The sequence below is a fragment of the Lethenteron reissneri genome, chromosome 51, assembly GCF_015708825.2.
Source record: "Lethenteron reissneri isolate LAM-NWPU_2019-01 chromosome 51, ASM1570882v1, whole genome shotgun sequence".
Classification (NCBI taxonomy): Eukaryota; Metazoa; Chordata; class Hyperoartia; order Petromyzontiformes; family Petromyzontidae; genus Lethenteron; species Lethenteron reissneri.
The window spans coordinates 8,351,818-8,495,996 of NC_083829.1; the positions used below are offsets into that span (position 1 = coordinate 8,351,818).

Sequence of the window (144,179 nt, forward strand, 5' to 3'; positions counted from 1 at the left end):
AATGTATTTCACATTATTGTCGTCTCGTGTTTGTGCGTTACTGGATTTATCAAAGATTTGAATTCAAAGAACTGAACTGCAGTTCACTCAGCATAAGCCTGCTGCCGCCACGACGAGCTGAGTTGTTGATGGCGCTGCTGACCATTGAATCAGAATATTTATTCATACTGGAGAAAACCGATGAGCTACAAAGCGTTTTTTCACAGACGTTATGGCGTGTCATCAATGTACTGCAATCGAATCAAAATAAAACACTCAACAATTTCGCCAATAACACTGTGTGGCCTTACAAGGAAACAAAAAGACGACGTTTCGCGCAATGCCCCTTCTTCGTGCTCTATGAAGGGCCATTGCCCGGGACGTTGAGTTTTGCGTGATTTGTGCTCCCCTTACCAACACAGCAGCAGCAGCAGCATTACGTCGATGCGATTACAGTAATCGCTTCAAAAGAATCGATCAGCGCTGTAATCGACATACTCCCAACAGAAAACAATGGAACACAGTCGAATCCAAACAAAGTCTTAAGGAATCGAATCGGATCTGTGCTGGGCGGGAGGGTGACAAGTTGAGGGGGGGGGGAGGGTGCATAGCCGGAAGTCACGTGCTCAACTCCCGCGCGCGTCACCGCGTGTTGTGGTCATCCCGCCCTACGATTGGTCGGGCCTCCCCGGAGGTGACGTCACGCCGCCACCGCCCCCACATGGGGTGACGTCACGCGAACTTGACTGCCGGGGTGACCTCACTCGACCACCTTCTCCACAGCGTGACGTCACGTGCCCTTTACTCTCTGGATGACGTCACGCAGGAGACCGTCTGCACAGGCTGCCTTGACTCGCGCTCTCACTGCGTAAATGACCTCACGCGGCCCTTCTTCCCGTCGGTACGTCATAGGTCTTACTCCCGCAGGATGACGTCACACAGCTTTTTCTGGGGGGGGGGCAACGTCATAGGTCTTACTCCTGCGAGATGACGTCACGCCCCCCTTATTTCTCGTGGAGACAACGTCATACGGGCTTACTCCAGCAGTTTGACGTCACGCGCCCCCTTATTCTCGGCTGTAAACGTCACGCGGGCCTACTCGTTCGGTGACGTCACGCGGCCCAGTTTTTCCTGTGGTTAACGTCACGCCCTCCCCCCACCGATTGACGTCACGTCACCCGCCCCCTCCCCCCCCCGGGTTGTTGTTGTTGTTGTCAGTGGGAGGAGGGCTCTGAGCTCGCTGCCAAGGCGCTCTCTCTCTTATTCCTCGTCGTCTTCGCCATCGATAAATATCCCCATTTTTTAGTTTAACACAACCCTCTCGTCGTACATTTGCTTTTAATTTAAGGAGGTTGTTTTTCGGTGGGAAAAATAATTGGAATTGTTTTTAGAAGAAAAAAAAATATCTCGGGTATTTTTTTTTCTCGTGTCGATTACATTGATTTTTGTTTTACATGTCAATTCGCTTGTGGGTGATTAGTAGCAGTTGTTGTTGTCGTCGTCCTCGTCCGGGGCTCGGTGTTTATCGCGGAGAATCGAGACGCGGACGCTGAGGCTGCCACCAAAGGAGTCCTCCATGAGAGTGAGTGGTGCTGGGGGGTGGTGGTCGTCTTTGTGTGCACGGGCAATGATTGCCTGTGGTTGTTGTTGTTGTGATGTTGTTGTGGTGTTGTGGTGTGGTTGTGGTGTTGTTGTAGTTGTGGTGTTGTGTGTGATGTGAAAGTGTGGTGTTGGTCTTTGTGTGCGCGGGCAATGATTGCCTGTGCCGTCGTGTTAAAGTGGTTGTTGTGGTGTTGTGTGGTTGTGGTGTTGTTGTGGTGTTGGTCTTTGTGTGCACGGGCAATGATTGCCTGTGCTAAGTGCTAAAGTGGTTGTTGTTGTGGTGTTGTGGTTGTGGTGTTGTGTGTGATGTGTAATTATGGTGTTGGTCTTTGTGTGCACGGGCAATGAATTCCAGTGGTTGTTGTTGCAGGTGTTGTGGTTGTTGTGTTGTGTGTGATGTGAAAGTGTGGTGTTGGTCTTTGTGTATTAATGTGCTGTTGTGTGTTGCTGTGCTATTGTGCGGTTGTTGTTGTGTTGTGTGTGATGTCAAAGTGTGGTGTTGGGTCTTTGTGTGCACGGGCAATGATTATCTGTGTCGTCGTGTTAAAGTGGTTGTTGTTGTTGTTGTGGTGTTGTGGTTGTGGTGTTGTGTGTGATGTGAAAGTGTGGTGTTGGTCATTGTATGTTAATGTGCTGTTGTGTGTTGCTGTACTATTGTGTTGTGGTTGTTGTTGTTGTGGTGTTGTGTGTGATGTGAAAGTGTGGTGTGTTGCTGTGCTATTGTGCGGTTTTTGTTGTGTGTCCTGTCCTATTGTGTCCGTGTGTTATTTTGGTTCATGAGTAGGGGTTAGATCGCGTTAAGTATAAATATTGTGTCGTTAACTCTCCACCACCCAACACAGCCAGTAAGGTTTGTCACGTCAACAAAACGCGACAATTAGTTTACTTCAGCCCAGCGGAGAGTAAATCCACAACATTTACAATTTTTTTATTGTGTGGTGTTTTTGTGTGGTTTGTGTGGCGTTGGTTGTTGTTAGTGTGTTGGTTGTTGTGGTTGTTGTGCTATTGTGTGGCGTTGGTTGTTGTTAGTGTGTTGGTTGTTGTGGTTGTTGTGGTTGTTGTGCTATTGTGTGGCGTTGGTTGTTGTTAGTGTGTTGGTTTTTGTGGTTGTTGTGCTATTGTGTGGCGTTGGTTGTTGTTAGTGTGTTTGTTGTTGTGGTTGTTGTGCTATTGTGTGGCGTTGGTTGTTGTTAGTGTGTTGGTTGTTGTGGTTGTTGTGCTATTGTGTGGCGTTGGTTGTTGTTAGTGTGTTGGTTGTTGTGGTTGTTGTGCTATTGTGTGGCGTTGGTTGTTGTTAGTGTGTTGGTTGTTGTGGTTGTTGTGCTATTGTGTGGCGTTGGTTGTTGTTAGTGTGTTGGTTGTTGTGGTTGTGCTATTGTGTGGCGTTGGTTGTTGTTAGTGTGTTGGTTGTTGTGGTTGTTGTGCTATTGTGTGGCTTTGGTTGTTAATGTGTTGGTTGTTGTTGTGCTATTGTGGCGTTGGTTGTTGTTAGTGTTGGTTGTTGTGGTTGTTGTTGTGCTATTGTGTGGCGTTGGTTGTTAGTGTGTTGGTTGTTGTGATTGTTGTTGTGCTATTGTGTGGCGTCGGTTGTATATGTGCGTGGTTTGTGTGTGCGCTATTGTGTGTGGTGTAGGTTGTGTATATAAGTCATAATAAGCCTACGTGTTAAACTGTATATATCATACTTGTAGGTGCTAGCTGGCAACACCTATCCCAACATTCCGTGTAGGCTACACAGGGGAGCGTTGTCTTTGTGGTCGTGTGATGGTTATTGTGTTTTTGTATTTTTGTGTATCCCTTGATTGTTGTGTTTGGTGTGTGTCTTATGTATGTGGGCTTGTTGTTGTTGTGTTGCATTGTGTTTTTGCATGAGCTATTTACCTTAGCTCTTTGTGTCACGTCTGTTATCGTGTCTATCGTGTTCACGTTGTGTTGTTGGTCATTGTTTCGTGTTGTGTCTCGTGTGTGTCTATTGTGTTTTATTGGCCAGTGTGTACTGATTTAAACTCCTATAACCACCACCGCGCCATAAACAAAGATAATACGATGAGCACCATCACCAACATCACCCATCAAGAGTAAACATCACCAACCAAAATCCACCCATCAACATCACCATCACTTGCCTAAAGCTCAACAAAATGCCCACCGTATGTAATACGACTGCGAGCAACGCTCCTACCACAACCACCACCACCAGTTAGTTTCGTGACCACTCAAGCGGTGGTTGTGATTGTCGTGTGAAGGGGGGTTGTGGCCGCTTGCTGGGGCACGGATGGACCTGGTCCCGTCACGGTAACGTGCGCACGTGCGGACAAAGGCGATGTAGGGGGGGTGGGGTACGTCTTTGCGATTGTAAACAAAATGGAGCGCGGAGTTTATTTTCATTATATATTTCTCAAGAGTAGTGTGGGTGGAGCGGTGGCGCAGTGATTAGTGCCCCCGTGTGTACGTTCACGGCCGTGATGATGAACCCACCGCAACCTTGTCGGCTCACATGAGTGGCGAGTGACACGTTCGAACCAGGGGGGGCCTGCTGCTTGCCCCCCCCCCACTCTCCCCACTATCTTCACCCTTGCACTGACCAGCGTGGTGAAGTATGGTCAAAAAAACTCCCACACCTCTGATACAGCGTGGGTGGAGGGGTTTTTTGTTGACTTTATCAAGCGGTGCAATGCACAACAGGGGGAGGCTGTACAATGGCAAATTCTTCACTGGCTCTGAGATCAAGGCAGCTTTTGAGGAGGGTCCTGCTACTGCAAATGGCTCCGTGTGGTTTCAGAAAGCCCCGTCAGGCATCCAAGGGGGGGCGGTGGGGTAAACAAAAAAAACACTCAAATGTCCGCACAGATGGGGTTCACAATGCCCCGAACGGCGCCACTGCATGCCACTGCATGACCACCGATTGGCACGAGTTGGCTTACGTACGGTGCGATAGAAGTGCAACGAATGTAACGTTGTAAAATATTGCCCGACAAACCAATGTTTTTACCGTCTGAAAGTAGCTTGGCAAATAGCTATACAAGCAAGTTACGTGTGTGTGTATGTATGTTGCGTCTACATTTGCGGGTAATAATGGTGCTGGTCAACAATGCAGATCAGAATCTTTATTGAAACTGGAGGGGGAATCCGATTCGCCATGAAGCTATTCTTGACACGTCCAGTATGGGACGGGTTAGCAAGTTACAACATCAACAACAACAAACAATATAAACAACACGATAGGAGTGCGAAACTAGAGAAAATGTGAGCAAGTCACGAAAAGCAAAGAAATGAGAAATAAAGTAGTAACGGTACAGTAAATACAATTCTGTGGGTCAGAAGGTGCAAGTGATGCAAGTGGAAGGAAAGAGATAAAGAGGAAGGCAGAAGATGAGGTGGCGATGTGGTGCGGTTGAACATGGTGGTGGCCAGAGGAGTGGAAAGAAAGATGGGACAGTGACAGGGCTACGTGGATGAGGTTGGCAATGACGGTGGGAACACTGCACATGAGTGGGGCAAACGCGTGGAAGAAGGAGGATGAGTACAGTAAAAACAAAGTGCATGAGTACATTCTTGCCGATTTTTCAACACTAAAAATGCAAGCGAGATCAAGGCCAGCAAAACGACAAGGCTTAGATCTCGATTTGAAGCTTTCGTGACTGCAGGGATTCATATTCTTGGTTCTTTCGGTAAAGTCACGTAGAAGGGAAATAAAAAATTAACAAAAATTAAATAACACTAACAAGTCTTCTTGGTTCTTTCGGTAAAGTCACGTAGCAGGGAAATAATAAAATAATAAACATAAAACAATACAATAATTCTCACGACGTTTCGGCCACAACGCAAGCAGCCGTCCTCAGGTGAAGAATAGGTCATTCGGACGCTGTCTTTCCGACAGACCTGCTCTTCACCTGAGGACGACTGCTTGCGTTGTGGCCGAAACGTCGTGAGAATAATTTTATTATGTTTTATTTCCCTTCTACGTGACTTTATGATGAATCCCTGCAGTCACGAAAGCTTTAAATCGAAACACTAACAAGTCTTAGACTACACCAAGAATAACAACAACGGCAACGATACCACCCCTCAATAAAATTGCACGTTAAAATGTCGCTCTCGGGACGCGATAAATGGAAGGAAGCGATGAAGACCTTCACAGAGAGAACGCAAGGAGATCGGTGCCAAGAAAAGATGGTGGCGCACTTCTTTGAGCAAATTGGCACAAGACAAGCGGGACGTGGAGACAAATTACGAAATGTGCAGTGGACACCTACGGGGTTAATTCTAGATTTGAAGCTTTCGTGACTGCAACGATTCATGCTCTTTGTTTTTTTTTCGGTTAAGTCACGTGGGTAAAAAATAAATTAAATGAATGAAAACAACTAAATTAAATCACGACGTTTCGGGCTCAACACAAGCGTCCGTCATCAGGTGGGAAAGCATGGCCTGCTGCTCCTGATGCAGACTGTTTTAAAACGGATGCTTGTGTTGCGCCCGAAACGTCGGGATTTAATTTAGTTGTTTTCATTTATTTTAATTTTTACTTACGTGACTTTACCGAAAAAAATCAAAGAGTATGAACCTACGGGGTGGTATGCCCATGCATGGATCGTGATGATGATGATGTTGACATGGGTGAAGGATCAGAGTTACTAAATCACGCTTTGAAAATGTGGCTGTATGCAGCAGCAAATCTTCAGGATATTTTTTTAAAGGAATATTTACAATGTTAATGGAGGGAAGCAAGCTTGTTCCAATAAGTTGGAGTTGCAATGGCAAAGGCTTTGTCGTCACCCAACTCTTGTTCTAATCATAACGTCGGTGAGTCATTTTACCCAGGAAGCCAGAAAGTGAGTCTGTTTTAAAGAGAGTCTTGCCTTGAGTCATACCTTATCTCTAGAGTCCGTACACAAACATAATATGTGCTGCTAAGTTTACATAATTGATTTAACAGTTTGAGGACATTTCTAGGTAGCCGAATAGCACAATGTCATGGGTCTATACCAGTGACATAGTCTATACCAGTAACAAGACCTTTAGTAGTGTTATGGTCTATAACAGTAACAAGGCCTCTAGTAGTGTTATGGTCTATAACAGTAACAAGGCCTCTAGTAGTGTTATGGTCTATAACAGTAACAAGACCTCTAGTAGTGTTATGGTCTATAACAGTAACAAGACCTCTAGTAGTGTTATGGTCTATAACAGTAACAAGACCTCTAGTGGTGTTATGGTCTATAACAGTAACAAGGCCTCTAGTAGTGTTATGGTCTATAACAGTAACAAGACCTCTAGTAGTGTTATGGTCTATAACAGGACGAGGCCTCTAGTAGTGTTATGGTCTATAACAGTAACAAGGCCTCTAGTAGTGTTATGGTCTATAGCAATAACAAGGCCTCTAGTAGTGTTATGGTCTATAACAGTAACAAGGCCTCTAGTAGTGTTATGGTCTATAGCAATAACAAGGCCTCTAGTAGTGTTATGGTCTATAACAGTAACAAGGCCTCTAGTAGTGTTATAGTCTATAACAGTAACAAGGCCTCTAGTAGTGTTATGGTCTATAACAGTGTCAAGGTCTCTAGTAGTGTTATGGTCTATAACAGTGTCAAGGTCTCTAGTAGTGTTATGGTCTATAACAGTAACAAGACATCTAGTAGTGTTATGGTCTATAACAGTGTCAAGGTCTCTAGTAGTGTTATGGTCTATAACAGTGTCAAGGTCTCTAGTAGTGTTATGGTCTATAACAGTAACAAGGCCTCTAGTAGTGTTATGGTCTATAACAGTAACAAGGCCTCTAGTAGTGTTATGGTCTATAACAGCAACAAGGCCTCTAGTAGTGTTATGGTCTATAACAGTAACAAGGCCTCTAGTAGTGTTATTGTCTATAACAGCAACAAGGCCTCTAGTAGTGTTATGGTCTATAACAGCAACAAGGCCTCTAGTAGTGTTATGGTCTATAACAGTGTCAAGGTCTCTAGTAGTGTTATGGTCTATAGCAGTGACAAGGTCTCTAGTAGTGTTATGGTCTATAACAGTGTCAAGGTCTCTAGTAGTGTTATGGTCTATAACAGTGACAAGGCCTCTAGTAGTGTTATGGTCTATAACAGTGTCAAGGTCTCTAGTAGTGTTATGGTCTATAACAGTGTCAAGGTCTCTAGTAGTGTTATGGTCTATAGCAGTGTCAAGGTCTCTAGTAGTGTTATGGTCTATAACAGTGACAAGGTCTCTAGTAGTGTTATGGTCTATAACAGTGACAAGGTCTCTAGTAGTGTTATGGTCTATAACAGTGTCAAGGTCTCTAGTAGTGTTATGGTCTATAACAGTGTCAAGGTCTCTAGTAGTGTTATGGTCTATAACAGTGACAAGGCCTCTAGTAGTGTTATGGTCTATAGCAGTGTCAAGGTCTCTAGTAGTGTTATGGTCTATAACAGTGACAAGGCCTCTAGTAGTGTTATGGTCTATAGCAGTGTCAAGGTCTCTAGTAGTGTTATGGTCTATAACAGTGACAAGGTCTCTAGTAGTGTTATGGTCTATAACAGTGTCAAGGTCTCTAGTAGTGTTATGGTCTATAGCAGTGTCAAGGCCTCTAGTAGTGTTATGGTCTATAACAGTGACAAGGCCTCTAGTAGTGTTATGGTCTATAGCAGTGTCAAGGTCTCTAGTAGTGTTATGGTCTATAACAGTAACAAGACCTCTAGTAGTGTTATGGTCTATAACAGTAACAATACCTCTAGTAGTGTTATGGTCTATAACAGTAACAAGGCCTCTAGTAGTGTTATGGTCTATAACAGTAACAAGACCTCTAGTAGTGTTATGGTCTATAACAGTGTCAAGGCCTCTAGTAGTGTTATGGTCTATAACAGTGTCAAGGTCTCTAGTAGTGTTATGGTCTATAACAGTGACAAGGCCTCTAGTAGTGTTATGGTCTATAGCAGTGTCAAGGTCTCTAGTAGTGTTATGGTCTATAACAGTAACAAGACCTCTAGTAGTGTTATGGTCTATAACAGTAACACGACCTCTAGTAGTGTTATGGTCTATAACAGTAACAAGGCCTCTAGTAGTGTTATGGTCTATAACAGTAACAAGGTCTCTAGTAGTGTTATGGTCTATAACAGTAACAAGGCCTCTAGTAGTGTTATGGTCTATAACAGTGACAAGGCCTCTAGTAGTGTTATGGTCTATAACAGTGACAAGGCCTCTAGTAGTGTTATGGTCTATAACAGTAACAAGACCTCTAGTAGTGTTATGGTCTATAACAGTGACAAGGCCTCTAGTAGTGTTATGGTCTATAACAGTAACAAGGTCTCTAGTAGTGTTATGGTCTATAGCAGTAACAAGGCCTCTAGTAGTGTTATGGTCTATAACAGTAACAAGGCCTCTAGTAGTGTTATGGTCTATAACAGTAACAAGGCATCTAGTAGTGTTATGGTCTATAACAGTAACAAGGCATCTAGTAGTGTTATGGTCTATAACAGTAACAAGGTCTCTAGTAGTGTTATGGTCTATAACAGTAACAAGGCCTCTAGTAGTGTTATGGTCTATAACAGTAACAAGGCCTCTAGTAGTGTTATGGTCTATAACAGTAACAAGGTCTCTAGTAGTGTTATGGTCTATAACAGTGTCAAGGTCTCTAGTAGTGTTATGGTCTATAACAGTAACAAGGTCTCTAGTAGTGTTATGGTCTATAATAGTGACAAGGCCTCTTGTAGTGTTATGGTCTATAACAGTGTCAAAGTCTCAAGTAGTGTTATGGTCTATAGCAGTGTCAAGGTCTCTAGTAGTGTTATGGTCTATAACAGTGACAAGGCCTCTTGTAGTGTTATAGTCTATAACAGTAACAAGGCCTCTCGTAGTGTTATGATCTATAGCAATAACAAGGCCTCTAGTAGTGACATGATCTGGAGATGTGACATGGTCGATAGCAGCGACGTTCTCTATAAAATGCACAACACCAAAGAATCAGTCGCTTCGTGGAGTATATTGGAAGACCATAAATAAGCAGACTACATCTTCACATATCGGCCCCTCCACGTAAGAATATTTATATATATTTTTTACACATCCCATCAATCGCGGCATTCGGGGAGGGCATCATTTCAGCATTTGTTCAACACGAGCAAACTGAACCGGTTTGACATTCAATGTCTCATCAGCAGAGTCGAGGTTTGCTTACGCAAATTGCCGTGTTATGGTTTTATGGTGGTGTAATGGTGTACAGTGGTGTTATTGTATGTCATTGAATTATTTTGTGTAGTGGGGTGTGGTGGTACCATTGTGTGTCGTGGTTTTATGGGGTGCGGTGGTGTTATTGTGTGTGGTTGTATTGTGTGGTGGTGTTATGTTGTGTGGTGGTGCTATGGTGTAATGTTGTGGTATGTAGTGTTGTTATGGTGTATTTATTGTGGGGTGTGGGTGGTGTGATTGTGTGTGGTGGTGTTCTGGGGTTGTGTTATGTCGTGTAGTAATGTGGTGGTGCTATGGTGTATTCTATGGGAACCTCATTTGCCAGTAAAAATATGATAGTTGGTTCTTTACCCTTCTATCTGGCAACAAAACTGACACCTTTTTACAAGGAGTCATGTTTGCATAGACCGCCAAAAGGCGTCATCTGCAGACCAGATGACGCCTTTTGGCGTCATCTGGTCCAACCCATATGAGACTAGGCTCTAAGGAAAGCTGTCTCGGGTGTGGACCAATCAACTTCAAGGACAGTGCACATTATCAGAGTTATGTTCTTTTGTTTGTATTATGACTGCAGGTATTGCGGTCTATGCAAACATGACTCCTTGTAAAAAGGTGTCAGTTTTGTTGCCAGATAGAAGGGTAAAGAACCAATTATCCTATGGTGTATTGTTGTGGTATGTGGTGGTGTTGTGGTGTGTTTATTGTGGTGTGGTATGGTGGTGGTGTTATCACCACCGCCGGTCTATAGTGCAGGACAATAGTCCCGCGATTCGCCTCTTTAAGTGCCCCTAGTCAGCTGTCTTTATTATATCTTTGCAAATATGTGACTGCACTCACACAAAGACAGGGGAGGTGGGTGTGTGTGTGGTGGGGGGGTGGAGGAGGAGACATGAAGGTATCCACGCTTCGGCCCACCACCCACCCATCTCAGAAGAGAGAGAGACAGCCCTGCCCCCCCCCTTCACCCCCTCCCCAACAGCACTTGACCTATGGCTGCGGGCACTGGCAGCTGGTAGGGGTCTTTGTGTGTCGGTACAGTGGCGTGTTTGTGTATGAATGTGTCTTTGTGTATCGGCGTGCGCGTGCACATATTGTAGCAGTACAGCAGGCTGCGCTGCGAACCCGGCGACCCGAGTTCGATTCCCGCTCACGGCCAACACCGGTGACGATCATCTGAGCCGGTTCTGGGACTCCCCTAGGTCGGCTCGGTCTGTAGTGTATAAACATCGCCGCCGGAGAGACAAAAGCGGCCGGGGCGTGGTTCTGGCCACACCATGTCTTGTGCGCTGTGGTGGCCTTAATAGCTACTCGCTAGCAACATGAACGGGAATGAATCTCAGGTCGACGGGTTTGTCGTGCAATGTGCTAACCTCTTCACCACACGAGTGCGTGTTCACATGCGTGCGTACACGTGCCCGTGTTGACATGAGTGCGTACACGTGTCTGTGTGTTGACATGAGTGCGTACACGTGTCTGTGTGTTGACAAGCATGTTGTGTACGTGCCCGCGTGTGCAGATGAAGTCCGAGATTGGCAGTGCGGTGGAGTTCATCGCGGGTTTGCTCAAGTCAGCTGGCTGCTCCCACTCGCAGGTCGCGACTTTCATTACATCACTGGAGTCGATGCTGGCAGGTACGTGCGCTCTGGGGGTGTGGGCGGTGTGAGTGGTGTGGGAGGTGTGAGCGGTGTGGGTTGTATTGGTGGTGTTGGTGTTGCAGGCAGTGTTATAGTACAGATGATAGAGGCTGTGCAGGTGGGGTTGGTGATACCGATTGTGTAGAGGGACGGGACTGGAGAAGAAGGCCTAGAAGGGGGGACAAGGAAAGGATGATAGATAGGCGAGTGGGAGGAAGGGTGGACAACACCACTTGTTCGTGTCCACCACAATCCAGTGGTCCTGCAGAATAAAAACCCAGATTTTGGCATCATAGCACGAGTCAGACATTTGAGACATTGACTGATCCCACGAATATCATCATCAGGCAAGGCTTGTTCACTCCTCCGGTTGTAGCTCCGTCGTTCACCACCGCCACGGGCCCTCATCCCTCGTGAGACTTGACCGTAGTTTATTCATCCACGAAGGCCTCGCCGCATCTCAAAGACTATTTTTTCAGTAGCGTCCCGCGTAACCATGTTTGGCCGCCTGCTTTCGAGTCGAGTGTTTTTACACCGCGGAAGTCGGGGAAAACCCTCCACACATGTGAGAGGATAACAAAGATCCACACGCAGGGACTCACGTATCGGCTCGTTGTGCCGCCCATCTCCCGGCCACGACCCCAGAGCTCGGCGAGTTTGGGAGTTTTCACGCAAACTCTGCTTGGTGCACCAACCTTTGCCTCCACAGTGCTGGGGCATTGCAGGCACGCACAGCCTCCACGCTCACTGTAACCAAGCAGTAAATGTCGGCGTGATGAGCGGGGTCACCCAGGTGTGTCGTGCAGAACACCTGGTGGAGCTCAGTGGGACGGCCCTTTGGCTCTCCTTGTCGATGTTCCCTTCGTGCCGCACGCGCCTGCAACTCGTTTTGTTTATTGCAATTTTTCACCGGGAATTCCCTCGATGTTGACCCCTTGTTAGGGGTGCTGATAGACACACGGCAAACACGCACTGACACGTGTACACACATTCTCCATCCATAAACTCGTCGCACTTTGAACGCTCTGAGTTCTAAGAGCAATTAGTCCACCACGCGTCACAGTAAATTTATTTTCTTCAGCTCTGATTCATGCTCGTGCCGTTATATTTTTTTTTCGTGCTGTAACGCAGTTGCTTCTGACGCGATTTATGCTGGCTCCATCGGTGCATGCTGCTTTTAGTCGATTGCTTTAGGTCACGCTGGTGACCCACCCTGGGTCGCCACCTTGTCAATGCCGCCGCGTGGTTGCGGTTTTTATTTGTATTTGTTATTTTATAAAACGACGGCGTCCTCGTTCGTGCGAACTTGCATCGCGCAAGCCGCCGAACAGCCCACAGACGAGCCGGGAGGACGCAGCGTGGCGGTGCGCTGACGCCAACATTTTCCAAAGCTCCACAGTCCTCTCCATATGTAAGATGACAGACCAATTCTAGATTTGAAGCTTTCGTGACTGCAAGGATTCATACTCTTAGTTCTTTCGGTAAATTCACGTAGGTAAAAAATGAAATTAAAATTAATAAAAATAAAACAATAAAATCACGACGTTTCGGAGGCAACACAAGTCTCCGTCATCAGGTGGGACCGTCACAGCCAGATTTGCTGCACTTGATGCATTGTTTTATTTTTTATTAATTTTAATTTAATTTTTTACCTACGTGACTTTACCGAAAGAACTAAGAGTATGACAGACCAAACCCGGACATATTTCCCAAGGCGGCCTAGGCCTAATCACTCTCATAGCGTTTCAACACAGCAATACCGTTAACAGATCCAGGCCAAATTCAATCCCTGCCAGCCCGCACGCAGGTGCAGACTGTCTGTGCGTGAAAACCGGGCAGGTGGTTAGATACCCCTAGAGGCAGATGACGACTCGTTGTCGTTAGCTGGTTTACACAACGTCAACTTGACCCTGATGGAGGAATAATGTGAACCGGTTCTCACCGGGTTCCTGACTTCATGAATCTCGGTGGTATTGAATAGACGGCGTGACACCGCACCTCACCGCGCTCTCTCGCTTTCACGAGTGGTAATAACTAACATCAGTGTCGTAGAGGTTTGTAGAGGTTTGCAATGCCCGTGTGTTACGCACGTGTCCGTCGGCACGTGCGTATGGGGTTGTTCCATCCCAAGGGAGGCTGCAGGTGAAATATTGTAATGAATAAGTTATTAATAACATCGTAATAGTAAAAATAGATGTTCATGACAATATTTAAAACCAGTCCCTCCATCAAATATAACACATTCTTGCGGAGGGAGCTGGTAGGAACGTTGGGTTGCTCGGTCAATGACCAGGGTCAACGGCGGCGTGGTGTATTCCGCAAATATGGCCGACTGAGGGCGGGCACAAGCCGGCGTGAGTAGGTTAAACGTTGAGTTCTATAAGGGCACCACGGGGTGACCAGCCCCTACCCACCCAGCCCCACCCTTCCCACCCCCCACCCAGCCCCACCCTCCCCACACAGCCCCACCCTCCCCACCCAGCTCCTCCCCACCCTCCCTACCCAGCCCCACCCTCCCCACCCAGCCCCACCCCCTCCCCTCTCCACCCAGCCCCACCCCTCCCATTTTTTGATGCACGACGGACGGACGGGATAATCCCCTGTGGGCTGGTGTAACCAGGAGGTTCCTACCAGTTTAAGTATTTTACACATCCCATTAGCCACACGGCCTAGGAGTGCATCATTCCAGACACACAGGTTCAACACGAGCAAATTCTCAATCGGCTTTGACATTCGCTGTCTCATCAGTAGTCAGGCCCGCTTGAACTAATGCTGGTGAACAGATGTTAACTGGCGAGGACCCTTTGTTTGACATGGGTCCTAGTTGGTGACACAAAGCTGTGCAACACGGCATAATCATTAGCATCGTTGTGGAGAATGCGAGTTGTGTTGTTCATGCATTTCAAACGGCTGTCTCAATTGGTTACAGAATCCTTTTTCAACTTTTTATTTTACCAGTTAAGATCCAATGAGCTACATGGCTCTTTTTCAGAAGCGACCTGGCCTTCACAAATGATAGCTCAACGAATTGGCTTATCACTTGGAAATTGATAGCAGCCAAATACTCTAAAACGCATGTTTGATTCTAAATGTGGAGGGAAAAACCCGGGGAAAAATCCACACGACCACGGGGAGAACACGCAAACTCGAAATACGCAGGCATCGGGGTCGAGATCGAACCCACGACCTCTTGTATACCAGGCGAGGTAGTTAACATCTCTTGCAAATCACTCGCTTGGGATTACACACAGCAGAAATCATCACTCCCTGACGTGAAAACTCGGCAGGTCCCTCTTAGAAAGAGAGACTCCAGCGGGGCTTTCCGTTGTAAAAACGTTCGAGAGTAATAATAATAATGATGATGAGCAGATGTCAGGTGAGATTGACACAACAGCCTGAATGCACCGTGGCAGCTGCGGTGGTGGCGGTGGTGGCGGTGGCGGCTTGGCGTTGCGCCTGGGCGTTGGTGAACAACTTTTGGCCCAAAAATTCCACGGAAGACAACATTTGGCAGTGCAGAAGAACGTCGCATATCCGACCGCGTCATATCCGCCCTGACCGATTACCCGCCGCCAACACCCATCCAGTGCATGTGGATCTACGGCGCAAACCGCCATTTGATGTTCCCAGGCCCAACTTGGTCACGACTGCGGTTGTTTGACACACATCTTTGTCTGTTTACTTGTTAGCACTGGAATTGCCCTATATCTGTTGAATGTTTAATGTTTCTGTAACTTAACCTTCTGAGATCGGTCTAAAAATAATCTGGCCAAGCCGACTTGCGCCGCAGGGAATTTTTACATTTAGCTTATTACATAGCATTGATTTATGTTTGCAGTGTTGAAGATTGCTCCTGTGATAGTTATTTTAGTTCAGATTTTCAGATTGCTTCATTGCTGAACTTACTTTTTTGTGCATTCGCCCATTTGTCCAGCACACTTGAGCGTTTTTCCCCATGCGTCACCGATTTTGATGACGGTGTAATTATTGCTATTATGTTCTATCAGTGTTCACCTATCTGACCTTTACACACATCTCTAGAATGGGGATGAGTTTGAGGTTTTATCCGTGTCCGTGAACAGCGTGGAAATGACATAGTACGTAATGTCATCTCCTGTGGTGTCGCGCACCTTCAGAATAATACAAAACTAATGGGTTCCTTCAGATTGTCCGATATTTTGTATGTCGTCCACATGTTCAGATATTTCTTTTGAATCTTAAAATCTGGGACAGCCATGCAGTAAGATAGATAAACAAATACATCCATTTGCAGTTTCTTTTTAATTTTTATGAATTCACTTCTGTGAAATGCCTTAAGGTGATCTTTTCCCCAACAGCGCTCTGCAGGATAATCATTGATATAGGCAGTGTCCTGTACAGTTAGAGACACGTAGACCGCCAGGACCACAACGAGACACACAACCGGAGGGGCCCCGTGGACTTGTGCGATCCCTGTCTAAGCGTCCGTGGCGATGTGTGCACCCCCCCGCCCCACTCTCCTTTCAGAGCACTACCAGCAGCACTGGTTCCCCGAGCGCCCGTGCAAGGGCTCGGCCTACCGCTGCATCCGCATCAACCACAAGATGGACCCCCTGGTGAGCCGCGCGGCGCTCTCCATCGGACTGAGCGCCCCCAGCCTCTTCCGGCTGCTGCCGCGGGAGCTCACGCTCTGGGTCGACCCCTACGAGGTCTCCTACCGCATCGGCGAGGACGGCTCCATCTGCGTTCTCTACGACGGCCGCGCCGCCACGACCGCCGGCGCCCCGTCGGAAGGGACGTCGGCGCCGCCGTACAAGGGCCCGACGAAGGCTCGCGGGGCGAAGGGCGTGCCCGGCACGCAGGCTCGGTGCGCCGCCGCGTCGGCAAAATCGGCCGGCTCGACGCGTGCGGCCGGCGCGGCCGGCGCCGGAGGCGGTGGCGGCGGCGGCTCAGGAGCGGGAACGGGAGTGGCGGCTTCTACGCGGCAAGCGGCCCGTGGCGGTCACCCTCCCACCAAGTGCAAGGAGGAGGTGGCGGCGGCGGCGGCGTCGGCGGGGTCGGCGTCGCACCAGCAGAGGCCGGTGCACCTGCGCGGGGCGGAGCACTTTGTGAACGTCATGGCGGTGTACAGCTAGCCGCCGCCGCCGCCGCCATCGCTCGCCGGCCGCGCCGCGCGCGCGCCGCACCGCACTGTAGATTTGTTTGTTTTTGGTAGACGGCTCGTGCGAGCCGGTAGCCTAGAGGCATTTGTCTTTTGTTGGGGGGGGAGGGGGGGGGTGTCGGGGTTGGTCATGGGAAATAAAGGATTTGTCATAAAAGTACATTTGAAAGGGACGGGGAGATTTCTGACAATTTTACACGTTTAGTGTTTTGTTGTTGTTGTTGAGGGAACTCTGCGTCAGCGGGGGAGAGCGATCTCTGGTCGGCGAGGGTTCCGTGAGGGCAGAATGGAAGTTTGTGCCGCTGTGAGAATCGCCGCGACGATTGTTTATGGCGCGCCAAGTCCCGGCGACGAGTCTTGCTCGGCCGCCTCGTTTCTTGCGCAGAACCTCGGCTAGCGCCACGCTACGGCCGCCCCCGTCGACTCGATGTCAGGAATCCACCCCCACAATGTAATTCGTAAGCTCTACAGTCACCTCGCTCGCAGGTCTCCCTCACGACGTTTCGGACATCGTTAGCTCTTGTTGAATGTCATCGTCGTCGGCATCGGCCGTGGTCGGTCCAACGCCGGACGATCGCTTCCCCAAGCCACCGCCTGCCGCTCGCGGTCGTGCAGAGTAACGACGCAACCCCCGGCAGCCCCGGGCCTACGCGAGTCTGGCCGCAGGTCTCTCACCACCGGCGACATTCGTCAATTCGGCGTCACCGTTTCTATTTCGGCACAAACTTGTTAGGCCCTGTCGTCGATCTTCGTAGATTGATCAGAAGCTGTCGAGTCTGTGAGTACACGTCGTCGTGGTCGATATGTTCGCTGTTTCCAACTGGTGGCAGAGTCCCCGGGCCAGACGTTTGTTTTCGTTGTTGAAGGAGAGTCGGTGAAAAAGATTTGCATCATCATTATTGTTGTTGTTTTGGCAGCTACTTTTGGTGTTTTCTCTGTCGAGTGTCTGTCGCGGCACCGCGTCACAAATAATCACCGAGAAAGCTGTTTAACGAGACGAGAAAATGATACGTGCATTTATTTTAAAGGAGTGACATGAAAAGGAGACGCTGCCGTTCACGGTGAGACGGTTTTTCCGTCTTCCGGCGGGGGGTGGGTGGGTAGGCGGGGGGGGGGGGCGCCGGTTCCATCTCCTGGCGTAGCAGTCGAAGCAATGGGGGGCAAAGTTTCTCAAATCCACTTTTCCACCCACCGCCGCTGTCCGCCCGGCGGTGTTAATCGCTACGCGGCGGTCGATGCGGCGGGGTAAAGTGTGGCCTCTACCACCTCTTCCAAGGCGTCTGTCTCGGCGTGCAAGACTCGGCCCAAATTAACCCTCCAGGGGGGGGCCCTCTCGAGATTCCTCGAGCGGGGCGGGGAGGAGGCCCTTCCACCAGCAGTGGGGCGTGGGGCGAGCGAAGACGTTGCAGGGATGCACCTTTTAGCCAGGGGGAACGATCGGCAGAATTTGAGCGTTGGCACTCGGCAACAAGAGAAGTTTTCGAGCCTTAAAAAAAAATTGTAACAACGAAAAAGACTGCCTAACGCGGGGAGGGGCGGGTAGGTTTTAGCAGAGTGAAAAAGTTCCTGTTGAATTTGTATTCGGTCACAAGCTCTTAAGCGTAACGTGCAAGCGAGAGTAAGTGTTGTATAGATGAATTAAGTTTGACTTTTGATGAGATTTCTATTTTAAAAAGAAAAACACGAGAACACTTTGCGCTTTATACTGTAATAAAATTGTGACACTTAAAACCTTGCGCGTTGCTGTTGCTGCTGCTGCTGCGGCGGCGGCGGGTTCCTTCACTGCCTCGCGGTGCGTTCAGCCGCGTGGAGGAGCTCGGATGAATACCCTCGCATCACGCGTCAACGAATACGGTGACTTGCGGAGAGCCCAGGTCAGAGGTCGCAACCGGGTACCCGATACCCGGCTACCCGTACCCGGCCGGGTACGGGTACCCGTTTGCGACCCTGGTGCGGCCGGGTACGGGTACGCCGTGAGTCACTGGTGAGTAACCGTTTGTCACTCATTTTCCAACGTCTTGTCTCCTCACAATTCAAGTTCCTAGAATCAACCCACCCGCGCCTGCAACATGGGTTCATCCCAGAGGTCGCAATCGGGTACCCGTACCCTACCCGATACCCGGCCGGGTACGGGAAGCTGGGTACGGGTAGGGTACGGGTACCCGTTTGTGACCCTGATGCGGCCGGGTATGGGTAAGGAATCAAAACCCGTTTGCGACCTCTGGCCCAGGTCACCGTCGTCGGTCGTGGTCAATCCACTGCTGTAAGAAAGCCTCCCCAACCCACTGCATACCTCCCACGATGTCACAATCCACCCAGCACCTGTACACGAGCTGTTTATTAACATTGTTATAAACTTTAACTATTTAAAACTAAACTTTATTTTACGAGGTAAGGCCCTCTGAGCTGTATGGCTCTTTTTCAGAAGCGACCTGGTCACGTGATATCTCAACAAAGTGGCTCTCGTGTGGACATTTATAGCAGGACAAATATTCGTGTTTCTAAGTTGTGGAGGGGAAAACCGAAGAACCTGGAGAAAAATCGACGTGTCTACGGGGGGGAACACGGCAAACTCCAAATATACAGGCGTCGGGGTCGGGATTGTACCTACCTCCTGCACACCAGGCGAGGGAGTTAACAGATTTGAAGCTTTCGTGACTGCAAGGATTCATACTCTTAGGTTTTTTAGGTAAAGTCACGTAGGAGAAAAAAATAAAGAAATAAAAAAATTGCTAAAAAATAAATGAAATTTTGTTATTTTTCATTTATTATTCTTTTATTATTTTTTACCTACGTGACTTTACCGAAAAAACCTAAGAGTATGAGGGAGTTAACATTTTGCCACAGCAGTGTCCCATCTAATCCCAATGCAAATTTGTGCTTGCAGTCTCGCGAGAACTGAGCTCTTGTTAACACCCGGTGATGCCGGTTGTAATCTCTCGCGAAACGTCGGAACTAAATTGTCAGAGGCGTAGCTCTTCAACAATCTGGTTGGTTCCAAAAACGAAGTAGTTGCCATATTTTATTGAATTCGCTGTCAGGTGGTGGTTATTGTAACAAACAAAAAACGCATTGGAACCTCATTTGCCAGTAGCAAAATATGATAATTGGTTTTTTACCCTTTTATCTGGCAACAAAACTGACACCTTATTTTACAAGGAGTCATGTTTGCATTAACCACAATACCTGCAGTCGGAATGCAAACAAAAAACATAACTCTGATAATGTACGCATTGTCCTTGAAATTGATTGGTCCACACCCGAGACAGCTTTCCTTAGAGCCTAGTCTCACATGGTGTTGGACCAGATGACGCCAAAAGGCGCACAACTCAAAGACAATGTACCATCAGAGTATGAGAGCTCGGGGTAAGCATGACTCCTTGTAAAAAAAGGTGTCAGTTTTGTTGCCAGATGAAAGGGTAAAAAAACAATTATCAAACAAAAAACGCTTGCATGTATGTATATGTCGCTTCCTGATCTTTTAGGTGCAAGTTAGCCAGAGAGAGAGCTCGTGCCAATACCATCCAGTGACCCGGCAGTGTTTTGCATGCACGCCTGCACCTCCGATTAGCACGGTGGGCTACGCACGGTGCGAAAACAGTTCCACGTGCGTACAGACTCGGTCCAGTTTTTCGAACTAAACCAATGCCGATCGTTGACGTACGCCTAGGCTGATGGAGGGACACTTTTTTGCTTGCGTTGTGGCCGAAACGTCGTGAGAATTATTTTATTATGTTTTATTTTTATTATTTTATTATTCCCCTTCTACGTGACTTTACCGAAAGAACCAAGACGATGAATCCCTGCAGTCACGAAAGCTTTAAATCGAAATTTAACACAACTCTTTGTTGCCAGAAATGGTAGAACCTATTGTTATATTTTGATACTGGCAAGGGAGGTCCCATGATATAGGTGCTCGCCTCGAGCTCTTAATGTCCTAACAGTGGCATTGTTATCAACCAATTATCATATTGTTTACTGGCAAATGAGGTACCAATAGTGGCATTGTCCTTGCCTTTTGGCGATGTCCTCTGGTCTAACACTGTTTGAGACTAGGCTCTAAAGAAAGCTGTCTCTGGTGTGGACCAATCAGTTTCAAATACAATGCATCATGTACAACCAGAGCATGTGTTTTTGTTGTGTTTGCATGTTCACCACAAGTATCTGTGGTTAATGCAGACATGCCTCCTTGCAAAAAAGGTTTCAGTTGGGTGTTTCAACATCTTAACACAACTGTTTTATTTTTCGATTTAAAGCTTTCGTGACTGCAGGGATTCATCTTCTTGTTTCTTTCGGTAAAGTCACGTAGAAGGGAAGTAATAAAATAATAAAAATAAAACATAATAAAACAACTGTTTTATTGCCAGAAAGGGTTAAACCTATTCTTACAAAAAGGGGTTTTTTGGGGGAGTTTTTTTGTAGTTTTTTGTTATTGTTCTCTGGTGACGCCTCCACCACCATCACCCCCCTCTCTCTCTCCGCTGTTGTTGGGTTTTGTCTGCGCCGGTCTCAGCCAGTCATCACTCCGCTCTGGGAGTGCGTGGGGGCCCCGGTGGGTGTGAGGTTTCGAGGCGGCTGCCCCCCGATAATTCTCCCATCCAGCGGGCGGCCATAAAAACCACACACACACACAAACTCTGCAGAGGATCCGCATGAAGCGTTGGAGCCTTATCTTGAAATGAGAGAGGAGGAGAGGCCCCCTTTGCCAAATAAACATCCGGCAGGTCACCGGCGTCGATTCAAAGCGAGCCTGACTCTGCTGACTAGACCCTGAATATCGAAACCTGCTGCAATGATGCACTTCGGCGGGTCGCGTGGAATTGAAGAAGTCTTGGGGCCGCGTACGGCCCGCGACGAACGGCAGCGTGTTTGCTGGGCAGACCCTCGCCGTATTATTTCTCGTTTGCGTGTGTACTGTGTTGAACTTCTTTCGTACCGTACGTGGCCAAGCGTGCTAAGCGGAGGTGCGGGGGGAGGACAACATACACACACACAAACACGTTTTAAAGAAATTCGTTTTCAATCCGGACGATGAGTTAAAAGTGCATAGCTCCCAGCGACTTTCTCATATCGGAAGCAAGAGCGTTCCAGACGGCCGCAGAAGCGCATCCGAAAGCGCCACTGTTTGATGGCAGCAGCCAAAAGCCGCCGCTGCTTCTGCTGATGACGAGCAGAGTTGGCGTGGTGGTTCATGCCCATTGAGCACAGCGAGGGTATCGTGGTTCATCTGTGGCAAGCGCTTTGCGTGTGTGATGAGTGCGACCTTTAAAATGCAATTCGTTCAGCATCCGCAATCCAGTGCAACTCGTTGCGCGGTTTCAGGGTCGCATGGCTCAGAGAGCCACAACACCAAGCGGCCAGCAACCGACAGCACCTATGAAAGGTGTCGCGTGTAAGGGCGTGTAACACGTTTATTGAAATGAGCAAGGACACATTCCTGCGGAGGGAGCTGGTAGGAACGTTGGGTTGCTCGGTCAATGGCCAGGGTCAACGGCGGCGTGGTGTATTCCGCAAATATGCCCGACTGTGAGGGCGGGCACAAGCCGGCGTGAGTAGGTGAAACGTTGAGTTTTATAAGGGCACCACGGGGTGACCAGCCCCTCCCCACCCAGCCCCACCCCTCCCACCCAGCCTCACCATCCCCACCCAGCCCCCCCCATCCCCACCCAGCCCCTCCCCACCTTCCACACCCAGCCCCTCCCCACCCTCCCCATCCAGCCCCTCCCCACCCTCCCCTCCCCACCCCTCCCATTTTTGGATTCACGATGGACGGACGGACACAATAATCCCCTGTGGGCTGGTGTAACCAGGAGGTTCCTACCAGTAATATTCTTGATGTAGCCTGGGGGAAACATACAACGGAAGAGGGAATTCAAGTTTTCAAGTTTTTTTCAAGTTTCATTTATTAGGTATAGCCCTGTGAGCCATTCGGCTCTTGAATCGAGTGCAACCGCAACAAACAAAAAACATGAACAAGAAAACATCTTAAAGTGACTATGTGCAAACAGAAAATCCAAGAAAAGACAGCAAAATATTGCAGAAAAAGCACCGTACACCAACACTGTGTGCAAAAATCTCAGTGGGGGGGCCGGTGGCGCAGTGGTTAACGCACTGAGCTGGATCATTGTGAATGTTGGTGACGACGACGATAATGACGGTGATGTGGATCGCAATCGGGAAGGTTCAATGCCGGTTTGGGGGTCGACTCGGCCCCATCATCCCACTGGGGTGGATACAACAAGGACCATTTTATTGTGGCCAACAGCTGTTGCCCTATTCTTGGTCCTTTCGGTAAAGTCACGGAGATAGAAATTTTTTTTTTATTCAAGTAATTAAATGTTTAATCACTTTTAAACATATATCAAATTAATTTTAATGAATTAAATGAATATAACTTATTTAATGTAATAACATCTCTATTTTTTTTTATCTACGTGACTTTACCGAAAGAACCAAGAATATGAATTCCTGCAGTCACGAAAGTTTTAAGTCAGCGGTTGTCCTACAGAGAGACTTGCCCCCTGGAATAGGAATGTGGAATTTCCACGACCAGCTGAGCAGGGCTGCGAAGAGGAGGTGGGCACCAGTGACTCGGCACTCGGTTTTACTTGGTGGAGGTGCGTGTGGACGACTCCGTGGCATAGCTGCCAAGGGGGTGTTGTCACACTGGATTGGCCAGACAGCCTGGAGGCTTCCCCTAGGATTTCCTGCGCTCAGAGGTTTTCATTGTTGCTGTTTTTTAAGAATAAATCCGACATTTACGGGAAATTACTTTGTATTCAATATTTGTAAAACTTTTTAAAAAAGCATTTGTTTGTCGGAACGGATGCTACCACAGCGGTGTAGTGGTCAGCAGGGGCTGCTGGACTTGCGACCCAGAGGTGACCGGTTCAATTCGATTCCCCGGCGCGGCAATTGAAACAATGAGGTCAAGTTTGTCAAATCCACCCACACCGCCTCTGTCCACACGGCAGCAGTGTCAATGGGTTTACCACCACCACCACAAACACCACCACGGTCTGCTCGATCGGCAGATCGCGTGCGGTGGGGAAAATGAGGTTCCAATGGTGAAAATGCTCACCCCGAGCTCTCATACTCTGATGGTACATTGTCTTTGAGTTGTGCGCCTTTTGGCGTCATCTGGTCCAACACCATGTGAGACTAGGCTCTAAGGAAAGCTGTCTCGGGTGTGGACCAATCAACTTCAAGGACAGTGCACACATTATCAGAGTTGTGTTTTTTGTTTGCATTATGACTGCAGGTATTGTGGTCTATGCAAACGTGACTCCTTGTAAAAAAAGGTGTCAGTTTTGTTGCCAGATAAAAGGGTAAAAAAACAAGTATCATATGTTTTTACTGGCAAATAAGGTTCCAATAGTGTAAGTGTGGTACTCCCACAAACTTCCAAGACGTCTAGCTCAGCGTTGGAAAAGTTGGCCCGAAATGCCGCATCTCTAGAACGCCCTCCAGTTGAGGCCCCTTTCACCAGGAGTGGCACGAGCACGCAATTGCAGGGCTGCGCCTTTGACTCGTGATATGGCCGCAAGCTTCCGAGTCCATCAGCAACGTCGAGATCATTTTGGTGTCGTCTCGCTCACGAACCCAATCGTGCGTTGCTGATGCCTCTGCTGCGTTGGCAGGTGGCTCACAAGCACAGCCAACGCAAAACCTCAACACTTTCCGTGTCATTAATAGCACCGCGTGTGGGCTTAATGTGCCGTACTTTTTTGTTGTTGTTAAACGTGATCGTTTTCACGGTGTTTGGCGACGCAGTTCACTCTTGCAAATGGGAAATAAAAATGAACGTCGACGCGTTCGTGAACAACACTGTGGCCAGACCGCACAAGGAACAATGGATACAATAAGGCCATGTTCTGGACAATGCCCATTGTACAACACGTGGTCTCGTGCCGGTGTGTTCTTGACGAACGCGTTGTGGGCGATGGGACTGTGTTTAAAAAAAAATGTTAATAGTAAAAAAAACGTAACACATATTCTTGGTTCTTTCCCTTCTACGCGACTTTACCGAAAGAACCAAGAATATGAATCCCTGCAGTCACGAAAGCTTTAAATCGAAATCAAACATAATACAGTGCAGTGGATTAACAGAGGGCTGAGAAGCGTTGCTCTTGTATTGAATGACGCAAGTTTGATTCTAGTTCCCAGTACAACCATAGCCTTCGAGACAACTCTTGGTGACATTTGAGCTTTCTAAAGAGCTCTTTTTCATTGTTAACATTTCACTTGGAAAAAAATCCCCTTGGGATGTGCAGAGGGGTGGAAACGCCACGCGGATTTACATGACTCACGACCTTCTGCAGTGTTCCTATTAGCTGCGTATAATGACAGTGTCTTTCGCAAGCTAAGAATGTGGCATTTCATCCACTGATTACCTGGGTCTTTGTCGTCCCCCATTGCAGAATATCCTCGAATCGAGGTCAATTCGTAATTGTGTGGCCCAGCAGCCTCGGCCTCTGCCTCGTTTGATTAAATAATTTTCGCTCTTACGACGACGATATCGGCCATCGTGATGAGTCATCACGTTCTGGCAAGTTTGCCTCTGAAAAAGAGCCCATAGCTCAGTTGGGGCTTTACCTGGCATCTGAAAGAGTTTAAGGTTTGACGGATGCGTGATACACAGTCACACGACACACAAAGCAGGCGTCTCTCCGGATACATAACACTGGTCAACACACTTTTTCTGGCATAAGGTATTCCAACGGTGTTAAGGTAATTTTGGGGTGCTGATTCCAAATCTGGCATCAGTTTTTGTCTATCACATCAGGTTTTTGAGATATCAAATGTTGCATTTTCAATAAAAACTGCAGAAGAAAAATATTTAATAAATGTGGATATGTACATAAAATGATATTATAAACACACTATCCTAAAAATACAGCACCATATTTTAACACTAAGGCAGTCACTGACTCGCAACAACTTGCAATCATAAGTGACAGAGTTAATTTCGGGTAAAATCAATGAAAATGGGGTATGCCGATAGCATAAAATGAGATGTGATAGAACAAATCTGAGATCAGATTTGGAATCAGCACCCTGAAATTAGTTTAAAACAGCTGCAAAAGTCCAGGCCAGAATTTTTTTTGTTGACCAGTGTAATTCGCCTTTGGTGGCGCTGTCACCCACCACGGCAAACCTATAGGGCTCTCATATTAGTAAACAAAATCATTCCACGTGTTTCCCTCCGGTAAATATCAATAGAGCCCCAATGTTTTCGAGTCTCACGGGGAGCTGCGAGGGGGTCGATCGCGACCACCGTTCCGCACAGAGAGGACCCTGTGTGGCCGACACGCGTGGCCAGAGCGTCTTGCTTGACGTGAACAAAAGCTACTTTGTTCATTTTGGGTTCGTGAAATCTAAAAATACTCGGCTGCTGGTGTACGTGAGGATAAATAGATGCAGAAACTACTGAACTCTGACGAGGGTTTATCCATATGCTTGCACTTTATGTGGGTTTTTCAATCAAAATATGACCTGTATCTAACAGCAAGGCCCTCGCCCTATAACCATCTTGCAGCTCATCAGCTCAAAGCCACCCTGCCTCTGCTGATGAGACACCAAATGTCAAAACCGGTCCAGAGTTTCCGCTTGCATTCAACCAACGCCGCTGAAAACGAACTCGCTCCCGGAAGGCCGTGTGGCTGATGGAGAGGGGTGTAAAAATAAATAAGGACTTGCATTTTGTTGTTCGTGTAGCGACAGACGTGGGAAAAGTTTGGGCAACTTATGGAGTATGAGAGTAGATGGAAGACAGTGAAGCCCGGGGAGAAAAGGGAGTGACTCGGTTGTGAGAGTTCCATAGGAAGTTATGGGATACATGAGTATAGGAGTTCATCTTCTTGGTTCTTTCGGTAAAGTCACGTAGAAGGGAAATAAAAAAAGAATAAAAATAAAACATAATAAAATACAATTCTCACGACGTTTCGGCCACAACGCAAGCAGTCGTCCTCAGGTGAAGAACAGGTCTGTCGGGAAGACAGCGTCTGAATGAACACCACCAACCTTCTAGATTTGAAGCTTTCGTGACTGCAATGATTCATATTCTTAGGTTTTTTTTTACCGACTTTACCGAAAAAACCTAAGAATACCACCAAGCTTGGCAGCGTATATTTAAGCTGGGTGAGGGGAGGAAGGGCGCCTTGACAAATGAATTTGCATATCAACAGAGGAATTTGAATATGCTAAATTTTTCTGTTGATATGCAAATTAATTTTAGAAGGCGGTGGGTGAGTGAGTGGGTGGGTGAGTGAGTAGGTGGGTGAGTGGGTGGGTGAGTGGGTGGGTGACTGGGTGAGTGAGTGAGTGGGTGGATGAGTGAGTGATTGGGTGGGTGAGTGAGTGGGTGAGTGAGTGAGTAGGTGGGTGAGTGAGTGGGTGAGTGAGTGAGTGGGTGGGTGAGTGAGTGGGTGAGTGAGTGGGTGGGATTCCCCGAGGACTTAAAACACTGCGCGTCGTTTCGTTCCATTGTGGACGCCATCGTCGTCATCGTCAGAGCCAAAACGTGTAAAACGTCGTCCAACAATATCATCACTCACCGCCTCGCTCCTTCGTTGACCTTGTCATTGATTCAGCTCGCTCTTTCAGATCACGAATCGAACAAATTACAAAAATCAATGCCTCAATGTAAGATCGGTTGTCTCTACCGATGAAACAAACATTCTTTCCCAAGACAAATTCGTTTGGATCTGGTCACAGCAACTAGCGGGCCCTTCCATAGTTTTGATGAATGTGCCGTGCGAGGCTCTGAACGCCTCCTAGAGAATACAACCACTGGGACATCATCCACAAAGACAAAGATCCCCCGTATAGCCTTAAACAGAATGTTGGGGCAAGTGCTGTTAGCGAGCACATATGAAGGCCGGAACGGCACACGAGGGGGTGGGTGGCCAGCACCACGCCCGACCGCCTTTGTATCCCCAGTGGCGATGTTTACACACCACACCAGGTACTCATTTGAAGCTGAGTCGACCTAGGGGAGGCCCAGGGCCGGTTCAGATAATCGTCACTGGTGTTGGCCTTGAGCGGGAATCGAAATCGGGCCGTCGGGTTTGAAGCGAAGCGCGCTAACCGCTACACTACCGCTCCCCGATCTAATCCACACACACACCCACTCATCAACACATCCACTCACTCACCCACTCACACATCCAGACACACTCATCTATTCACTCATCCACTCACTCACTCACTACCCCACCTACTCATCAACACACCCACTCACTCACCCACTGACTCACACATCCACTCATCCACACACACACACTCATCCATTCACTCATTCACTCACTCACTCACCCACTCACTCACACATCCACTCACTACCCCACCCACTAATCAACACACCCACTCACTCACCCACTCACTTACCCATCCACACACACACACTCATCCATTCACTCACTCACCCACTCACTCACACATCCACTCACTACCCTACCCACTAATCAACACACCCACTCACTCACCCACTCACTTACCCATCCACACACACACACTCATCCATTCACTCATCCACTCACTCACTCACTCACCCGCTCACTCACTACCCCACCCCCTCATCAACACACAGACTGTGGCGGGGCAAGGGCTGTTAGCGAGCACCACGTCCGACCGCCTTTGTCTCCCCAGTGGCGATGTTTACACACCACACCAAGTACTAATTTGAGGCTGAATCGACCTAGGGGAGGCCCACTCACTTACCCACTCATACATCCACTCCTCCACACACACACTGATTCATCCATTCACGCATCCACTCACTCACTGACTACCCCACTCATCCACCCCCTCACTCACGCACTCACCTCGTCTTACAGACTTTTGGATGGGAGTTGCCTTCACAACAAAAGGATGACCCTGGGAAAACCGGGACAGGTGGCAACACTGCCTCTCACATAACTCACAATCTGTAAACCCCAAGCTCTTAAACCTAAAACACTTAAGAACAAATCTAATCCGTGACCTGAATCTTAACCCAGTTTCATCCAAGCCCAACGCTAACCCAGTCACTCATACCAGTGGTACAAGTCTATCAGTAGTACACACATCTTATTTCATTAACTACTACTGGATAAATTCCGATTTAAAGCTTTCGTGACTGCAGGGATTCATCTTCTTGGTTCTTTCGGTAAAGTCACGTAGAAGGAAAATAATAAAATAATAAAAATAAAACATAATAAAATAATTCTCACGACGTTTCGGCCACAACGCAAGCAGCCGTCTTCAGGTGGAGAACAGGTCTGTCGAGAAGGCAGAGTCTGAAGACGACTGCTTGCGTTGTGGCCGAAACGTCGTGAGAATTTTTTAATTATGTTTTATTATTTTATTATTTTCCTTCTACGTGACTTTACCGAAAGAACCAAGAAGATACTACTGGATAGCAATACTGTGCCGTATAATAATAATAATGATGGACAGCCCTTAGCCAATAAACTGCTGGATGAAGGCCTCCCCACGCCGTGCAGGTCGTGTGAGTTATTTGACCATACTTCACCACGCTGGGCATTGTGGGTTGGTGAAGGAGAAAGGGGTCCCAGACACAAGCGCAGATATCACTCACAACCGATGTTCGCCATGGCCAGGAGTCGAACTCAGGATTGTTTCACCTTTTGAATGACTGGCAGTGAATTTAGAGCCATTGTTACCACCGACTGTTTTTTTTCAATATATAGTGACGGAACAGCAGCTAAGGAACGGAACACGTCCCATAGGAGGGTGCCGCCGAAGAGATGGAGAAATGAAAACTGTTTGTGTACAAGAACTGGGAGTAGGATCGTAACCTGTACAGTTTTGACCCAGACTTCCAGGAATTGACATCTGTGTCCGGGCGTCAAGGAATTTATTTGTACCGAAATCTGGTAACGTCATTATGTTGAACTTATGTTACAGTACGGTATACTGCACAGTTCTTACAGACCTCGGCTGACTCAGAAATATGTCTTAGTTTGGGTTTGTGGAAGAGATGCCAATCTGACCACTCACTCATTTCATGAACTCATTTATTTGCCATGTCACTCAGTAACTCATCCACCCACCCACTCACTCATCCATATGTCCCCATGTGGCCTCTGCCTAGCTAGGCGGATTGTTACATTGCAGGATCGTGAGAAGTGGTGGTGGCTTGTGAAGGCCAGCAGTGGATTGACCATGGCTGGTGACGTTGATGGCCCTTCCGTGCTGCTGAGATTACATTGATGCCAGCAGAGAGCAGGTCTGGCAAGGGTCTCAGTCTGGACCTAAGGACATAATTGCCAACATCTGAATTTCGATTCCGCTGAGAGCCGCGATTATTCGGCGTGAGAAAAAGAGAAATTTCGTGGTGAGGCCGCCCACTCGCTCTGATCACTCACCCATTTACCCCCCTCGCCCGCTTGATAATCCACTTACTCAACAGAGGTGGATCGAGAAAAATTGGGCCATAGATAAGCAAAAAAATGTACATATTTTATGTGGGGGTGTTCAAGTTCAAGTTCATTTATTAGGTATAGTCCTGTGAGCCATTCGGCTCTTGAATTGGGTGCAACCGCAACAAGCTAAAAACAAAAAATATGACCAAGAAAACATCTTAAAGTGACTACGTGCAAACAGAAAATCCAAGAAAAGACAGCAAAATATTGCAGAAAAAGCATCGTACACCAACACTGTGTGCAAAAATCACAGTGGGATGAAAGTCAAACAACAACAACAACAACAACCACAAAACAACTTAGATTAAGACCATCAGTCTAACTCTGTACTACAACAAACAAACATGGCCAGACCAAAAAACTTTTCGAAAATCACCAAAATAAATCCATAAAAGCAATGAAACAGTGATCATAGGAACTGTGACGGAATTTTCACAATAAACGACGTAAACAACATGTACCACCAAACTCTGCAGCCATAGACCCTGGGTCAAGTGTGGGGATCGGGATCTCCCCACCTCCGTTGGATCTGTGACTGTCACTCAATCACCAACTCGCTCACTCTGTCAACTGCTTACCAGCTCACCCAGCCGATTGCTGACCCGTCTACCCACCCGCTCGCTCACCTTCTCCCCCATCCGTCCAAATGCCCCGTTCATCCGCTCATTCATTCGCTCGCTCACCCTCTCACCCAACCTCTCGCTCGCTACGCCTCCCTGCGTTCCGAAATCCCTTTTGCGTCCCACACTAATCGCCCCCATCTTCCCCGCCCCGAAGCCCCTGGGCAGACGCTATCGCTTGAAAAGGCGATTCTCCAGCCAGCTGCTGACGGACAATGTGCCGGGTGTGGGAATTCGTGGTCTGTGCGTGTCTGCTACGGCTGTGTGATTATTGGATGAGCGGGTGAGGTGGTGGGGTCACCAACTCTCTCACTGTAGACCAGCCCAAACATATTTCTCAATTCATCCTACGTTCATCACAACCGTACAGTAAAGTGCAATAAAGTTCAGCACAATTCCATGAGATCTCGGTGCAAAGCAAGATGCTCATCACAACCGTGCAGTGAAGTGTAATAAAGTTCAGCACAATTCCATGAGATCTCGGTACAAAGCAAGATGTTCATCACAACCGTGCAGTAAAGTGCAATGAAGTTCAGCACAATTCCATGAGATCTCGGTACATGGCAAGATCCTGCCACGGAAATTCCAATTTCCCGGACTAGTGGCAATCCGAGTGGCTAGTGGGTTGGTCAGTTGTGAGAGCCTCAATTGAAATGTCACCATCTGCCACAAAAAGGAAGAATGATTTTTAGCAAGAACGATGATGAGACAATGAATGTGGAAACCTGTCCAGAGTTTGCTGTTGTGGAACCAAATGCTGCTTGAGTATGCACTCCCAGAAGGCCGGTGCAACTAATGGGATGTGTAAACAAATATTTTAATTATTGATCAAGGAGAGGCAGATATGGGTTGGAGGAATGTTGTAGTCTGCTTGAATTGTTACGTAAGAGGTTAATTTCCTTCACTTTAGGACTCGGCTGCCCCTAGTTGTACGACTGGTTTTAAACACGTAGGCTTTACGTAGCCAACACAACGACCCATATTTATTTTCGTTGAGCCAGGCCACGCAATTTTTCGGATGTTTACAGCCAAAACCGAGGCGCTCATTTAAATGCAGGGCATTTATTTTACCTACGCACGGGGCCTTTTGCGTGCCAGCCTTTGAGGCCATGAGGCCTGCCGTTCGCCCTGGGAATTGTGCTCGGGCATGCGGGAGAGGCAAATAAGTGACCACCACCACATCTGAAGTTAACAATGGCCAACTCTGGCCATCAGAAGGGGGACGACACACACAACGTGGGAATGCAGCGTGCCATCTCGTGTCCGTGTCATCCCCTCGGAGAGGGATGAAGGACCTCCATCGTTCATTCTGCGCGCTCGTCACAACAGAACTGGCGGGTCCATTCGTCATTGTCATCGGCGAGCCGTTGTTTATCCACTGCTGGATGAAGGCTTCGACCACGCTGTCGGTCAAGTGCTGTCACACCTCGCTCCAGCAACGCCATCTGATTCTCGTCGTCTTCCCGTGCGAGGCTTCCGTCCTTTGGCTGTCATTCCGTGGGCCGGTCGTCTCGTCCATCAGCCATCTCGATGTTGTCCTGCCCCAGGCCATTGATTGACGCGTCTAGTCAGTGTCTTGTCATTCTTCACACTTGTGGCGTCTGCTCTACAAACCTTCAAGTATATTCTTGGTTCTTTGGGTAAAGTCACGTAGAAGGGAAATAACAAAACAATACAAATATAAAAGAACAAAAATTCTCACGACGTTTCGACTGCAACACAAGCAATCAAATGTTCTTGCTGTGGATTTCACACCTGATGATGACTGTTTCCTTGGGGTCCGTGTTTGTGATGCAGGATCGGTAATTTTTCCTTAAATGTAAATTATATATTTTTTTACATGCAATGTTTAGGCTTTTGTGATCATCACATTTTCATTATTAATACAGTAGTAGTTATATCATAAACATCTTCATTGTCATCATTATAAACGTGATGCACAGCCCTGTATCAATACACTTATGGGTGAAGGCCTTCCCAATGTTCTGTCAGTCACAGAAGTTATCTTACCATCAAACTTCACAACAATGGTCAGTGGTAAGGCATCATGATTATTACAATACTGTACTTAATTACAGTTATAATTACCACACGGTTTTTGGCAATGTAGTTATTCATTATTTTATTTGTGGTGGGACATCGTGGAAAATTGTTTAAAAAAATATTTCCCTAACATACTGTGGGACTGTGGTTATAAACACAAAATATCCACAATTTTTCCCTAATTCAACACAAAAGGGTTTCTGACAGTGTACACCAACGTTCACCGTGGCCACTGATTGGTCCCACGCCGCCAGCCAATAGGAATACAGTTGCCGGGGCCTAACTTCAGCATAGCAACCAACCCACAGGCATGATCGACCATACCAATGCAAAACAGGAAGCGGAGTGGAACATCACCATCTTATCAACAAAGAGTCCAAATGCTTTTACGAAATATAACAAAAATATCCCTTTTAATTGCCGTCACGCAAACTCGTGTGAAGTTGGTGTAAAGCTGAGGAAAGTTTAGAGATACATTTAAGCGAATATTTTTCCTCAACCCCCACCTCCATTTTACAGAATGGTATGCTCCATAGCCAATCTGTCACACCTGTAAACAGCATAGCAACAGCAGTCTGTGGGTGTAGGTGGTGTTGCATAGCAACAGCAGTCTGGGGGTGTAGGTGGTGTAGAATAGCAACAGCAGTCTGGGGGTGTAAGTGGTGCAGCATAGCAACAGCAGTCTGGGGGTGTAGGTGGTGTAGCATAGCAACAGCAGTCTGGGGGTATAGGTGGTGTAGCATAACAACAGGAGTCTGGGGGTGTAGGTGGTGTAGCATAGCAACCAGCAGTCGTGGGGGTGTGAAGGTGGTGCCTAGCATAGCAACAGCAGTCCTGAGGGGTGTAGGTGGTGTAGCATAGCAACAAGCAGCTCTGGGGGTGTACGGTGGTGTAGCATAGCAAACAGCAGTCTGGGGGTGGTAGGTGGTGTAGCATAGCAACAGGCATGTCTGGGGGGGTAAGGTGGGTGTAGCATAGCTAACAGCATGGTCTGGGGGTATAGGTGGTGTAGCATAGCACAGCAGTCTGGGGGTGTAGGTGGTGTAGCATTAGCATACAGGCAGTCTGGTGGGTGTAGGGTGGTGTTGGCATAGCAACAGCAGTCTGTGGGATGTAGGTGGTGTAGCATAGCAACAGCAGTCTGGGGTGTAGGTGGGTGTAGCATAGCACAGCCAGTCTGGGGTGTATAGGTGGTGTAGCATTAGTAACAGCAGTCTGGGGGTGTAGGTGGGTGTAGCATAGCAAACAGCAGTCTCGGGGTGTAGGTGGTGTAGCATAGCAACAGCAGTCTGTGGGTGTAGGTGGTGTAGCCCATAACAACATCAGTTCTGTGGGTATAGGTGGTGTAGGCATAGTAACAGCAGTCTGGTGGTGTAGGTGGTGTAGCATAGACATCAGCTGTCTGGGGGTGTAGGTGGTGTAGCATAGCAACAGGAGTCTGGGGGTGTAGGTGGTGTAGCATAGCAACAGCAGTCTGGGGGTGTAGGTGGTGTAGCATAGCAACAGCAGTCTGGGGGTGTAGGTGGTGTAGCATAGCAACAGCTGTCTGGGGGTGTAGGTGGTGTAGCATAGCAACAGCTGTCTGGGGGTGTAGGTGGTGTAGCATAGCAACAGGAGTCTGGGGGTGTAGGTGGTGTAGCATAGCAACAGCAGTCTGGGGGTGTAGGTGGTGTAGCATAGCAACAGCGGTCTGGGGGTGTAGGTGGTGTAGTATAGCAACAGCAGTCTGGGGGTATAGGTGGTGTAGCATAGCAACAGCTGTCTGGGGGTGTAGGTGGTGTAGCATAGCAACAGCTGTCTGGGGGTGTAGGTGGTGTAGCATAGCAACAGCTGTCTGGGGGTGTAGGTGGTGTAGCATAGCAACAGCTGTCTGGGGGTATAGGTGGTGTAGCATAGCAACAGGGGGTGTAGGTGGTGTAGCATAGCAACAGCTGTCTGGGGGTATAGGTGGTGTAGCATAGCAACAGGGGGTGTAGGTGGTGTAGCATAGCAACAGCAGTCTGGGGGCAGCTGTCCTGATGTTTTGGGTGTGCCACGTGATGGGGGAGCTTCAGTGGGTTTAAGATGTCTTGACCTCACGGCCCTGAGATGTCGCCGCTTAAAGAGTCTGTGACACACTTCGCAAGAGGATGCTAAAAAAGCAAACAATGCACTCGAGATTCTGCCCGTCACAGTGTTAATTTGTGGCGGTGAAACTGATTCTGCTGATGAGACACCCAATGTGGAAACTGGTGCAGAGTTGTCACTGAAATGATGAACTCCCACAAGGCCGCGTGGCTGATGGAAGGTGTCAGATACACTTATATTTCTCATGCGGAGGGGCAATTATTTCTTTCTTTCTTAATTTCTCCACAAGGATGCGGATTATTACTGCGTTACATGGTTGCAACTTTTGTGGATTTCATCCAGCAGTGGATCGCCTGCTGCTGATGGATTTTCTAAGTCCGTCCAACTGAACCAGGGTTTCCGTCCATTCTTACAGTCTTATCAATCATCATCTCTACCACTATCTTTTCTCCATAATAGAAGTTTTGGGTAAATTTTTGGATTCGTTTTTGAGCTATCTCACACAAAACCCCCTGTTATGGATATTGGTCGCGAAAGCCTACGTGTTAAATTATATATATTTTTGTCTTTTAGATTTTATTTTTGTTCACATTTTCGATGTGGTACATTCCAACAATAAGCACGTGTTTTCCGGCATTACAGGTCGTGCCGGTCTTTATATGCGGAGATCATTGTTGACATTGTATGGGATTGGCTGCACTATGATGGCCTGATGAATACCGCTTGCGATCGAAACGTCGTAGTTTTTACATTTTTTTGTTATTTTCTTTGAACCTATCTCCGGGACTTTACCGAAAGACCCAAAGAATATCAAAATAAACACGCAAGAGGGTGGGAAAAAGAGGGAACTGCGCTGGGTCCAATGTTCTGTTAAAGTCTCCCTCCTGACCTTTAAGCATCTATTTCAAGATGATCAAGAGAGGCTAACTGATATGAAGCTACACTTTTTGTTTCACTCAAGTAAAGGCCACAGTTACTTGCGTTTGTTTTTCTATTCTTCCAGAGACGACCTGGCCACGCACGATAACTCATCTCGGTGGCGAGATCATCATCATCATTATCATCATCATTATCATCATTATCACCATCATCATTATCATCATCATTATCACCATCATCATTATCACCATCATCATCATTATCATCATCATTATCACCATCATTATCACCATCATCATTATTATCATCATTATCACCATCATCATTATCACCATCATCATTATCATCATCATTATCATCATCATTATCATCATCATTATCACCATCATCATTATCATCATCATTATCATCATCACCATCATCATTATCATCATCATTATCATCATCATCATTATCATCATCATCATTATCATCATCATTATCACCATCATCATTATCATCATCATTATCATCATCATCACCATCATCATTATCATCATCATTATCATCGCACGTGGGAATTTATCGCAGCGGTCAAATAAACGCGCACTGCCCGTGCTTCCCGCAACACGTGCAGGGCAAAATCTGGAGGAACCCGCAACAAAAACCCCCAAGTGACCACGGGGAGAACGCGTAGGCTCCAAAAATAGAGGCTTCAAAGCAAGTCCTTCTGCGTTTGTAGATGCCCCTGGGGGTTCAATACCGAGGAGGGGACTCTCTCTCTCTCCCTGTTGAGGGGAGTGACGTGAGGAATATTTCGTGATAACTCTGTGGAACTGATCGATGACCCTGCAGGATCTGAATGCCTGTGCGCTCATGTGTTTTGGGTGGTGACTCACGGACATCTGGGACAATTTCGATTTAAAGCTTTCGTGACTGCAGGGATTCATCTTCTTGGTTCTTTCGGTAAAGTCACGTAGAATGGAAATAATAAAATAATAAAAATAAAACATAATAATATAATTCTCACGACGTTTCGGCCACAACGCAAGCAGCCGTCCTCAGGTGGAGAACAGGTCTGTCGAGAAGACATAGTCTGAATGACAAGCCCCAGGCTTGGAGCGACTATTTAAGCTGGGATGGAGGGGCTAAGAGCGCCTTGACAAAATAATTTGCATATCAAGAGGAATTTAGCATATTTATGGGAAATGCAGATATGCGATTAGTACTACTTGTGAAATGTGTAGGAGGTTTGGGACAATGTTGTGAGATGTATCTATCCAGCTCGTTTCTGATTCGTAATGTAAGTTCAAGTTCATTTTTAAAATGTCATTTAGTAGGTAGAGCGCTCTTGCTGCCTACATTATTATAGACCAACTCAGACCTGAGTAGTCACCCTGTGGTGCCCCTTAGAAATCTCAACGTTCATCCTACAAAGTACCTTCACAAGGGAGAAACACAAACAAACAAATAGATAAACACATTTTTGCTTCAGTTTAAGTTTTCAGTTCAAGTTCATTTATTAGGTACAGCCCTATGAGCCATTCGGCTCTTGAATCGGGTGCAACCGCAACAAACAAAAACATGAACAAGAAAACATCTTAAAGTGACTATGTGACTATGTGCAAACTGAAAATCCAGGAAAAAAAACTGCTAAAATGACACGCAGGCGTTTAAATTGGATGCCTCTTAAGGGGGGTCGGGGTGAATTTCGGGTTAGTTCTGTGTATAATTGGCTTGTTGTACGGAGTGCAGGATTTTGTAAGTTTATTTTAACGATGTACGGGCGTACATCCTCCATATTACGTTTCGGGTTTGCGTTCTTGAAAACCTGAACGTGAAGTGAAAAAATCTGAACGTGTATCGAAAACTATTTTCCACATATAAAGGTCCTTTTATATAACCCGAGATAAAAAAATATTTTCTGACCTCAAAACCCACTAAAATAAAATGACACTTTTCAACACGAACAATATTTTCTTCACGTATAAATCTGTAGAAGAATAAACTGGGCAGGTAATTAACAACAAATATTGTCGACTGTAATTGACGAACTATGATGCGACGTCGTTTGATGCGATGCTCCAGGGAGGTGTTGAGAGGAGGAGGAGGATCAGGGAAGGGTTACTACTGCGAGAGTGAATCTCTGGGTGCCACTGCACCGATGTGTGCTGCTTGTTAGAACTTGAGTGGACGTCAGGACACATCGGACGCAGCATCCCTGACTCTGGAGCTGCTTGAAGCCACGTGCTGAACATCGTCGTGGATGTAGCGGCCCCTAGTGGCCGGAAAGGGTCACGCGAACGCGCCGTGCAGAGTCACAAATGGTCATCGACGATGTCCCCGACATGTCGCGCCACGTGCCCCCCCCCCCCCCTCTGGGAGCGTCTTCCGTCGATTGAATCCCCCGAAAAGGCTCGCGGAGCGCCGCGAAACGTCGGACGCCGTGCCGAAGGGCACGCGGTGCGCGAGCGGAGGGTCTCCGCGGAGCGACTGGCGAGGAGCACCTCGCCCAGCGGGAGCGACTCCACAACTCGACCGGGCGGCCACGTGCTGAGGCGGTCACGTGGTGCTGCTGAGGCGGTCACGTGGTGCTGCTGAGGCGGTCACGTGGTGCTGCTGAGGCGGTCACGTGGTGCTGCTGAGGCGGTCACGTGCTGCTGCTGAGGCAGTCACGTGGTGCTGCTGAGACGGCCACGTGCTGCTGCTGATGCGGTCACGTGGTGCTGCTGAGGCGGTCACGTGCTCGCCGGCGTGGAGCCTCGCTGCTGGACACGGGCCCTGGGTCGACGGGGAATTGTGTAACGCAGAACAATACTCACAGTGAACAATACTCACAGTGAACAATGCTCACAGTGAACAATGCTCAGTGAACAATACTCACAGTGAACAATACTCACAGTGAACAATGCTCAGTGAACAATACTCACAGTGAACAATGCTCACAACGAACAATACTCACAGTGAACAATACTCACAGTGAACAATGCTCAATGAACAATACTCACAGTGAACAATGCTCACAACGAACAATACTCACAGTGAACAATACTCACAGTGAACAATATTCACAGTGAACAATGCTCAGTGAACAATGCTCACAACGAGCAATGCTCACAACGAACAATGCTCACAGTGAACAATGCTCAGTGAACAATGCTCACAGTGAACAATGCTCACAACGAACAATGCTCACAACGAACAATACAACGAACAATGCAACGAACAATGCTCACAACAAACAATACTCACAACGAACAATGCTCACAACGAACAATACAACGAACAATACTCACAACAAACAATACTCACAGTGAACAATGCTCATAACGAACAATACAACGAACAATACTCACAACAAACAATACTCACAGTGAACAATGCTCACAACGAACAATACAACGAACAATACTCACAAACAATACTCACAGTGAACAATGCTCACGACGAACAATGCTCGTAACGAACAATACAACGAACAATGCTCACAATAAACAATACTCACAGCGAAGAATGTTCACAACGAACAATACTCACAACAAACGATACTCACAACAATACTCACAACAAAGAATACTCGCAATAAACAATACTCACAACGAACAATACACTGATTGAATCGACACGAACTATCTTCATGTTACCAGGGAAGGTCCACTGAACTGTATGTCTCTTTTTTTCAGAAGCGACCTGGTCAACACAAATGATAGCTCAACGAAGTGCTTATCGAAGCGTCGTGATTTGTTTTATTTTATTTTCTACCTACGCGACTTTACCGAAGGAACCAACGAGTGTGGATTCCTGCAAGTCACGAAAGCTTCAAATCAAGATTGGTGCCTTATCTGTTGGACATTGATACAGTGAGGGAAAAAAGTATTTGATCCCCTGCTGATTTTGTACGTTTGCCCACTGACAAAGAAACGATCAGTATATAATTTTAGTAGTAGGGTTATTTGAACAGTGAGTGACAGAATAACAACAACAAAAATCCAGAAAAACGCATGTCAAAAATGTTATAAATTGATTTGCATTTTATCGAGGGAAATAAGCATTTGACCCCCTCTCAATCAGAAAGATTTCTGGCTCCCAGGTGTCTTTTATACAGGTAACGAGCTGAGATTAGGAGCACACTCTTAAAGGGAGTGCTCCTAATCTCAGCTTGTTACCTGTATAAAAGACACCTGTTCACAGAAGCAATCCATCAATCAGATTCCAAACTCTCCACCATTTTTCGATTTAAAGCTTTCGTGACTGCGGGGATTCATCTTCTTGGTTCTTTCGGTAAAGTCACGTAGAATGGAAATAATAAAATAATAAAAATAAAACATAATAAAATAATTTTCACGACGTTTCGGCCACAACGCAAGTAGCCGTCCTCAGGTGGACAGACCTGTTCTCCACCTGAAGACGGCTACTTGCGTTGTGGACAGACCTGTTCTCCACCTGAGGACGGCTACTTGCGTTGTGGCCGAAACGTCGTGAGAATTATTTTATAATGTTTTATTTTTATTATTTTATTATTTCCATTCTCCACCATTTCTTTGTCAGTGGACAAACGTAAAAAATCAGCAGGGGATCAAATACTTTTTTCCCTCACTGTAGCAGGCCAAAAAATACTCGCAAACGCGGCGTCGATTCTGCGGAGAGAGGCAATCACAAGGGTTGGGATCGAACCCACGACCTCCTGCACACCTGGCGAGGGAGTGAACATTCTTGCCACCGTGACGCACAGAACGTGCGCGCCTCTGGATTTTCGAGTCCAGTTTGCGAACGGCCTCAAAAAATAAAAGACTCTTGCCACGTGTGTGCGTGCATGCCTTGTGGGGCTCGCATTCCGCGTGGCTGTGCTCACGTTTGAACAAATTCCTGGCTTATTTGCTAACAAATTCCAGGTTGTGTGTGTGGGCGCTTTTTGGGTAAAGCGGAGTTTGGGATTGGGGAGCGGGGCGAGTGTGGGGCGGGGGTGCTGTTGCCATCTGTATATTTGAAGCGACCACATCATTTCCTGCAACAATCCGCATCACTTCCCCGGTCCTCACAATTCGCTCCCATCATCGGCAGCCTCTCTCTCCTCTCTCCCGGCGTGTGTAGGAGAACAGACATACGTCTCGATTTGTACTCGACCGCCCCCCCACCTTGTGGAGGATTTAAGCAGCAAAATGAATCAGGATGACAAACCCGCCCTTCTTCCAACAGCATCAGCCCCTCCACATGAACGGATAACATCTTGTTTTTTTGGCGTTGTACACATCCCATCAGCCGGGCGCACGGCCTTCTGGGAATACGTAATTTAGTCGCATTTATATTCTTGGTTCTGTCGGTAAAGTCACGTAGAAGGGAAAAAATAAAATTATAAAAATATTAAACAATACAATTATCACGACGTTTCGACTGCAACACAAGCAGTCGTCATTTTATTTTATTGTTTTATATATTTATTATTTCATTTTTTCTCTTCCACGTGACTTTACCGAAAGAACCAAGAATATGAATCCCTGCAGTCACGAAAGCTTTAAATCAAAATTTAGTCGCATTTGTTCAACGCAAGCAAAACAACTCAGAGTGCAGTTCTTGCCTACGCACAACTGGCAGTTCCCCAATGAACATGGAACGTTGCAGCAACATTGGATCAACCGGTTCTAACCGCATGGACAACGTTGCATGTTTACCGGGTTCATCAGCACTGGTTCAAGAAAGCCAGACTGCTGACGAGACTAGATTTGAAGCTTTCGTGACGGCAAGGATTCATACTCTTAGTTTTTTCGGTAAAGTCACGTAGGTAAAAAATACAGCAAATCTGGCTGTGACGGTCCCACCTGATGACGGACACTTGTGTTGCCTCCGAAACGTCGTGATTTTTGTAAAATTATTTTTATTATTTTATTTTCATTAATTTTAATTTCATTTTTTACCTACGTGACTTTAACCGAAAAAACTAAGAGTATGCTGACGAGACACTAAAACCGGCCCAGAGTCTGCTCTGTGCGTCCAACCAATGCTGCTTGAAACGATGCCCTCCCATAGAGGGTCGTGTGGCTGATGGGATGTGTTTAAAATACTGTACGTTTCCTGCTTAAGTGGGGGGGGGGGGGGGGGGTGCAGATATGGGCAAGAGACGAAAATCCTTTTAGTGAAAATGAGGTCAGCAAACGAACCTCACTAAGTTTCTGGATGTCACTAGATATACCCAAAGAGAAACACATTTGGAACAGTCGTCGTGCCAATAGTAGTTGGTCATGGCGAAAGGTAAACTCGATGCGGTGTGCCCACTTGCGAAAATTAAGTCCTATGGAGGAAAAAAATAAATAAAAAACGCGTGGCAAAGTTTTGGGGAGGGAGGGAAGGAGGGAAATCTGGGTGCATGCTAAGTCGTCTGGCAGCTTTCGTGCGTGTGTTGGGCCATGTGGAAGGGAAGGGCATGTTGATGTAGAGGGAAATCCAGACACTGTGAACTCAGTTCACGATCTCACCGACAGCATCTTGCCAAGCACGACACTGAATCCTCCCCCCACCCACCCTCCCAGCACGCGCACTTACCAAACATCGAGGCATGTACACATCTTCGAACTAAGATTCGAGTCCACGAAAGGCAGGGAAGAGCTGCTGTCCAACAAAAGGTAAGGACGATGGGGCGACGTGTCTGAGATGCGCGTGGAGCGAAGAGCGTTGCGAGTTTGTTGGGCCATCGGATGTTGCGAGTTTGGTGGGTCATCGGTGTTGTGAGCTTGATGGGTCATCGGATGTTGTGAGCTTGGTGTTTTTTGGGGGGAGGGGATAAGTGAAGAGAGATGCGTTCGGGGCTGTGAAGCTGCCGTGATGACCAGTCCGTTGAGAATGCAGAGCAAGTGCTGAGAGATGTGTTAGGTACGGTGCGAGACGCTGAGATAATTTAATGTTAACCGTGGTTCGGAAATCAAACTCAGGTTGCAGTGTTCATTAAACGGACGATTTGCCTCATTTCCACATCTACCCCTCCACGTAAAAAATATAACATTTTGTCCACGTCCCATCAGCCGTAGAGCCTTAGAAGGAGGCCCTAATTCCAGCTGCAATGGTCCAACGCAAGAAAATTCTGGACCGGTTGCCACATTCATTGCCCCCATCAGGAGGCTGTTTGAGCCAATGCTGATGAACTTCCAGAAGATGTTCATCGGCAAGGAGCCTCCCACTCCGTATTCGTGTGCGCCTAGCCGTCTCGAAATGCGATCGTAACCATTGTACCAACGTACCCACGGGGGGAGAGGATGTTCAATCAGGACACGCCAATACGGGTGTATCTTGCGTATACAAACTTGTCGATTTAAAGCTTTCGTGACTGCAGGGATTCATCTTCTTGGTTCTTTCGGTAAAGTCACGTAGAAGGGAAATAATAAAAATAAAACATAATAAAATATTATTTTTATACAAACTTTGCTTAAAACGATTTCCTCCACCCCCACTTCCCCCGTAATAAAATATAGCGCACGCTTCGTGTGATTGTTTTACTTGCGTCAAAAATAAAACCTGTGACTTCGTTTGAAAAGATCGCTTAAATAAATATAAAAAATATTCAACGATAATCTTGAACGCGCCAAAGTGTGTTAATGCCCGCGTCTCGTGTGATCAAGTCGCTTGTTTGCGCTCGGTTTGGAAGTGACCACACTGCGAAACTTGGCGCAGTCCAGAGAGGTGGCTGGGTTGCTGGGTGGCGTAGAGGTCAGATGTTGTGGAGTGCTGATTTGAGCTGGCAACGACCGAGGAGTTCCTGGGTTTGAATCCAAGGTTGGGGCCGGCCAAGCGGAATGACCACCACAATCTCACGTGTGGTGATCTCGTGGGCAGGCGAGCGGGCGAGTTCAAGAGGCTGCATCCAAGGGGAGGGGGGGGGGGGCGATTCCCCCCCCCCAAGATTCCCACCCCACCACCTTGAGACCCAAGGACATTAGGTACTGCGCTAATAATTACGAGAGAGAATACGTTGCTGCTATTTTAAATGCAGGGCCCTTAAATTTCGATTTAAAGCTTTCGTGACTGCAGGGATTCATATTCTTGGTTCTTTTGGTAAAGTCACGTAGAATGGAAATAATAAAATAATAAAATAAAACATTATAAAATAATTCTCACGACGTTTCGGCCACAACGCAAGCAGCCGTCCTCAGGTGAAGACCAGGTCTGTCGGGGAGACAGCGTCGTGAGAATTATTTTATAATGTTTTATTTTATTATTTTATTATTTCCATTCTACGTTACTTTACCGAAAGAACCAATAAGATGCAGGGTCCTTATTTAAAAATTTCCACAATTCGGGACCGGGCCCATCCACCACCCACCCCCCACCCTAGTCTCCCACCCCCTTCCCTGTGAAGTTTGTAGATCCACCTCTGGCCTCAAAGTCGACACTGCCAATGCTTTGTATGTTTGTAAATGTTGTCTAATTGTGAAAATTCCGTCAGTTCCTATGAGCACTGTTTCATTGCTTTCATGGCTTTATTTTGGTGATTTCGAAAAGTGTATTGGTTTAGCCATGTTTGTTTGTTGTAGTACAAAGTTAGACTGATGGCCTTAATCTAAGTTGTCTTGTGGTTGTTGTTGTTGTTGTTTGACTTGCAATTCCACTGGGATTTTTGCACACAGCGTTGGTGTACGGTGCTTTTTCTGCAATATTTTGCTGTCTTTTCTTGGATTTTCTGTTTGCACTCAGTCACATATTCACTTTAAGATGTTTTCTTGTTTATGTTTTTTGTTGTTGCGGTTGCACCCGATTCAAGAGCCGAATGGCTCACAGGGCGATACCTAATAAATGAAACTTAAAATGAAAATGAAACTTGAAACCTGTGAAAGCCCCGGTGAGTGTCAAGACTCAATTTTTCAGGAGGATCCTGCCAAGTGATTTGTTTTCGCATTGAGTAACTTTTAAATACATATTTTGTCAGCTTTCAGAGGAAACTGGAGAACACGGAGTAAAGCCCATGCAGAACGGTGGTGGAGAGAGAGAGAGAGAACGTACAAACTCCACACAGAGAGGATCCCATGTTGTTAATCGAAACCAGGCGTTGTCTTTGCTGCGAGGTGCCAGTGTGGTGAAAATATAAAAACGCAGAGAGAGAGAGAGAGAAAAAAAGAGGCCACGGCTGGTGGGGGCTCGGAAATTGTGGGCGTGGTGGATGGAAGTAGCGAAAATATTTTGGGCACGGCCACAAAGCGAGGGCTCTGTCTATGGCAGCTTTTGGGCCGGGTCTGTGAATATTGACTTAAAGCTTTCGTGACTGCAGGAATTCATATTCTTTGGGTCTCTCGGTAAAGTCACGTAGATAGATTCAAAGAAAATAACAATGCGTGCGGGAATACATTTCGATCGTAAGCGTTCGTCATCAGGATGAAGAACGCTTGTGTTTTTTGGTATTTTCTTTGAACCTATCTACGTGACTTTATCGAAAGACCCAAAGGATCTGTGAATATTGCTGTGGGCGAGTGGGCGCGGGGATGGTAGAATGCCCACCCCCACCATCCCCCACCGTGTGTTTGCTCTGAGCACACTGGCACCTTTTACAAGGCTGTTGGAGGGCACTTTCTAGAAGTCAAGCGGTGAAGTATGGGCTTTTTTTTCTTCCCAACATGAAAAGGAGCCACTCCACCACCACCGCCACCACCTCTCGAGATTTTATCGACCCACTTTTGGCCACTGCCCGTACTGTACTCTCTCGCTAAAAAAAGTTTTTAAAAAATGTGTTCCCGCACGCAGCCCACAGTAGCCTCTGAGAACGCTGCCCAAAAGTCACAAAAATTCACGACCCTCGTTGCCCGTTGCTCCGTTCACCACCACCGTCATCAGCAGCAGCAGCAGCCATGGTCAATCCACTGCTGGATGACGGCCTCCCCAAGTGGGCCCACCGCCACCTCTTGTGGTCCCGTGATTGCAACGTTCGACGGAGCAGGCCGGGCGGGCGGTAGAGGCAGCGAGGGTTGGCAGATCGCGCAAAGGACGCGAAACTCCCTTCCCCGTGGGGGTCGAGGTGCCATAACCCTGGCTTGCCGGGAGAAGGTGGTTATGGCGAGTGTGGACTAATCTCCATCTGTTCCGTCTGCACGGGATAGGGGGTGCTGCTCGCTTGCACGCGTGGGAAGTCCTCCTGGTGCTCCCGGTTTCTTCCCGCGTGTATAAACAACTCGCTCAGTGTAGGACCACAGAACTCGGGCAATTGTCGGCGTCGGTTGTGGCTGCCTTCCCGCGTGTCTGCGGTTTCGCGCGCCTCTGGGAGCGTTCTCGCTCTGTCGCCACGGGCGAACGAATCTAAATTGAGAATTAAAATCGGAATCTTTTATTTATTCTGGAGGGGGAATCTGATTAGCTGTGAAACTCTTTTTCACAGACGCCCCAGCAGGGACGGGAGGGAAGGAGGGGGGTGAGCGAGTTACGTCAACAATACAAAATAAGTAATATTTTAAAACATTTTTTTAAAAACACGCTTTTATGAAATGTACTAGTAATGGCAGAACTCCACGACTCCAGGAAGTGGCCCCGAAGCTTTCCATAACGTAAGGAACCGTGGACAATTCGACCCAAGCCGAAACATAGCAGAAAAAAAGAATGTTACTGATAGAATATAGTATTGTCATCAGTATGACATAAGTATACCAAGTTTGCAGTTGATACCACATTGGGAAGTGGGTTAAAATCGATTTACAAGATTTGAGGATACAACAACAACGACAACAACAGACACAGTGAGTAAATAAAAAACGATGTCAGAGCAAGATAGACACACGCTAAGCACGTGGCTAGAAACAAATAACAACGAAGGGTAGTAGTAGAAGCGTGCTCTGCGAGATTTCCGAGTGCACTCCTTATCCTTGCGACGGCCGCAGCGCGTACAAGGGAGCAAGCTTCGTTGTGGTCACCGCAGGCGGCGATGGGGGACATTCGGCTGGCGGCGGTGGCGGTGGCGGCGGTGGTGGCGGTGGTCGTCGCTTGGGGGCCACTCCCTGCGAGCGCAGCCCCCCAGAGTTCCGCTCGGAGGCGTCCCAACCCTTGGGGTCAACAGAGGTCAGGCAGCACCGCCAACGTGACAGCGGCGTCAGAGCCGTCCGTCGGCATTGGCAGCATCAGCAGCAGCATCATCAACATTGTCACGAGCATCAATGCTATCGTTATCATCATCACGTCTGTAATCACCATCGTTACCACAATTGATCATCAATGGTTCTCATCGTTAACACCGTGCTCCATCATCATCACTATCTTGACTCATCATCTATGCTACCATCACCACTTTCATCAACATCACCACTCATCAGCGTCCACCGTCATCATCATCATCATCAGTCATGGTCTTCATAATATAATCAATCAATTACTCATCATCATCATCGCCATCTTCTCCTCCTCGTCCCTCTCCATTCTCGCCGTGCGGTGTCGGGTTTGCTTCACTCCCCCGTCCCAGGTCGCCCTCCGCTCTCTCCGCCCCTCCACGCGGTCGCCACGGAGGCGACGCGGGCGGCGTGGTGGCCCTCGTCGTCCCGGATCCTGACGAGGGCGGCACCGGCTCCAGCTACGACGTCCTGCCAGGTGCGACGATGGACGATTGCCACGCGGTGACAACAACAACGACAACGACAATGACGACAACGACGACGACGACAACGACGACGACGACAATCGCCCTTCGCCGCTAAGTGGCGGGGTCGTCACCACGACGCTCGTGCCAGGCTAGGTGCACTTTGAGGCCCACGTGAAGTGTCGAAGGCCCGCTGGCAGGAGGTCACGGAATAGACCCAGGTGCCGTGGGTTGACTGAGATGACTGGCAGATGCACCGACCGTACTCACCACTGCGCCAACTTTCAGCGTTTTAGCCACCCGTTGCTCCTCTCGTTGTTGTGAGCATAGCTCCCTCCATCGTTGCTGGAGGGCGACTGCCTCCAACTGCCCAGTAGCCGCAAAGTGCACCTAGCTTAGAGATCATGAAAGGGTAAGGGGAGAGATGGGAAAGAGTAGCGGGGCGCGGGGAGGGAAGACGGTGGACAATGGGTAAGAGGTGAGCTTTGAGAAAGGAACGGAAGGCGGTTAAGGAAGAGGACTGCCACATTAACAAAGACAAAGATCCCCCGTGTAGCCTTAACAGGCTGTTGGGGCAAGTGCTGTTAGCGGGCACCTATGAAGGCCGGTACGACACGCGAGGGGGTGAGTGGCCAGCACCACGCCTGGCCGCCTTTGTCTGCCCAGTGGCGATGTTTACACAGCACACCAGGTACTCTTTTGAGACTGAGTCGACTTAGGGGAGGCCCATTACCGGTGCAGGTAATCGTTACTGGTGTTGGCCGTGAGCGGGAATCGAACTCGGGACGCCGGGTTCGTAGTTCAGCACACTAATGTAATGCAATGCAGCTAGTAATTTAAGAAACGCAAAATGATGCTAATAGCATCTCTAATGCGCTAACCGCTGCGCCACTACTCCCCACATACAAACCACATAAAGTGATACGAGACGAATGACTGCCATGCGGCGACACAAACACACAAAGGATTACTTTGATGATGACACTGATGATGACGATATTGATGATGATGATATTGATGATAACATTGATGATGATGATACTGCTGATGATATTGATGATAACATTGATGATGATGATATTGATGATAACATTGATGATGATGATGATGACATTGATGATGATGATGACACTGCTGATGATGACATTGATGATGACAGTAATGATGATGATACTGATGATGGCACTGATGATGATGATGGCACTGATGATGATGATGATGACACTGATGATGACGCTGATGATGAAACTGATGATGACATTCATGATGATGACAGTAATGATGATAACACTGATGATGGCACTGATAATGGCACTGATGATGACGCTGATGATGAAACTGATGATGACATTCATGATGATGACAGTAATGATGATACCACTGATGATGGCACTGACGATGATGACACTGACGACAGTGATGATGATGACACTGATGATGATGATGACACTGATAATAACACTTATGATGACACTGATGATGATGACACTGATGATGATGACACCGATGATGAAACCGATGACGGCGATGATGTTGCCGCCTCTACCCCTCCGCTAGGCCGCACGGGCCACTGTGCGTTTAGCGGCATGCAGATGTTCGACGGGGCCGTGTGGTCCCCCAAGCCGTGCGTGACGTGCGTGTGCAAGCGCGGCGCCGTCGCCTGCGACGAGGTCGACTGCCCTCGTCCGCACTGCCCGAGGACGGCGCGCACCGCCGCCACGTGCTGCCCTGTGTGCCAGAACACCGGTAACCACCGCTGCCACGGGCTGCCCTGTGTGCCAGAACACCGGTAACCACCACCGCCACGTGCTGCCCTGTGTGCCAGAACACCGGTAACCACCACCGCCACGTGCTGCCCTGTGTGCCAGAACACCGGTAACCACCGCTGCCACGTGCTGCCCTGTGTGCCAGAACACCGGTAACCACCACCGCCACGTGCTGCCCTGTGTGCCAGAACACCGGTAACCACCACCGCCACGTGCTGCCCTGTGTGCCAGAACACCGGTAACCACCGCTGCCACGTGCTGCCCTGTGTGTCAGAACACCGGTAACCACCACCGCCACGTGCTGCCCTGTGTGCCAGAACACCGGTAACCACCACCGCCACGTGCTGCCCTGTGTGCCAGAACACCGGTAACCACCACCGCCACGTGCTGCCCTGTGTGCCAGAACACCGGTAACCACCGCTGCCACGTGCTGCCCTGTGTGCCAGAACACCGGTAACCACCACCGCCACGTGCTGCCCTGTGTGCCAGAACACCGGTAACCACCACCGCCACGTGCTGCCCTGTGTGCCAGAACACCGGTAATCACCACGGCCACGTGCTGCCCTGTGTGCCAGAACACCGGTAACCACCACCGCCACGTGCTGCCCTGTGTGCCAGAACACCGGTAACCACCGCCGCCACGGGCTGCCCTGTGTGCCAGAACACCGGTAACCACCGCCACGAGCCACCGCAGAGAGTGATGCTGACGTGGCCACCACCGCCGCCGCCAGCAAAACAAATATGAAGATCTCCCCATATGCTGTAGGCTTAACAGACCGTAGGGGCAAGTGCTGTTAGCGAGCGCCTATGAAGGCCAGAACGGTACACGAGGGGGTGGGTGGCCAGCACCACGCCCGACTGCCTTTGTCTCCCCAGTGGCGATGTTCACACGCCGCACCAGGTACTCATTTAAGGCTGAGTCGACCTAGGGGAGGAGGCCCTGGACCGGTTCAGATAATCGTCACTGGGTGTTGCCCATGAGCGGGAATCGAACTCGGGTCGCCGGGTTCGTAGTGCAGCACGCTTACCACTACACTACCGCTCCCCATACAACCTCACACCCTCTAACCCTCACTATACTCAACATGACTATGAAGTGAGAATAGGGTTTCCCCTTTTTTCTGGCAACAAAACAGCTGTGTTAAGATGTTAAAACACCAAACTGAAACCTTTCACAAGGAATCATGTCACTGCATTAACCACAATACTTGTGGTCAGAATGCAAGCCAAAAAACATACTCTGATGGTTTATGCATTGTCTTTGAAACTGATTGGCCCACACCAGAGACAGCTTTCTTTTGAGCCTCGTCTCAAAACGGTGTTAGACCAGAGGACGCCACAAGGCGCGCTATGAAGTGTTCTGCACAGTGCCGATGCACGTGTGGTGATGTGAGGAGTGACGGCGTGACGTTCCCGGCACACCACCGGCCACCGCCGCGAGAGCCGGTAACCGCGCCCCAAAGTAACCACCCGTGGCCGTGCCCCCCGCCATTGCAGAGCCGGACCCAGAGCCGCAGCAGGGGACGGCGCAGACCGGAGAAGCAGCGGAAGCGGAGAATCAGAAGAAGCGCGCTCGGGGAAGCAAGAAAGGCCGCAAGAAACCCGACGATGAGGTCGGTGGCGTAAAAGAGCAGCAGCAGGAGCAGCAGCAGCAGCAGGAGCAGCAGCAGGAGCAGCAGCAGGAGCAGCAGCAGCAGCAGGAGCGAGAGAAGGAGCAGCAGCAGCAGGAGCAGCAGCAGCAGCAGGAACAGCAGCAGCAGGAGCAGCAGGAGCAGCAGCAGCAACAGGAGCGAGAGAAGGAGCAGCAGCAGCAGCAGGAGCAGCAGCAGCAGCAGGAGCGAGAGAAGGAGCAGGAGGAGAAGGCAGAGCTGGCACCTGCCCCGCCGAATTCCGACGGCCGATCTGAAGGCCCCGCGCCGGAAATCCATCGTGGAGCATCGCCGGACGGGCCGCCGCCTCCTCCAGCCGCGGCGGCGCCGGCGAAACCGGACGCGGCGGAGCGAGCGCGCCGGCGGGAGCAGAAGCGCCGGGAGGAAGAGGAGAAGCGTCAGCGCTACCTGGAGGAGGAGCTGCGCTTGCAGGAGCAGGAGGAGGTGGCGGCGCGGGCGGCCGCGCCGGCGACTCCCGCGCCCGCCGGTCCCACCGGAGCGAGCGAGCGAGCGGGGGCGCGCGGCGACGTGCCGGACGACGTGCCGAGCGAGCGGCTACCGCCGGCGCCGCCGGTCCTGCCGCCGCCGGTGCCGCCACGGCCGGCAGCGCCACGGCCACCGGCGAGGCCGCGTCCGCGTCCGCCGGCGGTCCCCGTGCTGCCGAGGGGTTTCGTTCCGCCCGGCGAGGACCCCCCCGGGGAGGGGGCGACGTTGGCGCCGGCCGCGCCGTTTGCCCCGGAGCTGCCGAGGGGGTGCAAGTCGGAGGACACGACGCTGACGTGCAACTCGGCCAAGCTGGTGTACGTGCCGCCCGTGACCGACGCGCACCTCCTGCAGCTCTACCTCACAGGTGACGGCGGCGAAGGCGGCGGTGGCAGTTGCGTGCTCAGTCGCCCCTCCGGCGGCAGGATAACGTGGGCGCCGCTCTGTGGGGAAGCCAAGTTGCCGTGCTACGGAGAGGCTCCCTCCTGCCGTAGGAGCTCTGCCAATGCCACCACTGGCCTCGGGGCTGTACACGGGAGTGGAGCGCACCGTTGGCCGCTCTCAGTCGCTCGGCTTCGAGCAGCGGGAAGTCACTCGGCCACGCGGCCCAGCAGAGGCGCGCTCGCGGTTCTGATCTGGCTGGGCAGCCCTTTATGAACCTAAATGATTATCATTATTGATAATACTGCGGTGCGCGCGCGTGTCAACCGTGAACGTGCTACGCGTCGTCTGCTTCACCGGTGGACGCGCGAGGTCCCCTGGCGTAACTTGCAGGAGCAAGCCGCACCGCATGACAGATTCACGGACCAGATTTGCCGCGTTTGGCCCCAAATTTCTCGAGTGGCTCGCAAAGTGCACAAAGCGATCAGCGCACACTGTGTCCGCAGACTGATGGCCACTTGTTGCGGTCACCGCGCGGCACCATAGCCGCACCGTAGACGCACCATAGCGGTACCGTAGTGGCACCAGCGCTACACTGTACCAATACCGTAGTGGTAGATCGCAGCACCGTAGCCGCACCGTAGCGGTACTGTAGTGATTTTCGAAAAGTTTTTTGGTTTGGCCATGTGTGTTTGTTGTAGTACGGAGTTAGACTGATGGCCTTAATCTAAGTTGTTTTGTGGTTTTTGTTGTTGTTTGACTTGCATCCCACTGGGATTTTTGCACACAGTGTTGGTGTACGGTGTTTTTTCTGCACATAGTCACTTTAAGATGTTTTCTTGTTCATGTTTTTGTTTTTTATTTGTTGCGGTTGCACCCGATTCAAGAGCCGAATGGCTCACAGGGCTACACCTAATAAATGAACTTTGAACTTTGAACCAGCGCTACACTGTACCAATACCGTAGTGGCGGATCGCAGCACCGTAACCGCACCATAGCGGCACCGTTCCCCGCACCGCAACGGCACCACGCCACTGCTGCGGTCAGCTGCTCGACGTGCATTCGGGCATGCTGACTCGGCGCGGTGTCCGTTCCGCGAAAGCCGCGCAACCGACGGCACGCGCGATTACATATTCCCCTCGTCTCGTGGCAGGGAACGCGATTGCGGTGATTGAGGCCGGAACATTCCGCGGGCTCCCACGCATCGAGTGGATCGACCTCAGCAGGAACCAACTCACGAGCCACGGCATCAGAGACGGAACCTTTGAGGTGTCGCACCGCACGGCGATCTGCCACTTTGCCGTGTCGTGCGATCGATGTGCTGTGTGATTGATGTGTCACGTGATCGATGTGTCACGTGGTCGATGTGTCACGTGATTGAGGTGTCGTGTGATTGATGTGTCACGTGATTGATGTGTCACGTGATTTATGTGTCACGTGATTGATGTGTCACGTGGTCGATGTGTCTCGTGATTGACGTGTCACGTGATTGATGTGTCACGTGATCGATGTGTCGTGCGATCGATGTGCTGTGTGATTGATGTGTCACGTGATCATTGTATCATGTGGTCGATGTGCCACGTGATTGACGTGTCACGTGATTGATGTGTTGTCTGATTGATGTGTCACGTGATCGATGTGTCACGTGATTTATGTGTCACGTGATCGATGTGGCGTGTGATTGATGTGTCACGTGATTGATGTGTTATGTGATCAATGTGTCGTGTGATTGATGTGTCACGTGATTGATGTGTCACGTGATTGATGTGTTATGTGATCAATGTGTCGTGTGATTGATGTGTCACGTGATTGATGTGTCACGTGATCGATGTGTCGTGCGATCGATGTGCTGTGTGATTGATGTGTCACGTGATCATTGTATCATGTGGTCGATGTGCCACGTGATTGACGTGTCACGTGATTGATGTGTCGTCTGATTGATGTGTCACGTGATCGATGTGTCACGTGATTTATGTGTCACGTGATCGATGTGGCGTGTGATTGATGTGTCACGTGATTGATGTGTTATGTGATCAATGTGTCGTGTGATTGATGTGTCACGTGATTGATGTGTCACGTGATTGATGTGTTATGTGATCAATGTGTCGTGTGATTGATGTGTCACGTGATTGATGTGTCACGTGATCGATGTGTCGTGTGACCCCTGACCCCGGTAGAACGTGACGACGCTGAAGCGGCTGTTCCTCGACGGCAATGCGCTCACGACCATCCCATCGCCACTGCCGCCATCCCTCGAGGAGCTCAAAATCAACGACAACAAACTCAAGTTCATCGACCGCAACACCTTCGCCTGTGAGGAGATAACAACAACAACAACAGCCGCCATTTTACACTGAGTGGTGGTGACATTACCACGGCGCTTGTGCCAGGCTAAGTGCACTTTCAGGTCACGTGAAGTTTCGAAAACTGGCAGGTCACGGGACAGAACCCAGGCGTTATCGGTTCACTAACTCAGAAGCCAACCTTGACATCGCAGGTGCCAGTCATCTGCAAGTCCAGTCAGCTCCACATCCCCCTGCACTGCATCGGTCCATCTCTTCTCCAGCCCCGTGCCGCGCCCGTTTAGCCCCCTCTATCTGTCCAAACGGAAGCTGCTTGGGCACGCGTCGTCTGGGCATGCAGGCTGCATGACGCAGCCAGAGGAGCTCACCGTTGGGACCGTGTCCAGATCTTTCAAGGACATTTTTGTTGCTGTTGTTGTTGTGCGAAGCTCCCTCGCGCGCCCGTGGCGCAGCGCGCTGACCGCCGCCGCACTGGCGCCCCTGTGCGTGTGTCCTGGCAGCGCTGTCGAGCCTGCTCACGCTGGAGCTGGAGGGGAACGCGCTGAGCGAGAGCACGGTGGACCCGCTGGCGTTCGCGTCGCTCGCGGGCCTCCACTACCTGCGCCTCGACCGCAACAAGTTCCGCCTCATCCCCTCGGGCCTCCCGCCGTCGCTCGATGTACGACAACGGCGGTCCGCCTGTCGGCTGGCAGCGCCTCGCTGAAATGGTGTAGACGTGTCGGCGCGCGCCGTTGCGATCCGGGTTGGGTGGATTCGTGTTCGGTCGGTGCGCTTTGCGAACGTCGGCTATCGGGGTGGACGCCCATCCCGGTTCTCATCATCTTGTAGAGGAGGCTGCTGTCGTCCTGGGAAATCTGTAGGACTGGGTGAATAAGTGAGTCAGTGGGTGGGTCAGCGGGCGAGTGGGTAAGTGAGCGGGTAAGTAAGTGGGTGAATGAGTGGGTGCGTGGGTGAGTTATTTGGTGAGTGGGTGAGTGAGTGGATGAGTGGATGAGTGAGTGGGTGAGTGGGTTGGTGAGTGGGTGAGTGTAATGAATTGGGTGAAATAAATTCCTTCCACTGGACACAGATGCCAATTCCCATGCTCGCAATGGCTTCAGCACAATCATCGCCATCACCGCCAACATAATCTCAATCATCGCCACCACCGTCGTCATCATCACCATCTTGAAACGTGCGTAGTCTTACTCGGTGTTAAGATTCATGTTAGATGTTTGTGTTAGGGGCCGTCCATAAATGACGTCACGCACCTGGGGGGGGGGGGGTCAGACATTTGTGACGATGTGTGATGAGGGGGATTTGAGAAATGTGACGTCACATCAATTTGCGCAACTTTAAATAAATATAGACAACACGTTCTACTGAATAAAATAGACTTTTTAATAAATGTTTTCTCCTACAACATCAGAGTGCAGCGCCACATTAAATACGCACTACAATGACAATAGTTTACAGCGATTTGAAGCATGTTTTATATTTTTGGGGGGAGGGGGGGCAGAGCTTTGTGACGTCGTATTTGAGGGGGGGGGTCTGACTTTTTGTGACGCCGTGTGACGAGGGGGGGGGGTGTCAAAAATCGTCCAAAATCGCGTAACGTCATTTATGGACGGCCCCTTAGGCCACGTGAATACATCTGGTTACACATCTTGTGCCGCAAGACCCTCCCACCGCCCTACACAACCAAGCAGGCGTAGACCCGGCGGTACAGGCGGCGCGTGGGCCTCTGCCTTTGTTTCCGCAGGAGCTCTACTTGAGCGACAACCAGATCGAGGAGATCTCGAACGGAGTCTTCAACAAATCATCGTCCCTCTCCATCCTCCACCTCCAGAACAACCGTCTACAGGAGACGCGCATCCACCCGCGGGCTCTCATCTCCCTCAAGTGAGGGGGGGGGTGGGTAGGGGGGGAGCGCGGGGTGGGGGCGGGGAGCCGGCTGTGGAAACGCATCTGAAAGTGCCGCGCGATGCGGTCACCATCATTGCCTCTGCTGCGAAGATGACCGGAGTGCGCGTGTGATGGTTTATGCCCCTTGACGAGATCGGCGAGGTATTCTTTTGTGGCAAGCGCTTTGCGTGTATCGAGCGCGACCCCCTAACGCGTTCGTTCAGCAACCGGAAGCCAGTGCAGCTCGGCGACCACTTGGACAGACAACAGTCAGAGGTCACGAGCTGAGCAGGGCCGTGCTGGTCTCAGACTCGCAGGTCAGAGGTCACGAGCTGAGCAGGGCCGTGCTGGTCTCAGACTCGCAGGTCAGAGGTCACGAGCTGAGCAGGGCCGTGCTGGTCTCAGACTCGCAGGTCAGAGGTCACGAGCTGAGCAGGGCCGTGCTGGTCTCAGACTCGCAGGTCAGAGGTCACGAGCTGAGCAGGGCCGTGCTGGTCTCAGACTCGCAGGTCAGAGGTCACGAGCTGAGCAGGGCCGTGCTGGTCTCAGACTCGCAGGTCAGAGGTCACGAGCTGAGCAGGGCCGCGCTGGTCTCAGACTCGCAGGTCAGAGGTCACGAGCTGAGCGGGGCTGCGCTGGTCTCAGACTCGCAGGTCAGAGGTTACGAGCTGAGCAGGGCCGTGCTGGTCTCAGACTCGCAGGTCAGAGGTCACGAGCTGAGCAGGGCCGCGCTGGTCTCAGACTCGCAGGTCAGAGCTCATGACCTGAGCGGGGCTGCGCTGGTCTCAGACTCGCAGGTCAGAGGTCACGAGCTGAGCAGGGCTGCACTGGTCTCAGACTCGCAGGTCAGAGGTCACGAGCTGAGCAGGGCCGCGCTGGTCTCAGACTCGCAGGTCAGAGGTCACGAGCTGAGCAGGGCCGCGCTGGTCTCAAACTCGCAGGTCAGAGGTCACGAGCCGGTCGGTGGCCAGGCAGACGCCGCGTTACCGGATCGGGCGATGCGTCTCGTCCCCCCCCCCACATCTCCCCCCCCCCCACCCCCCCCCCAGGAACCTGGAGTCCATCGACTTCTCTCACAACCGATTCGTCCACGTGCCCTCCTTCCTGCCCACCTCGCTGCGCCACCTCGTGCTCACCTACAACCTGCTGCAGCGCGTTCCCGGGTGAGCCCCCCAACCCCTACTCCCGCCCCCCTCCCCCTCGACGTCTCGCGCGGGAGGTGGAGGCCAAAAAACGCCGCCGTTGATCATCGTGGGTCCCGCTGCTGGATGAAGGTTTTCTTTTTCGATTTGAAGCTTTCGTGACTGCAGGGATTCCTCTTCTTGGTTCTTTCGGTAAAGTCACGTAGAAGGAATAAAACATAATAAAATCATTCTCACGACGTTTCGGCCACAACGCAAGCAGCCGTCTTTAGGTGAAGAACAGGTCTCCTTGACAGACCTCTCCTTGACAGACCTGTTCTTCATCTGAAGACGGCTGCTTGCGTTGTGGCCGAAACGTCGTGAGAATTATTTTATTATGTTTTATTCCTTCTACGTGACTTTACCGAAAGAACCAAGAAGAAGGTTTTCTCTCTCTTTGTCTCGCGATGCGATCGGGCCACGGGGCTTCTTGTGCACGAGCTGCTGACGCCTCTCGCCGCCGTCTCCACGACGGGCGCCGTCTCGCTTGAAGCCAGCCCCCCCACCCTTTGGCCTCCCTCCCAAGTTATTCGGGAAACGTGTTGGGGTTTTCAGCTTCTCTGCTATCGTCAATGGCCGGTCGGCTGCGTGGGGTGCGAAAGAAGTTCGACAAACATACGGTGGTCTCGGAGCAAGTCTCTGCATCTGTGCGAGTCTGTGGGCGGTTTCTGTGCGAGCCTCTGTGTGTCATTCGATGCACTCCACGTGACGATTTGTGTACCGTGTAAGTTGTTTAACTGCTTCTTGGTTCTTTCGGTAAAGTCACGTAGAGTCTCAGACTCTGTCTTATCGACAGACCTGTTCTCTGTCTTATCGACAGACCTGTTCTTCACCTGAGGACGGCTGCTTGAGTTGTGGCCGAAACGTCGTGAGAAGAATTTTATTATGTTTTATTTTTATTATTTTATTATTTTCCTTCTACGTGACTTTACCGAAAGAACCAAGAAGATGAATCCCTGCAGTCACGATAGCTTAAAATCGAAATTGTTTAACTGCATCGCTCGCTCGCTCACCCGTTTCACTCACCAACCCCACTCACTACCCACTCCATTACTTACCCACCCACTCACTCACTCACCCCTCCCACTCTCCCCCCCCCCCCCCCCGCCAGATACGTGTTTGCGCACATGAGCCCGGGACTCGAGTACCTGTACCTGTCGTTCAACCGCATCACGAGTGACGGGATCGACCTGGTGTCGTTCCACGGCATGCAGACGTCCCTCCTCGAGCTCTACCTGGACCACAACCTCCTGCGCAGCGTGCCGCTGGGACTCGCCGACCTCGCGGTGCTCCGCACGCTGCTGCTCAACGACAACGACATCCGGTGCCACCATGCGGTTTCACCTTCTCCCTCTCCCTCCCTCCTACTCCCTCCCCCTTACTCCCTCCCTCCCTCCCTCCCCTCCCTCTCTCCCTCCCTCCCTTCCCTCCTTCCCTCCCTCCCTCCCTCCCCTCCCTCCTACTCCCTCCTCCTTTCTACTCCTACCTCCCCCTCCTTCCCTCCATCTGTAAATCTCTTAACCTCAGTCTCGCGCTCTCCGTTCAGAGGCAGAGCCACTCCCTGTTGTTTGGCAGTTCTCTGCCCCGAGTAGAGAATTGCGCACCCACACAACCACGTATCCGCACACCCATCCACTCACTGACCCACCCACCCACAAACTCACTCACTTATCCACCCACTCATCCACCCCCCTCTGCCCCCCCCCCACCCCGCCCCTTCCCTCCACAGCACGGTGCCCCCCCAGGCGTTCTGCGTCGACTCGAACCCGGACGACTCCGCGCTCGTCACGCTGCGGCTCGACCAGAACCACATCGACCGTCGCGCCGTGCCTCGCACCGCCTTCTCCTGCGTGCGCTCGCTCGCCAGCGTGGTGCTGCGCCCGCAGAAGCCCCTGGGGCGCACGCCGCCATCATCGTCATCGTCGTCGTCGAGGAGGAGGCCCGGAAGACCCCGAGCGAAGCCTGAGCCGGATTACGATGACTATGAGTCGCACTCCGGGTACGAGGATGAGGTGCGGCAGGAGGAGGAGGAATACGAGGAGGGGGACTTCGGGATGGACCAGGACCCGGCCGTTTGGTTCTTCAGGTTGGGGTTGGGACTCGGACTCTGGTAGTGACTGGTGGGTGGACGGGTGGACGGGTGGAGGGGTGGAGGGGTAGATGGGTGGAGGGGTGCAGGGGTGGACGGGTGGAGGGGTGGATGGGTGGAGGGGTGGATGGGTGGATGGGTAGCTGGGTGGAGGGGTAGATGGGTGGATGGGTGGAGGGGTGGAGGGGTGGAGGAGTGGATGGGTGGAGGGGTGGATGGGTAGATGGGTGGAGGGGTGGAGGGGTGGATGGGTGGATGGGTAGATGGGTGAAGGGGTGGAGGGGTGGATGGGTGGAGGGGTAGAGGGGTGGAGGGGTGGATGGGTGGAGGGGTGGAGGGGTGGATGGGTGGAGGGGTGGATGGGTAGATGGGTGGAGGGGTGGAGGGGTGGAGGGGTGGATGGGTGGAGGGGTGGATGGGTGGAGGGGTGGATGGGTGGAGGGGTGGATGGGTGGAGGGGTGGAGGGGTGGATGGGTGGAGGGGTGGATGGGTGGATGGGTGGAGGGGTGGATGGGTGGAGGGGTGGATGGATGGAGGGGTGGATGGGTAGACGACAGGTGGAGGGTTGGATGGATGGAGGGGTGGACGGGTGGATGGGTGGAGGGGTGGATGGGTGGATGGGTACACTGGTGAATGGAATAATACAGAGAGGAATGAATTAAGGGACACGTATGTGGATTGCCAGTGATGAACCGATAAACAGATTGTGGAGTCAATGAGACAGGTGGACTGCAATGGCGAAATTGACAGAAGGATGGACACAGACACTAGCTAGTAGACATCTGGATAGACAACGGGACAGATCGATTGACAAAGACAACGTGGATGGAGAAGGTCAGATGGTTCATTGCATACACCTCCGATTAGCACGGTTGGCTACGTACGGTGCGAAAGAAAAACAAACATACAGGGGTGGACAGCCTGATGGACAGACAGAAGGACGGATGAATGGATGGTCAGACAGACAGATGGACAAATTGGTGGACAAGCAGGTGGATTGACGGATGCATGGATGGATGGACCGATATACAAATGGACTAGGGGATCGACAGACAGATCAGATGGGCAGACAGACAGACGAGACAGACAGAGGGAAATGTAGCAATGCAGACAAAGAGAAAGACCCACACCCAGATAGATAAATGGACAGAGAGCCGTGGGAGTCGTAATACCAATCTGTAGAGAAGAGCTCTCGCGTGACAATTGAAACTATTATCGGCACTTGTCACAGCTATCACTGCGTCGCCATTGCCACCGCAGCCGTAAGGGCCACACCGCCGCCTGATCGATAACACTGCCACAGCCACGCGTTATTGCCACTGCAATCGAAACAAGATTCATATGTGGACAATCATTGCCACTGCCGTAACCGAACATCGTCACCGTCGTCAACAGCCACGCCATCATCTTCATTATCATCACGGCCACTTTCATCATCGTGGAACCGGCCCCGTCATATTTCCATCATCATGACAATCATTGATCACAATCTCAATCTTCTTGGTTCTTTCGGTAAAGTCACGTAGAAGGGAAATAATAAAATAATAAAAATAAAACATAATAAAATACAATTCTCACGACATTTCGGCCACAATGCAAGCAGCCGTCCTTAGGTCTGTCATTCAGACGCTGTCTTTCCGACAGACCTGTTCTTCACCTGAGGACGGCTGCTTGCGTTGTGGCCGAAACGTCGTGAGAATTGTATTTTATTTTTATTATTTCCCTTCTACGTGACTTTACCGAAAGAACCAAGAAGATGAATCCCTGCAGTCACGAAAGAAGTTTTAAATCGAAACACAATCTCAAAATCATTGCCACCACAAGGCAACGAACATCAGCACACCATCATCACTGTCACCGCCTCTACGTTACCGTTATTATCGTCACCGTCACGACCGTCATTGTTTGTATGTACGCAAAAAAACACCCATTTAAAGTTGTTAAAAATACTCCTTTTGGTTATATTAAAATAAAAGTTCTTTTTTAAAATCTCAAACTTTTGTGTTAATTTAACACGTACGCTTTCGCGACCGATATCGTCAATAATGTCGTTGCTTTTGGGTTAGATCGCGTAAATACAAATGTGTCGTTAAACTCAGATTGTAAATGTTGTGGATTTGCTCTCGGACACACAACCGGTTAGTGCTGTACTAGTGACGAATTGGCACGTTCTGTTTACGTGACAAACCTCACTAATTGGCTGGGTCGGGTGGTGGCAGGTTTAACGACACATTTATATATTTACGCGACCTAACCCAAAACAAACAACACATTATGGATTTTGTGTTAATTGTTTTCTATTGCTGCCCCGGAAGTGTTGTGGCTATAACACACAGACGGCTTCTGGAAGGCAACGCGTTTATCACGACAATGTTACTTACAACCGTAACACTTAACTGGTACGGCCCCTTCACCCGATAACCTAAGGGAGGTAGGTAAAAAATCTAATCAAATAAATGAAAACAACTAAATTAAATCACGACGTTTCGGGCGCGACACAAGCGTCCTTCTTCAGGTGGGGACAACGTAGCGAAAGCACAACCGCTTAAGTGTGTCTAAGAGATGGCTGTGACGAGGAATTATATAGTCGCGAAACGTCGTGATTTAATTTAGTTGTTTTCATTTTTTTCACCTACGTGACTTTACCGAAAGAACCAAAGAGTATGGATTCCTGCAGTTACGAAAGCTTCAAATCATGATTAAAATGGAATATTTTATTTATTTATTTTACCAGGGAAGGCTATAGAGACCGTTTTCAGAAGCGGCTGGGAAATAGGACCCGGTGAAATCACCCAACCTCACGTGACCAACAACAACAGCAACAGGCCACGACTCTCAGCACGTGGGACAGAACTCGACGCAAGCAAAAAACAAAACACGACGGCCAAACAAAGCGACGAGCATGGACAACTTCCTGAGCGAGAGGCCACACACCATCACCACCATCACCCATCACCACCACCCACCACCACCATCCACCAACACCACCACCTCCTCCACCACCCACCACCACCATCTACCACCACCACCATCTACCACCACCATCCACCAACACCACTACCACCACCACCCACCACCACCATCCACCAAAACCACCACCACCACCCATCACCACCACCATCTACCACCACCACCAACCAACATCACCACCACCACCCACCCACCAACCACCACCACACACGAGGCACCCTCGGTGAATCCACAGCCGGACCAGCGAGCGGATGGATCGGTCAATCCCAGGACAAGACATGCGGGATCCTTGGACCAGCGAGCGCTCGTTGGGGATGACTTTAAACGTCTCTCTAGGCAAGATATTTTTGGGGTTAAATGCGAATGGCATTCATCCATAGGAGACTCTTCAAGTGCCCCTCCACCTGACCACAAGTCTTCTGGACAGAACCCACAAAGCGGCACGCTGAGGTTATAATACTGGTAGGAACCTCCTGGTTACACCAGCCAACAGGGGGATTATTGTGTCCGTCGTGCAGGGAGGGGCTGGGTGGGGAGGGAGGGGCTGGGTGGGGAGGGGAGGGGAGGGTGGAAAGGGGCTGGGTGGGGAGGGGCTGGGTGAGGAGGGTGGGGAGGGGCTGGGTGGGGAGGTTGGGGCTGGGTGGGGGGTGGGAGGGGTGGGGCTGGGTGGGGAGGGGCTGGTCACCCCGTGGTGCCCTTATAAAACTCAACGTTGAACCTACTCACGCCGGCTTGTGCCCGCCCTCACAGTCGGGCATATTTGCGGAATACACCACGCCGCCGTTGACCCTGCAGGCCATTGAGCGATCAACCCAACGTTCCTACCAGCTCCCTCCGCAGGAATGTGTTTAACACAGACAGCCTCGAGAATGACACAGCGTTCACAAAAACGACTCTCTCGATCTTATTGGAAGAACATCCTCAGATGCTTTCGCAGTGGAATAGACACGCTCCATTCGGGGGGACTTCTGGAAGGTCACAGCCTCGCTCGCATGGGAGCTAAGAGCCTCACTAGAGACCCACTCTGTACATCCTCACAACGTCTGTGTGGTCCACCAACCCTAACCTCCCACAGCGATGGACTGGACTACAGGCCACGTGCGTAGCCACCACTGAGTCACTGATGTTGACACACTTTTGTTTGATCAACCACTGTTTGCATCTCATAATGAAACATGTCAAACTTGACTGATGCATCATGGGACCTCCTTTGCCAGTACCAAAATATGAGAATAGGTTTTCCCCTTTTTGCTGGCAACTAAACAGCTGTGTTGAGATGTTGAAACACCAAACTGAAACCTTTTACAAGGAATCATGTCTGATGCACCCTGCAACCACTTCCAATGTTGTGACAGTTGCGCATCAAGGGCGTATCTGGGCTTGTCTTCAAGTGTCAGGCATAACCGCACTCCTTTTCCTGGTTAGCTCCTGCAAACCCTCTGGCTACCATCAAAGGTTTGTACACGAAGCCATTCAGATATACAAACACAGACATAACTTCAACCGTGATGATGGGCACAAACTGAGTTATCATTGGAAAGATGTTATTAACCATGTAAAAACGATTTCATTACACATATTTGTACCATCTTATTTGACAGGTACTTTTCTACTTTACCGAGTGTTGACATCCCCATCGTTTAACAGTACTGCTAATTTTTTGCATTTAGATTCTCAACCAACATCGGTTTAGGTCGAGGTACACCGATTGTTGTTTTCTTGCACATGACGACGTTGACCAATTTCTCTTGTAGCCCCGCCCACCACCCCACGTTCCATTCCCTGGTTACCACATTCAGACAAGCCCCTCCCCCCTTAACTTGTATTTAAGGGCTGGTCTTTTGGAATTTTCCTCACTTGATGCAGTAATTGTAGCTGTGACGGTTCCCACCTGATGACGGAGACTTGTGTTGCCTCCGAAACGTCGTGATTTATTATTTTATTTTATTTCCATTATTACTTTGATTAACTTTTAATTTATTTTTACCTACGTGACTTTACCGAAAAAAACCTAAGACTATAGCTCCTCCCCCACATCAGGGTTGTGGCCGTGACCTGGATTCAAACCCAGGCGTGAGCGGTGTCGGCTGAGCGTCTCCGACGCGGTCATTGTGAACTCCACGAACCATGTCGCCACCTGGTGGTGAGATAGTAAACAAGTATAACCCGTAAAAAAAAGTTTTTCACTATAAATCCTTTATATGCGTGGCGGCTAGAGTCCTCTCGTCCCCTGGCTTGAGATGGCTGCCACCTATGGGTCAGATGATTGCATTGCACCATTAAGCAATTGGTAATTAAATATCATATTTTTGTCCTAAAAAGTGTAACATTTTGGAAAAAAATTTCCCGAACATTAATTGTCACGCACAACGAGTCTGTGTGGAAAATGTCAGCTCGATTCGATCACGGGAAGTGGGTTAAAAAATCGACCGAAATATTTACACGGTCGTAAGCAAGCAAGCGAACTTAATAAAAAGGATTTAAAAAAGAGTCATAATGTGAAGAGCCAAGAGCGGTGGTGCACACGGCACTACGAACTCGGTGACCTGATTTGAATAATTCACCACGACGAACATCGGTGGTGTAACTTGAACCAGAAATTCACTTTTATCGAGATCTAATGACACTGTGATCTGGTAGCACTGAGATTTAGTGGCATTGAGATCTGGTGGCAGTGACATCTGGTGGTAGTGACATCTGGTGGTAGTTACATCTGGTGGCAGTGACATCTGGTGGCAGTGACATCTGGTGACAGTGAGATCTGGTGGTAGTGAGATCTGGTGGCAGTGAGATCTGGTGGCAGTGAGATCTGGTGACAGTGAGATCTGGTGGCAGTGAGATCTGGTGACAGTGACATCTGGTGGCAGTGAGATCTGGTGGCAGTGACATCTGGTGGCAGTGACATCTGGTGGCAGTGAGATCTGGTGACAGTGAGATCTGGTGGTAGTGAGATCTGGTGGCAGTGAGATCTGGTGGCAGTGAGATCTGGTGACAGTGAGATCTGGTGGCAGTGAGATCTGGTGGCAGTGACATCTGGTGGCAGTGACATCTGGTGACAGTGACATCTGGTGGCAGTGACATCTGGTGGCAGTGACATCTGGTGGCAGTGACTTCTGGTGGCAGTGACATCTGGTGGCAGTGACATCTGGTGGCAGTGACATCTGGTGACAGTGACATCTGGTGGCAGTGACATCTGGTGGCAGTGACATCTGGTGGTAGTGAGATCTGGTGACAGTGTGATCTGGTGACAGTGACATCTGGTGGCAGTGACATCTGGTGGCAGTGACATCTGGTGGCAGTGACATCTGGTGGTAGTGAGATCTGGTGACAGTGTGATCTGGTGACAGTGACATCTGGTGGCAGTGACATCTGGTGGCAGTGACATCTGGTGACAGTGACATCTGGTGGCAGTGACATCTGGTGGCAGTGACATCTGGTGGCAGTGAGATCTGGTGGTAGTGAGATCTGGTGGTAGTGAGATCTGGTGGCAGTGAGATCTGGTGGCAGTGAGATCTGGTGGTAGTGAGATCTGGTGGCAGTGAGATCTGGTGGCAGTGAGATCTGGTGGCAGTGAGATCTGGTGACAGTGACATCTGGTGACAGTGAGATCTGGTGGTAGTGAGATCTGGTGGTAGTGAGATCTGGTGGCAGTGAGATCTGGTGGCAGTGAGATCTGGTGACAGTGAGATCTGGTGGCAGTGACATCTGGTGGCAGTGACATCTGGTGGCAGTGACATCTGGTGGCAGTGACATCTGGTGACAGTGTGATCTGGTGGTGCTGTGATCTGGTGGCAGTGTGATCTGGTGGTGCTGTGATCTAGTGGTGGTGTGATCTGGTGGAAGTGAGATCTGTTGACAGTGAGATCTGGTGACAGTGAGATCTGTTGACAGTGAGATCTGTTGACAGTGAGATCTGATGGTACTGGGTTGAACTTTATTACAGGAAACTGTACAGTGTTGATAGATCGAATACTGACTGAGAAATTTCCCTGGGTTTGATCTGTGGTGGTAAAGGTGGCAGCCCCGATTGGGATGCTTGGTAATGAATTCCAGAGTTTGGCCTGCATACGCGCTCGCTAACAGCATTTACAAGCAACCATCAGTCTGTTAATGCTATACGGGGGACTTTTGTATTCGTTCGAGGGTGTGTGAGTGACTGAGTGTGCGTGCAATCGTCGTTGTTGTGGGAGCGTCAGTTAGCACGGGCTGCAGGATAACGCGATTTCATACCAGCCTTTCTACATTCACGTTTCCATCGCTGCAACAAAAGACTTGTGTTTCGTCTTCAACAAAAATTGAACAGAGCAACGACTGAGAAACCCAACCATTCTCGCTCAGAGTTCGCCGTTGCTGCTGCTGCTGCTGCCACATGTGTATCCACTTGGGCTGCCCCAAGGCAGCTTAACGGCAGTTATAAAAACATTTCCTCCCCCCCCCCCCCAAAAAAAAGAGAAAACGCTCGGCCCCCATTTGTGGAAGACACAAAAAAACCCACGCCACAGGAGTGAAACTCCCTCTTTTTTTTCATTTCTTACAAAATTCACCCCGTCGGCCCCAATTCAAAGCATTTCCTCCCAAACTCCGTTACAGCTCCTCCAGAATTCCTGCTGAGCATTCGTCCGCAAAGCGCACGGCACGCGACGTACGCACCGCACCGCACCGCTTGAACGTTTTAGAATTGCCTTTAATTTTCGTGGTTTTGTGAACGCAATTTTTTTGAGAGTAGTGTTTGAACGCCTCCACAAAGCGGGGCGGGAATTAACGTTCATCGCCCGATCCCGTCTTGGTGCCCAATTCCACTTCTGCGTGCTGGACTTTGGTGAGGTGGCGACAACCGGTAGGTAAGTCTCCTCCAACCCACAACACCAACCACCTTCTAGAATTGCTATTTGCTCAAACGTTTCACCCAGGACATTTACTTGAAATGGAACATCTCGTTTGCAAAGTTGGGGGAAGGGGGGGGGGGGTCCACGGTGTTTATAGACAACCTTTGAATCCAAACTTTTCCAATGACAATGCATCGCTCGAAACGACAATAATCATAATCTTTGTGGATATTGTTAACAAAATAAATAAGCAGACGATACGCCTCCATCAAATGCCTGTGTCTCCACGTGAGAAACTCAATTGTTACACATTCCATCAGCCACACGCCCTTCTGGGAGTGGATCGTTTCAGCAGCATTGGTCCAACACAAGCAAAGCTCTGGATCAATCGGTGTCGACAATCAGTGTCTCATCAGCAGTGTTGAACCGATGCTGGTCAACTGCCGGATGTCTGGAAGCAAGGGCCCTCTCTGTTAGACAAGGCAGTTTATTTTTAGTTTAACTTGAACGCGTGTTTATGTACGTGTGTGTTTGCATGTTGAACTTTTTTCGCACCGTCCACAGCCACCCTTGCTGACCGCAGATGCGTCTGTGGCGCGTGCCATACTTTGTATTTCTATTGCAACGATGGCCAAATCAGCCAAAAAAAATTAACTCGTAAAAACAAAGTTTTTCACTCTAAATCCTTTATGTGCGTGGCGGCTAGAGTCCTCTCGTCCTCTGGCTTGAGATGGCTGCCACCTATCGGTCAGATGATTGTCTGGCAGCATTAAGCAATTGGTAATTAAATATTTAAAACATTTTCCCTAAACAGTGTAAAATTTGGGAATTTTTTTTCACGAAAATTAATTGTCACGCACAACGAGCCTGTGTGCAAGATGTCAGCTCGATTGGATCACGGGAAGTGGGTTAAAACACGACCGAAAAATTTGCACGCTCGTAAGCAAGCAAGCAAGCGAGTGAACTTAATATAAAGGATTTAAAAACGCCAGGTCCAGCCAGATCTCAGAATCAAAGCAGAGATTTGAGCCTGGGTGTTCGACCGCCATGCATACAATAACAAGTGATATAGAGCTGACGGCGGGGCTACGTGGTGGACAGTACCATGGTCCCTGCGTTCACCAACTGGCACTGAGCATTTTTCGATTTAAAGCTTTCGTGACTGCAGGGATTCATCTTCTTGGTTCTTTCGGTAAAGTCACGTAGAAGGGAAGTAATAAAATAATAAAAATAAAACATAATAAAATAATTCTCACGACGTTACGCTCCAAGCGTGGTGGTGTTTCATTCAGACGCTGTCTCCCCGACAGACCTGGTCTTCACCTGAGGACGGCTGCTTGCGTTGTGGCCGAAACGTCGTGAGAATTATTTTATTATGTTTTATTTTTATTTTTTTATTACTTCCCTTCTACGCGACTTTACCGAAAGAACCAAGAAGATAGCACTGACCAGTGTGGTGAAGTATGGTCAAATAACCCCCGGGACCCGCATGGCTTTGCAAGGCCTCCATCCAGCAGTAGATTGACGAGTTACCGTTACGATGGTAACTGAGTATATTTGGTATTTGCGCCATTCCAATGGCAGCCGTGCCACCAGGAAGCCAGTCGATGTTTCACAGCTGGATACAGTCCGCAAGTAAGGGGAGTGGGTGAGTGGGGGGCGATGTTGCTTTGTGTTGCTTTGTGCCTTTCACCAAACGACACAACTTGTGGTGTCACATTTGCACCGTGACACCGACACACGTAACGGACTCGTTATTACACGCTTTCTTTTAACTCACTCTGTCTGTTGCTGTTGTCGTTGTTGTATGCTCAAATCTTGTAACTCGATTTTAACCCACTTCCCAATGCGGTATCGACTGCAAACTTGGTATACTTATGTCATACCGATGACAATACTATATTCTATCATAAAAAATTTAACATTTATAAACAATCTTTTTTATATGTTATGTTTCGACTTGGGTCTAATTGGCCACGGTCCCCTTACGTTATGGCAAGCTTCGGGGCCACTTCCTGGAGTCGTGGAGTTATGCCATTACTAGTACACTTCATAAAAGCGTGTTTTTTTAAAAGTAAAAAAATATATGATTGTTGCTGTGTGTCTTCCAAATGACGTCAAGGGAGAGAGTGTTTATCACGTCCGCTGCCTGTGAAGCAGACGGCGCGTGGCGTCTATTGTTGTGGTTAAACACACGGCGCAGTATTAACCAGGGGCGGCTGCTAGGGCCGGACCCGGTTTGCCGATTGTTACATAAGGCAGAGAGAGAGAGCGGGGGTGGGGAGGGAGGCAGAAAGGAAGGAAGTTTTTGCACGAGGGCCGAGGAGACCGTCTGTGAAACGTGGCTGTCTCGATTCGAGGCCAGATTCCGCGGCCAAATGTCCCAATTACAGCCCGCGCGTCCGCCGAGGCTGCGTTTTTTTCTTTCTCGTTTTGCCGAATGCAGTCTGGGCAGAGCGTGGTCCCGAGGCGGAACACTGAGTGAGGTCACCGGGGCCGACGTTTGTAGAGGGCCTGGGAATTGGACTTTGAGTTCCATCGGCAAGGAATTGAATCGTCCTGAGAATCTGGTGCTCAGCGTTGTGTTCTATTAAACTCTATTGCATTTTTTTACACACACACAAAGACAAAGAGTCCCCGTATAGCCTTAGCAGACTGTTGGGGCAAGTGCCGTTAGCGAGTAGCACCTATGAAGGCCGGCACGGCACACGAGGGGGGTGGGTGGCCATCACCACACCCGGTCGCCTTTGTCTCCCAAGTTGCAATGTTCACATATCGCACCAGGTAAAGGGCCCCTCTGAGCGACGTAGATATTTTTTTTCCGAAGCGATCTGGCTATCGCACATCATTAATAGATCAACGAAGCGGCTTATCACGGGGGAAATGTATAGCAGTCGATTACTCTAAACGCGCGACGTTGGGGAAAACCGGAGGACGCGGAGAACAAGTATAACCCGTAAAAACAAAGTTTTTCACTATAAATCCTTTATATGCGTGGCGGCTAGAGTCCTCTCGTCCTCTGGCTTGAGATGGCTGCCACCTATGGGTCAGATGATTGCATGCCAACATTAAGCAATTCGTAATTAAATATAAGATTTTTGTCCTAAAAAGTGTAGAATTTTGGAAAAAAAATTTTTACGAACATTAATTGTCACGCACAACGAGTCTGTGTGGAAAATGTCAGCTCGATTGGATCACGGGAAGTGACCGAAAGATTTGCACGGTCCTAAGCAAGCAAGCAAGCAAGTGAACTTAATATAAAGGATTTAAAAATCAACGCGACCAAACAAAGACAAAGATCCCCCGCATAGCCTCAACAGACTATTGGGGCAAGTGCCGTTAGCGAGTAGCACCTATGAAGGCCGGCACGACACACGAGGGGGTCGGTGGCCAGCACCACGCCGGGCCGGATTGTTCTGGCCTATTGATGGCATCACAGACCTTGACCAGGTGCCGTCTCTACACCTCCGCTAGAGCGGACGGAGAGAGAGCATGCACGGCGTCTGTGCAGGTCCGAACTGTTCTGATCCTCGCCAGGACATTTCCTGGCACGCCGAGGAGGGAGATGCCCCCGGCGGTTGTTGAAATCAGTGCGAGGGTGCACCAGGGCATTTTTCCAATTCTGTGGAACCCATCCTCCTCCTGGTTCAGACCTCAGTAACGGGGATAAGCCTGCACACAAACCCCACCCTCCCTCAGCAGTTCGCTATGCGAACAAAGACAAAGGTCCCCCATATAGCCTTAACAAACTGTAGGGGCAAGTGCTGTTAGCGAGCGCCTATGAAGGTCGGAACGGTACACGAGGGGGTGGGTGGCCAGCACCACGCCCGGCCGTTTACACACCGCACCAGGTACTCATTTCAGGCTGAGTCGACCTAGGGGAGGCCCAGGACCGGTTCAGATAATCGTCACTGGTGTTGGCCGTGAGCAGGAATCGAACCCGGGTCGCCGGGTTCGTAGCGCAGCGCGCTAACCGCTACACGACCGCTCCCCACTTACACACACACAGCCACACACACATGCAGGCAAAGCACACAGATTCATATGGACACGCGCACAGACACCCACACACACACGCGCGCGCGCACAACCACACAGAGGCTCCCACTAAGACAGACACGCAGACACACCCACAAGACACACAACAACAACAACAATCGCCATTCGCCACTAATTGGCGGTGACGTCCCCAAGACGCTTGCGCCAGGCCATGTGCACGTTGAGGCCACGTGAAGTCTCGAACGCCCGCTGGCGGCAGGAGGTCACGGGGCAGACCCAGGAGGTGCCACGGGTCGACTGACTGAGACGACACGAAACTGCCACTGAGTGACATGGCCACTAAGCGGCAGTGCCGTCTCATCGCTGGTGTCACCCTCTCATCCACGTCGCCTGTGGACAAACCAGCCGAATTCATAATCAACGTTTCTGGGTTATATCGCGTTATTTATAAATGTGTCGTAACCCTCCACCACCCGACACGGCCAATCAGCAAACAAAGTGTCACGTTGACAAAAGACAAAATAAATTTCGATTTAAAGCTTTCGTGACTGCAGGGATTCATCTTCTTGGTTCTTTCGGTAAGTCTCGTAGAATGGAAATAATAAAATAATCTCTGTCTTCTCGACAGACCTGTTCTCCACCTGAGGACGGCTGCTTGCGTTGTGGCCGAAACGTCGTGAGAATAATTTTATTATGTTTTATTTTTATTATTTTATTATTTCCATTCTACGTGACTTTACCGAAAGAACCAAGAAGATGAAAAGACAAAATAGTTCACTACTTTAGCCCACCGGTGTGTTGAAGCGTGAAACCACAACATTTACAATTTTTTTGAGTAGTACGACGTTTCGCTGGTAATTGCATCCAGCATCATCGGGCAATTCGCCAGAATAGTGAGGCTCTTGCTGATTGGCCGTGTCGGGTGGTGGAGGGTTACGACACATTTATAAGTAACGCGATCTAACCCAAACACGTTGATTATTTATCAATAATATTGGTCGCGAAAGCCTGCTTCGTGTTAAACAAAGCAGCCAAAGTTGAGAGAGAGGAGCACAGCGAGTGGGAGCAGTACAGCAAGTAGATCACAGTGGGTACAGCAAGTAGGATCACAGTGGGTACAGCAAGTAGATCACAGTGGGTACAGCAAGTAGGATCACAGTGGGTACAGCAAGTAGGATCTCAGTGGGTACAGCAAGTAGGATCTCAGTGGGTACAGCAAGTAGGATCACAGTGGGTACAGCAAGTAGGATCTCAGTGGGTACAGCAAGTAGGATCTCAGTGGGTACAGCAAGTGGGATCACAGTGGGTACAGCAAGTAGGATCACAGTGGGTACAGCAAGTAGGATCTCAGTGGGTACAGCAAGTAGGATCTCAGTGGGTACAGCAAGTAGGATCTCAGTGGGTACAGCAAGTAGGATCTCAGTGGGTACAGCAAGTAGGATGTCAGTGGGTACAGCAAGTAGGATCTCAGTGGGTACAGCAAGTAGGATCACAGTGGGTACAGCAAGTAGATCACAGTGGGTACAGCAAGTAGGATCTCAGTGGGTACAGCGAGTGGGATCTAGGTAGTACAGCAAGTAGGATCTCAGTGGGTACAGCAAGTAGGATCTCAGTGGGTACAGCAAGTAGGATGTCAGTGGGTACAGCGAGTGGGATCACAGTGGGTACAGCAAGTAGGATCACAGTGGGTACAGCAAGTAGGATCTCAGTGGGTACAGCAAGTAGGATTTCAGTGGGTACAGCAAGTAGGATCTCAGGCAGTACAGCAAGTAGGATCACAGTGGGTACAGCAAGTAGGATCTCAGGCAGTACAGCAAGTAGGATCTCAGTGGGTACAGCAAGTAGGATCTCAGGCAGTACAGCAAGTAGGATCTCAGGCAGTACAGCAAGTGGGTTAAGAGTCCGGAATGGTCAAAGGGCTCAACATAATTGAGAATCGGAATCGTTATTTACGCTGCAGGAGGAATCCGATGAGCTGTGAAGCTCTTTATCAACAGGTGCCCAGTAAGGGGGCGGGTGGGCAATTTGGAACCCCCCCCCCCGTGCCGAGGTGTGGTCACGTGGGCCCTGTGACGAGCACGCTCGTGTGTGTGGGGTGGGGTGGGGGTATGAATTCCATGAACAATTCAACATATGCAGGTTTTTTTTATATTTGAAGATGAGATTTGGGCCCCTGTCTTAGGAAGGTGGAATGTCCGCCACTTGCTCAGGTCCATTGGGTCGTTTGAGCTGATAGACACTTTGACATTTGACCTCTTCTTGGTTCTTTCGGTAAAATAATATAAATATAAAACATATTGTTTTATATTTACATTATTTTATTATTTCCCTTCTACGTGACTTCACCGAAATAACCAAGAATATGAATCCCTGCAGTCACGAAAGCTTTAAATCATAAAAAGAATTGATAGTGTTTCCGCTTGTACTGCATTCTCCACAGCAATGCTGTTGATTGTTTTGTGTCGTGCATCGCTTCGTTTCACGACGACCTGGTGCCCATATCTAACAGAGATGGTTCTTGGCCCATACACATCTGACAGTTCACGAGCATCGATTCAAAGCAAGTCTGCCCCTGCTCCTGATACAATTGTAGTGCCAACGATTCAGAGACAGAGTTTCTAGGAGGCACTTTCTTTATTCACAACTTTCACGGTCACGTCCACACTCCACAGTAGCTCAGCCTCGCCTGTACACAACACCAGCCATCTAACACGGATGGCGCTGACCGAGATAGCCAACTACTATCTTCCGTAGCTCAATATCTAGCGGACACTTGATCAACAACGAGACGAGTCCATTCCCGGAGCCGGCAGCCCTGAGCCCCACGCTCTCGGCTCCTTTTATGCTCCCGGCGCGGCCTGGCCCCCCGCCCTGACCGCACCTCCCTTCTCGAACCCGCTAGCAGGTTCCAGGGGCCTCCAGAGGGGGTTCCTTCGTGACCCTTACCGCAATTCCTCCCTCTCTGCCAACACACCCCGTGCACACCCTCAACCGGCGTGTGTGCGCCAGAGGTCGCAAACGGGTTTTGATTCCTTACCCGTACCCGTACCCGGCCGCACCAGGGTCGCAAACGGGTACCCGTACCCGGCCATACCGGGTACGGGTACAGGTACCCGGGCATCGGGTACCTGATTGCGATGAAGCCATGAAGCCATGTTGCAGGCGCGGGTGGGTTGATTCTAGGAACTTGAATTGTGAGAAGAGACAAGACGTTGGGAAATGAGTGACAAACGGTTACTCACCAGTGACTCACGGTCTACCCGTACCCGTACCCGGCCGCACCAGGGTCGCAAACGGGTACCCGTACCCGGCCGGGTACGGGTAGCCGGGTATCGGGTAGGGTATCGGGTACCCGGTTGCGACCTCTGGTGTGCGCTGTCTGTCCACCGCAGTTGCCGCTCCTGCCCACCAGCCGGCGCTATTGCACTACACAGCGACTGACGTGCGTGCACGCACGAGTGTTGCACTTATTTGGCACCGTACGTAGCCAGTCGTGCTAATCGGAGGTGTCCGAACTGGTGGTCCAGAGTTTTGCTTGCGTTGAGAATCAATCCTGGTGGGTGGGATGCGATGTGAGGACGAGTGTTGTCTGGTGGTTTACATTCTCAGTGTCGGACAAATCGATGATTTATGACAATAATGAGTGGGTGATTGGCAGGCCAACGTATCTACCCCCTCACGCACTCCCCTCCTCACTCACTCGTCCACTTACCTCCACACGCGCCCACTCACCCATCCACACACGCCATCGCTCACACACTCACCCACTCGAACAGGCACACTCACTCATCTCCACAGACTCACCCAGCCACCTCAACACCCCTCCCCCAACATGCCCACGCGCCCGCCCACTCATTCAACTGCACACGCACGCACGCACCTCCACACATCCACACACGCATTGAGCCATACTCGCCCAAAGACAAAGGCGCCCGGATAGCCTGCACAGACTGTTGGGGCAAGTGCCGCTATGAAGGCCGGCACGTCACACGAGGGGGTGGGTGGCCAGCCCCAGGTGGGACCGCCTTTGTCTCCCCAGTGGCACTGATTTTACATGCCCCACCGGGTACTCATTTGAGGCTGAGTCGACCTGGGGGAGGCCCATGAGCGGTTGCAATAATCGTCACCGGTGTTGGCGGTGAGATGGGAATCGAACTTGGTTCACCGGGTTCATAGCGCAGCGCGCTAACCCGCTCCACTCACCCAACTCACTCCCACACTCACCCCCCTCACCCCACATACTCACCCCACTCACCCCACACTCACCCCACTCACCCCACTCACCCCACTCACACGCACACTCACCCCACTCACCCCACTCACACGCACACTCACCCCACTCACCCCCACACGCACCCCACTCACCCCACACTCACCCCACTCACCCCACTCACCCCACTCACACGCACACTCACCTCACTCACCCCACTCACCCCACACTCACCCCACTCACCCCCACACTCACCCCACTCACCCCCACACTCACCCCACTCACTCCCACACTCACCCCACTCACCCCCACACTCACCCCACTCACTCCCACACTCACCCCACTCACCCCCACTCACCCCCCACACTCACCCCACTCACCCCTACACCTACCCACACTCACCCCACTCACCCCACTCACCCCCACACGCACCCCACTCCCTCCCACACTCACCCCACTCACCCCACACTCACCCCACTCACCCCGCACACTGACCCCACTCACCCCACTCACCCCACACACCCCCACACGCACACGCACCCCACTCACTCCCATACTCACCCCACTCACCCCCACACACTCACCCCACTCACCCCACTCACTCCCACACTCACCCCACTCACCCCCACACCCACCCCACTCACTCCCACACCCACCCCACTCACCCCACTCACCCCCACACACTCACCCCACTCACCCCCACTCACTCATCCCACTAACCCCACACACCCCACACACCCCACTCACCCCACTCACCCCACTCACCCCCACACTCATCCCACTAACCCCACTCACCCCCACACTCACCCCACTCACCCCCACTCACCCCCACTCACCCCTACACCTACCCACACTCACCCCACTCACCCCTACACCTACCCACACTCACCCCACTCACCCTACACCCCCACACTCACCCCACTCACCCCCACACACTCACCCCACTCACCCCCACACCCACCCCACTCACCTCACTCACTCCCACACACTCACCCCACACTCACCCCACTCACCTCACTCACTCCCACACACTCACCCCACACTCACCCCACTCACCCCCACACTCACCCCACTCACCCCACTCACCCCACTCACTCACCCCACTAACCCCACTCACCCCCACACTCACTCCACTCACCCCCACACGCACACTCACCCCCACACTCACCCCACTCACCCCACTCACGCTCGAATCCACTCCGTTTGCTCGCCCCTCTCTGGCACCATCGTGTCTGCTCGCGACCCCTCCTCCTCCTCCTCTCTCCCTCCTCGCTCCCTCCTCCTCCTCATCCCTCGCTCGCTCCCTCCAAGCCCGGCATCCCAGAGGACCAGCGGCCCGTGTGGCATCGCAGCAGAGTCAGCGGCAGTGGGATAGAGAATGGGACTTCGCTCGGCCCGGGGTCGCCACCTCTTCCACTGTGGACCAAATACCGGGACATGGCGAGATGTTAACTCCCTCGCCTGGTATGCAGAAGGTCGTGGGTTCGATCCCGACCCTGACGCCTGCTGCTGTATATTTGGAGTTTGCGTGTCTCTCTCTCATCATCATCACGGTGGCTAGGAGATGTTAACTACCTCGCCTAGTATGCAGGAGGTCGTGGGTTTGATCCGGACCCTGACACAAAGTGAACAAACGCCTTGCTAAGACAGAACACACAAATACACAAAGTGAAGAAAACGCCTTACTCACAAGGGACACAACTCATACACAAAGCGAACAAACGCCTTACTAACACAGATCGAGACGTGGACACGTGGTCTCTCTGCGTGTGTTACGCAAGGAGACGGAGACTCTTTACGTGGAGGAACTGATATGAAGTGGTGGCTTCTTGTCTGCTTGTTTACTCAAATTCTTACTCAAATGCTTACTCAAATTCTTACTCACATGGTTACTCAAATTCTTACTCACATTTTTACTCACATTGTTACTCATATTCTTATTCAGATTCTTATTCAGATCCTTACTCGTATTCTTACTAGCGTTCTTGCTCATATTCTTACTAATATTCTTACTCAAATTCTTACAAATTTTCTTACTCACATTCTTACTCATATTCTAACTCACATTCTTACTCATATTCTTACTCAAATTCTTACTCATATTCTTACTCAAATTCTTACAAATGTTCTTACTCACATTCTTACTCATATTCTTACTCAAATTCTTACTCATATTCTTACTCAAATTCTTACAAATGTTCTTACTCACATTCTTACTCATATTCTTACTCAAATTCTTACTCATTTTCTTACTCACATTCTTACTCATATTCTTACTCAAATTCTTACTCATTTTCTTACTCACATTCTTACTCATTTTCTTACTCACATTCTTACTCATTTTCTTACTCAAATTCTTACTCATATTCTTACTCAAATTCTTACTCATTTTCTTACTCACATTCTTACTCATTTTCTTACTCAAATTCTTACTCACATTCTTACAAATTTTCTTACTCACATTCTTACTCATTTTCTTACTCACATTCTTACTCATATTCTTACTCAAATTCTTACTCATTTTCTTACTCACATTCTTACTCATTTTCTTACTCACATTCTTACTCATTTTCTTACTCAAATTCTTACTCATTTTCTTACTCACATTCTTACTCATTTTCTTACTCACATTCTTACTCATATTCTTACTCACATTCTTACTCATTTTCTTACTCACATTTTTACTCATTTTCTTACTCAAATTCTTACTCATTTTCTTACTCACATTCTTACTCATTTTCTTACTCACATTCTTACTCATTTTCTTACTCACATTTTTACTCATTTTCTTACTCACATTCTTACTCATTTTCTTACTCACATTCTTACTCATTTTCTTACTCACATTCTTACTCATTTTCTTACTCACATTCTTACTCATATTCTTACTCAAATTCTTACTCATTTTCTTACTCACATTCTTACTCATTTTCTTACTCACATTCTTACTCATATTCTTACTCAAATTCTTACTCATTTTCTTACTCACATTCTTACTCATTTTCTTACTCACATTCTTACTCATATTCTTACTCAAATTCTTACTCATTTTCTTACTCACATTTTTACTGATATTCTTACTCAAATTCTTACTCATATTCTTACTCAAATTCTTACTCATATTCTTACTCACATTCTTACTAATTTTCTTACTCAAATTCTTCCTTATACTCACATTCGTACCTGGAGGAGGGAGGGCGGGAGGAGGGGGAGGGGGGAGGGGGCGGGAGGAGGGGGGGGGGTTGGGAGGAGGGGGAGGGAGGAGGGGGAGGGGGGTGGACAGCTTTGTTTGTGGGCCAGATGTGGCGAGTTCCAAACGGCTGAGGCCCCTTTCCGCCCGTGCCACATGTGGCAGCGACTCGAGACCACGTTGAGCACTGTACGGACGGGTTACGACGTCCAACACAAACACGGCCGTGCAAAATGAATACAATCCGTACAATTCGTCTCCTCCGCGCAACGAAAAACGCATTTTTATTTTGTACACATCTCATTAGCCACACGGCCTTCTGTGGAGTGCAGAATTTCAGCAGTTGCCTTGCACACGCAGCTATAATAACAACGGGCGCTGTTGTTGTTTTAGAACATATTAATGTTCTTCTTGGTTCTTTCGGTAAAGTCACGTAGAATGGAAATAATAAAGTAATAAAAATAAAACATAATAAAATAATTATATTATAATATTATGCTTTTTATTATATTATTTTATATTATTTTCATATGTTTTAATTTTATTATTTTATTATTTCCATTCTACGTGACTTTACCGAAAAAACCAAGAAGATGAATCCCTGCAGTCACGAAAGCTTTAAATCGAAACATATTAATGATCATGGCGATGCTGACAGAGGACACTGATGATGATAGTCCAACGCTAATGATAGGACTACGATGACGAATGACGATGATGACGATGCCAATGACTGTGACGACAGCAATGACGACGACGACGAAGCTGATGATCACAATGACGCTGATGACGAGTGTGACCAATTGGCGTCTACACCGATGCCGCTACCGATGGTGAAGATGCCGCTGCTGCTGATGCTGATGATTACGTGGCCGAGTTGAACCTGGCCTAGATTTGAACCCACGTGCTCACGACTGGGAACACATCTGCTCCAGCAGCTGCACCTCGTTAATTCAACACAGACAGGAAGCAGCCCCCGACTCCCTCCCAATGGCCCCCCCTCCAATCCCACCCCCTCTACCCCCTAATCCCTACCCCGAGAGAGAGAGGAGCGTCTGACCGTGATAGATCTCTGCCAAAACATTACCCATTCAAAAGCTACGGGTTTCTTTGGGAGTCTAGGGGTCTCTGTGCAAGCCTATGGGTTTCGATGCAAGTCTATGGGTCTCGATGCAAGTCCATTGGTCTCTATGCAAGTCTATGGATCTCTATGCAAGTCTATGGGTCTCTGTGCAAGTCTATGGATCTCTATGCAAGTCTATGGGTCTCTGTGCAAGTCTATAGATCTCTATGCAAGTTTATGGGTCTCTGTGCAAGTCTATGGGTCTCTATACAAGTCTATGGGTCTCTATGTAAGTCTATGGGTCTCTATACAAGTCTATGGGTCTCTGTGCAAGTCTATGGGTCTCGATGCAAGTCCATTGGTCTCTATGCAAGTCTATGGATCTCTATACAAGTCTATGGGTCTCTGTGCAAGTCTATAGATCTCTATGCAAGTTTATGGGTCTCTATGCAAGTCTATGGATCTCTATGCAAGTCTATGGGTCTCTATGCAAGTCTATAGATCTCTATGCAAGTTTATGGGTCTCTGTGCAAGTCTATGGGTCTCTATACAAGTCTATGGGTCTCTATGCAAGTCTATGGGTCTCTGTGCAAGTCTATGGGTCTCTGTGCAAGTCTATAGATCTCTATGCAAGTTTATGGGTCTCTGTGCAAGTCTATGGGTCTCTATACAAGTCTATGGGTCTCTATGCAAGTCTATGGGTCTCTATGCAAGTCTATGGGTCTCTATACAAGTCTATGGATCTCTGTGCAAGTCTATGTGTCTCTGTGCAAGTCTATGGGTCTCTGTGCAAGTCTATGGGTCTCTGTGCAAGTCTATAGATCTCTATGCAAGTTTATGGGTCTCTGTGCAAGTCTATGGGTCTCTATACAAGTCTATGGGTCTCTATGCAAGTCTATGGGTCTCTATGCAAGTCTATGGGTCTCTATACAAGTCTATGGATCTCTGTGCAAGTCTATGTGTCTCTGTGCAAGTCTATGGGTCTCTGTGCAAGTCTATGGGTCTCTGTGCAAGTCTATAGATCTCTATGCAAGTTTATGGGTCTCTGTGCAAGTCTATGGGTCTCTATACAAGTCTATGGGTCTTTATACAAGTCTATGGGTATCTGTGTAAGTCTATGGGTCTCTGTGCAAGTCTATGGATCTCTATACAAGTCTATGGGTCTCTATGCAAGTCTATGGGTCTCTATGCAAGTATATGGGTCTCTATACAGGTCTATGGGTCTCTGTGCAAGTCTATGGGTCTCTGTTGACGTCTATGGGTCTCTATACAAGTCTATGGGACTCTATACAAGTCTATGGGTATCTGTGTGAATCTTTGGGTCATGTCGAAGTTGATGTGAGTCTATGGGTCTCTATGCAAGTCTATGGGTCTCTATGCGACTCTATGGGACTCTATGCGACTCTATGGGTCTTTATGTGAGCCTGATTGTCTCTATTTGAGTATACGGGTCTCTGTATCTGTACGTGAATCTGTGGGTCTATATGGAAGCTGATGTGATTCTATGGGTATCTATGCATGTTTATGTGCATGTTAAGGCCACGTGAAGTGTCAAACGCCCACCTGGTAGGAGGTCACGGGACACACCCAGGTGCCATGGGTTGGCTGATTTAGATGACTGGCCGAAGCACCACATGTTCTCTCTACTGTGACAACTTGCTGTGTTTTATCCGCCTGGCGCTCCGCTCGTTGTTGTGAGCGTCGCTCCTCTGCCCCCCTTCGTTGCTGGAGGGTGACTGCCTCCAACTGCCCAGCAGCGTCCTTCACGAACCTCCTCCAGAGAAGCCGATTTTAACACCGCTGGTACCAGTCATCGGCAAGTCCACTCAGCTCCACATCCTCTTTGACCACATTACCCCATATCTTCTCACTCACACACACACAAATCTCCCACATAGCATGCGCAGGTGGTTGGAGCAAGCGCCGTTAGCGAGCACCTACGAAAGCACACGACGGGGTGGTGCTGGCCAAACCACATTTTGTCTCCCCAGTGATGATGTTGATACACCTCAAGCGTGACTCATTTGAGACTGAGTCGACATAAGGGAGGCCCAGGACCGGTTCCGATATTCACGACCCTCACCATAAACGCGAGTTCGGAATCGAACTCAGGTGGCCGGGTTCGATGCACGGTGCGCTAACCACTTTACCACCGCTCCCCCCACGCGCACTTATCCTTGTCACGACCACCAATCACCACCGGCCATCCCTCGCCAGACTCGGTCAAGCTCCTCCGCCTCGTGTGGTGGATGCGGCTTCGATCGCGGTTGCAGCGGCTAGCGACGTTTCATCGTTTAACTGCGGTGGCGACCACAGCTGCAGCCAGATGGATAAACGAAGACAAAGATCCCCCGTATAGCCCTTAACATACTGTTGGGGCAAGTGCTCGGTAGCGAGCAGCACCTGTTAAGACCAGCAAAGTCTTGGTTGATGGGCAGGGCGTCACGTTGGGGAGACGTTAACTACCTCGTCTGGTATGCAGGAGGTCGTGGGTTCGATCCCGACCCTGACGCATGTTCTATATTTGGAGTTTGCGTGGTCTCTCTCTCTCTCCCCGTGGTGGTGTGGAATTTGCTCCGGGTCCTCCAGTTTTTCCCTCCACATTTAGAAAGGCACGGTTAGATTATTTGGCTGCTGTAATGTCCACACAATAAGCCGCTTCGTTGAGCTATCATTTGTGATCGCCAGGTCGCTTCTGAAAAAGAGGTAATAGCTCAGTGAGCCTTACTTGATAAAATAAAAAGTTTTTTTTTAATCCTTTATATTAAGTTCACTTGCTTGCTTGCTTGTTAAATCCTTTATATTAAGTTCACTTGCTTGTTTGCTTGCGCGCTTACGACCGTGCAAATCTTTCGGTCGTTTTTTAACCCACTTCCCGTGATCTAATCGAGCTGACATTTTGCACACAGACTCGTTGTGCGTGACAATTTATTTTCGTGAAAATTTTTCCCAAATTTATACACTTTTTAGGAAAAAATAAATTATATTTAATTACCAATTGCTTAATGGTGGCAGGCAATCATCTGACCCATAGGTGGCAGCCATCTCAAGCCAGAGGACGAGAGTACTCTAGCCGCCACGCATATGAAGAATTTATAGTGAAAAACTTTGTTTTTACTGGTTAATTTTTGTAGATACACACAACAACTATAGCCACTCCACAGACATGCACACAGACATCTCGACTATGATAGACAGACACAAAGATGCACATAGACACACACGCAGACGCAAACGGACACGCACAATGACAAATAAACCTCTGTATAGCCTTCAACAGACTGTAACAGCAAGTGATGTTATTGAGTGGTACCTATTCAGACCAACAAAGTGGCTGGCTGGCTCAGAAGTCGGCACCGCTAAGATCCTGAGTTCCAATCCAGGTTTCAGCCGTTTTCCGTGGCCACAACCGTTTTCCGTGGCCAAAACCGTTTTGCCGTGGCCACAACCGTTTTCCGTGGCCAAAACCGTTTTCCGTGGCCACAACCGTTTTCCGTGGCCAAAACCGTTTTCCGTGGCCACAACCGTTTTCCGTGGCCAAAACCGTTTTCCGTGGCCAAAACCGTTTTGCCGTGGCCAAAACCGTTTTGCCGTGGCCAAAACCGTTTTCCGTGGCCAAAACCGTTTTGCCGTGGCCACAACCGTTTTCCGTGGCCAAAACCGTTTTGCCGTGGCCACAACCGTTTTCCGTGGCCAAAACCGTTTTCCGTGGCCAAAACCGTTTTGCCGTGGCCACAACCGTTTTCCAGTAGCCAAAACCGGTTTGCCGTGGCCAAAACCGTTTTGCCGTGGCCACAACCGTTTTGCCGTGGCCACAACCGTTTTCCGTGGCCACAACCGTTTTCCGTGGCCAAAACCGTTTAGCCGTGGCCACAACCGTTTTGCCGTGGCCAAAACCGTTTTCCGTGGCCAAAACCGTTTTCCGTGGCCAAAACCGTTTTGCCGTGGCCACAACCGTTTTCCGTGGCCAAAACCGTTTTCCGTGGCCAAAACCGTTTTGCCGTGGCCACAACAGTTTTCCGTGGCCAAAACCGTTTTGCCGTGGCCACAACCGTTTTCCGTGGCCAAAACCGTTTTGCCGTGGCCAAAACCGTTTTGCCGTGGCCACAACCGTTTTGCCGTGGCCAAAACCGTTTTCCGTGGCCAAAACCATTTTCCGTGGCCAAAACCGGTTTGCCGTGGCCACAACCGTTTTCCGTGGCCAAAACCGTTTTCCGTGGCCAAAACCTGTTTTGCCGTGGCTACAACAGTTTTCCGTGGCCAAAACCGTCTTGCCGTGGCCACAACCGTTTTCCGTGGCCAAAACCGTTTTGCCGTGGCCAAAACCGTTTTGCCGTGGCCAAACCGTTTTGCCGTGGCCAAACCGTTTTGCCGTGGCCAAAAGCGTTTTGCCGTGGCCAAAACCGTTTGCCGTGGCCAAAAGCGTTTTGCTGTGGCCAAAAGCGTTTGCCGTGGCCAAAAGCGTTTTGCCGTGGCCAAAACCGGTTTGCCGTGGTCAAAACCTGGTTTGCCGTGGCCACAACCGTTTTGCCGTGGCCAAAACCGGTTTGCCGTGGTCAAAACCGGTTTGCCGTGGTCAAAACCGTTTGCCGTGGCCCAACCGTTTTGCAGTGGCCAAAACCGTTTTGCCGTGGCCAAAACCGTTTGCCGTGGCCAAAACCGTTTTGCCGTGGCCAAAACCGTTTGCCGTGGCCAAAACCGGTTTGCCGTGGCCAAAACCGGTTTTCCGTGGCCAAAACCGTTTGCCGTGGCCCAAGCGTTTTGACGTGGCCAAAACCGGTTTGCCGTGGCCAAAACCGGTTTGCCGTGGACCAAAACCGTTTTGACGTGGCCAAAACCGGTTTGCCGTGGCCAAAACCGGTTTGCGATGGCCAAAACCGGTTTGTCGTGGCCAAAACCGGTTTCTCGACCATAGTAAGTTGATGGCCTCAGCCCCTAGTCACGCTTGACTGGACTTAAAACCCATCACGTGAAAACTTGGATTCGTAATGACTTATTTTTCTAAACTCATACTCTGAGAAATAAATAAACAAAATATCAGTTTTACTCTCAAAGACGGAGCAACGTAAAAGTATACCATTGTGTCCTGGCATCAATGTCCAAATATGCCAAATCGGAAATTTCATTGGAAAACATATCAACGGTTGCCGCCCATAAGAACAACATAGGAGGAAACTGCTAAGCTTTATTGAGACTCAGGAAGGCTATTCTTGGTATATCATTTATATGAACATTTTTATTTAACTAATAAAGGCTGATAATGATGTAATTTTTTTCTTACCAGGCAAGGCCCCACTGATATAGCAGCCAAACGCTCTAAACGCACGTTTACAAATGTGGAGGGAAAACCAGGATAACAATCCACGCGACCACGGGGAGATCACGCAAACTTCAAATATACAGCAGCAGGCGTCAGGGTCGGCATCGAACCCACAACCTCCTGTATACCAGGCGAGGTAGTTAACATCTCCTAGCCACCGTGGTTCCCATGTCATAATCAGCCATGATTGATCCACTGCTGTTAGATGGACTGCCCCAGCAACGAGTAATATTAATTTCCTATACAAGCACGTGGCATCAGTCAGATGTTTTATTTTAACTCACGACATCTGCCAGCGCGGCTAAACAATCTATTTCATATCGGAGTTGGATTCGTTATAAGGTCCAAGGCCACATGTGTGGGCGAGGGTGTATCCGGCTGTTATATTGGCAGCGAGGAAGCCTCGCAAAGTTGCCTCCACCAAATGTGACACTGGCCGTGCAATAAAGACAGCATGAGCTGGATACAAGCCTGAGACTGATTGCTTAAAAAAAGAAAATGAAAGACATCCAAATATTTTTGTTCAATAAAAAAAAAGATACAATCGCGTGGTGTTATATTTTTTTCATTTGTGGTTATCGATAGCAGGCTCCCAGGGAGGACGTGGCAGCAGCGAATATGGATGACTCGACTGGACTATTGTAATCTGGCGTATGGCAGCAATATGTTCGGAAGCTAAATGCCAAATGTCGAGGTCTGTCAGCCACGAGAGGGCTTCAAGAGGAGTTTTGCTCTTCCGCCATCGAAGAAGCGCAGACTACAGTGGTACGCGATAGGGTCCACAGTTTGAAAGCCATGGCCACAATCACACCACCGGGGCTTTCATTTTCAAAATATTAAGGCGATGTGTGCATGGGCCTGTTGATGATGTGCTGCTGTGGTTGACGGTTCCACCTCAAGGCGGGGGAGGTTGTGCTGCTTTGGATTTCGATTGAGGTGTTTATTCTTTCATGTCCGCAATTGTCCCGCTCGTGTTCGCCAGCGTGTCAGTCTGCACAGCACTTGGGTGTGATTCTAGGATGATGACCGCAGCGAGGGGGTGGGGGGGTGCATCGTGACTCAAGTCGGTGGCGAGGAACATCGTCGAGGTCTCGGTTCGCCAGAACGGGGAACCAACGGGGATCGGGGTTCGGTGGTCGGTGTTGTGGTCGTGATTTCATTGAGCAGCTTAGCGGCGTTTTGTGTTCGCGAGCTGCCAGGGCGGGTTGAAGCGCAGCGACTTTGGCACTGAGATCATCTCCCGAACTCTGGGGGTCATCCTCGCGGCTTTTGGCTAAGCACTATCGAACAACAGGCGGTCACCGCATTGGATGCGCTTCTGCGGCCGTCTGGAACGCTCTGGAGAAGCAGCTGGAGCTCTGAACTTTCAAATCCAGATTGAAAACTCATTTCTTGAGGACTTCTTTTCGTGTTTAGTTTTGTTGTCCTCCCCCCCCTCCCCCGCGCGCCTCCTATTAGCACGGATGGGTGCGTACGGTGCGAACGAAGTTCAAGGCAAGTGCGCACAGCGAGAGGGCGGCAGCTCGCAGCGGATCAGCTGAGGCGTCCCTGCGAGTTTCTGTAGCAGGGCGATTCACGATCTGATCCTTCCACAGATCCCTTCCCTTTGCTTCATGCGTTGCCGGAAGGTGAAGCCTTCTTTTTTTTAGTTGAAGTTTTCGTGACTGCAGGAATCCATACTCTTTGGTTCTTCGGTGATCTATAAATTTTCTATCTACGTGTCCACGATACCCCCCCCCCCCCACCTTGGAGTAAGAGGCCGTCGAGCACTGGGGGCTAACCACAGGAAGACAACACCGAGGGTGGCATCTGCTTGCACGCTTGTTTTTGGGCGGAACGCCACATGGCACGGGTCTCCAGCGATGTAAAAATGTCCTCCAATGAAGTGAGATCACGCTGTCCGACGAGTTGCCAACGCTCTCGAGGGTTGTGCCCGCTGGGGCCCGAGGGCTTTGCTCTACGCGTGTCCGGACTTGCGACGGAACACGTGAACTTTATTCCAGTAGATGGCACAGTTATTGTAGACACAGACCGACTGAGAAATGTGGACCGGGTTTGGTCTACATCGGAAAGAAAGTGTAAACCCCGACGAGTTGTGACTCAAGTGATGCTTACGGACCGTCTGGGAGCAACCCAGACAAGTTGTGAGTCTACGGATCTCTATACGAGTCTGTGGGCCGTTATATGTGAAGCCTTTGGGGTCTTTGTGTGAGTCTGTGGGTCCTGGGTAAATAGATGCCAATGTCATAATATTAAGAAGAAAAACAATCATCACCACCTGTTCAATTCTCTCCCGGACAGATCCATCTGCAGACCAAGTGAACAACCAACACAGCAGCGGTAGCAGCCCAGAAGAGCTTCCGTAAGAGAGAGAGAGAGAGAGACAGAGGGTCGCTGAGAGATGTCAGCCTCCCGGGCGGCCGTGGCGATGCTGCTGATGCTCGTGGCGGCCATCGCTGCCATCCAAGAGGCCCAAGCCACGTGGCCTCACTACTACGACTCCTACGAGGGGCCAATGGCAGCCGACCCACCGGCCTACTATGACGTCGTCGGTGGGGCACGCACGCACACGCACGCGCATGTAAATGATGACGATTTCGATTTAAAGCTTTCGTGACTGCAGGGATTCCTCTTCTTGGTTCTTTCGGTAAAGTCACGTAGAAGGGAAATAATAAAATAATAAAAATAAAACATAATAAAATACAATTCTCACGACGTTTATTATATTAGTTTATTATGTTTTCTTGTTATTATTTTATTATTTCCATTCTACGTGACTTTACCGAAAGAACCAAGAAGAATAGCCCAACCCTCACCACCCCCCCTCTCTGCTCTCCGCACCTGATTGGCTCTCAGCGATGACGTCATCCGCTCTATTTGAGACCGGAAGCACGTGGATCGCTTCACTGTTCTGGCAAATCGCCTGATGACGCTGGTTGTAAATTATCAGCGACACGTCACGGCACTCAAATTGTAAATGTTGTGGATGTACTACGCTCCAACCAGAGGTCGCAATCGGGTACCCGATACCCGTACCCTACCTGATACCCGGCTACCCGTACCCGGCCGGGTACAGGTACCCGTTTGCGACCCTGGTGCGGCCAGGTACGGGTAAGGAATCAAAACCCGTTTGCGACCTCTGGCTCCAACGCACCGGTGGGCTGAAGTAGTTAACTAATCGGCGGGCTTTGTTTACGCGACAAACCTTACCGGCTGTGTCGGGTGGTGGAGGGCTACGACACAACGTTTTAACTTACGCGATCTAACCCCCCAAACACATTCATTATGAATAAGTGTATATATTGGCAGTTGTTTTGGAGACATTACATTAATTATTCTTTGCTACCACTGTGATAGAAGTACGTTCTACGTTACGCCCCTTCGACAGAGCCGCGCGCGGTGGATAATAGAGCGGCTATGAAGCAGACGAAGTGGCGTATTTGATGGTCAATGCGGCGGTGCAGCGGTTCGCGCGGCACTGCGCTACAAACCCGGCCACCCGAGATCGATTCCCGCTGACAGCCAACATCGGTGACGAATAGCACCCCCCCCAACAGTCTGATAGGGTTATACAGGGGATCTTTGTCTGTGTGTGGTGTGCGAGTGCACACCTGTGTGTGTGTGTGTACACACCTGTGTGTGTGTGTGTATGTGTGTGTGTATGTGTGTACGTATGTGTGTGTATATGTGGGTGTGTGTATATGTGGGTGTGTGTGTTCCCGCTTACAGCCAACATCAGTGACGATTATCTGAACCGGTCCCGGGCCTCCCATAGGTCGACTCAGCCTCAAATGAGTACCTGGTGCGGTGTGTAAACATCGCCACTGGGGAGACAAAGGCGGTCGGGCGAGGTGCTGGCCACCCACCCCTCGTGTGCCGTTCCTGCCTTCATAGGTGCTCGCTAACAGCACTTGCCCCTACAGTCTGTTAAGGCTACACGGGGGATCTTTGTCTTTGTGTAGAGATGAGCAGCTCCAATGACTGCCCCGAGGTCTGCACCTGCCCCCTCGCCTGGCCCACCGCCATGTACTGCGACAACCGCAAGCTCAAGGTAGTGCCCCCTGCACCCCCACACCTCACCACAACCTCACCACACCTCACTTCACCACAACCTCACTTCACCACAACCTCACCACACCTCACTTCACCACACCTCACTTCACCACAACCTCACCACACCTCACTTCACCACAACCTCACCACACCTCACTTCACCACAACCTCACCACACCTCACCACACACTTCACCACACCGCACACACCACACCGCACACACCACACCACACCGAACCGCACACACCACACCTCACCACACCGCACCGCACACACCACACCTAACCACCCCACACCACAACACACCGCACACACCACACCACACCTAACCACCCCACACCACAACACACCGCACCACACACACCACACCTAACCACACCAGACCACAACACACCGCACACACCACACCACACCTCACCACACCACAGCACACACCACACCACACACTCACCACACCACACACACCACACCGCACATCATACCACAGTGCACACCACACCACAGCGCACACCACACCACACACACCACACACACCACACCGCACATCATACCACAGTGCACACCACACCACAGCGCACGCCACACCGCGAGGTGTTGTGGGCGAGAGTCTGCCCCTCTGCAACTTGTCCACGTGCACCGCTTGCCAGGAGGTGCCGCCCGTCCCGTCGCGGATGAAGTACGTCTACCTGAGCGGCAACCAGATCGAGGGCATCAAGGACGACGCGTTCAGCAACGCGACCGAGTTGTCCTGGCTGCTGGTGGACAACAATCAGCTGTTGAGCGACAAGGTGGGGCACGCAGAAAGACGACAAAGGTCACCCGCGTAGCCTTCGACAGGCTGCAGGAGCAAGTGCAAGTGCCGTTGGCGAGCGCCTATGAAGGGTCGGAACGGCGCACGAGGGGGTGGGTGGGCCAGTACCACGCCCGGCCGCCTTTGTCTCCCCAGTGGCGATGTTTACACACCGCACCAGGTACTCATTTGAGGCTGAGTCGACCTAGGGGGAGGCCCAGGGCCGGTTCAGATAATCGTCGCTGCTGGCGTTGGCCGTGAGCGGGAATCGAACTCGCGTCGCCGGGTTCGTAGGGCAGGTCCGCTAACCGCAACGTCCACCGCTCCCCACACACTCGCAATGGCACTGGGGGGGGGGGGGGGGGGGTAGAACATACACACCTCCACAAGGAGAGAGGCTGCCGAGTAACATGGACATTCGTCGTGATTTAATTTAGTTGTTTTCATTTATTTAACACAAGTCTCCGTCATCAAGTGGGGCCGTCACAGCTGAATTTACTGTGATAATACAGTAAATTCAGCTGTGACGGTCGTGATTTATTATTTTATTTCTATTATTATTTATATTATGTGTATTATTTATTATTTATTTTTTACCGACGTGACTTTACCGAAAAAAAACCCCAAAGAGTATGAATCCTTGCAGTCACGAACGCTTCAAATCTAGAGCGGACATGATCCTCTTGTCCAGGTGGGCAAGGGCGTGTTCAGCAAGATGGGCAGCCTGGAGAAGCTCTACCTGGACCACAACAACCTGACCGCGCTGCCCACGCTGCCCCGCTCCCTGCACGAGCTGCGCGCCAGCTACAACAAGGTGCAGTGGTGCCGGTCGTGGTGGTGAATCTGTGGGTCTCTGGGTGGGGGTGGTCGTGGTGAATCTGTGGGTCTCTGGGTGAGGGTGGTGGTGAATCTGTGGGTCTCTGGGTGAGGGTGGTGAGTCTATGGGTCTCTGGGTGGTGGTGTTGGTGAGTCTATGGGTGGTGGGGGTCGTGAGTCTATGGGTGGTGGTGGTGAGTCTATGGGTCTCTGGGTGGGGGTGGTGAGTCTATGGGTGGTGGTGGTGGGGGTGGTGAGTCTATGGGTGGTGGTGAGTCTATGGGTCTCTGGGTGAGGGTGGTGTGTGTATGGATATCTGGGTGGTGGTGGTGAGTCTATGGGTCTGGTTGTGGTGGTGAGTCTACGGGTGGTGGTGAGTCTATGAATGGTGGTGCTGGTGGTGAGTCTATGGGTGGCACTGGTGGTGGGTCTATGGGTGGTGGTGGTGAGTCTATGGGTGGAGGTGTTGAGTCTATGGGTCTCTGGATGGTGGTGGTGTTGGTCGTAGTGGTGGTGGTGAGTCTATGGGTCTCTGGGTGGTGGTGGTGAGTCTATGGGTCTGGTTGTGGTGGTGAGTCTATGGGTGGTGGTGCTGGTGGTGAGTCTATGGGTGGCACTGGTGGTGGTGGTGAGTCTATGGGTGGTGGTGTTGAGTCTATGGGTCTCTGGGTGGTGGTAGTGAGTCTATGGATGGTGGTGCTGGTGAGTCTATGGGTCTGGTTGTGAGTCTATGGATGGTGATGCTTGTGGTGATTCTATGGGTCTCTGGGTGGTGGTGGTGGTGAGTCTATGGGTGGTGGTGGTGAGTCTATGGGTCTGGTTGTGAGTCTATGGATGGTGGTGGTGGTGAGTCTATGGATGGCACTGGTAGTGGTGGTGAGTCTCTGGGTGGTGGTGGTGAGTCTATGGATGGTGGTGCTGGTGGTGGTGGTGAGTCTATGGATGGTGGTGGTGAGTCTATGGATGGTGGTGGTGAGTCTATGGATGGCAATGGTGGTGGTGGTGAGTCTATGGATGGTGATGCTGGTGGTGGTGGTGAGTCTATGGATGGTGGTGGTGAGTCTATGGATGGTGGTGGTGAGTCTATGGATGGTGGTGGTGAGTCTCTGGGTGGTGGTGGTGAGTCTATGGATGGTGATGCTGGTGGTGGTGAGTCTATGGATGGTGGTGGTGAGTCTATGGATGGTGGTGGTGAGTCTATGGATGGTGGTGGTGAGTCTATGGATGGTGGTGGTGAGTCTCTGGGTGGTGGTGCTAGTGAGTCTATGGATGGTGGTGCTGGTGGTGGTGGTGAGTCTATGGATGGTGGTGGTGAGTCTATGGATGGTGGTGGTGAGTCTATGGATGGTGGTGGTGAGTCTCTGGGTGGTGGTGGTGAGTCTATGGGTGGTGGTGTTGAGTCTATGGGTCTCTGGGTGGTGGTAGTGAGTCTATGGATGGTGGTGGTGAGTCTATGGATGGTGGTGGTGAGTCTATGGATGGTGGTGGTGAGTCTCTGGGTGGTGGTGGTGAGTCTATGGGTGGTGGTGGTGAGTCTATGGGTGGTGGTGGTGAGTCTCTGGGTGGTGGTGGTGAGTCTATGGATGGTGGTGGTGAGTCTATGGATGGTGGTGGTGAGTCTCTGGGTGATGGTGGTGAGTCTATGGATGGTGATGCTAGTGGTGAGTCTATGGGTCTCTGGGTGGTGGTGGTGAGTCTATGGTTCTGGTTGTGGTGGTGAGTCTATGGATGGCACTGGTGTTGGTGGTGGTGAGTCTATGGATGGTGGTGCTGGTGGTGGTTCCCATGCTCAGTGCTTGCGGTGGGATCCCTGTTGCAGCTGTCCAAGTTTGGCGGCTCTCTGGGGAAGCTGGAGAACCTGACGATGCTCATCATGAACAACAACAAGCTCAAGGAGGACGGCCTCGGAGCCGCCTTCAAGGTGACGCAAACGTCCACCCATCGCTTGTCCCTTCCAGCAAGTAGCACCTGGGTTCGATTCCCGATCCGGGGTCGTGTGAGCGAGCCAGCGGGTGAGGGAGTGCGTGAGCCGGCGTGTGAAAAACACTGAGGCTGGCCACGTGGAATGGACCAGTAAGAGGCCATCTATTTAGTACGTACGCATGGAAGGGGGAGTGGGGGGTTAACCTAAATTCGTACGCTTGCGTATGGGGGCGTCTATTGACAATGTACGTAGCATAGGAAACGGGGGGGGGGGGGGGGTGGGTGAAGCCTCGATAATAATTTGTCTACATTGGCCTTCAAATGAGTTAGATAGTCCGGCGGTGGACAATCTGTTTGCTTAAACACGTGAATATTATTAATCCTTGATCGTTTCTGAGTGGATTATATATCGGCCGTTCTATAGGATTCGGGGGCGGGAGGGAGGGGTGAGTCAAGCGTACGTACGCAGTGTGGGGGGGGGGGGGGGGTAAAAAGTACAGGGAGGGGGGGAAGGGTCAAGTTTTGACAGATTTTTGCGAACCTACTCAATGGATGGCCCCTAACCGTTTGGACGTCTGTCTAAGGGAGATCCAGTGGACTGGTTCTGGCTCCAGTCGCCACGAGGGGCGGACAGTTCTCCACTCGGGGCAGGAGGCTGCCAAATAAGAGGGAGTGGCACTCCTTTTAAACAAAATGAATAAAGGGTTGCGTGGCAGCGTGGAGGAAAGTTTATCGCCAGAACTTTTGACCGACCTCCCCCAGTCAATTCATGGCATCCGCCGGGTCTGTCCCCGTGACCTCCAGCCAGCAGGCCTTCCACACTCCACGTGGCCACAAGGAGCACTGGGCATGGCCCAAGTGCTCAGTGAAATTCAAGTGTTTTTTTTATTTTTTCTTCAATAGGGCCCTACGAATTTTTTTTCTCTGAAATAAATATCAATGCACTGCTAATTTCCGGCGTATCAGTGGGGGGAGGGGGGGGGGGACAGGGGCCTAACCCCACCCCCATCGTCTCCCTAGAACTACTTGCATTTAACAAACAAACTAACAACAACTCTATCTTTCGATTTAAAGCTTTCGTGACTGCAGGGATTCATCTTCTTGGTTCTATCGGTAAAGTCACGTAGAAGGAAAATAATAAAATAATAAAAATAAAACATAATAAAATAATTCTCACGACATTTCGGCTACAACGCCAGCAGCCGTCCTCAGGTGAAGAATGAAACACCACCAAGCTTGGAGCGTATATTTAAGCTGGGTTGGAGGGCGAAGAAGAGCGCCTTGACAAAATAATTTGTATATCAAGAGGAATTTAGCATATTTATGGGAAATGCCTAGGAGGTGGGCGGGGGGTTTTCAAAGTCATATTATGCCCATGCATTATGCAGGATTAGCATAATGCCCACCTCCTACGCATTTCCCATAAATATGCTAAATCCCTCTTGATATACAAATTATTTTGTCAAGGCGCTCTTCTTCCCCCTCCAACCCAGCTTAAATATACGCTCCAAGCTTGGTGGCGTTTCATTCTTCACCTGAGGACGGCTGCTTGCGTTGTAGCCGAAACGTCGTGAGAATTATTTTATTACGTTTTATTTTTATTATTTTATTATTTTCCTTCTACGTGACTTTACCGAAAGAACCAAGAAGATGAACAACTCTATCATGGGATACCTTTGTTGCCAGTATCAAAGTATGAAAAATAAAAATAGGTCTTTACCCAATCGGGCAAAATAAAATACGAGTTTTATTGCGATGTGCATGCAACTACCACAAGCACGTGTGATTCATGCAGACTTGATTCCCTGCACAACAAGGTATCCCACGGTGCAGCTGCTGCTCACCCCGAGCTATCGATGCTCCGATGCGTGGCATTGCCCTTGTGCTGTGCGCCTTTTGGCGTCGTTCTCTGGTCTGACACCGGTGGTGAGACTGGGCCCTATGGAAGGCGTAGACGAATCAGTTTCAAAGACAATGCAGGGATATTACCAGAGCGTGTTTGCATGTTCAACACAAGTTTGCGTGCGGTTAATGTGGGCACGATTCCTTGAAAAAAGGTTTCTGTTTGGTGTGTGAACGTCTAAACACAACCTCCTGTCTTGCCAGAAAGGGTAAAAAATAAACACCTATTCTTATTCTTAGGTTTTTTCAGTAAAGTCACGTAGGTAAAAAATTAAAATTAATAAAAGTAAAATAAAATAAAAATCACGACGTTTCGGAGGCAAGACGGAAGCTTGTGTTGCCTCTGAAACGTCGTGATTTTATTTTATTTTACTTTCATTAATTTTAATTTTTTACCTACGTGACTTTACCGAAAAAACCTAAGAATATGAATCCTTGCAGTCACGAAAGCTTCAAATCTAGAACACCTATTCTTATCATTTTTCAAACAACAGCAACCTCCTAAACCGTCCAATCACCGTGACCCCCCCACCCCCGAACTCTACAACCCCACAGGGCCTGAAGTCGCTGATCCAGCTGGACCTGTCAGGGAACCAACTCAAGAAAATTCCCGACAGCCTCCCGGCGTCCATCAAGATGCTCTACCTGGACAACAACCACATCGACGCGGTGCCCGCCGACTTCGTTAACAAATTCACGGGCCTCCAGTACCTGCGGCTGTCGCACAACGCCATGACGGACGCGGGCGTCCCGGCGGCGGTCTTCAACTCCACGTCGCTGGTGGAGCTTGGCCTGGGGCACAACAAGCTGCACAAGATCCCCGTGGTCAGCGAGCATCTGGAGAACCTCTACCTGGAGGCCAACGAGATCCAGGGTGAGAGAGACAGAGAATTACATGGAAAACAGGGGGGACATAGGGAGAGTAGGGAAGGGGGGTAGAGAGAGGGGGTAGAGAGAGAGGGAGTAGAGAGAGAAAGAGGGTAGAGAGAGAGGGGGGGTAGAGAGACAGGGGGGTAGAGAGGGGGTAGGGGGTAGAGAGAGGGGGTAGAGAGATAGGGAAGGGGTAAGATGGAGGAGCCGAGCGTGCTTCTTCGTCTTGGTGTTTGTGTCTACGAAAGAAGCAGCACAGATTGTTTCAAAATGGAAAACATGGAAAATCTTTCATTTAAAAAAAAGGGGGGGGGGGGAGCACATGAAGCAAAGCAAGGAAAAAAAAGAGAGGGACCGAGGCACACACACACACACGCACACACACACGCACACACGCACGCACACGCACACACGCACACACGCGCGCGCAGAGGCGGAGCAGAGAGGTGGAGAAAGAGAAGTGGATATTGTAGAGTTACCTCCGAGGTACATTCAAGTGACCTTTGGTTCACACAGCATTGGGGGGGGGGGGGAGGGGGCAATACTTTCCCGCTCGCCGTGCCAATGAGACTATTCTTGTTTGTTGCACGACAGCCACGCTGACACCATCTCGACTGTCAAGTCTGCAGTGTAGCCAGGCCAAGTGCAGCGCCAAATGCACAGTGGCGTTTCTTTGCACGGCCATGTGTATGTGTGCATGCACTTTCTTTCGCACCGTACGTAGCCACAACCGCCTTACCCGCCCCAACCCCGCACCCCCATGTCTCACCCCCCCCCCCTTTCTCCCCGCGTGACCCCGCGTGATCCCGCGTGACCCCCCCCAGAGTTCACCGTGAGCAGCTTCTGCGGGTCTCCGGGCTCGCCGCTCGCCTACTCGCGCCTGCGCTACCTGCGCATGGACGGCAACAACCTCACCCGCAGCGCGCTGCCCGCAGAGGCCTTCCAGTGTCTGCGCGTCGCCTCCGAGATTCTTTTCTAACGGGCGGGGGGGGGAGGCTCAGGGATTGGGGGGAGGGGGGGTTGAGGGGGGTGAATGGTGGGCAGGGAAGGGCAGGGAAGTGAGAGGTGGGAGAGGTGAGATGGGAGAGGTGGGGTGGGAGGGGGGGGGGAGGTGGGGGGGGGGGGTGAGATGGGGGAGGTGGGGTGGGAGAGGAGAGGGGGGAGGGTGGGGGAGGTGAGATGGGAGAGGTGAGATGGGAGAGGTGGGGTGGGAGAGGGAGGTGGGGGAGGTGGGGGAGGTGGGAGGGGGGGAGAGGTGGGAGGTGGGGGAGAGGTGGGAAGAGGGAGAGGTGGGAGAGGGGGTGGAGAGGTGGGAGAGGAGAGGTGGGAGAGATGGGGAGGAGGGGTGGGAGAGGAGAGGTGGGAGAGGGAGAGGTGGGGAGGGGAGAGGTGGGAGAGGGGGAGAGGTGGGAGAGGAGAGGGGGAGAGGTGGGGGAGGTGGGGGGAGAGTGGGAGAGGTGGGAGAGGAGGATGGTGAGGTGGGGAGAGGAGGGGGAGGTGGGAGAGGTGGGAGAGGTGGGAGAGGTGGGAGAGGTGGGAGAGGTGGGAGAGGTGGGGAGAGGAGAGGGGGTGGTGGGAGAGGTGGGAGAGGGGGGTGGGAGAGGAGAGATGGGAGAGGTGGGAGAGGTGAGAGAGGTGGGAGAGGTGGGAGAGGAGAGATGGGAGAGGTGGGAGAGGAGAGGTGGGGGTGGTGGGAGAGGTGAGAGAGGTGAGGTGGGATGGGAGAGATGAGATGGGAGAGGTGAGATGGCAGAGGTGCTTGTCGGAGTGAGGGCGCTGAAAGTTGCTGACGACTTCTGAGATCATCTTCGAGCGACGGTGGTGGGGAGGTTGGGGGAGCGTCGGGATTGAGGAGGGGGGGGGGGCACAGTGGGCAAGGGCTGAGGGTTGCCACCCGTCCGGGAGTCGTGAGATCTGTTTGGAGTTGAGTTGTTACGATGTCACGATGCACCCGTTTTCCGCACAGTTCTGCCAAAAGAACGAGCGCTGCGCGGGGAATCTGTCCCGGGTTCGGACTGCGGTGGGAGCGGTGGCGACCCGAAGCGTCGTGGGGACAGGCGAGAGATGAGACAGTGGAGTTGAGAGTTCAGGGTGGTGGAATTGGTACCAGTCGCTTCTGAGATTCTCTTCTGTATGTACCGCATGTTGAACTTCTTTCGCACCGTACGTAGCCAACCGTGCTAATCGGAGGTGCGGGGGAAGTACAACAAACATGACTCCATGTGACACGGGGATTTGACGAGAGTAGGAGATGTGGGAGGGTAGCGTCGTGGGAGAGGGTGGGTGGGTGGAAGTGTGGAAGAGAGACACATTGGGGTGCAGGATCGTCACTGACCACCCGAGAAAACCTCCGTAGCAGCGGCATCGTTGTGTGACCTCGTCATCGTTGTGTGACCTCGTCATCGTTGTGTGACCTCGTCATTGTTGTGTGACCTCGTCATCGTTCTGTGACCTCGTCATCGTTCTGTGACCTCGTCATCGTTCTGTGACCTCGTCATCGTTCTGTGACCTCGTCATCGTTCTGTGACCTCGTCATCGTTCTGTGACCTCGTCATCGTTGTGTGACCTCGTCATCGTTGTGTGACCTCGTCATTGTTGTGTGACCTCGTCATCGTTCTGTGACCTCGTCATCGTTCTGTGACCTCGTCATCGTTGTGTGACCTCGTCATTGTTGTGTGACCTCGTCATCGTTCTGTGACCTCGTCATCGTTCTGTGACCTCGTCATCGTTCTGTGACCTCGTCATCGTTCTGTGACCTCGTCATCGTTTTGTGACCTCGTCATTGTTGTGTGACCTCGTCATCGTTCTGTGACCTCGTCATCGTTCTGTGACCTCGTCATCGTTCTGTGACCTCGTCATCGTTCTGTGACCTCGTCATCGTTGTGTGACCTCGTCATCGTTGTGTGACCTCGTCATCGTTGTGTGACCTCGTCATCGTTCTGTGACCTCGTCATCGTTCTGTGACCTCGTCATTGTTGTGTGACCTCGTCATTGTTCTGTGACCTCGTCGACGGAGCGGACTTGCGGCCTGCCACGCTTCGTGCGGTTGCAAGTCGCGGTGCGTCGCATCGAGTAGCGAGCGAGCACGCGGTTTTCCTCCGTGGTAACTGGCACACGCCTCCCTTGCACCCGGTGGGGTCACGCGCAGAGGGAAGCGGGTCAAACATCTTGATGGCAAGGGCCCTCTCCTGCACAACACGTTGGTCTATCAGACTCGGTAAAGCTTTGTTTTGTGTAAGTTAGAAGGAAGCAAACACGATTTACCATTATTTTTTTTTCAGATTACGAGACGCACCTTTTATTTTAGCCCTGCTCCAAATCAGCCCAAAGTTAGGGCACGTAAAAGAAAAAGCCAAAAGACTTTGTCAGTAACACACACACACACAGGCCTGAACACACACACACAGGCCTGAACACACACACACAGGCTTGAACACACACACAGGCCTGAATAACACACACACAGGCCTGAATAACACACACACACAGGCCTGAATAACACACACACACACAGGCCGGAATAACACACACACACACAGACCTGAATAACACACACACATAGACCTGAACACACACACAGACCTGAATAACACACACACACAGACCTGAACACACACACACACAGACCTGAACACACACACACACACAGACCTGAATAACACACACACACAGACCTGAATAACACACACACACACACACAGACCTGAACACACACACACAGACCTGAACACACACACAGACCTGAATAACACACACACATACCTGAATAATACACACATAGACCTGAACACAACACACACAGGCCTGAATAACACACAGACCTGAATAACACACACACACATACCTGAATAACACACACACAGACCTGAACACACACACACACAGACCTGAATAACACACACACACAGACCTGAACACACACACACAGACCTGAATAACACACACACACAGACCTGAACACACACACACAGGCCTGAATAAAAAACAGACCTGAATAACACACACACAGACCTGAACACACACACACAGACCTGAATAACACACACACACAGACCTGAATAACACACACACAGACCTGAACACATACACACAGACCTGAACACACACACACATGCCTGAATAACACACACACACAGGCCTTAAACTGAGCTAAACAACTTTTTTTCAGTAGCGAACTGGCTATCACAAATGATAGCTCAACGAAGGGGGCTGACCGTGTGGAAATGCAGAGCAGCAGCAGCAGCCAATTTCTCTAAATGCCCTGACGTTGATTCGAAATGGGGAGGGAAAACACCTGAGACTCCGGAGAAAAATCCACGCGACCACGGAGAGAGAGACATGCCTTAATAATACACACACACAGACTTTAACAACACACGCACATGCCTTAATAACGCACACAGGTCTTAAAGGGAGAAATGTCGACGTTTCAGGCAGGAGGCCTTCTTCACACCAAAGGTTCTGGGTCCGTCTTACCTTCCAGAGCGTCTCGTAATCCAGAGGAATACGGTAACTTGTTTGAGATATTATTCTGTTGCAAAGTCGACTTGAGTATGCTAACATCGCCTAAGCGTTTTAGCATTTACAGAAGTAGTGATATAAGAAATAAGCTATCTAGTGGTTTCGTTTTAACTTGATTATTAAGTGGCTGGCTGCTTGTACAACAGTTATAAAAAATAAATATATATACAAACATGCATTATTATGATTACTACTATACATATTTGTTAAACGTAACACCGTTTTCTTTTCTTTTTCATGAGATCATTATTGATGACGTGGTCCTCTCTGGAAACAAAAAAACTTTCTCTGGGACTTCTCTCCCTGGTCCACTCGCACGCCCATCGCTGGTCAACTCTGGAACTCACTTTCTCCCTGTTCTGCTTTCTCAACCTGTAGATTTTTAGTTTTAACCCAATCCCCCAACCGAACTTCTCAATTCTTGTTATACACAAATATTGAGAAACCGAATGGTGTCGTTACCTTTAGTCCACGACAGAAATAAATAAATGAATAAAATGCCGACCAGAGGGTTGACACTGCTTCTTGCTTTGATCTTCACACCGACACCTGTACTCGCCGCTGTTGCTCGTTCACAAGTTGATCAATTGTCCCTGCGTTGTCTCGGTTTATTATTATTATAAATTATTTTATGCAACAATTGCAAAGCACAAGACGCAAGGCTCACTATGCCAAGCGGTCAGAGAAAAAAACACCAAACCAGCCTCATCCAAGTTGCATAAGACGAGATTTAACACCTTCTTGGTTCTTTCGGTAAAGCCACGTAATTCATTTTATTATGTTTTATTTTTATTATTTTATTACTTCCCTTCTACGTGACTTTACCGAAAGAACCAAGAAGATGAATCCCTGCAGTCACGAAAGCTTTAAATCGAGATTTAACACGTTTATTGAAATGAGAAGAGGTAAGAAAGAGCTTGGAGAAAAAGAGACGGCGGAGCGGTGCGAGCGAAAGAAGCAGAACAAGAAGTCAGGTGACCTGCAGTGTGGTGAGTGATGCCACCTGCAGTGTGGTGAGTGTTGGTGAGACCTGCAGTGTGGTGAGTGTTGGTGAGACCTGCAGTGTGGTGAGTGTTGGTGAGACCTGCAGTGTGGTGAGTGTTGGTGAGACCTGCCAGTGTGGTGAGTGTTGGTGAGACCTGCAGTGTGGTGAGTGTTGGTGAGACCTGCAGTGTGGTGAGTGTTGGTGAGACCTGCAGTGTGGTGAGTGTTGGTGTGACCTGCAGTGGGCCGAGCACTCAGCATTGGTGGAAGAACAAATGAGTGACGTTCACAGCGACAGCAACCATGATAGTAGCAATAGATGAGCGACAAGGAGGAGACTGACTCTGAGCGTGTGACCGCAGTGGATCAGCCAGTTCTGGATATTTCAATCTGCGAGCGAGCAGAACAATACGATGACTTCCCATTGATTTCACTGATCAACACACTTTTTCTGGCATAAGGTATTCCAACGGTCATAAGGTAATTTTGGGGTGCCGATTCCAAATCTGGCATCACATCAGGTTTTTGAGATATCAAATATTGCATTTTCAATAAAAACTGCAGAAGAAAAATATTAAATAAATGTGGATATCTACATAAAATGATATTATAAACACACTATCCTAAAAATACAGCACCATATTTTAAAACTAAAGCAGTCACTGACTTTTCGATTTAAAGCTTTCGTGACTGCAGGGATTCATCTCCTTGGTTCTTTCGGTAAAGTCACGTACGTGACTTTACCGAAAGAACCAAGGAGACAGTCACTGACTCGCAACAACCTGTAATCATAAGTGACAGAGTTAATTTCGGGTAAAATCAATGAAAATGGGGTATGCCGATAGCATAAAATGAGATGTGATATAGAGCAAATCTGAGATCAGATTAGGAATCAGCACCCTGAAATTAGTCTAAAACAGCTGCAAAAGTCCAGGCCAGAAAAAAATGTTTTTTTTTAGTTGACCAGTGTTTGTTACCGCTGCTGAATGGAAGGCATTTCAAAGGGTGAGAGAGAGGGAGAGTCAACCACTTTTTGGAGCCACGGCCAAAGAAGCGTGCGGAGTCCCCCGGCAACACTCGCCGAGACTCGCTGGGCCAACCGAACCTCACCACCTACAAGCGACAAAGTCTCGCTTCGCAAAAAATGCTAAAATCGGCCAATGTCGCTTTTTAAAATTTTAAAACTCGATTTTGGATTTAAAAAAATTTCGGTTACTCAGACGTATTTTAACCCCCCATTTCCCCCCACCCTCTACCCCTCTCGCCGCAAGTATCTTCGACTTCGTAATTTTTTGTGTGTGTTCCGCCCTCTCCCTGCGCGCGCATTATGCTCAGACACACCACACACACACCACACACAACACACACACCACACACACCACACACACACCACACACACACAACACACACAACACACACACACACCACACACACAACACACACACACACCACACACACACAACACACACACACAACACACACACCACACACACAACACACACACACACACCACACACACACCACACACACACCACACACACACACCACACACACCACACACACACACCACACACACCACACACACACATCACACACACACACCACACACACACAACACCACACACACACAACACACACACACCACACACACACACCACACACACACCACACACACCACACACACACATCACACACACACACCACACACACACAACACACACACAACACACAAAAAGCCACACTGGCTTCATTTCAGCGGTGGATAATAATTATCGATGGTGTGCCAACCCCCCCCACCCCCAGTCCACTCTACCGTGTGACCTGGACATGTAAAAATGACCTCCACGATCCGGCACATCAACATCCAGCGATGCGACTACGCCGCCGGCTTTGGGCTGATGCTTTTGTTCAAAAGTCGCCAACGTCTTCCAGTTTACCGGCGACCCGAAAAATGTTGGGTTGGGGGGGTGGGGATTAAGCCCTGTCCGCGCACCCCAAGAACACTTTTATATATATTGTATATCCTTAGGAGCCTTTACACGCTATGCCGTGCTACACAACTCATAGCGATGTATAACGATGTCGGTGCCAATATAGGAAATGCTGATTAATCCCCACCCAGCCCGGGTTTATTCTGTGCGGGTTTTCGTTGTTGTTGTCGTTGTTGTCGTTGTTGCAACATTTGTTGTTGTGAGTGCGGTGCTCCTCGGAGGGTGGATGGGGTCTCTATCTCAGCCTCCAATGAGTAGCTGGTGCGATGTGTAAACATCGCCACTGGGGAGACAAAGGCGGTCGGGCGTGGTGCTGGCCACCCACTCCCTCGCGTACAGTTTCGGCCTTCATAGGTGCTCGCTAACAGCACTTGCCCCTACAGTCTGTTAAGGCTGTATGGGGGATCTTTGTCTTTGGAGCCGCTCGGATGAATGACGTTTTGTGCAAGCTGCCTGGCCGGTCTTTCTATACGAAGCTGTGGGTTTTCTCAGCCACAGTCATGCCATCCATCCCTTCGCTATGCTTGCCAAACGTGAAGCCCCCTTAATGGAACATCTTACGCCGGGTTGAAACATTCCGGATGACCTGCCTATGATTCATCCACGGGTTAAACCAACGGAGGGCGAAGTAGCGACGCTCATAACAACGAGCGAAGCACCAGGTGGCTAACACGCATTGTGTATGGAGGGGAGTAGAGTGAGATGAGAGGGAGAGGCAGGAGAGTGTGTGGAGGTGAGCAGAGTGAGATGAGAGGGGAGAAGTAGGAGAGTGCGTGGAGGGGGTAGAGTGAGATGAGAGGGGAGAGGCAGGAGAGAGCGTGGAGGGGAGTGGAGTGAGATGAGAGGGGAGAGGCAGAAGAGTACGTGGAGGGGAGTTGAGTGAGATGAGAGGGGAGAGGCAGGAGAGTGTGTGGAGGGGGTAGAGTGAGATGAGAGGGGATAAGTAGGAGAGTGCGTGGAGAGGAGTAGAGTGAGATGAGAGGGGAGAGGCAGGAGAGTGCGTGGAGGGGAGTAGAGTGAGATGAGAGGGGAGAAGTAGGAGAGTGCGTGGAGGGGAGTAGAGTGAGATGAGAGGGGAGAGGCAGGAGAGTGCGTGGAGGGGAGTAGAGTGAGATGAGAGGGGAGAAGTAGGAGAGTGCGTGGAGGGGAGTAGAGTGAGATGAGAGGGGAGAGGCAGGAGAGTGCGTGGAGGGGAGTAGAGTGAGATGAGAGGGGAGAAGTAGGAGAGTGCGTGGAGGGGAGTAGAGTGAGATGAGAGGGGAGAGGCAGGAGAGTGCGTGGAGGGGAGTAGAGTGAGATGAGAGGGGAGAGGCAGGAGAGTGCGTGGAGGGGAGTAGAGTGAGATGAGAGGGGAGAAGTAGGAGAGTGCGTGGAGGGGAGTAGAGTGAGATGAGAGGGGAGAGGCAGGAGAGTGCGTGGAGGGGAGTAGAGTGAGATGAAACGGGAGAGGCAGGAGAGTGTGTGGAGGGGATACAAGTGATGTTGATGTTGTGAGTGATGTGAGGTGAGGGATGTGGGGAACGATGTGTGATGAGATGAGTAATGATGTGCAACGGGCGAGGTGAGTGATGTGGTGTGTGGTGAGATGAGGTGGTGGGAGGTGAGGTGAGGGTGGTAAGCGGTGGACACGCGTTCGTCACGTGTGCGGAGTCTTGCAGAAACCCCACCACACTTTTCTTTTTTGCAAACGCTTCTTTAGACTCAAAAAAATCCACTCGGTTTTTTTTTTACCCCCCGTGCAACGTGGCTCCACACAGAGCCAAGAATTCCTCGTCCTCACTCAAAATTACATTTCATTTATACCAGGGACCATATTGATTTCATTTATACACGGTGCATATATTTATTTTTTCAATAATCACGGATGGCGTGGATTCGTGGGCGTTTTGCCACGGTGGAAAGGATGGTGAGCAGAACAACGCCTCATTAAACCCAGAGGTTCGCCGGTTTGAATCCATCTCAATTGATGTTTTTCTTTTTTTAAATCCACCCTTCAACAACACCGCTGGCCACCCAGGAGTGTCCATATCTACACCAGTCATCTGATGGCTGTGTGGTGGTGAGGTCAAGTGTGGGTACATCGACTGGAGCGACCCATGTTCGATTCCCGTTCACGGCCAAGGCCAGTGGCGATTATCTGAACCGGTCCTGGGCCTCCCCTAGGTCGACTCGGCCTCAAATGAGTACCTGGCGCGGTGCGTAAAAAACATCGCCACTGGGAAAGACAGTGGCGTGGTGAGTGAGGGCGCATGGGCTGCAGGAGGAACAGGTTTCACGCTGGCACTTCTGCATTCGCAGTTCCACCACTGAACATGGCTCTGGTTTATTTTATTTTCCCACTGGGTTCTCACTTGGGATGGGTGGCACGGATTGGGGCCATCCTGGGTGTCTGGATTCCTGAATTCTCAAATCCTGAAATGCGACACTGACCTCTTTATACGAGTCTTTCCCCGCCACACCGGGGAATCGCTCGCGAATTGGCCTGAAAGCTTCAATTTAGTACAAACTCGCTCGCAGACACTTCAACACACACACACACACAGAAAGACAGGCAAAGCTCCCGGTATAACCCACGCAGACTGTTGGGGCAAGTGCTCTTGGAGGCACGCGTGGGGTTGGTGGGTGGCCAGCACCACGCCGGGCCGCCTTTGTCTCCCCAGTGGGGCTGAGACGACCTCAGGGAGGCGAAGGATTGGTTCCGATAATCGTCACTGGTGTTGGCCACGAGCGGGAGTCGAACTCGGGTCGCCCACGAGATACGCACAGATCGAAGATGCCCCGTGTAGCCTTAACGGACTCTTACGACAAGTGCTGTTATCGAGCACCTATGAAGGCCGGCATGGCACACGAGGAAGTCGGTGGCCAGAACCACGCCCGGCCGCCTTTGTCTCCCCAGTGGCGCTGATTACACACCGCACCAGGTACTCGTTTGAGGCCGAGTCGAGCTAGGAGAGGCCCAGGACCGGGTTTTGATATTCGTCAACCCGAGTCGCTGGGCTCGCAGCGCGCTAACCGCTGTCCCGCCGCTCCCCACACGACGAGCGGAGACTAAGAACGCACACTGATAACGCCATCGCTCGTGTCCGTGACACCCCCAACGCGGCCACACACCTTGATCTGCACGCTCCTTCACTCTCCTGCTTCTCCACGCACGCACGCACACGCACGCACGCTCACACACACACGCACGCACACACACGCACGCACACACACACACGCGTGCACACACACACGCGCGCACGCACATGCACGCACACACACACACAAGCTCACACACACACACGCACACACACCACACACGCACGCACACACACGCACGCACACACGCACGCACGCACACACACACACATGCACACACACACGCACACACACACACACACGCGCGCACACACACACACGCATGCACACACATACGCACACACGCACGCACGCACGCCCTCGCATCTCCACACAGACGCTCTCTGTTCAAGTCCCGTCCGCTGCCCAACCTCCTCCCCCCCGCACCCCCCCCGCACGCCCCCCCCCCCCCCAAAAAACGTAATAAAAATGAAGCACACGCCTGCCAAAAATGAGGAGATATGAGCAAAGGGGGTGAGTGGACGAAGAAAGGAGGGGGAGGGTTAGGGGGGTGAGTGGGTGACTCATCTCATCAGGCCCGGGCGAGCGAGCGGGTGGGTGGGTGTGGGTGGGTGTGGATGTGGGTGGATGTGGGTGGGTGTGGGGGTGTGTGGGTGGATGTGGGTAGGGGTGTGTGGGTGTGTGTGGATAGGGGTGTGGGTGGGGGTGTGTGGGTGGGGGTGTGTGGGGTGGGTGGGTGTGGGGGTGTGTGGGTGTGGGTGTGTGGGGGTGTGTGGGTGTGTGGGTGTGTGGGGGTAGGGGTGTGGGTGGGGGTGTGTGGGTGGGTGTGGGTAGTGGTGTGTGGGTGGGTGTGGGTAGTGGTGTGTGGGTGGGTGTGGATGGGTGGGACGGGGGGTGTGTGGGTGGGTGTGGGTAGTGGTGTGTGGGTGGGTGTGGGTAGTGGTGTGTGGGTGGGGGTGTGTGAGTGGGTGGGGGTGGGTGTGAAAGTCGATTCGCGTATGACCGCATCGTGAATCCGAGCGCGAAGCGACAAATTTATCGAGCAAACAGCAGCCGAATTTGGGGCGAGCGGATTTGGCTCGGGAGCCAGGGACCGGCTCACGCGGCGGAGTCGGTCCCTGGCTCTGCCTCTATTGGCCTCCGAATCTTAAATCTTATTTAAGATTTAAGATTCCTAAATGTTGAATGTATGCACCTTCCGGCCAAAGTAAATTCCTTGTCTGTGCGAACTTTCATGGCGAATAAAACCCTCTCTGATTCTGATTCTGGAGGGGGAGCTCCAGATGGCATCCCTCTGCTGGACGAGACCCGTGGCCTTTCCCTCCACGTCGGCCCGACGCCTTGGAGGAAACTACGGCGAGAGTCTAACCCCCACTCTAACCTCTCCACAGAGGTCGCAACCGGGTACCCGATACCCGTACCCTACCCGATACCCGGCTACCCGTACCCGGCCAAGTACGGGTACGGGTAGCCGTTTGCGACCCTGGTGCGGCCGGGTACGGGTACGGGTAAGGAATCAAAACCCGTTTGCGACCTCTGTCTCTCCACCACCACCATCACGACCACGTGCGAACCCGCCAGCCGATGGCGGCGGTTGAACCCCACCGACTCCTGCCGCTGGGTGGACAGACTTTTGACCTGAAAACCACTTTTAATTGCCGCCAGCAGCAACAGCACAGGAGGCGATTTCGATACGAAACACACAAAGTCACGCGCAACACAATAACCCAAACGCACGCGTTGTGGCGCTCGACGCGTCACGCGCAACACAAAGAACACGTCACGTGGTGGTGCTCGTCGTCGCGCAAGCCACGCCCACGAGCGGGCACGTGATCAGGTGACAAGGAGGGCGCCGTCCACGTGGGCACAGAGGCCTTTTCCGCCCCCCCCCCCCCCCAGTTGGGTGGACAGAGTCAGCGGAGGGGAGAGGGGGGGGGGGTTAAAAACTAGCCCCCCCCTCTCCCCCCCAGCCCCCCCCGTTGTTTCCACTGCCAAGCCGGGAGATGGAATCTAACCCCCCCCCCCCCATCGGAGGCGTCGTTCCCTCTCCCCCGGTGGCAGCTGCCCCCCTTTATAGTGACGTAGCCAACGAGAGGAGCGAGCACGCGGGCCCAGCTGCGTTTACTCACAGCCCGGTGGCACCTCCCGTTGGCTGAGTCGCTGCCAACGACTAAGGGGGTGGGGGGGTGGGGGGTGAGGGGGGGGGGTGAGGGGGGGGTGAGGGGGGTGAGGGGGGGGGGATGTTCAGCGTCTAAATTGGTCCGCCCGGGCTCGCCGAATGTCACTCAAAAATCGCGATGCGTGCGTCACGACACCCACCGAGAAATGCATTCGGAACACTCGCGCAAGCGTTGCAAGCCACCTTCTCCGTGTGCGTGTGAACGTGGGGGAGCGGTGGTGTAGCGGTTAGCGCGCTGCGCTATGAACCCGGCGACACGGGTTCGATTCCCGCTCACTGCCAACATCAGTGACGATTATCTGAACCGGTCCCGGGCCTCCCCTAGATCGACTCAGACTCAAATGAGTACCTGGTGCGGTGTGTAAACATCGCCACTAGGGAGACAAAGGCGCTCGGGCGTGGTGCTGGCCAGCCACCCCCTCGTGTACCGTTCCGGCCTTCATAGGTGCTCGCTAACAGCACTTGTCCCTACAGTCTGTTAAGGCTATACAGGGGATCTTTGTCTTTGTGTGTGAACGTGGGGAGCGGTAGTGTAGCGGTTAGCGCGCTGCGCTATGAACTCTCACGGCCAACACCGGTGACGATTCTTTGAACCGGTCCTGGGCCTCTCCTAAGTCGACTCAGCCAAAAAATGAGTACCTGGTGCGGTGTGTAAACATCGCCACTGGGGAGACAAAGGCGCTCAGGCGTAGTGCTGGCCACCCACCCCCTCGTGGACCGTGCCGCCCTTCATAGGTGCTCGCTAACAGCCCTTGCCCATACAGTCTGTTAAGGCTACACGGGGGATCTTTGTTTTTGTATGAACGCACGGTGGACTTCTTGTGCACCGTACGTCAGCCAACCATGATCATCAGAGAGCTAGACACTTCGGTCCACTACACACACACACAGAGAGAGAGTAGAGGGTGATGTTCGTCGCTTGACAGAATGCTCGGAGATCGAGGGGTTTGCCAACATTCAGTGCAGTCAATGGTGACTTGGCTAAGACCATGAACCTACTGCTACACTTGAGAACCCGGCTTCATCTCAAAATCGTCTTCGTCAATCTATGGGCCTTGATGTGAGTCCATGGATGTCTAAATATACAGTCTATCTGTATATTTACGCGAGTATTTGGGTCTCTGTAAGTCACTCTAACCCTTTATGACTCTATGGAAGTCTACGAGGCGCTACGCAAGTCTATGGGTAATTTTTATTAGACTGTGACTCTCTCTGATGCGATGCAAGTCTATTAACTCCATGCGAGGTCATTAGTCTCTCTATAAGCTCATGGGTAACACATTCCTGCGGAGGGAGCTGGTTGGAACGTTGGGTTGCTCGGTCAATGGCCAGGGTCAACGGCGGCGTGGTGTATTCCGCAAATATGCCCGACTGTAAGGGCGGGCACAAGCCGGCGTGAGTAGGTTAAACGTTGAGTTTTATAAGGGCACCACGGGGTGACCAGCCCCTCCCCACCCAGCCCCACCCCTCCCACCCAGCCCCACCCTCCCCACACAGCCCCTCCCCACCCTCCCCGCCCAGCCCCTCCCCACCCAGCCCCTCCCCACCCTCCCCACCCAGCCCCACCCTCCCCACCCAGCCCCTCTCCACCCTCCCCTCCCCACCCAGCCCATCCCTCCCCACCCAGCCCCTCACCCACTCATTCACTCACCCATTAATTCACTCACTCACTGACCCACCAACCTACTCACCCGTCCACGTGTCCACTCAATCGCCCACCTACTCACTCATTCACCCACTCACTCACTAACTCACCCACCCACCTACTCACCCGCCCACGTTTACACTCAATCGCCCACCTACTCACTCATTCACCCACTCACTCACTGACTCACCCACCAACTTATCCACAACACTGCAGGTCACCTCAAATCTCTTCCTGCGTTTTCCCCACGCACTGCTTCAATGTGGAATTCCATCTTCCGTTGCCCCCCCCCCATCCCAAGCCATCGTAATAAATAAGCTCGCTCAAGAAAAAAAAACGTGGTAACTACATCGATTGCAATTTTGTCATTGCTGTTTGATTTTGGGCGATTGACATTTGGGGTCTTTGGCTCTGTGGTGAAGCGTGAGAAAAAATCACGTAAATTCACTGCCAGGGGAAGGTTTATTTGTTATTTATTTATTCATGATGACTCGACTTTCACGTGCATGAGATGTTATCAGTTTCCAAAGTCACCGAGAGTCCAAATGTATCGGATTTCTTTTCATATGTCAAAATCTGGCACATTTCCAGCTCATCATCATCATCATCACCACTTCAGCTCATCATTTTCATCATCATCACCTCTCTGCGGATGATCATCATCGTTACCTCTCCAGCTCATCATCCTCATCATCATCACCTTTCCAGCTCATCATCATCTTCCTCATCATCATCATCCTCATCATCCTCACCTTTCTCCAGTTTATCATCATCATCATCACCCCTCTCCAGCTCATCATCCTCATCATCATCATCACTCCTCTCCAGCTCATCATCATCACCACCTCTCTCCGGATGATCATCATCGTTACCTCTCCAGCTCATCGTCCTCATCATCATCACCTTTCCAGCTCATCATCATCTTCCTTACCATCATCATCATCATCACCCCTCTCCAGCTCATCATCATCATCACCCCTCTCCAGCTCATCATCATCATCATCACCACTTCAGCTCATCATCTTCATCATCATCACCTCTCTCCAGCTCATCATCATCATCACCCCTCTCCAGCTCATCATCGTGGTCATCGCAGCTACAGCAGCTGTAGCAGCAGCAGCAGCAGCAGCAGCGGCGACCACAGCTGGACACAGAGGCCGCTTTGTGCGGATCCGCGCGCTCGCGCGCCCGCCCGCGGCGCCAGCGAGCGTGGTGGCACTCACGCGCGAGGTGGTTTGAAGGCCTCGCGACACGACGACGAGGAGAAGGAGGAGGGGGAGTGTGAGACGGGGAGTGTGCCCGTGAGATCTCGCTCGACTCATTATTATTTCATTTCGTTATTAAAATTATGCGAGGAGGAGAGAGAGGAGGGGGGAGAGGGGGGGGGGTGATCGGGCGGCGATAAAAGGGACGTTGGGAAGCGCGACGGCTTTTGAAGGGCGCCACGGCAACAGTGGGCACCGCACGGCTTTTTTAGAGGGGACCTCATCTCGCTTATCTTCAAATAATTTCCCCGGTATATATATATATTTACGTGTTTATTTAAAAAAAAAAGTTGGTTCGCTCACTCGAGGCTTTTGATCGTTCGATCGATCGATGGTTCACCCCAGCAGGATTTCATACCAATGCGTTGTGCTGCTAGCGGGCTGTTTCCAACAAGTCCGACGTTTCGCACCACGTGCTGGAGAAGGAGCTTTTGAATTCACGGGTCGTTTCGGTTCACGAGGAAGCTCCCTCACGGGCACGTGGAGCGGAACGTCGGACACCTGGACACATGTTAGAGAGCCTCTAGATTAAACAATTACTCGATATTAAAACGAACATTATCTTAGGTAAATTATATAGAGAATGCATGATAATTTGACTCAGGATAACTCGACTCGCCACAAGAAACAAACACATTTTTTTGTTCCGTAAAAACAGACAAAAAATATTTACGTGGCATTTTAAATGTGAATCCGACTGAAACTCTTCCATAGAACATGATCACATTTTGATGGCCACCTCCTTTAAATCACTGACTCTGACTTTACCTTCACCCATCTCCACCACCCCCCCCCCCCTCTCTCAGTCCTCTCCGACGACGCAGCTCAACACACGGCGAAGATGGGACCACAGTCCGCGGCGGTGATGGCAATGGTGGTGGTGGTGGCGATGGTGGCGATGGCGCCGGTGATGGTGGTGGTGGCGGCTCCCCTCGAACGCGAGGGGGACATAGACGTTGGCACTGCGAGCTACGAGGACGACCTGGGTCTGGAGATCACTCTCCCACAAGTAAGTTCCTCCACTCACACCGGGGCTGTTACACGAGGGTAACCGGTAACCGTTTTCACACGCGGTGGTGAGATGTTGATTACCTCGCCTGATTTGCAGGATGTCGTGGGTTCGATCCCGACCCTGACGCCTGCTTCTGTGTATTTGGAGTTTGCGTGTCTCTCTCTCATCATCATCACGGTGGCGAGATGTTAACTATCTCTCCTGGTTTGCAGGAGATTGTGGATTCGTTCCCAACCCTGACGCCTGCTGCTGTATATTTGGAGTTTGCGTGTCTCTCTCCCGGTGGTCGCGTGGATTTTTCTCCGGGGCCTCCGGTTTTCCCCTCCACATTTAGAATCAACATCACCCATTTAGAGTGTTCGGTTGCTAAACATTTCCCCACGACAAGCCACTTCATGCATCTATTATTTGTGGCGGGTCGCTTCCGAAAAAAAGCAATATAGTTAATGGGGCTTTAGCTGGTAAAATAAAAATCGTAAAAAAATGTTTTAGGTTTTATTCTTTCATATGGCTGTTGTAGATGCAGAGCAACGAGTACAATATCACATTCAAGTTCAAGTTTTTTCAAGTTCATTTATTAGGTATAGCCCTGTGAGCCATTCGGCTCTTGAATTCAGGTGGTCAGGCCAGATATCCGTGTGAGGAGTAGCGGTGTAATGCATCGCTGCGATGTCTCCTTCGTATTTTTGGATCGGGTTCATCGCTTCGTGATACCGTTGCACCCCGGTCTCTGTTCTGGATGACCACAATCGCACCACTGCTACTGGAGATGTTTCCATTTGTGCATGCCACGGCAGAGGTCGCAACCGGGTACCCGATACCCATACCCTACCCGATACCCGGGCCCGGTACGGGTACCCGTTTGCGACCCTGGTGTGGCCGGGTACGGGTAGACCGTGAGTCACTGGTGAGTCACCGTTTGTCACTAATTTCCCAACGTCTTGTCTCTTCTCACAATTCAAGTTCCTAGAATCAACCCACCCACGCCTGCAACATGGCTTCATCCCAGAGGTCGCAATCAGGTACCCGATACCCGTACCCTTCCCGTACCCGGCCGGGTACGGGTAGGGTACGGGTACGACCGGGTACGGGTACCCGTTTACGACCCTGGTGCGGCCGGGTACGGGTACAGGTAAGGAATCAAAACCCGTTTGCGACCTCTGTGCCACGGCTTGTGCCGTGATTGCGGTTCAGGATGGACCATGAGCTTCGTGGAAGACAAACTCAGGGATCGTTCTTTTGAACTCCACGCAGCTCTCCGAGTTTCATCGGGGTGGTTGAACTCTCATCGTTGAAGCGTCACAATCGGTTACCGGTTCGGAGAGTCGGGGACCAGTGGCCAATGGCGGTGATGCGTGATTGGGGGTGATACTCTTAGGTTTTGGTTCTTTCGGTAAAGTCACGTAGAAAGAGAAAATAATAAATTAAATACTAGCATACGACGTTTCGATTGCAACACAAGCAATCATCATCAGGTATAAATGAAATAGAAACACAAATCTAGTATACTTAGAGATGTAATGTAATACAACAGAGAGTCGGATAACATAACAGTCAACACCGACTCTCTGTTGTATTACATAAAATTTCTAAGTATACTAGATTTGTGTTTCTATTTCAGTTATACCTGATGATGATTGCTTGTGTTGCAATCGAAACGTCGCATGCTAGTATTTAATTTATTATTTTCTCTTTATACGTGACTTTACCGAAAGAACCAAAGAGTAATTCCTGCAGTCACGAAAGCTCCAAATTAAGTGTGATACTCTTAGTTTTTTTCGGTAAAGTCACGAAGGAAAAAAATAAATAATAAGAAATAAATAATAATTGAAGTAATAATAGAAATAAAATATTAAATCACGACGTTTCGGAGGCAACACAAGTCTCCGTCATCAGGTGGAACCGTCACAGCTGAATTTACTGTGATAATACAGTAAATTCAGCTGTGACGGTCGTGATTTATTATTTTATTTCTATTACAAGTAATGAAAAATTATTATTTATTTATTTTCTTTATTTTTACCTACGTCTCTTTACCGAAAAAACCTAAGAGTATGAATTCCTTGCAGTCACGAAAGCTTCAAATCTAGAATCAATTGGGGGTGCTTGGTCTACTCTTCCCACGCTGGCCAGAACTCTTGGAAGCAGAGATGGGTGAACTCCACACGTTGATTGTGTTTCCCCCCCCACACCCTACCTGAGCAGCCGATCGACTCACTGATGTGAATCAAACCGCGCTGATGGGTTCTGTGCAGAGATGGTGGGAGAGATTTAAGAACTTAGACATCGAGATGGAATCCGAGGCTGCGACCCCCTACGATCGCACTTCCAGGGGCTCTGCTCACCATCGCCTTGTCCATGGCGGCCGCTACGAACCTGGCAACCCGAGTTGGAATTTTGGACCGGTCCTGGGCCTCCCCTAGGTCGACTCAGCCTCAAATGAGTACCTGGTGCGGTGTGTAAACGTCGCCACTGGGGAGACAAAGGCGGCCGGGCGTGGTGCTGGCCACCCACCCTCTCGTGTGCCGTTCCGGCCTTCGTAGGTGCTACTTGCAAACGGCACTTGCCCCAACAGTCTGTTAAGGCTACACGGGGGATCTTTGTCTTTGTACGTGTGTGCGTATGCTGCAGGGAACCAACTCTGATGAGGTCGACATTTACGAGACTGAAGAAACGCCACTAACATACGAGGCAGAAGAAACACCAGACACGTATGAGACTGAAGAAACTCAAGTGCCTGAAGAAACACCAGACACGTATGAGACTGAAGAAACGCAATTGGCTGAAGAAACACCAGACACGTATGAGACTGAAGAAACACAACTGGCTGAAGAAACACCAGACACGTATGAGACTGAAGAAACACAACTGGCCGAAGAAACGTCAGACACTTACGAGACTGAAGAAGCATCAGATACTTACGAGGCTGAAGAAACGCAAGTTCCTGAAGAAACACCGGACACTTACAAGACTGAAGAAACGCAAGTTCCTGAAGAAACACCGGACACTTACAAGACTGAAGAAACACCAGACACGTACGAGACTGAAGAAACACCGGACACTTACAAGACTGAAGAAACACCAGACACGTACGAGACTGAAGAAACACTGGACACTTACAAGACTGAAGAAACGCAAGTTCCTGAAGAAACACCGGACACTTACAAGACTGAAGAAACGCAAGTTCCTGAAGAAACACCGGACACTTACAAGACTGAAGAAACACCAGACACGTACGAGACTGAAGAAACACCGGACACTTACAAGACTGAAGAAACACCAGACACGTACGAGACTGAAGAAACACCAGACACGTACGAGACTGAAGAAACGCAACTGGCTGAAGAAACGTCAGACACGTACGAGACTGAAGAAGCGCCACTAACATACGAGGCAGAAGAAACACCAGACACTTACGAGACTGAAGAAACGCAATTGACCGAAGATTCTTCAGTCCTGTATGGGGCAGAAGAAACGCATGAGCCAGAAGAAGTACACGAGACTGAAGAAACGCCAGACACTTACGAGACTGAAGAAACGCAAGTGCCTGAAGAATCTTCCGTTTCACACGAGGCAGAAGAAACACACGAGCCATCGGTCTCGCATGCAGAAGAAGAATCACCGGACAGTTACGAGATTGAAATACATCAAACCGAAGAAATTCATGCAACTCCAGACACGGACGAGACCTACTTGGCAGAAGAAGCACATGAAAATCAAGAAACGTCAGATGCACATGAAACGCACGAGACTGAAGAAACCCACGAGGCAGAAGAAACCCCTTACTCATTTGAGACGGAAGAAACACACGAGGCAGAAGAAACCCCATACTCCTCTGCGACTGAAGAAACACACGAGACGGAAGAGCCACATGAGACTGAACAAACCCCTTACTCATATGAGACCGAAGAGACGCACGAAACTGAAGAAACCCCGTACACCGACGAGACTGACGAAACACACGAGACTGAAGAAACCCCGTACACCGACGAGACTGACGAAACGCACGAGACTGAAGAAACCCCGTACACCGACGAGACTGACGAAACGCACGAGACTGAAGAAACCCCATACACCGACGAGACTGACGAAACACACGAGACTGAAGAAACTACGTACACCGACGAGACTGACGAAACGCACGAGACTGAAGAAACTACGTACACCGACGAGACTGACGAAACACACGAGACTGAAGAAACTACGTACACCGACGAGACTGACGAAACGCACGAGACTGAAGAAATCCCGTACACCGACGAGACCGAAGAGACGCACGAGACGGAGGAGACCCCTTACACCGACGAGACGGAGGAAACACACGAAACCGAAGAGACACACCACACCGAAGAAACCCCTTACACCTACGAAACCGAAGAAACACACGAGACTGAAGAAACACACCAGACGGAAGAAACACACGAGACGGAGGAAACCCCGTACACCTACGAGACGGAGGAAACGCACGAAACTGAAGAAACGCACAAAACTGAAGAAACACACGAGACTGAAGAAACACACCACACCGAAGAAACCCCGTACACCTACGAGACGGAAGAAACGCACGAGACGGAGGAGACCCCTTACACCTATGAGACAGAGGAAACGCACGAAACTGAAGAAACGCACGTAACTGAAGATACACACGAGACTGAAGAAACACACCACACCGAAGAAACCCCGTACACCTACGAGACGGAAGAAACGCACGAGGCGGAGGAGACCCCGTACACCTACGAGACGGAGGAGACGCAGGGCCCGTCGGGCGGCTCGACGGACGTGCCGAGCGTGTACGACACCACGTACAGCGACACGCGCGCCGCCCCCTTCGAGGGCGGCGAGGACGGCTCAGGGGAGGACGACAGCAGCCTCGGGGAGAGCCCCCACCGCAGCGGGACCCGCACGGGGGCCCCCGCGGTGCCCGGCACCCCCCCCGGAGGCGCCGCCACGGACCTGGGCCGCCAGGTGCTACCCCAAGGTGCGACGTCACGACGCTACCGGGGGGGGGGGGGGGGGGGAGTGGCAGGGGTCGCAACCGGGTACCCGATACCCGTACCCTACCCGATACCTGGCTACCCATACCCGGGCGGGTACGGGTACGGGTAGCCGTTTGCGACCCTGGTGCGGCCGGGTACGGGTAGGCCCTGAGTCACTGGTGAGTCACCGTTTGTCACTCATTTCCCAACGTCTTGTGTCTCTTCTCACAATTTAAGTTCCTAGAATCAACCCACCCGCGCCTGCAACATGGCTTCATCCCAGAGGTCGCAATCGGGTACCCGATACCCGTACCCTACCCGATACCCGGCTACCCGGCCGGGTACGGGTACGGGTAACCGTTTGCGACCCTGGTGCGGCCGGGTACGGGTACGGGTAGGCCGTGAATCACTGGTGAGTAATCGTTTGTCACTCATTTCCCAACGTCTTGTCTCTTCTCACAATTCAAGTTCCTAGAATCAACCCACCCGCGCCTGCAACATGGCTTCATCCCAGAGGTCGCAACCGGGTACCCAATACCCGTACCCTACCCAATACCCGGCCGGGTACGGGTAGCCGGGTATCGGGTAGGGTACGGGTACGGGTAAGGAATCAAAACCCGTTTGCAACCTCTGGGGAGCGGGGGCTCATCGAGGGAGAGCAATGGGCGCCGTGACGTCACAGTCAACTCATGAGCTAATCATAATAATGGGTGTTTTTCGCCTTTTTTCTGGCACCAAAACTGAAACCTTTTTAGAAGGATTCATGTCTGCATTAACCACGGTACTTGCGGTCAAAATGCAAACAAAAACACACTATGATAATATATTGGCATTGCCCTTGAAACTGATTGGTCCACACCAAGGGACGGCTTTCTTTCGAGCCTCGACCCAATTGGTGCTCGACCAGAGGACGCCAAAAGGCGTACAGCTCAAAGACAATGCACTATCAAAGTAATGAGAGCATCCACATCATTAGACCACCCTATTATTATATTTTGGTACTGGCAAAGGAGGTCTAATGATGTAGAAACTAATGAGCTGCCTGTGACGTCACGGGGCCACGGGCCCTGTTGCGTCACGTGCTCGCGAGCGGTGGAAAAGCGGCGTCTGCACGGCCAGGTACCGCAGCAGCGACAGTTTTGTTGGCGTCATCGTCGTCGTTGTTGTTGTTGAGCGAACAAGTGCATCGCTAAACAACATTAACACAAACAAACGAAGCCGCGTGCTTGTTGACACCCTTCTGTGGTGTCCGCGCCACCAGACATGCCCACGTGCCTGCTGTGCTCGTGCGTGCACGGCTCGGTCTACTGCGACGACCTGGAGTTGGACAGCGTGCCGCCGCTGCCCAAGGACACCGTCTACCTCTACGCACGCTTCAACAAGATCCGCACGCTGCGCAAGAAAGACCTCACCGGCTACGGTAGGGCCACCCTGCGACGGGCAGCTGCACCGTATTGGTCGCCGTGCCAGAGGACACGTGGGGGAGAGTGCGGCGCCACCTGAATGTGGTGCAAATCACAACCCCAGCAACCCAGGTTCACAGTTCAAAACTCAAACTCTATATATTTGTTTTAGCTAAACATTTTATTTTTAACCAGGTAAGGCTCCACTGAGCTATATAGTTCTTTTTTTCAGAAGCGATCTGGATTTTACAAATGATAGCTCAATGAACGTGGCTTAATGTATAGCAGCCAAATACTGTAAACACGTGATGTTGATTCTAAATGCATAGAAATGAACCGGAGGAGCCGGAGACAAATGCACTCGAGGGAGCTGCCGAGAATCCTCCTTGGTCAGGGGTCGGCAATCTGCGGTTCCCGAGCCGCATGCTGTGGCTCTTTAAGGACTGCTTCGTGACGTATTAATGGTCACCGTCTCATATTCACCACACGGTGCAATGCGGCTCTTGAAATATTGAGTTTTTTTGACTGAATTTGCTAAAAAAATGGCCGTTCTTCTTAATTTGTTTGCCAACCCTGGCCTACTTTTCCACGAAGGTCAGAAAAGACATCTGGTTTCATTTTTTTAGCATGCAACTGCGGTGGGAAAATGTTAACTACCTCGCCTGGTATACAGGAGGTCGTGGGTTCGATCCCGATCCCGATCCTGACGCCTGCTGCTGTATATTTGTAATTTGCGGTCTCTCTCCCTGTAGTCGCGTGGATTTTTCTTCAAGTCTTTCGGTCCCCCCCTCTCACCTTTAGAATCGACATCAGACGTTTAGTAGATTATTTGGCTATTATTTGCGATAGTCGGGTCGCTTCAGAAATATAAAATATTAAAAAACACTTTTTAAAAAACAACACGCTTTAATGAAATGTACTGTCCGAGCTGCCCCTCCCCCTGCCCCCTTCCCACATCGCCCCTCCCCTCCTTCCACATCCCCCGCCCCTGGGCGTGGCTCCCCGAGGCTTTCCGTGACGTAAGGGACCGTGGTGATTTACAGGCAACGTCAGTTGAGCGTGGACAATTAGAGCCGTTAAAAATATTGTTAAAAATATGTATTTTTAATTTTTAATGATAGAATATAGTATTGTCATCAGTATGACACAGCTATACTAAGTTTACAGTCGATAGCACATTTGGAAGTGTGTAAAAATTGAGTTACAAGATTTCTTTTTTGAGGATACAACAGACGAAGTGAGTTAAATAAAAGCGTGTAAAAAGAGCTACATAGCTCGTCTCCACCCCTATTTAATACCCGGGTCACGTGGTACCTTTCCACCAATCCTGGTTAGCCTCTATGGAATCTTCCAGACTCCATCGTAGGCTCCCGGGACCACGCCCCTGACGACTCGTCTCCCCATTGGCTGTGGCTAAAGCCAGCAGAACCAATCCTCTATTTACAGATGTCACCTTCCCATTACGTCAGGGCCACGCCCCTAGGCTTCCCCCCATTGGCTATGGACCAGGACCGGCAGAGCCAATCATCGTGACGAGTTGTGATCCGTCAGCGACCCGGATATATCCTCACATTACACAAGCGCCCTCCTCCGCCAATTTCCCCTCCTTTGCTCCCCTGCGCCTTCCAGCCCAGCTGAAACGCGTCGACCTCTCGAGTAACGGCCTCACGTCCGTGGAGGCTGGCGCTCTTGCCCAGCTGCCCGCGCTTGAGGAGGTGCTGCTGGCGGGGAACGAGTTGGTCGCCCTACCGGAGCTGCCGCCCGCCACTCGGCGCCTCGACGCACGTCAGAACCACGTGACCAGCAAGGGCGTGGCGGCGGACATGTTCGAGGTAACTCGCTCGTTCGTTCGATCGACGCAGTGATCGGCTCGTTTGACGATGAAATTTGTTCGTTGAACGATTTGTTCTGATTTATTGTTTGAAAAATTTTTTTGGTTGTCGCCTTGTTCATTTTATAACTACGTGACTTTATCGAATGAACCAAAGAGTATGGATTCGTGCAGTCACGAAAGCTTCAAATAAAGATTGTTCAAATGGTTCATTCGTTTAGCTCGTGTGGTGATTTCCTTCCCGTTCGTTCGCCGGAAAGCGTTCATGCCTCTCGATGTTTTTTGGTCTCACAACAGAAGATGAAGCAGCTCGAATACCTCTACCTGTCGGACAATCAGCTCGACTTCATCCCCGTGCCTCTTCCCGACAGCCTGCGTGTGCTACACCTACAGGTGACCACCGTGCCACAACTGGGGTACACAAAGACAAAGATCCCCCCCCCCACCAATATAGCCTCAACATACTATTGGGGCAAGTGCTGTTAGCGCGCACCTATAAAGACTGGCACGACATACGAGGGGGTGGGTGGTCAGCACCACGCCCGGCCCCCATTGTATCCCTAGTAGCAATGTTTACACACCACACTAGGTACTCATTTGAGGCTGAGTCGACCTAAGGGAAGCCCGGGACCCGGCTCAGATAATCCTCACTGTTGTTGGCCTTGAGCGGGAATCGAACTGGCAGCGTGCTAAATGCTACACTGTCGCTCTCTGGGAAAGACACACACACACACAGTCACAAGTACAACCAGGTTTTGCGATTGTGCTGTCTATCTCTCCGATGTGTGTTCTGGTCGCACCGCGTACTGTTTGGCATGATGTCCGATGTTTCGCTCCACGTGCTGGAAGCTTCTTCAGGAACTGATTTGAAGATGAATGCGAGATGTAATTTTGCCTTTGATTTCAGATTTCAGCTGCTCATTATTAAACCGGGTTGCTACCAATGACTGCACAACTACAACCCCATTAAATTACAAATTCTAATTTGACTAAAGTCCAGCTCTGAGAATTTATATTTTTTAGTCTCATATGCGACAAACACATGTTCCATGTACATTTATCGTTGCTATTTAGTTTTCCTCTACAGCGAACATACACTGTTATAAAACAAATAGTTGAACTGTTGCAGAGCATGCAAAAAAAGTGTGCCCCTAATGTAAACTACGAGGCCTCATTGGCGTGACCTCATAGGTAGTCTTGTGACGTAATCTTCCGGGGCAATGCACTGCCACCAACTTTGGCGGACCAGTGTCACATGTAACTTGACGTGATTTCAGAAGTTGCACCCGTGATACCGGTTCTCGTGAGCTCTTCTCGAGCACGCACCATATGCACTGCTCTGTGAGAGATCCGGGTGGACATTTCTGTCTCGTGAGTACGTGTCACTGATACTAGCAAGCACTACTTTGGAATACAAAATTGCGGAGGGTAAAATTAATTTCACTAATATAACAAACTGGAAATTTAATGTACAGCCTTTTAAATCTATCCCCTACCCCCTTTCTCCTGCAGAACAACAACATCCAGCAGATTCGAGAGGACACATTCTGCAAGCCCAAGGAGCTGAGCTATTTCCGTAAAGCCCTTGAGGACGTCCGGCTCGACGGGAACCCCATCAACCTGAGCGACGCACCTGAAGCCTACACTTGTCTGCCACGCATACCCACGGGGACCACCTTCTAGGGAAGAATTGGCAGGACCCACACAGTGGGATCGGAACGGATTGGGATGATAGCTCGTGACATTGTGGGATGAAACTGGAATTGCGATTAGATTTAATGGGATGCAATTGGGTTTAATAAGATTGTATGGGATGAAATTGGGATTTAATGGGATATTATGGCATGAGGTTTCATAACATTTAATTATTCTGGGATTGGAGTGAAATTTTACGAGAAACAATGGGAATTTGTGGGATTGCATGGGATAAAATTGGGATGGAATGATATTTTATGGGATGCAATGGGATTCCTTGGGATGGAGTAATATTTCGTGATATTTTATCGGATGGGATTTCATGAAATTCAATTAGGTGAGATTCGAATTGCGACTATGGGACGCAGTGGAATGTATTGGGGTTTATGGAATTGTGACGGATGAGATGCGATTTCATGATATGGGATCTCATTCGAACATCATGCAATTTGGATGGGAATGATTTTGACTTTTTATGGAATTTATTAAGATTGTATGGCCTGAAATTGGGATGCAATTGAATTTTATGATGAAAAAAGGAATTGTAATAACGTGAAATAGTATTAGAATGCTAACAGACGCGATCGTATGTGGTCAGGTGGAATTATATAGGAAGACATTTTTTTGGAAAGGTGTGTTATTGGATCGAGAGGTGACAAAAATGTTCAAGGATGGAATGAAAATGTCATGGTAGTTTGGACTTGGAAACCCAATACATCCCAATGGGGAATGATGTTACATACACGGCTGCCTGCTGGAAAAGGCAAGCACACACAAACACACACACGCGCGTGCACATTTATATATACACTCGGAACATGGTCCCCATTTTCGGATTAATCCGAAAATTTCTAAAATATGGCCTAGATACGAGATTTAGGGCGTAACAAAATGTTGAGTTTTTGGAATTTATGGAAAACGTGACGTCACCGGAAGTGACATCACTTCCCTGGTGTCACGTGCATTTCTATCCATTCCAAATATTGGCTGCGTGACGCCACTCCACTTTTGGTTTAATTGTTACCATTCAAGAGCTTGCGCATTATTGTTTTGCTGATGGAACTTCACGTTATGAAATGACAGTGATTATTAACATATAGACAGTTTGAAATTATCGCATTCTGTACGTGAGCAAAGAAAGCTGCTAACATCTAAAATTACATTAAAAAAATACAATACAAAAAATCCGAATTTGGGCTGAACCAATCCCTAATATAAACATAAACACAAACCACACAGACATATGCACAATTAGTACACACACACATTATCGACAAATGGAAAGATCCCTCGTGTAGTCTACACAGACTGTGCTGTTAGCGAGCACCTATGAAGGCTGGCACGGCGCACCTATGCTGAGGTGGTGTGGCCAGAAACCACGATCAGCCACCTTCAACTTGATTGCGCATCGAAATAAGTACTGCACCAGGTACTCATTGAAGGCTGAGTCAACCTAGGGGAGGCCCAGGACTGGTTCAGATATCACTGATGTTGACCGTGGGCGGGACTCTAACCCAGGTCGCTGGGTTCATAGCGCAGTGCGCTAACCGCTACAGGGACTCCTCTACTTCGAGTTCGTTTCCAGTGGTCTGTTCACAAGTCGATCTGTTCATAAGTTCAACTTTACTCCTTTTGATTCCAAACACGTTGTACGGCGTGCACACTAAACACGGGGAATGGCTTTAAAAGTTGTATACTCTCCTGTAGACGGAGATGCCACCGGTTCTTAATGTCCTGCAGATGTCTATGCCACCACTGCCATCTATTGCGCGGCGGTTGAACTTACGACTCTCGGTCTGAACATGCAACTGGACATACGTACCAGGTTTGTTCGTATCTCTGAAAGTTGTAAGTCTAATGTTCGTAAGTAGAGGAGTGCATGTACACTACTGCTCCCACACACATACATCACACACCGGTACACGCGCAGATACACTGTAGATATAGGCACTCGCATAAAGTATTTTATAACTTGTTCGTGTTCATCTCATTACTCTTTTGGAGGCGCATTTGCTTTTAAACAAAGCCATCACTATCGCTGCTATTTGCCCCCTAATTCAACACAGTCTGCAATCACATAGCGGAGTCATCAAAGGGACTGCATCCTAAGACCCTGAGACTGTGGGTCTTTCTCTGAGTCTATGGGTCTCTATGTGAGTATATGGGTCTCTATATAAGTCTATGTGTCAATATGTGAGTCTATGGGTCTCTATTTGAGTCTATGGGTCTCCATGTGAGTCTATGTGTCTGTCAGTCTATGGGTTTCTATGTGGGTCTATGGGTCTCTATGCGAGTGTATGTGTAAGTCTATGGGTCGCTATGTGAGTATATGGGTCTCTATGTACGTCTATGTGTCTCTATGTGAGTTTATGGGTCACTATGTGAGTCTATGGGTCTCTGTGCGGGTCTTGGGTCTCTATGTGAGTATGGGTATGTATGTCAGTCTATGTGTCAGTCTATGGGTTTCTATGCCAATCTGTGGGTCTCTATTCGAGTCTATGGGTCTCTATGTGAGTGTATGGGTCTCTATGTGAGTCTATGGGTCACTATGTGAGTCTGTGGGTCTCTGTGTGGGTCTTGGGTCTCTATGCGAGTCTATGGGTCTCTATGTGAGTGTATGGGTCTCTATGTGAGTCTATGGGTCACTATGTGAGTCTGTGGGTCTCTGTGTGGGTCTTGGGTCTCTATGTGAGTGTATGGGTCTCAATGTGAGTCAAAGGGAGCGAGTGAGAGGGACAGAAGAGATGAGGGAGATCTGGTGCCCGGGCTTGTACAATAGCAGCAGCTTGCAATGACGTGACATACTCACACGTCTCAGCGCAGATTTTTAGCCTAGGGAACCCCCTGGTGGCAGCTGCCTCTGTGCGGGACCAGGCGAACAGCATCGGCTCGGTTGGTTCTACCAAATTCAGTGGTTTTCTTTTGTGATCGTTACGTTTTTTGTTGTTGCTAATTTTATACCGCGACACAGGCATGCAAGGGCCTACGACTCTCTTCTGAAATTACGTCGGGGGGGTGGGGGGGGTCTTCGTCCACTGCAGGGAAGACGGCAGCGCAAATATTTTACGGTTAGCACACAAAACCGCAGTATTTACCAGGGCGACCGCGAAACCTCTGCAACCAGGCGGCGAGTCACGGCCCCCGTTTGTGTCTCGGCAGAATTCCGTCGCTTGTTCCACAATTGAAACCAACTTTTGCAAGGCCGACCCTCAAGTAAAATATGGAAGCGATTTGCCTAATTTTACTTTTTTAGTTATGAGAACACATGGACATATGAAACTCAAATGAGCCACAGTGTTATCCTACTTAAACGAGCATTGAGGCATTGGTCATCAACTCCCGTTTTAAATATTCTTAGGTTTTTTCGGTAAAGTCACGTAGGTAAAAAATTAAAATTAATAAAAGTAAAATAAAATAAAAATCACGACGTTTCGGAGGCAACACAAGCTTCCGTCTTCAGGTGGAACCGTCACAGCACGATTGCTGTATCAAGCCCTGCAAGAGGCAGTGGTGGAAATTCCACATTGCCATGGCAGGGGTGAGTATATTCAAAGGACAACCACTGTTTACTGCTGATCTTGACCACAAAGTGGTTCGACCATGAGAGCTGAGTCGACCACCTCCCCCCCCCCCCACCCACCCAAACAACATCCGAACTAGCGAAACCGTCTGGTTACTGGAACCGATAAACTCATCCGGCGCGTGATGGCAGACCGCTCGCAGGCTCTGCAGAAGAGGTGCCGGGCAACGGGGCAGATTTCGACTTAGACCGGGGGTGGTCGGCAACTAAAATAACGAGACATTTGTTGTTTTCGAATTCGGTAAAACTAACAACAACAACAAAAGCCACAACTCGGTATTTCAAGAGCCACAATGCACTGCGGCGAATAACGTCACGAAGCTGTTGTTAAAGAGCCACCCGGTATGTGCATCCGTAAGCCCCAGTTTGCCGACGCCTTTGATTTAGATTATAGACGGATCGTAGACACAACGGACAATTCTCCCCCTATATCATGGGACCTTCTTGACAGTAGAAAAGCATGAAAAATAAGAATAGGTTTCTTGTTTACCCTTCCTGGCAATAAAACAGGTGTTACTGTTCGCCTTCTGGCGTTGTTCTATGGTCTGACACTGGTGAGACTAGGCCATAAAGATGGCTGCTGTCTCTGGTGTAGGCCAATCCGTTTCAAAGACAATGCCATTACACATTCCTGCGGAGGGAGCTGGTAGGAACGTTGGGTTGCTCGGTCAATGGCCAGGGTCAACGGCGGCGTGGTGTATTCCGCAAATATGCCCGACTGTGAGGGCGGGCACAAGCCGGCGTGAGTAGGTTAAACGTTGAGTTTAATGAGGGCACCACGGGGTGACCAGCCCCTCCCCTCCCCACCCAGCCCGACCCCTCCCATTTTTGGATGCACGACGGATGGACGGACACAATAATCCCCTGTGGACTGGTGGAACCAGGTGGTTCCTACCAGTATACAGTGATCCCTCGTTTATCGCGGTTAATGGGGACCGGAACCCCTCGTGATAGGTGAAAATCCGCGAAGTAGGATTGGCCCCCTAGGAATTTCCGTATATGTGTGTGTGGGTACCAGATTGTTTAAAATATGTATATTTATACTTTATATATATATTTTACTTAAATCTATTTAATTATAAAACCTTAATATTATACATTCTCTCTCTCTCATACGATACGTATTATGGTGTTCTACACTCACCAATGACAGTAGTATCTTAAGACTTGACTCCAGTAATGACGACGAATACGATGACAATGACGATGACAATGACGACGATGACAGACCTGTGCAGTTCGATGAATGTGATGATGAATGATGATGATGATGGTGTTACTGCACAGGTGAAGTACCGGTGAGGACGCTTGACACCGAGGTTGAGGCACACGTATATTTATTTCACAATACGACAGTGGGCATATAACACTCGAGGGGGTATCGGCCCCCTCACCCGTATAACTCGGGATACACCCCTAGCTAACTCTGTCCTAGCCCCGAGTCCTCCACTAATGGGCTAGGGGAGGCTATCTGGCCCGACACTGGTAAGTCGGGCCCGGTACCCGGAGTTCCAGACCAGCTCTTACAAGAGCACCGGCTCTGGCTTTCGGGACCACGCCGCTGGCTCAGTCCTGTCCGGCCCTGAAAAGGACATCGAACTAGGGGAGTCCAGGGCTCTATCTAAGACGTCTTCAGTCTTCTTCCTTTAGCTTAAAACATAACTGCCGAGCCCTTTGAAACATCCCCTTTTATACCCAACCCCTCCCTGAGGGGTGGGGCCCCGGGGGATCATAACGTTCGAACCAGCCCCCCCCCAGGGTGTCTGGCTCGGACGTCGTAGAGGGCACCTCCTCGTGCACTTACGTAGCCCCGCCCACTGTGTTTGTTTTCCATAGGCTGCCATGCATAACGGGCCCTCTCTTTAACACCCCTACACAGGTATAATGAGGCCTTTAAATCAGTTCGAAAAATCCGCGATGCACTAAGGCCGCGAAACTTGAACCGCGAAGTGGCGAGGGATTACTGTATTCATATTCTATGGGTCTTTCGGTAAAGTCACATAGATAGGTTCTTTGTAAAGTCACGTAGATAGGTTCTTTGTAAAGTCACGTAGATAGGTTCTTTGAACCTAGATAGGTTCTTGAACCTATCTACATGACTTTACCGAAAGACCCATAGAATAGGAATTCCTGCAGTCACGAAAGCTTTAAGTCAAGATTTAATGCCATATATTATCAGAGCACGTTTGTTTACATGTTCACCACAAGTTCCGTGGGTGGTTCTATTTGGTGTTTGAACATCTTAGCACCTTCTGCTTTATTGCCAAAAAGGGTAAAACCAATTCTTATTTTTCATAATTCTTCCCTTCCCATATCCGTCTCTCTACATAAAAAATATATATTCTTTGCACATCCTATAAGTCGCACGGCCTTCTGGGAGTGCATCATTTCGGCAGCGTTAGTAACAGCACGAGCAACGCTCTGGACCGGTTTTAACATTCAAGTGTCTCATCAACAGTCAGGGCTCGCTTAATTAAACCGATGCCGGTGAGCTGCCAGATAATTATGGACGTGGAACCCCACGCTGATAAATTTGCAAAACGATACAATACACAACACAAATGAATAATTGGGAGAACAAAACGTAACATTGAAAATTATGACTTTACAATTGCACCTTTAAAATTGCAATTCTGCGTCGGGTGGCGGAGGGTTCAACGACACATTTACATTTCCGCGATGTAACCCAAAAGAAAAACCTTTATTATGAATTAAAATGTGGATTTATAATGCATCAACTACGACTAGGGGGCAAGGAGTCTTTAGATCTACACGAGTTGATGGGTCTCTGTGTAAGTCGATGGGTCTCTGTGTGGGTATATGGGTCTCTATGTGGGTGTATGGGTCTTCGTGTAAGTCTATTGGTCTCTGTGTAAGTCGATGGGTCTCTGTGTAAGTCGATGGGTCTCTGTGTAAGTTGATGGGTCTCTGTGTAAGTCGATGGGTCTCTGTGTGGGTCTGTGGGTCTCTGTGTGAGGCTATGGGTCTCTGTGTGTGTCTATGGGTCTCTGTGTGAGGCTATGTGTCTCTGTGTAAGTCGATGGGTCTCTGTGTAAGTCGATGGGTCTCTGTGTGGGTATATGGGTCTCTATGTGGGTGTATGGGTCTCTGTGTAAGTCGATAGGTCTCTGTGTAAGTCGATGGGTCTCTGTATAAGTCTATGGGTCTCTGTGTGGGTATATGGGTCTCTATGTGGGTGTATGGGTCTCCGTGTAAGTCGATGGGTCTCTGTGTAAGTCTATGGGTCTCTGTGTAAGTCGATGGGTCTCTGTGTAAGTCGATGGGTCTCTGTATAAGTCTATGGGTCTCTGTGTGGGTATATGGGTCTCTATGTGGGTGTATGGGTTTCCGTGTAAGTCGATGGGTCTCTGTGTAAGTCGATGGGTCTCTGTGTAAGTCGATGGGTCTCTGTGTAAGTCGATATGTCTCTGTGTAAGTCGATGGGTCTCTGTGTAAGTCGATGGGTCTCTGTGTAGGTCGATGGGTCTCTGTGTAAGTCGATATGTCTCTGTGTAAGTCGATGGGTCTCTGTGTAAGTCGATATGTCTCTGTGTAAGTCGATGGGTCTCTGTGTAAGTCGATGGGTCTCTGTTTAAGTCGATAGGTCTCTGTGTAAGTCGATGGGTCTCTGTGTGTGTCTATGGGTCTCTGTGTGAGGCTATGTGTCTCTGTGTAAGTCGATGGGTCTCTGTGTAAGTCGATGGGTCTCTGTGTGGGTATATGGGTCTCTATGTGGGTGTATGGGTCTCTGTGTAAGTCGATAGGTCTCTGTGTAAGTCGATGGGTCTCTGTATAAGTCTATGGGTCTCTGTGTGGGTATATGGGTCTCTATGTGGGTGTATGGGTCTCCGTGTAAGTCGATGGGTCTCTGTGTAAGTCTATGGGTCTCTGTGTAAGTCGATGGGTCTCTGTGTAAGTCGATGGGTCTCTGTATAAGTCTATGGGTCTCTGTGTGGGTATATGGGTCTCTATGTGGGTGTATGGGTCTCCGTGTAAGTCGATGGGTCTCTGTGTAAGTCGATGGGTCTCTGTGTAAGTCGATGGGTCTCTGTGTAAGTCGATATGTCTCTGTGTAAGTCGATGGGTCTCTGTGTAAGTCGATGGGTCTCTGTGTAGGTCGATGGGTCTCTGTGTAAGTCGATATGTCTCTGTGTAAGTCGATGGGTCTCTGTGTAAGTCGATATGTCTCTGTGTAAGTCGATGGGTCTCTGTGTAAGTCGATGGGTCTCTGTTTAAGTCGATAGGTCTCTGTGTAAGTCGATGGGTCTCTGTGTAAGTCGATGGGTCTCTGTGTAAGTCGATGGGTCTCTGTGTAAGTCGATGGGTCTCTGTGTAAGTCGATAGGTCTCTGTGTAAGTCGATGGGTATCTGTGTAAGTCTATGGGTCTCTGTGTAAGTCGATGGGTCTCTGTGTAAGTCGATGGGTCTCTGTGTAAGTCGATGGGTCTCTGTGTAAGTCTATGGGTCTCTGTGTAAGTCGATGGGTCTCTGTGTAAGTCGATGGGTCTCTGTGTAAGTCGATGGGTCTCTATGTAAGTCTATTGGTCTGTGTAAGTCTATGGGTCTCTGTGTAAGTCTATGGGTCTCTGTGTAAGTCGATGGGTCTCTGTGTAAGTCGATGGGTGTCTGTGTAAGTCGATGGGTCTCTGTGTGGGTATATGGGTCTCTATGTGGAACAACGGCTACCATATTAACGAGCACAACACGAAATTAAAACAAAATCCGCCACCTTCGCTTAATCTGCCGAGTCGCGAGCTGCCATTCAAATCCAATACATAGTCCTTGCCTCATTACATTAACATCTAAAAGGCGGGGGGGTCCCTGTGGGGGGGGGGGGGGGGGATAAGTGGGGGGCTTTAACACAACCCGCTTATGAGCTGATGCTAATGACGCCGTTGTGGTGGTGCTGGTGGTGGTCATGGTGGTGGTGATGGTGGTGGTGGTGATGGTACTGGTGATGGTGGTGGTGGTGATGGTGCTGGTGATGGTGATGCTGGTGGTGGTGCTGGTGGTGCTGGTGGTGGTGCTGGTGGTGGTGATGCTGGTGGTGGTGATACTGGTGGTGGTGCTGGTGGTGGTGCTGGTGGTGGTGGTGATGCTGGTGGTGGTGATGCTGGTGGTGGTGATACTGGTGGTGGTGCTGGTGGTGGTGGTCGTGGTGCTGGTGGTGGTGATACTGGTGGTGCTGGTGGTGGTGGTGGTGGTCGTGGTGCTGGTGGTGATGATACTGGTGGTGCTGGTGGTGGTGCTGGTGGTGGTGCTGGTGGTGGTGGTCGTGGTGCTGGTGATGGTGATGCTGGGGTGGTGCTGGTGGTGCTGGTGGTGGTGCTGGTGGTGGTGGTGATGCTGGTGGTGGTGATACTGGTGGTGGTGCTGGTGGTGGTGGTCGTGGTGCTGGTGGTGGTGATACTGGTGGTGGTGCTGGTGGTGGTGCTGGTGCTGGTGGAGGTAGTCGTGGTGCTGGTGGTGGTGATACTGGTGGTGCTGGTGGTGGTGCTGGTGGTGGTGCTGGTGGTGGTGGTCGTGGTGCTGGTGGTGGTGCTGGTGGTGGTGCTTGTGGTGGTGGCGCCACCACCATCATTCACTCATCACACACACAAAGCGCTTGCCACAGATGACCCACGAGACCTCGCTGTGCTCGTCAAGGGGCATAAACATCATCACGCGCACTCCGCTCGTCATCCTCGTAGCAGCAGCAGCAGCGGAGGCTTTTGGCTGCTGCCATCAAACAGAGACGGCGGTCACCGCGTCGCGTGGCGCTTTCGGATGCGCTTCTGAGGCCGTCTGGAACGCTCTTTCCTTCCGATATGAGGAAGCCACTGGAGCTATGCAACTTTTAAATCATCATCAGGGTTGAAAGCGAATTGCTGTAGAACTGCTTTTGGTGCTTAGTTTGTTGTCCTTCCCCCGCACCTCCGATTAGCGCGCTTGGCTACGTACGGTGCGAAAAAGTTCCACATATATACATACAGAGAACACGCCACCACCACCACCATCAACACCACCACCACCACCATCACCACCAGCCACCACCACCATCACCACTACCACCACCATCACCACCATCACCACCACCATCACCACCATCACCACCATCACCACCATCACCACCACCACCACCACCATCACCACCATCACCACCACCATCACCACCACCACCACAGCCAGCACCCATCACCACCACCATCACCACCAGCCACCACCACCATCACCACTACCACCACCACCATCACCACCATCACCACCACCATCACCACCACCACCACAGCCAGCACCCATCACCACCACCATCACCAGCAGCCACCACCACCATCACCACTACCACCACCACCATCACCACCATCACCACCACCATCACCACCACCACCACAGCCAGCACCCATCACCACCACCATCACCACCAGCCACCACCACCATCACCACTACCACCACCACCATCACCACCATCACCACCACCATCACCACCACCACCACAGCCAGCACCCATCACCACCACCATCACCATCATCACCATCACCACTACCACCACCACCATCACCACCATCACCACCACCACCACCATCACCACCAGCCACCACCACCATCACCACTACCACCACCACCATCACCACCATCACCACCACCATCACCACCACCACCACAGCCAGCACCCATCACCACCACCATCACCACCACCACCACAGCCAGCACCCATCACCACCACCATCACCATCATCACCATCACCACCACCACCACCATCACCACCACCATCACCACCATCACCACCACCACCATCACCACCACCACCATCACCACCACCATCACCACCACCATCACCACCATCACCACCACCACCACAGCCAGCCACCATCACCACCACCACCACCACCACCACCACCATCCCCACCACCACCACCACCACAGCCAGCCACCATCACCACCATCACCACCACCATCACCACCACCATCACAGCCAGCCACCACCACCACCATCACCACCACCACAATCACCACCACCACCACATGGGATATAGAGGACACCATCACCATCACCACCACCAGCCACCACCATCACCACCAACACCACCACCACCATCACCACCACCACCACCACCATCACCACCACCACCATCACCACAATCACCACAATCACCACCACCACCACCACCATCACCACCACCACCACCATCACCACCACCACCATCACCACAATCACCACCACCACCATCACCACCACCATCACCACCATCACCACTACCACCACAGCCAGCACCCATCACCACCACCACCACATGGGATAGAGAGGACACCACCACCATCACCAGCCACCACCATCACCACCACCACCACCACCACATGGGATAGAGAGGACACCACCACCACCACACCCAGCCACCACCACCACCATCACCACCACCACCATCACCACCACCACCCCCAAAGACAAAGACACCGCACGTGTCACGGGCACCGGCTCTTGCACAGGCACCAGCAGTGGCCACCGACCCCCTCGTACGCCGTGCCGACCTTCAGAGGTGCTCGCCAACAGCATCTACCCCCCAAGCCACATCTTGAAGAGTGGGAACTTGTCGACGGACATTTGGGAGATCGTCAACAGTTGTTCGTGGAAGACTGACTGCTGATGAGACACCCAATGTCGAAACCGGTCCAGAGTTGTTGGTTCTTTCGGTAAAGTCACGTAGAAGGGAAATAAAAAAAATATATAATAAAATAATTCTCACGACGTTTCGGCCACAATGCAGAGCTGGTTTTCACCTGAGGACGGCTGCTTGCGTTGTGGCCGAAACGTCGTGAGACTTATTTTATTATGTTTTATTTTTCTTATTTTATTATGTCCCTTCTACGTGACTTTACCGAAAGAACCAAGAAGATGAATCCCTGCAGTCACGAAAGCTTTAACTCGAAATTTAACGGTCCAGAGTTGTTGATTTTTGTTTGCGTTGAACCAACGCTGCTTATATTACGCCCCCCACCCACCCATAAGGCCTTGTGGTTGATGTGATGTGTAAACACAATACTTTTATATTTTATATGGAGGGACAGATATGTAAAGGAGTCGAATTATCTGCCTATTTATTTTGCGTCCACATGGGATCGCCTAAGCAGAACACACACCACAAAGACAAAGATCCCCCGTATAGCCTTAACAGACTGTTGGGGCAAGTGCTGTTGGCGAACACGGCACACGAGGGGGGTGGGTGGCCAACACCACGCCCGGCCGCCTTTGTCTCCCTCGTGGCGATGTTTACTGCACACCGCACCAGGTACTAATTTGAGGCTGAGTCGATCTAGGGGAGGCCCAGGGCCGGTTCATATTATCGTCACTGGTGTTAGCCGTGAGCGGAAATCGAACCCGGGTCACCAGGTTCGTAGCGCAGCGTAGCGCTGACCGCTACACCACCGCTCCTCTAACACACACACAGACACGCACACACACAGACACGCACACAGACGCGCACACAGACACGCACACACACACAGACACACGCACAGACGCGCACACAGACACGCACACACACACAGACACACGCACAGACGCGCACACAGACACGCACACACACACAGACACACGCACAGACGCGCACACAGACACGCACACACACACAGACGCGCACACAGACGCGCACACAGACACGCACACACGCACACAGATACACAGAGACACACGCGCACACACACAGACACACGCACACACGCACACAGATACACAGAGACACACGCGCACACACAGACGCGCACACAGACACGCACACACGCACACAGATACACAGAGACACACGCGCACACACACAGACACACGCACACACGCACACAGACACGCACATACACACAGACGCGCACACAGACGCGCACACAGACACGCACACAGACACACACACAGACACGCACACAGACACACGCACAGACGCGCACACAGACACGCACACACGCACAGACGCGCACACACGCAAAGACACACAAACACACGCGCACGCAACCTGCCCCTAAAGGTTTGCCCGCACACCTCGTCCTAACCCCTCCATTGTCTGCTAATAACCCCCCCTAAATCTGCCATTGTCTCTACAAAGATCCACCGGGTAGCTCAAACAGGCTGTTGGGGCAAGTGCTGTTAGCGAGCACCTATGAAGGCCGGAATGGTACACGAACGAGGGGGTGGGTGGCCAGCACCACGCCCGGCCCTCTTGGTCTCTCAACTGCTGTTGTTTACGCATTGCACCGGATACTCATTTGAGGCTGAGTCGACCTAGGGGCGGCTCGGGATCGGTTCAGATAATCGCCACCGGTGCTGGCCGTGAGCTCGGGTGGCTGGGTTTGTAGCGCAGTGCGCCAACCACTCCACTATCGCTACCCTCAAACATACAGGAACAAAGACAAAGATCCCCCATATAGCCTTAACAGACTGTTCGGCAAGTGCTGTTAGCGAGCACCTATGAAGGCCAGAACGGCACGCGAGTGGGTGGGTGGTCAGCACCACGCCCGGCCGCCTTTGTCTTCCTAGTGGCGATGTTTTTACGCACTGCACGAGGTACTCATTTAAGGCTGAGTCGACCTAGGGGAGGCCCATGACCGGTTCAGACAATCGTCACCGGCGTTGGCCGTGAGCGGGAATCTAACCACTGCGCTACCGTGTATGTATGTGTGTAAATGTGTGTGTGTGTATGTACACACACATACACACACATACACACACACACGCATACACATACACACACACACGCATACACACACACATACACACACACATACACACACACGCATACACACACATACACACATACACGCATACACACACATACACACACATACACGCATACACACACACATACACACACATACACACACACACGCATACACACATACACACACATACACGCATGCACACACATACACACACATACACACACACATACACACACACGCATACACACGCATACACACACACGCATACACACACGCATACACACACATACACACACACACGCATACACATACACACACACATACACACACATACACACACATACACACACACGCATACACACACACACGCACACATACACACACATACACACACGCACGCATGTGTGAGCATAAATAGAGAGGAGGTCTCACGTGAGGTCGCACCGTGACGCGCGCCTTCAAGGCGCGTGCACCTCAGCTCCGTGCAGCACGTGCAGCAGACTCACACACACAGACACACACACACACACGCAGACACACACAGACACACACACAGATATACACACACAGATATACACACACAGACACACACACAGATACAGACACACACAGACACACACAGACACACACACAGACACACACAGATACACACACACAGATATACACACAGACACACACAGACACACACACAGACACACACACAGACACACACAGAGATACACACACAGATACAGACACACACAGACACACACAGACACACACACACAGATATACACACACAGATACACACACACAGACACACACAGACACACACAGACACACACACACAGACACACACAGACACACACAGACACACACACAGATACACACAGACACACACAGACACACACAGACAGACACATACAGACACACACAGACAGACACACACAGAGATACACACGCACGCACACACGCACACACACAGATACACACATATACACACACTCAGACACACACAGACACACACAGATACACACACACAGATAAACACAGACACACACAGATAAACACAAACATACACACACACAGACACACACACACACACGTGCGCATTCACACACTGCGGCCACTGCGTTCGCAGCACGTGGACAGCAACGGGGGGTGGGGGGGGGGCTCGACAACGTCGACGGTTCTGATTGTTGCTGGCCGCTCGATCGCTTGGGCCCGTGGCGTCTTTTTAGTTTTGCTCAGCGAGTGCGCGTTTACAATGAAGGGATATCGTTCAGCGGCTTAGTTAACACTTAAACGCATCGAAAGTGCAATCATCACATCATCATCACCACCACCATCACCACCATCATCATCATCACCACCATCACCACCACCATCACCACCATCATCACCACCACCATCACCACCATCATCACCATCACCACCACCAGCACCACCACCAGCACCACCATCATCACCATCACATTATCACCACCATCACCAGTGGTGCTAGGGCTACGGGTCTCGATGTGAATTGGTGCTCAACTCACGCAGTCTCAAGGCGCTCCTGCCAACAGCTACTGACCATCACCACCACCATCATCACCATCACCACCACCATCACCACCATCACCACCACCATCACCACCATCAGCGCCAGGGATAGGGGTCTCTAGGTGAGCTGGTGCTCAACTCACGCTCCTGCCAACAGCGCGTGGCTCCTTTAACCCCCCTCCCCTGCCCCGCATCATTGATGATTTGACAACAACAACGACAAGAACAAAATTCCACCGCCGATCGATTAACTACTTCGTGAATTACTTTGCGCGAGATGGCGAGCGACTCGAGCAGAGGGGCTCGCGTGCGAAGTGGAGGCCACGACCGTGGTGGGGGCTGTCCCGTTGCGAGTCGTGCGAGGAGCTCCCCTGCCGAGTGGGGGGCTGTGGCCCCCCTCATTATAGAAGCGCATCAAGAGCACGACCACCACGACCATCACCACCACCACCACCGCCACCACCACCACCGCCGTCACCGCGACTCAGCACCCACACGGCGCTCCAGAAGTTCATTCTCCATCGCCAGCATTCCTGGGTCTGGTGGACACAGAAGAGGTGGAGGTGGAGGAGGTGGACGAGGGGGAGAGGAGGAGGAGGGGGGGAGGGCGGCCCCCTTCAATTGCGAGCACGGGGACACCGCAGGGCGGGGGGGGAGGAGAGCAGTCCCCATCACCTCATCCACCTCCTCCTCCTCCACCTCCTCCTGCTGCTGCTGCTTCATCTCGGAGAGATGCAGGTGAGGGACGCTGAGAGGAGGAGTAAGAGATGAAGAGGAGGAGGTGATGATGATGTGGATGAGGAGGTGATGATGATGTGGATGAGGAGGTGATGATGATGTGGATGAGGAGGTGATGATGATGTGGATGAGGAGGTGATGATGACGTGGATGAGGAGGTGATGATGATGTGGATGAGGAGGTGATGATGATGTGGATGAAGAGGTGATGTGGAAGTGGAAGAGGAGGTGATGATGATGTGGATGAGGAGGTGATGATGATGTGGATGAGGAGGTGATGATGATGTGGATGAGGAGGTGATGATGTGGATGAGGAGGTGATGATGACGTGGATGAGGAGGTGATGATGATGTGGATGAGGAGGTGATGATGATGTGGATGAAGAGGTGATGTGGAAGTGGAAGAGGAGGTGATGATGATGTGGAAGAGGAGGTGATGTGGAAGTGGAAGAGGTGTTGGCACTGGTTAGGTGTTCCACCTGCTGCTGATGGTGATGCTGCTGCTGATGTTGATGATGGTGATGCTGAGAATCATGATGATGCTGCTGCTGACGATGATGCTGATAACGATGCTGCTGCTGCTGATGATGCTGATAATCATGATGCTGCTGATGATGGTGATGCTGAGAATCATGATGCTGCTGCTGACGATGATGCTGATGATGATGCTGAGAATGATAATACTGCTGCTGCTGCTGCTGATGACGAGAATGATGATGTTGCTCCTGCTTAGAATGATGATGCTCCTGCTCCTGATGATGATGATGCTGAGAATGATGAGTTTCCAGTAGAGCCGCCCTCCCTCACCCCGGCGCTATCATTAATTCTCCACCCCTCACATTACAGACAGCTTTGGTGCAATCAGCAAAAGTCAATTACATCTCTCTCCTAGCTTCGATTTGCCCGTTCACTCAACATTCTGATCGTAGAAGGGGCATCACGGTCTGCTTCATTTCCGCTCACAGATGCCACGCTTTCTTTGCTACTTCTGGATTTCGCTTATTCAATCCTCTTCCCGCGAACACTCGTTGACACAGTATCGTTTTAGTCAGGTGACCCATTTGAGACTCAAATGTTCGATGCTATTCACGTTCTGCTGTTGCCCCAGGTGTTTCTGGAAGAGCGATGGATACGGATTTGCCCCCAGATCTTCTGGCATACATCCCGTGTCGTAAATTGCATTTTCTAGTTCCGTCACTTCATTGGGAAATAATCGAGCTCTTTAGTTATTTCTCATGCGTACTTGTGTTGAGCTTCTTCTTAGCATCGCACGTGGCCAACCGCGCTAATCGGCAGTGCGAAATATCTCTCAGTTTCTACGGAGATATTAGTGTCTATCGCGTCTTGTCGCCCTGACATCTTTCGTGTTCCTGACAGCGCCTACGAATTAACATTTTTTTTTTAAACCGCTCTTTTGTTTTTGCTGACATTTACGTCCTGTAACCACCTCCCGCGTGGAGATGGAGCCGGGAGAGATTTAGAGAGGTGGGTGGAGTGCCGAATTACTGCCCCCGTGTTTATTGTTGATGCTGCTCCTCTCCAAACGTTGCCCGGGGCCTCGACGTTGGTGGGATGAGATTAGGGCCAATTAGTTGGCGAGTTCACATTAACGGGATTACATGTCGCTGTGTCCACGGGCTCTTTGTGTGTAAGATGCAAACACATTCTAGCAACCCACCAACTCACTCGAACCACTAATTCACCCACCCAACCACCCACATATTCACGCACGCACCCACTAACTCACTCACCCACTCACCCACCCACCCACCCAGCCACTCACTCGACCCACTCACCCACCCAACCACCCACTCACCCACCCACTCACCCACCCAGTCACCCACCCACTCACTCACCCACTCACCCACCCACCCAACCACCCACTCACTCACTCACCCACCCACCCACTCATTCACTCCCTCAATCACCCACACATTCAATCACCCACTCACCCACCCAACCATTCGTCCACCCACTCACCCACCCACTCACCCACCCACTCACTCACCCACCCACCCACCCAACCACCCACTCACTCGTCCACCCACTCACCAATTCACTCACTCACTCATCCACTCATAACCCACACTCGAATGTCCTCTATTTACTCGGGAAAAGTTCGCCGATACCCAAGACTCGTTTTGGGTAAGGTCCTGCCACGTTGGGAAGTTTGTCCAGGAATTAAATTCACGAGTTTGTGTTTTAATTTTTTTAGTTTTGCCCATTTGCGAAGCGCAATTCTCAATGGCACATGACGTCAAGCGGCCAGCAACAATCAGCACTGGCTACGAGTGTAACACGTTTTCCTGAATTGGGCAACGTTCAGAATCAGAATCTTTAGTTATCTCAGGAGCAATCCGATGAAGTTCTTTTTCACGGATATCCGGTAGAAAGTCACAACAACGAACAATAACAACAATTGGTTGGTATAAGAGCGAGGGAAAGAGACAATGGGAGGGGAATTCCAAAGTGGAGTGGTGCAATGGTAGAAGCAGAAGGTGAAGCCTTGTGACCTGCAGTGTGGTGGGTGGGTGAGGGAGTAAGGTGGTGGGTGAGTAGGTTGATGAGCTCGTGTGTGGGGGAGTGAGTTGGTGGGTGAGTGGGTGGGTTACTGGGTGAGTGGATGTGTGTGTGGGTGAGTGAGATGGTGGGTGAGTGGGTTAATGAGCGAGTGTGCAGGGGAGTGAGTTGGTGGGTGAGTGGGTGGGTTACTGGGTGAGTGGATGTGTGGGCGGGTGAGTGAGTTGGTGGGTGATTGAGTGGGTGAATGGGTGAGTGGGTGAATGAGTGAGTGGGTGAATGAGTGAGTGGGTGAATGGGTGAGTGGGTGAGTGAGTGGGTGAATGGGTGAGTGCGAGTGAGTGAGTTGTGATGCGAACTCCGGTGGTCATCCTCACAGCAGGGGGCCTCTTGGCTGCTGCCATCGAACACAGACGGCGGTCACCGCATCGCGTGGCGTTTTCCGACGCGCTGTTGCGGCCGTCTGGAACGCTCACTGAGAGCTACGCACTCTTAAATCATCGAGTCTGACAAACTAATTTCTCTAGAACTGCTTTTTGTGTTTAGCGTGTTGTCCTTAACCCGACACTTCCGATTAGCACGGGTTGGCTACGTGGGGTGCGAAAGAAGTTCAACATACATTTACATATATGAGATATGTTCAGCAAACATTACATACAACACACAGAAACTCACCGTGAAACTCACCCTGCGGCGCGAAACCAACTCACCCACGCCCACCCGCATATACACGTGAAAGAAGTTCAACACACACACGTGAAAGAATTTCAACACACACACACATGAAATAATTTCAACACACACACATTAAGTAAGTTCAACACACACATTAAATAAGTTCAACACACACACATTAAATAAGTTCAACACACACACATGAAATACGTTCAACACACACACATTAAATACGTTCAACACACACACATTAAATAAGTTCAACACACACACATTAAATACGTTCAACACACACACATGAAATACGTTCAACACACACACATTAAATACGTTCAACACACACACATTAAATAAGTTCAACACACACACATGAAATAATTTCAACACACACATGAAATAAGTTCAACACACACACATGAAATACGTTCAACACACACACATGAAATACGTTCAACACACACATATGAAATAATTTCAACACACACACATTAAATAAGTTCAACACACACATATGAAATACGTTCAACACACACATGAAATAAGTTCAACACACACACATGAAATAAGTTCAACACACACACATGAAATACGTTCAACACACACATATGAAATAATTTCAACACACACACATTAAATAAGTTCAACACACACATATGAAATACGTTCAACACACACCTGAAATAAGTTCAACACACACATGAAATACGTTCAACACACACATGAAATACGTTCAACACACACATATGAAATAATTTCAACACACACATGAAATACGTTCAACACACACACATGAAATACGTTCAACACACACATGAAATAAGTTCAACACACACACATGAAATACGTTCAACACACACACATGAAATACGTTCAACACACACACATGAAATACGTTCAACACACACATGAAATACGTTCAACACACACACATGAAATACGTTCAACACACACACATGAAATACGTTCAACACACACACATGAAATAAGTTCAACACACACATGAAATACGTTCAACACACACACATGAAATACGTTCAACACACACACATGAAATACGTTCAACACACACATGAAATAAGTTCAACACACACATGAAATACGTTCAACACACACATGAAATAAGTGCAACACACACACACGAAATACGTTCAACACACACATTAAATAAGTTCAACACACACACATGAAATACGTTCAACACACACACATGAAATACGTTCAACACACACACATGAAATACGTTCAACACACACACATGAAATACGTTCAACACACACACACGAAATAATTTCAACACACACATGAAATAAGTTCAACACACACACATGAAATACGTTCAACACACACACATGAAATACGTTCAACACACACACATGAAATACGTTCAACACACACACATGAAATACGTTCAACACACACACACGAAATAATTTCAACACACACATGAAATAAGTTCAACACACACACATGAAATACGTTCAACACACACACATGAAATACGTTCAACACACACACATGAAATAAGTTCAACACACACACATTAAATACGTTCAACACACACATGAAATACGTTCAACACACACACATGAAATACGTTCAACACACACACACGAAATAATTTCAACACACACACACGAAATAATTTCAACACACACACACGAAATAATTTCAACACACACACATGAAATAAGTTCAACACACACACACGAAATACGTTCAACACACACACATGAAATAATTTCAACACACACATGAAATAAGTTCAACACACACACATGAAATACGTTCAACACACACACATGAAATAAGTTCAACACACACACACGAAATACGTTCAACACACACACATTAAATACGTTCAACACACACACATTAAATACGTTCAACACACGTTACATGAAAGCAGTTCAACACGCACACATGAAATAATTTCAACACACACATGAAATAATTTCAACACACACATGAAATACGTTCAACACACACACATGAAATAAGTTCAACACACACACACGAAATACGTTCAACACACACACATTAAATACGTTCAACACACACACATTAAATACGTTCAACACACGTTACATGAAAGCAGTTCAACACGCACACACATGAAGAATGACCCCCTCAACCAGTATATACAAGGTCGGGTCTCTTGGGACTTCTCTTTACTTGATACAGCAATTGTGCTGTGACGTTTTCTTGGTTCTTTCGGTAAAGTCACGTGGAAGGGAAATAATAAAATAATAAAAATAAAACATAATTATTTTATTAGAAGGGAAATAATAAAGTAATAAAATAATAAAACATAATTTTGTATTATGTTTTATTATTTTATTACTTCCCTTCTACGTGACTTTACCGAAAGAATCAAGAAGATGAATCCTTGCAGTCACGAAAGCTTTACATCGAAAAAAAAATGTGCTGTGACGGTTCCACCTGAAGACGGAAGCTTGTGTTGCCTCCAAAACGTCGTGATTTATTATTTACATTTTTTTTTCATTTAATTGTTATTTTATCTACGTGACTTTACCGAAAAAAATAGTATGAATCCTTGCAGTCACGAAAGCTTCACATCTACAATGTAACGTGTGTTGATAGGCGCTCGCCTAACCACCGCGCGTGTCACCGCCCAGACCGCCACGAGGCGCCGGACGCTGAACGCGCCCGCGGCCGCCGGTCGGAGGTGGCCCCGTCCAGAGTGGGGGGCCCGGGGGGCCCGGGGGGGCCGTGGGGCCCCCCCCGGGAGAGAAGGAGAGCTGGTACCGCAGCCGGAGGCCTCGCACGTCCTTCAAGAAGTCGCAGGTGCTCGCGCGCGTGCCCGTGTGCCCGCGTGCGTGCGCGTGCCCGTGTCCCCGCGTGCGTGCGCGTCCCCGTGTCCCCGCGTGCGTGCGCGTGCCCGTGTCCGCGTGCGTGCGCGTGCGTGCTTGCGCGTAAAAAAAAATCATCTTCTTGGTTCTTTCGGTAAAGTGACGTAGAATTGAAATAATAAAATAATAAAAATAAAACATTATAAAATCATTCTCATGACGTTTCGGCCACAACGCAAGTAGCCGTCCTGAAGGTGGAGAACAGGTCTGTCGAGGAGACAGAGTCTGACAGACCTGTTCTCCACCTGAGGACGGCTACTTGCGTTGTGGCCGAAACGTCGTGAAATTATTTATTATTTATTATTTTAATTCTACGTGACTTTACCGAAAGAACCAAGAAGATGAATCCCTGCAGTCACGAAAGCTTTAAATCGAAAACAAATCATCGTCGCTGGGGAGACAAAGGCTGCCGGGCGTGGTGCTGGCCAGCCACCCCCTCGTGTGCCGTGCCGGCCTTCATAGGCGCTGCTCGATAACAGCACTTGCCCCAACAGTCTGTTGAGGCTGTACGGGGGATCTGTGTCTTTGCGTGTCTCTGTGTGTACGTGTGAGACTGTGTGATTGTGTCTCTGTGTGTGTCTCTGTGTGTCTCTGTGTGTGTGTGAGACTGTGTCTCTGTGTGTGTCTCTGTGTGTCTCTGTGTGTGTCTCTGTGTGTCTCTTTGTGTCTCTGTGTGTGTGTCTGTGTCTCCGTGTATGTCTCTGTGTGTGTGTGACTGTGTCTCTGTATGCGCTGCGCTATGAACCCAACGACACGGGTTCGATTCCCGCTCATGGCCGACACCAGTGACGACTATTTGAACCGGTCCCGGGCCTCCCCTAGGTCGACTCAGCCTCAAATGAGTACCTTGTGCGGTGTGTAAACATTGCCACTAGGGAGACAAAGGCGGTCGGGCGTGGTGCTGGCCACCCACCTCCTCGTGTACCGTACCGGCCTTCATAGGTGCTCGCTAACAGCACTTGCCCCTACAGTCTGTTAAGGCTATATGGGGGGTTTTTGTTGTTGTGTGTGACTGTGTCTGTGTGTGACTGTGCACCTGTCTCTGTGTGTGTCTCTATCTGTGTGTGTGACTGTGTGTGTGACTGTGTGTCTGTGTGTGTGACTGTGTGTCTGTGTGTGTGTGACTGTGTATGTGTGTGTGTGTCTGTGTGTGTGACTGTGTGTGTGACTGTGTGTGTGACTGTGTGTGTCTGTGTGTGACTGTCTCTGTATGTGTGTGTGACTGTATGTGTCTGTGACTGTGTGTGTGTGTGACTGTGTGTTTGTGTGTCTGTGCG

General features: G+C 50.1%; 4 protein-coding genes across 6 annotated transcripts; all 4 read left to right on the plus strand.

Moving 5' to 3' along the window:
- Window positions 1-1,186: 1,186 nt before the first annotated feature.
- LOC133355591 (protein BTG1-like) lies at window positions 1,187-18,254 on the plus strand. The gene is made up of 3 exons (XM_061572939.1): window positions 1,187-1,561; window positions 11,261-11,375; window positions 15,885-18,254. The coding sequence occupies exons 1-3, from the start codon at window positions 1,556-1,558 to the stop codon at window positions 16,490-16,492; spliced, it is 729 nt and encodes a 242-aa protein (XP_061428923.1). The 5' UTR covers window positions 1,187-1,555; the 3' UTR covers window positions 16,493-18,254.
- Window positions 18,255-41,992: 23,738 nt separating this feature from the next.
- On the plus strand, window positions 41,993-58,862 carry ECM2 (extracellular matrix protein 2). 2 transcript variants are annotated; one of them, XM_061572999.1, is made up of 12 exons: window positions 41,993-42,150; window positions 46,416-46,555; window positions 46,953-47,077; window positions 48,624-48,812; window positions 50,330-51,331; window positions 52,499-52,614; window positions 53,523-53,658; window positions 54,149-54,306; window positions 55,390-55,529; window positions 56,582-56,695; window positions 57,825-58,037; window positions 58,443-58,862. In XM_061572999.1, exons 2-12 carry the CDS (start codon window positions 46,422-46,424, stop codon window positions 58,825-58,827), a joined length of 2,712 nt encoding a protein of 903 aa, XP_061428983.1. In that variant the 5' UTR covers window positions 41,993-42,150; window positions 46,416-46,421; the 3' UTR covers window positions 58,828-58,862. The 2 variants fall into 2 exon arrangements, with proteins under 2 accessions (XP_061428983.1, XP_061428984.1); XM_061573000.1 differs by having other exon boundaries at window positions 41,997-42,150; window positions 46,378-46,555.
- Window positions 58,863-66,325: 7,463 nt separating this feature from the next.
- LOC133355518 (lumican-like) lies at window positions 66,326-95,728 on the plus strand. 2 transcript variants are annotated; one of them, XM_061572847.1, is made up of 8 exons: window positions 66,326-66,614; window positions 86,683-86,933; window positions 88,344-88,432; window positions 89,082-89,222; window positions 89,916-90,038; window positions 91,860-91,961; window positions 94,421-94,739; window positions 95,560-95,728. In XM_061572847.1, exons 2-8 carry the CDS (start codon window positions 86,783-86,785, stop codon window positions 95,712-95,714), a joined length of 1,080 nt encoding a protein of 359 aa, XP_061428831.1. In that variant the 5' UTR covers window positions 66,326-66,614; window positions 86,683-86,782; the 3' UTR covers window positions 95,715-95,728. The 2 variants fall into 2 exon arrangements, with proteins under 2 accessions (XP_061428831.1, XP_061428832.1); XM_061572848.1 differs by having other exon boundaries at window positions 66,326-66,610; window positions 95,560-95,722.
- A 14,854-nt stretch (window positions 95,729-110,582) lies between these two features.
- LOC133355626 (paternally-expressed gene 3 protein-like) lies at window positions 110,583-123,385 on the plus strand. Its single transcript, XM_061572994.1, has 7 exons — window positions 110,583-110,649; window positions 111,205-111,407; window positions 114,042-116,388; window positions 117,648-117,806; window positions 119,419-119,621; window positions 119,918-120,013; window positions 121,133-123,385. The coding sequence occupies exons 2-7, from the start codon at window positions 111,240-111,242 to the stop codon at window positions 121,301-121,303; spliced, it is 3,144 nt and encodes a 1,047-aa protein (XP_061428978.1). The 5' UTR covers window positions 110,583-110,649; window positions 111,205-111,239; the 3' UTR covers window positions 121,304-123,385.
- The last annotated feature ends 20,794 nt before the right edge of the window (window positions 123,386-144,179 follow it).

Bases quoted from the DNA above. Each gene is read 5' to 3' on its own strand.
- LOC133355626 (XM_061572994.1), top strand. From the start codon at position 111,240: ATGGGACCACAGTCCGCGGCGGTGATGGCAATGGTGGTGGTGGTGGCG. The intron at 117,807-119,418 runs GTAGGGCCACCC...TGCGCCTTCCAG, and splicing joins GAAAGACCTCACCGGCTACG to CCCAGCTGAAACGCGTCGAC. The intron at 120,014-121,132 runs GTGACCACCGTG...TTTCTCCTGCAG, and splicing joins TGCGTGTGCTACACCTACAG to AACAACAACATCCAGCAGAT.
- LOC133355518 (XM_061572847.1), top strand. From the start codon at position 86,783: ATGTCAGCCTCCCGGGCGGCCGTGGCGATGCTGCTGATGCTCGTGGCG. The intron at 89,223-89,915 runs GTGGGGCACGCA...CCTCTTGTCCAG, and splicing joins ATCAGCTGTTGAGCGACAAG to GTGGGCAAGGGCGTGTTCAG. The intron at 91,962-94,420 runs GTGACGCAAACG...ACAACCCCACAG, and splicing joins GCCTCGGAGCCGCCTTCAAG to GGCCTGAAGTCGCTGATCCA.
- LOC133355591 (XM_061572939.1), top strand. The intron at 11,376-15,884 runs GTACGTGCGCTC...CTCTCCTTTCAG, and splicing joins ACTGGAGTCGATGCTGGCAG to AGCACTACCAGCAGCACTGG.
- ECM2 (XM_061572999.1), top strand. From the start codon at position 46,422: ATGGGGGACATTCGGCTGGCGGCGGTGGCGGTGGCGGCGGTGGTGGCG. The intron at 51,332-52,498 runs GTGACGGCGGCG...GTCTCGTGGCAG, and splicing joins CCTGCAGCTCTACCTCACAG to GGAACGCGATTGCGGTGATT. The intron at 52,615-53,522 runs GTGTCGCACCGC...TGACCCCGGTAG, and splicing joins TCAGAGACGGAACCTTTGAG to AACGTGACGACGCTGAAGCG.